Source organism: Haliotis rubra, unplaced genomic scaffold, assembly GCF_003918875.1.
Source record: "Haliotis rubra isolate DU_JTF1 unplaced genomic scaffold, ASM391887v1 Scf270, whole genome shotgun sequence".
NCBI classification, from domain to species: Eukaryota; Metazoa; Mollusca; class Gastropoda; order Lepetellida; family Haliotidae; genus Haliotis; species Haliotis rubra.
The window spans coordinates 1,181,127-1,303,150 of record NW_025766781.1 but is presented as its reverse complement, the minus strand read 5'-3'; the positions used below and the strand labels follow the sequence as shown (position 1 = coordinate 1,303,150).

At 42.1% G+C, this 122,024-nt stretch overlaps 2 protein-coding genes across 3 annotated transcripts; both read left to right on the top strand.

Annotated features, from left to right (window-relative positions):
• Positions 1-37,038: 37,038 nt before the first annotated feature.
• On the top strand, positions 37,039-66,198 carry LOC124280651. 2 transcript variants are annotated; one of them, XR_006899733.1, is made up of 2 exons: positions 37,039-37,147; positions 39,678-40,750. XR_006899733.1 is itself a non-coding variant. In XM_046716634.1 (2 exons), exons 1-2 carry the CDS (start codon positions 37,080-37,082, stop codon positions 65,700-65,702), a joined length of 816 nt encoding a protein of 271 aa, XP_046572590.1. In that variant the 5' UTR covers positions 37,039-37,079; the 3' UTR covers positions 65,703-66,198. The 2 variants fall into 2 exon arrangements, 1 of the variants encoding a protein (XP_046572590.1); XM_046716634.1 differs by lacking the exon at positions 39,678-40,750 and adding an exon at positions 64,955-66,198.
• A 31,898-nt stretch (positions 66,199-98,096) lies between these two features.
• LOC124280630 lies at positions 98,097-100,003 on the top strand. The gene is made up of 2 exons (XM_046716609.1): positions 98,097-98,197; positions 99,147-100,003. Exons 1-2 carry the CDS (start codon positions 98,097-98,099, stop codon positions 100,000-100,002), a joined length of 957 nt encoding a protein of 318 aa, XP_046572565.1. The 3' UTR covers position 100,003.
• The last annotated feature ends 22,021 nt before the right edge of the window (positions 100,004-122,024 follow it).

Sequence of the window (122,024 nt, the reverse complement as noted above, 5' to 3'; positions counted from 1 at the left end):
TGCCTCTTGCAATGATGATATTGTGTTATGTAAACACAGTAAAAGTATTGAGGCTGAAATTCATATTGATTATATTTGTAAACGCTATTAGGATACGCGTCGGCGTTACATTCCAAAACGGTCCATGGGTATTAATATTCACTCAACAGCATATGTACATCATCAGACATTAACATCATAAATAATTTTGTCAAGTTCTTAGAAAATGTTTATTCTGCTCCTGTTAGCGTTGCTGTATGAAAATGGTAACCAAAATCACTATTATGCCACCTTGTACGATGGGTCGTATGGCCTTTACACAAATAAACCCTTCTTCTTCTTCTGTTTAACGCCCCACTCAGCAATATTCCAGCTATATGACAGGGGCAGCGTGAAAATAATCGAGTCTGAACAAGACAACCCAGTGATCCACATCATGAGCATCGATCTACGAATTTGGATACAATGACGTCAACCAAGTCAGCGAGGGTGACCACCTGATCCAGTTAGTTGCCTCTTACGACACACATGGGTTACTCAAGACCAATTCTAACCAGGATCTTTGACAGCAATCTTACTGCTCGGGACACCAGAAATTGGCTTCACACAGTGTACACATGTGGGTAGTCGAACCCGGGTCTTCGTCTTAGGCTTCCCCGCCGCCCCCAGAACACAGAGACAGACATTGAGTGCTGAGTGCCTGCCCTGCCAAAGTATGCCAGTAGGGCAAATATCTAGCTCAGTACCACTCAATAAACAACAGGTTAGTCGCCAGTCAAGTAGCATCCAAACATGTTGCATGAGGAAAGATTATCCTAGATTATCCACGTAGTGAGCGCCATGAAATCATAATTTTATGAGTGAGTGAGTGAGTTTAGTTTTACGCCGCACTCAGCAATATTCCAGCTATATGGCGGCGGTCTGTAAATAATCGAGTCTGGACCAGACAATCCAGTAATCAACAGCATGAGCATCGATCTGCGCAATTGGGAACCGATGACATGTGTCAACCAAGTCAGCGAAACTGACCACCCGATCCCGTTAGTCGCCTCTTACGACAAGATAGTCGCCTTTTTATGGCAAGCACATGGGTTGCTGAAGACCTATTCTACCCCGGATCTTCACGGGTCCATAATTTTATGAGTAACCGAAGGCAAGTCCCGCAAAAATTCGCCATTCTCCATTAACAGCTTTCAGCTAGCAGGAGAACAGCGAGAAGCAAAACAGGGTCCAAGCTGCTCAACAATAATTTTAATGCTGAACCATAGCAAAACAATGCATACATGGCATCTGGACGGAATTGAATTAGAGTATTAAAGTCACTATCAAGCCACAAAGGGTTCCACACTGTCAGGCTGTCCGGACACACTGGAGATCGTCAGAACACAGGACTCCATCTTTGGCTAGGTCCTACCTGCAACAAAGGTGAAATATTTTAGTACCGAACGCAAGCAAACGGTATGGGTGGGTGGGAACACTTTCATATCTTGCCTTACTCATAAAAGTATGATTTCATGGCGCTCACTACTACAATTTCATTTCGCGACCTTCGGCAAGATACTCAAGTGTTAGTTTAAAGCTTACCTGGTCAAAACTGCCTGCTTGAAAGTGTTGACCTCTGGAGTAATACAATAAAACTTTCTAAAAAGTGATTGCTTTGACCAATTTGCCTGTTTCAGGATATCATCAACCGAGATACCTTGACCAATTGCCTTAGAGGTGGAGGCAGCCCTGGTAGAGTGCGCTGTGAACTCCGCCGCAACTCCAGACTCCCTCATGACATCTTTCAGCCATCTGCTTATGGTGCAAGTTTTCACATGCCCATGGGGCTTCACATAACTCAGGAGCAGATTATGGCGCACGACATCGCCCAAGGTCTCCCGCCATAATCTATTCCTTGACAAATATCCTTCAATACATTCAACTACACACAAGGACCTGTCCTCCTTAAAACTAAAGAATTCTAACACATTATGTGTTTTCCCTGGCCTACAAGTTTTTGTTCTTTTTGTCAAATGAAAGGTTACCCTACCCTCTTTGATACACATATATCTTGTGTCTACCTGCTGAAGCTCTGACGCCTTCCAGCGGAGGTTAACGCTAACAGCATAGCCAGTTTTCCTGTGAGAAGCTTATCGGAGAGATTCCCATTATCCCCCCCAACCCTTGATGGCACCCAAAACCTTCTCAACATCCCAAGTTTTGGTATATCTAGGGGCTGGTATCCTTTCATTAAAGATTGCCCGCCTATGCTCGCAGACCACAGGCAACTGACCCACCTTAACACCCACCTAAGGGAGCATGATTCTTGGAGATTGCTGACCGAGGAGCATTAATTGTCGGGTACTTTAATCCCTTATCGTAAATGAAAGTCAGATAATCTATAACAGCGGAAATATGTGACTGAACGGGATCAATTTCCCGTTCGTGACACCAGAAAACCCACTGTCCCCAGGCGCTTTTGTAAGCTGCCCTTGTTCCTGACCTCCATGCTCACCTCTCTGATATTCCAGCTGTTGAGTGGGATTCCCTGAAACCTTCCAAACTGCTAGATGCAGTGTCTTCAGCTCCACTAGAGTTCTCTCCCCCCTCCCCCTCCTCCTTCCTTACTTTGGCCAGACATCTCCCCACCAAAATGAACGAAGGGAACGCATATGGAGTGTTCTGATATTGTTTCCAGTTCTGGAGGAAAGCGTCCGTCGCCAAGGCGTCTGGGTCTGGTTTCCAACTGACATACTGGCTCAGCTGTTTGTTCAGCCTGGACGCAAACAGGTCCACTGATAATTGTCCATAGAGCAGCAGAATCTGCTTGAACATGACTCTGTTCAACATCCAATCGCTGCTGTCTTGGTCATTCCGAGACTGCCAGTCTGCCACAGAATTCAGAATTCCCGGCAGATGTTCTGCTGTCAGGTTTATTGATCTTGCAGCACACCATTCCCATATCTCCTTTGAGAGGCCGTTTAACAAACGGGACTTCGTCCCCCCTCCCCTGACTATTGTGAATGATTTTAGAGCTAGTAGAGCTGCAAGGAGCTCCTTCACATTGATTTGATATGATAGCTCTGTGGAACTCCACACACCCTGAGTTGTCTGACCCTGACATACTGCCCCCCAGCCCTTGTTGGAGGCGTCCGAGTCCACTGTCAGATCCGGTGTGGGGGAGATAATGTCTCTGCCATTGAACTGTTCCATCTGACTGATCCACCATGCAACTTCCTCTCTCGCCTCGTAATCCAGAGTCAATGGAGTTTCGAAAGACTTCCCCTGAATCAACGTTCGTATTTGTATCATTTGGAGGTATCTGCACTGCAAAGTTGCAGGAAGAATGGCCTGAACAGATGATAGCAGTTTTCCCACCAGCTGAGACACCTGACGCACTGTTACTGTGTGAGATTGTAGTACCTCCCTGCACTGATTCTTTATCTGATCCACCTTCCCCTCCGGTAGGTAAAACATCATTTCTGTGGAGTCTATACAAAACCCCAGGAATTCTATCCTTCTTGTCGGCACTAACTGAGATTTCTCCCAGTTTATTGTGAAACCGAGGGATTGGAGGAGGAAAAGAAGGGAATCCTGACACTTGAGAAGACCCTGATGACTGGTGCTCGCCAGCGACACCTCGTCGAGATAAATAATCATCCTCATTCCCAGGCGTCTGAGAAACGCTAGCACCGGTCTCAGCAGCTTTGTGAAATGGCGCGGCACAGAGGCCAGACCGAAAGGAAGGCAATTGAATTGAAAAATCATACCATTCCATTTGAACCGGAGGTACCTTTTGTCTTTTTCGTCCATTGGAACAGCGAAGTATGCGTCTTTTAGATCTACTTTACACATGAAGTCGCCTCTTCTGAGAAGATCTCGAACCATGAACAAACCCTCCATCTTGAAATGCTTGTATTTCAGATGACGGTTTAGCCTTTTTAGGTTTATTACAGGACGAAAGCCTGCACCCTTCTTTGGGACCAGGAAAAGGTGGCTTAGAACATGAGGCGGTTTCCCTTCCACCTGTGATATGGCCCCTTCCGAAGGAGTTCTTGTATCTCCTGGTCTATTAGATTCCTTTCCTTTATTGAGAAGGATGGAGTGTTTGATGTGGATATCTGAAAGGGAGTGGAGACCCAATCCAACTTTGCTCTCTGCACCAGTGTAAGAACTGACTGGTCGCAAGTTATCTTCTCCCAATTTTCTAGAAAGAAATGAATTCTCCCTGCCAAAGGAACGTTTGGAGCCAGCTTGGTCAAATTCAAACCTAGCACTGGGGCCACCACATTTCTGTATTTGTGCAGGGTATCTAAATCTAAGAACAGGTGTTCTAACTGATTTTTGAGGGGTAAGGAACTTGCTGATACATACCTTTTGCCTCTCTTGTACTGAAACAAACCTCCCCTGCTGACATGTCCATCGGTATATCCCCCCCGAAAACCTGTTTGTCTCCCGAGGGCACGGGCCGAAAGGGCTGCTTGAACATGGGTCTGGAAACACTAGCAGACTGTGGAGGGTTAGGGTGTGCTTTTGGCTTATGCACAAATTTCAGTTTCTTTTAAGGGGGCTGAAGTGCATCAGCCACTTCTCTAGCCTCCCTACGATTTTTTCCCATGTCTTTCAAGACTTGCAGAAAACCGTCCCCAAACAATTGGGCCTCGGTGTCACTGAGACGTTGGTATGTTTTCTCATCAAGGATTTACTCTTTTTGAGATCCTTTGTAACTTTGCACAATGTAGCTAGCCACCTATTGTAGTTCAAGGCTACATTAACTTGGCCTGTGCAGCATATCGTTTTCTCAACTAGCTCAATCACACACTCGAAGTCTAACTCAGTAGACTGATCATTACAGGCCTGTTAAAGGACCCATAACTCTCATGAGCCTGGACTGAATGGATCTTAGACCCTTGTCAGCTCCCTTCTCATTACTTATCCCATTTTGTTCCATAAGGAATTCAATAATGCCACCCATCTGAGGGACTTCACAAACCTTACCCTCCGGTATAGGACATTCCTCTAACACACACTCCATAGTCTTGTCATCTATGAAAGTGGTGAAATGCTTGGTAATGTAGTCCACTTGTCCCTTAGGGAGCCTACAGTAGATGCCCCATGCGGGTCAAAACGTCTAGATTCTGTCAGGGTGTCACCCATATTCGAGGTACCCTGCACAGACCACGTGCTATCACCCCTTCTGGCTCTCGTATCGCTCAAAAACGAACGTTTCGAGACAGCATCGTCGTCTGAGTCAGATTCGTTTTGATCGACCCGACACTCAGAGTCAGAATCTACCGCGGCCGAAACCAACAGTTTCATACTCGGGTCAGTATTACCTGCCGGTACATTGACCACGTGTTGCCCATCGTTATTTTCCTTATTTCGACACGGCAACGGCGAACTAGACATGTTTTATAATGTCTTATGTTCGTAGAAACAATACAATTATGCCAATTATGCAAGACCTCCAGCTAAAAAGCGAAAAGCAACTGTAACCTTCACGAGTCGACTGCTAGCTGAAAGCTGGTAATGGAGAATGGCGAATTTTCGCGGGACTTTGAAAAAGCTGGTTTGCGCCACATGGTGGCGGGGAGATAACCCTTGAGTATCTTGCCGAAGGTTGCGAAATGAAATTAAGAGCAGCGATCAACCTAGTGACCTAATCCCTACCTTGCGTGTTTATATTGACCTCTTTCGACAGGTACAGTCTGCTTGTAACCGGAGTGCCCATAGGTATCGAAGTCAATGCACACCAAAAAATAAAGCCGCTGTGGATTTTCATATTCGTAACAATTTTAAATAAAGCTTGTCATTTATTGTAACTGCCATAAAATATTTGACACGTAATTTTACGCTTCATTTTACTCTAAGCTAAGCTTGTATGTATGCGACCTTGTTGCTTTGGTGACATGCAGTAATATCATCAGGCGTACATTCCTGGACAACAGCTTTGACTGTACATTAGCTTATCATCCTATTGGTCATGGAAAGAGGTAACCTCATTGTGTAAGACACCTAAATGGCAGAGCACAGCTGTGTCCCTCAGGAGAGCAAGAGGTCCCTTTGACAGGCGGTTCGTCTCACAGATCAGCCCTGATGTTTCTTACTTGATATGCGCGTATGCGTGGTCACCTCTGGCTCCCATCAGTACCACCCATCCCCACCCCAACCCCCAGTCCTTACTAATCAAGTACGCTATGAAATTATACATATCATACTGTTCAATCCAACGTTTCATTTAACGACTCATTTAATCAAACTTGGCTAATAGTATTGGGTTCCGATCCACAAAGAGTAATTTGTAAGTCTATGATAAACTATAGAGTTACGACAGGTCGTAATGGTACGAACGCTTTGTGTGTGGGCACGCTTTTAGTAAAATCACATTTGATTTGTACATTCCAGAAAGTGTTTTATTACATAATAATTCACTGATCTTCTCCTTCAGAAGGAACTAAATGGCTTCAAAAGAAAGAACTGCGAATATCAAGATGTTAGATAGACTGAAAATGCAAAGTTTCTTGGCGTCTAAAATGATGTACGAACAGTCAACCAGATACAGTAACTATGCTTTTTGGGCAGTGATGGTAGCTAGTGGTCTTATGGGCTTAGCTGCTGCTAATCTTTGCGAGAATCTCCCCTTGGGTGATGATCAGAACATATGGGTTTCAGCATCTAAGATGCTCATCGGAGTGGTCTCTGGATTTACAGTCTCCTTTCAAACTGGCAAAACCTTTCTCATTGATTACTTTGAAAAGAAAGAGCGAATCTATAACGAAACAGCTTCAGGTTGGCAAAAGCTGGAACTGGATATTGAATTATTTCTTAATTGTATCAAAGCCACAGACGAAGAAATCATACAGTTTACAAGGGAATGTATAAAACAAAGGGATGATATATGCTCCAAGTCCAAACCAGAGGAAGACATTTATCAGAAATACCATAAAAACCCCGATCTGGTCATCAAGAAGTATCGGCAGGAACACTCTGTTATTGAGTCCATTCAAAAAGAACTTGCTCAGAAGAAGAAAGCAAAACATAAAGAAGACGAACCTGACCTTGTTTGTTGGGCTTGTCTTCCCTTTGGTGTATATTTTTGTATTTTTTACAGAGTGGCCGAAATTTTTGTGAAACATGTCAATGCAAGTCGATGCATGTACCATCGTGAACATTTCATTTAAAAACAAGCCAAGCCAAGCCAGTTTATTCATAATAAATGCCTCATGTCCCAAAGTGGATTTCTGAGCACTGTACATTTTCAAACTGGGAGAAAGAAATTCAGTATCTAATTTATAATTTTTAGTATGATATAGACAAATAATGGATTGCATGTAATTCCGTACAGTGGTTTATTTATTCTAACAACTATGTTTCTTATTTATGGTGTATTTATTCTATACACAGTAGGTGCATATAGGTTGTATTTCTTCCATTCACAGTAGGTGTGTATATGTTGTATTTATTCTATTCACAGTAGCTGTGTATACGTTGTATTTATTCGATTCACAGTAGGTGTGTATATGTTGCATTTATTCCATTCACAGTAGGTGTGTATATGTTGTATTTAATCCATTCACAGTAGCTGTGTATATGTGTATCACATAGTTATTCCATAAATTGTTCAATAAACAATGTTCTTTTATCTCTTTGATGATAAGGCGGTTGTCGTTAAAAGGGAGACATAAAATCAATGTCTACTTTTGTCCGTGCGACAATGCAGATGGAGCGTTACACCTTGTAAATACATCAAGCACAACATGCACCCTAGACTGTATATTGACCCCTGGCATTCACCCCCTTGTCCCTTAACTGTTGTATCTATGCTGACAAGGTATAGATCGCCATGAAAGGTTCGTATATTGATGTAAGATTCACATTTACAATACTCTGTACGACCATCCATTAATTCATCATGACAAAGATCAAATTGATGCCACTGATAATATTCACGTGACGAATCGCTTAAATGTCATTCCAAGGAAGGAGGGAGGGAGGTTTTGAAATACAATATCATGGTTATATACACACTCATAGTTATACATCATAGTTATATGCTCTTGATATAGCCTCAATTGGACTATCGACTCTGCTTTTAACAGAGATCTCTTATGGGTATGGGAAGAGTTTATCTGAACATGCTGAGTCGTTTTCCTCAAAATAGCATTGTTCACTTCTTCCATTTTTAGAATACATTGTATTTTTATAAACTTTGGCCAAAAACAAATTGCATACCCACCCAGTCACCACTTCCCAAGAACCACCAGTTTGAATTGTTGTCAATCTCAGGTAATGATTTAGACTGAAAAGCAAGAAAGGAGTTCATAGAGTGGCAATATACTATGTAATACACCCAGTAGTTGATCGTCAAGCGAAGGTTTCCTGGAGGGAAGTAGCTAGGCATTCAATATAAACCATTCGAGGAAACTTTATAAAACATGAATTACTGGACAGAATGATCTCATCTAACTCTTCACCTGTGTTTTTTAAATCTAGCAATTGAGAGATGAGTTTGAAAGGACGTCATCGTAAGGAGGCGTGTTGGTTGGTTGGTTGTTTGCATGTAAAACATTATCTGATCAAGTTAATAAGGCACTGTGGCCGATCAAGTCATTTATAAGATGATATGATATGTCACTCTCAGAAGGATTTTATATTTTTGATAACCAGATTGTTCTAGTTCTAACACATGGTGCTGAGAAATGTATTAAATACTGGCTAAGATTATTAAGAATGCATCAAAGTAGATATCCATATCAATGTTATCAATTTTTATTATCTGTTAAATTCAGGAAACGTCCCACATGGGCTTGGCATGTCAGTGATTTGTTATTTTATTTTGGCTTCGGTACTGCTTGGATTTCACAAGATGTCGGTGATACAAAAATGTTTCTATGTATGTTTACTGAAAGAATTATCAACTGCTCTATGCAAGAGTGGCATTCGTCCCTAGACGTTCCTTCGCTGTCTTTCTATAAGTCTCATAAATCTCTGACCTGTGAAAAATATTTATCATTGAACATAAGTAATAAGTGCAAGCGTCTGTTCACATTATTTAGATCAGGATGTAATGCACTAGGTATCACATATATTAGAAGAGTTATTGCCTCTTGCAATGATGATATTGTGTTATGTAAACACAGTAAAAGTATTGAGGCTGAAATTCATATTGTTTATATTTGTAAACGCTATGAGGATACGCGTCGGCGTTACATTCCAAAACGGTCCATGGATATAATTATTCACTCAACAGCATATGTACATCATCAGACATTAACATCATAAATAATTTTGTCAAGTTCTTAGAACATGTTTATTCTGCTCCTGTTAGCGTTGTTGTATGAAAATGGTAACCAAAATCACTATTATGCCACCTTGTACGATTGATCGTATGGCCTTTACACAAATAAACCCTTCTTCTTCTTCTTCTGCTTCTTCTTCTTCTTCTTCTTCTTCTTCTTCTGTTTAACGCCCCACTCAGCAATATTCCAGCTATATGACGGGGGCAGCGTGAAAATAATCGTGTCTGAACAAGACAACCCAGTAATCAACATCATGAGCATCGATCTACGAATTTGGATACAATGACATGTGTCAACCAAGTCAACGAGGGTGACCACCCGATCCAGTTAGTTGCCTCTTACGACAGGCATGGGTTACTGAAGACCGATTCTAACCAGGATCTTTGACAGCAATCTTACTGCTCGGGACACCAGAAATTGGCTTCACACAGTGTACACATGTTGGTAGTCGAACCCGGATCTTCGTCTTAGGCTACCCCGCCGCCCCCTGAACACAGAGACAGACATTGAGTGCTGTGGGCCTGCCCTGCAAAGGTATGTCAGTAGGGCTTATATCTAGCTCAGTACCTCTCAATAAACAACAGGTTAGTCGCCTGTGAAGTAACATCCCCAACATGTTGCATGAGGAAAGATTATGTTACTTGATAGAAAGAATTTACGTATCACACAGGAAAATCAGTAGCAAAATAGGGGAAAAGGAAAAGACGGGGAAAACACACAAGCCCTTACAGATGGAAATAAATTGTGTAATTAGTTTTTGAAGTAGTCCACCAATTGATTGATACAGCAACTTAAAGAACGTAACACCATATGCATATACTCACAGCAGGATAACCAACAAAATAACTGACAGCCAGGATATACGTGAGTTAGAAGTTGCAATGTAAGTTAGTAGTATTAATAGTATTGCTATTTTGTAGTTGTATGTTCGCCAAGGTTCCGTTACATGACGTCCTCTTAGTGTAGGAAGTTGTTGCAGATGGTGGTCTGAGCTCGCTTTGTGGGAGTAACCTAGTCCGTTTGTCTTCAAATGAGAACTGAATTGTGAGTAACTCAGAATCGTTGTCCCTGCCGCTGTGCCCTCCTCCATTAAAAATATCAACTTGTATACATTACAATATGCTAGCTTCTGAAACAACACTTTCCAGTGATAAGTATGAAAATAAGAGACAGCAGATATACATTCACATGTCATAATCTATTCCCGATTCTGCCGTGATATGTTCCTCATAATTGTTACGGTTAATAATTTGCCATGACCAAAGGTTTAAGAGTCCTTTTTGAACCAGCAAAATAGAACACAGACAAATCTAAAATATTCAATAATATATTGAACAATAATGAGCAAACTACAATGAATGACAATACAGATTTCTAGTACAATATACAATTGAGTCACAAATTTAAATTTTGGGTCACAAATATAACATATTAACTTACCAGAATCCCGTCATAACAGATATACTGACTACTTAAAGCTTGTTTACAATGACAGCAGTTGAATAGACAAGCCCGGTCGGTCTTGAAATGTTGACAAATTGACATGGACAGATAGAGGTGTACAAATCCAGTCACATGAAAAGTCCGTGTAGCACAACACAACAACCAGCCTTTATATAGCTCTTACACAGTTCTCCATCATTATTCTCTCATAACATTCACCATCGTAAACACAAGACAGGAGGTCAAAACAAATACAAAAGCCAGCCAAGGGAGGCAACTCTGAAGTGCTATAAAAAAGGCGTACCGCTAGAAATACTATTGCTATTGAACATATATGATGCGTGATGCGAGCCAAAACCCACACTCAAAACTTTTAACATTATGACCCGTAATTACTATTACTTAATCAATGTGATATTACACATTACATAAAACACACTCTCATAACATTCTTTTACACACCGCCGTCATATGGCTGGAATACTGCTGAGTACAGAGTCACTAATTCATACAGTATCCAGTGAATCCCTTTATCTCCAACGCTATTACGTCGACATATCCGATAAGAACAGTGTTACATCAAATATTATCCCAGCTTAATCATTATCGGCACCCGTGACGATCCGAATTAGAATTGATCTTCAGTAACCCATGTTTGTCGTAAGAGGCGACTAACGGGATCGGGAGGTCAGGCTCGCTGACTTGGCTGACACTTGGTCATCGTGTCCCAATTGCGTAAATCGATGCTCATGCTGTTGATCACTGGATCACTGGAGATATTTACCAATTCGTCGTTCTCTTTTGGACACAAATCGTCTGGAGTACAGGTGGGCCTGTGCTTTATTTGTTTTGTTACCGTAATAGTGAGTTTGATTTAAAGCCGATTTGAAGAATATTTTTTGGTATTATCACAGCTTCCCAGCTTGATCTTGGAGGAAAACTGAAAAAATGGTAGACTGGTTTTTTATGTTTACCATGACTGTCAGTCCCAAAAGCATGGCCATAGTGCTGACATACCTAAAACGCATACCAGTAACCGGTGCGAATATTTGATTCGAACCACGTTCATATGTTTTGGGAAAGACAAAGGGTCATTGCATATGTAGAGTAGTATACACAATTAGGGTACTAGATAAATTCCAACAAAAGCCTCTGTAAAGCTTCATTTATGAAATAAAGCTTTTGTCAGACCCTTATCTCTCCCCGCTATTGTATATACCAGGTTTGAGCTCCCAGTTAACTTCCTGGTCACTATGACCGCGAACCAACACTTTCCTGATCACGTGACACTATGTCGTGTTGATCTCGAGGAAACAGTTTAATGCGAATCGCCTATGAGCTCTTTGGCTTTCGTAATGAAGGCTTGCTGGGCTTGTTGTATCCCCTGCTCTATGTACTTTTTTTTCTCGTCTTCGCTCCTACTGCCCTAACCCCATACTGGTAGCCATAAGGGTGGTATCAACCCCATCCACGACATTGAAAGCTCTATGGTACTTCTTATACAATGCTGCCTGTGTGTCGCGGTCTTGTTCTAGTTGGCGTTTTACATCACATAACTGTTTCAACCGAAACCCCGTCTACGGGTTCCAGTGTCTTCGCTACTTCCTCTACGACTGGGTACAGCCCCATCCTGTACTTATAATATATTCTATGAAATATCTACAACGAACTGAAGAAACAGTACGGCGACAGGTGCGAAGTGCTGTACACGGACACGGACTCCCTGCTGATGGAGATTCGAACCGAGGACGTGTACGAGGACATGGTAAAACACATCCATTTATACGACACCAGTGACTACCACAAGGACCATGCCATGCACAGCATGGTTAACAAAAAGGTCCTCGGTAAGATGAAGGACGAGTGTGCTGGCACGCCCATAGCAGAGTACATAGGCTTGAGGCCCAAGATGTACTCCATCGCCAGGTTCAAGGAGGCCCTGTTCAGGGCCCGCACCTTCAAACATCAGATGAACATGCTGAGAAGCGAAGGACACAGGATATACGGACTGACGATAAACAAGACGTCCCTGTCGCCGATGGACACGAAGCGTTGGATAGCCATCGATGGGATCAACACGTACGCGTACGGGCAGGAGAAATTGAACCAAGAACATAGGTGTATATACGATGTCACGGAAAGAGAGAAAGTTTGAAGCTATTTACTACAGCCCGCGTGGGTACTGGAAAGGAGCGAGCGCCATACATAAGCTTGTCGAAATGGCGAGAGTACCCCCGGACGAGGCTAAAGTGTGGCTTGAAAAACAAGCCTTGTGGCAGATCTATTTACCAGCACCACGCTACGTGCCAAAAGAAAGTTCGGCATTGCCGTACCCAATAGCGTCCCCCAGGCCGACCTCCTGTTCCTACCCCACGACAAGAGGTACAAGTATGTCCTAACCGTCGTGGACGTGGCCAGCCGCTACAAAGAAGCCGAACCCTTAACCGCGAAAGACTCGGCCCAGGTAGCCCGCGGATTCGAACGCATATACAAGTGCAGCCCGCTGACATGGCCCACCGAACTGCAAGTCGATCTCGGACGGAAGTTCATGGGTGCCATGTCACAACTGCTAGCCAAGCACGGCGTCCTATGTATACTACCGTCCAAAAGAAAGTATACCAAATATGTTATCTTAATTTTGAACGTAGATCCAGGAAAATTTACAGAAATATGTGACAAGGTAATGGCAAATTATGTGTAATGACAAATTTCTCGTCTCGCGAACTGTCTCGCTCAAACGCTCATTATCTGAAAAAGTAACATGCACGTGCTTCACAAAAAGCGCGTGCATAAAAACTATATAAAAGTTGATGACACAAGGCATTATCACAGAATAAAAAAAACACAAGAAAAATGCCACGCCTGACAGCAGTACAGAGAGAGAGAGCCGTAGGAATGGCCCAACAAGGAGCGTCACATGCCCTCATCGCGAGAACCATGGACGCACCCTGGTATGCATCCCCAGGTTGTTTCAGCGTCTCCGCCAGACAGGGCAGACAGTAGACAGGCCGAGAAGTAGGAGACCGCGGGTGACCACTCCCAAGGGGGGCCGCTACATCCGGGTAATCCACCTCGGGAACCGCGCCATCCCGGCAACAGCAACGGCAACAACGGCAGTCGGACATCGTATCAGTCGACAGACAGTATCACGACGACTGCGTGAACATGGTATTCGAGCACGACGTCCATACCGTGGGGTGGTACTGACGTAACAGGCTCCAGTGGGCAAGACAAGTTCGACGTTGGCAAGTCCGAGACTGGTCACGTGTCTTCTTTTCGGATGAGAGCAGGTTCAGTGTATTCACAGCTGATAGCCGTCAACGTGTCTACAGACGTATTAGAGAACGTAGCTCCTAACCCCAGTCAACGTGCAACCACGCAACGTCATTAGACGCTTGACGTCATCCATGTACCGACGTTTTGTTTCTTGTGTCAATGCTCAAGGACATACTCGCTACTGAGGCAGTACATGGCTGCCTTGCATTTTGACAAACTTTCTGTTTGTTCAGTCTTATTGTCATTTCTTTATCATTGTTATTTCTGACTTGTGTTTATGTTCAAATAATGCAGAAATGAATACTCTAATGAAATATAAAACATATTTTGTTGAAATCATTTTTGTTGTTTTTGAATAGCATTTAGAAACTAGTGGTATACTTTCTTTTTGACGATAGTTTATATCAAAGCATGTATTTGATTCGAGGTCACGGTGACTGAACGATCCGACTACCCAAAATTTGTTTATGTGTGCCTGTGAGAGTGTGCCTCTGTGTGTGTGAGAGAGAGTCTTTGTGTGTATATGTGTGTTTGTGTAGGTGTGTATGTGTCTCTCTATCTGTGTGCATTTCTGGTATTCGATCTAGTACTATATGTCTGCGTTTCTGTGTGGCCGTTCGTCTGTGCCTGTATTTGCGTGTATGCATCCGTATGCATGTGTGTATGTATGTATCTGCGTGTGTGTACATAATTATGTGAACTTGTATATACATGTGTGTGTGTGCCTGTGTGTGCTATAGTATTTTATGTTGGCGTGTGTTTGTGTGTGCGAGTGTGTGCGCGCTTGTGTGAATGTGCGTGTGTTTATGTTTATGTGTATATGTGTGACTGTGTTTGAGAGTGAGTGAGTGAGTGAGTGAGTGTGTGTGTGTGTGTGTGCGCGCGTGTGTGTGTGTGTGTGTGTGTGTGTGTGTGTGTGTGTGTGATCGCAGTGGGTTTGAAGTAGGGTTACCATCACTCCCCGCCTTGCACATATGAAAGCAGTACGTGAGTGGGGTAGGGTTTCTCACCCCTCTATACCCTCACTCGCCGCCTTGCACATATAAATGCAGTATGTGAGTGGGGTAGGGTTTCTCATCCATCCATACCCTCACTCCCATCTCTGTACATATAAATGCAACACGTGAGTTGGGTAGGGTTTCTCACCCATCAATACCCTCACTCCCAACCCTGTACATATAAATGCAGTACGTAAGTGGTGTAGGGTTTCTCACCCATCCATACCCTCACTCCCCGCCCTGTACATATAAATGCAGTACGTGAGTGGTGTAGGGCTTCTCACCAATCCATACCCTCACTCCCAACCCTGTACATATAAATGCAGTACGTGAGTGGTGTAGGGTTTCTCATCCATCCATACCCTCACTCCCCACCCTGTACATATAAAGGCAGTATGTGAGTGGGGTAGGGTTTCTCATCCATCCATACCCTCACTCCCCGCTCTGTACATATAAATGCAACACGTGAGTTGGGTAGGGTTTCTCACCCATCCATACCCTCACTCCCAACCCTGTACATATAAATGCAGTACGTGAGTGGTGTAGGGTTTCTCACCCATCCATACCCTCACTCCTCGCCCTGTACATATAAATGCAGTACGTGAGTGGTGTAGGGCTTCTCACCAATCCATACCCTCACTCCCAACCCTGTACATATAAATGCAGTACGTGAGTGGTGTAGGGTTTCTCATCCATCCATACCCTCACTCCCCACCCTGTACATATAAAGGCAGTATGTGAGTGGGGTAGGGTTTCTCATCCATCCATACCCTCACTCCCCGCTCTGTACATATAAATGCAACACGTGAGTTGGGTAGGGTTTCTCGGCCATCCATACCCTCACTCCCAACCCTGTACATATAAATGCAGTACGTGAGTGGTGTAGGGTTTCTCACCCATCCATACCCTCACTCCTCGCCCTGTACATATAAATGCAGTACGTGAGTGGGGTAGGTTTTTTTTCACCCATCCATACTCTCACTCCCCACCCTGTACATATAAATGCAGTACGTGAGTGGGGTAGGGCTTCTCATCCATCCATACCCACACTCCTCGCCCTGTACATATAAATGCAGTACGTGAGTGGTGTAGGGTTTCTCAACCATCCATACCCTCACTCCTCGCCCTGTACATATAAATGCAGTACGTGAGTGGTGTAGGGTTTCTCATCCATCCTTACCCACACTCCTCGCCTGGTACATATAAATGCAGTACGTGAGTGGTGTAGGGTTTCTCAGCCATCCATACCCTCACCCCACACCCCCACCCCCCGCTCTGTACATATAAATGCAACACGTGAGTGGGGTAGGGTTTTTCACCCATCCATACCCTCACTCCTCGCCCTGTACATATAAATGCAGTACGTGAGTGGGGTAGGGTTTCTCATCCATCCATACCCTCACTCCCCGCCCTGTACATATAAATGCAGTATGTGAGTGGGGTAGGGTTTCTCACCCATCCATACCCTCAATCCTCACCCTGTACATATAAATGCAGTACGTGACTGGGGTAGGGTTTCTCACCCATCCATACCCTCACTCCTCGCCCTGTACATATAAATGCAGTACGTGAGTGGGGTAGGGTTTCTCATCCATCCACACCCTCACTCCCCGCCCTGTACATATAAATGCAGTACGTGAGTGGGGTAGGGTTTCTCATCCATCCATACCCTCCCCCACCCCCCACCCCCACCTCCCGCTCTGTACATATAGATGCAACACGTGAGTGGGGTGGGGTTTCTCACCCATCCATACCCTCAATCCTCGCCCTGTACATATAAATGTAGTATGTGAGTGGTGTAGAGTTTCTCAGCAATCCATACCCTCACTCCTCGCCTTGTACATGTAAATGCAGTACGTGAGTGGTGTAGGGTTTCTCAGCCATCCATACCCTCATTCCTCGCCCTGTACATATAAATGCAGTACGTGAGTGGGGCAGGGTTTCTTACCCATCCATACCCTCACTCCTCGCCCTGTACATATAAATGTAGTATGTAAGTGGTGTAGGGTTTCTTACCCATCCATACCCTCACTCCCCGCCCTGTACATATAAATGCAGTATGTGAGTGGGGAAGGGTTTCTTACCCATCCATACCCTCACTCCCCGCCCTGTACATATAAATGCAGTACGTGAGTGGTGCAAGGTTTCTCAGCCATCCATACCCTCACTCCTCGCCCTGTACATATAAATGCAGTACGTGAGTGGGGTAGGGTTTCTCAGCAATCCATGCCCTCACTCCTCGCCTTGTACATATAAATGCAGTACGTGAGTGGGGTAGGGTTTCTTACCCATCCATACCCTCACTCCCCGCCCTGTACATATAAATGCAGTATGTGAGTGGTGTAGGGCTTCTCAGCCATCCATACCCTCAATCCCCACTCTGTACATATAAATGCAGTACGTGAGTGGTGTAGGGTTTCTCACCCATCCATACCCTCACTCCCAACCCTGTACATATAAATGCAGTACGTGAGTGGGGTAGGGTTTCCCACCCATCCATACCCTCACTCCCCACCCTGTAAATATAAAGGCAGTATGTGAGTGGGGTAGGGCTTCTCATCCATCCATACCCACACTCCGACCGCCCTGTACATATAAATGAAGTACGTGAGTGGTGTAGGGTTTCTCAACCATCCATACCCTCACTCCCCGCCCTGTACATATAAATGCAGTACGTGAGTGGTGTAGGGTTTCTCACCCATCCATACCCTCACTCCTCGCCCTGTACATATAAATGCAGTACGTGAGTGGTGTAGGGTTTCTCACCCATCCATACTCTCACTCCCCACCCTGCACATATAAATGCAGTATGTGAGTGGGGTAGGGCTTCTCGTCCATCCATACCAACACTCCTCGCCCTGTACATATAAATGCAGTACGTGAGTGGTGTAGGGTTTCTCAACCATCCATACCCTCACTCCTCGCCCTGTACATATAAATGCAGAACGTGAGTGGTGTAGGGATTCTCACCCATCCATACCCTCACTCCTCGCCTGGTACATATAAATGCAGTACGTGAGTGGTGTAGGGTTTCTCAGCCATCCATACCCTCATTCCTCGCCCTGTACATATAAATGCAGTACGTGAGTGGGGTAGGGTTTCTGACCCATCCATACCCTCACTCCCAGCACTGTACATATAAATGTAGTATGTGAGTGGTGTAGGGTTTCTTACCCATCCATACCCTCACTCCCCGCCCTGTACATATAAAAGTAGTATGTGAGTGGTGTAGGGTTTCTCACCCATCCATACCCTCACTCCTCCCCCTGTACATATAAATGCAGTACGTGAGTGGGGTAGGGCTTCTCATCCATCCATACCCTCACTCCTCGCCCTGTACATATAAATGCAGTATGTGAGTGGGGTAGGGTTTCTTACCCATCCATACCCTCACTCCCCGCCCTGTACATATAAATGCAGTACGTGAGTGGGGTAGGGTTTCTCAGCCATCCATACCCTCACTCCTCGCCCTGTACATATAAAATGCAGTACGTGAGTGGGGTAGGGTTTCTTATCTATCCATACCCTCACTCCTCGCCCTGTACGCTTATAAATGCAGTACGTGAGTGGTGTAGGGTTTCTCATCCATCAATACCCTCCCGCCCCCCCACGCTCTGTACATATTGATGCAACACGTGAGTGGGGTAGGGTTTCTCACCCATCCATACCCTCAATCCTCGCCCTGTACATATAAATGCAGTACGTGACTGGGGTAGGGTTTCTCAGCAATCCATACCCTCACTCCTCGCCTTGTACATATAAATGCAGTACGTGAGTGGGGTAGGGCTTCTCAGCCATCCCATACCCTCAATCCCCGCCCTGTACATATAAATGCAGTACGTGAGTGGTGTAGGGTTTCTCAGCCATCCATACCCTCATTCCTCGCCCTGTACATATAAATGCAGTACGTGAGTGGGGTAGGGTTTCTTACCCATCCATACCCTCACTCCCCGCCCTGTACATATAAATGCAGTACCTGAGTGGGGTAGGGTTTCTCACCCATCCATACCCTCACTCCCCACCCTGTAAATATAAAGGCAGTATGTGAGTGGGGTAGGGCTTCTCATCCATTCATACCCACACTCCCACCGCCCTGTACATATAAATGAAGTACGTGAGTGGTGTAGGGTTTCTCAACCATCCATACCCTCACTCCCCGCCCTGTACATATAAATGCAGTACGTGAGTGGGGTAGGGTTCCTCACCCATCCATACCCTCACTCCTCGCCCTGTACATATAAATGCAGTACGTGAGTGGTGTAGGGTTTCTCACCCATCCATACCCTCACTCCCCGCCTTGCACATATAAATGCAGTATGTGAGTGGGGGGTAGGGTTTCTCATCCATCCATAACCTCACTCCCCGCTCTGTACATATAAATGCAACACGTGAGTTGGGTAGGGTTTCTCACCCATCCATACCCTCACTCCCAGCCCTGTACATATAAATGCAGTACGTGAGTGGTGTAGGGTTTCTCACCCATCCATACCCTCACTCCTCCTCGCCCTGTACATATATATGCAGTACGTGAGTGGTGTAGGGTTTCTCACCCATCCATACCCTCACTCCCCACCCTGTACATATAAATGCAGTATGTGAGTGAGGTAGGGCTTCTCATCCATCCATACCAACACTCCTCGCCCTGTACATATAAATGCAGTACGTGAGTGGTGTAGGGTTTCTCAACCATCCATACCCTCACTCCTCGCCCTGTACATATAAATGCAGAACGTGAGTGGTGTAGGGTTTCTCACCCATCCATACCCTCACTCCTCGCCTGGTACATATAAATGCAGTACGTGAGTGGTGTAGGGTTTCTCAGCCATCCATACCCTCATTCCTCGCCCTGTACATATAAATGCAGTACGTGAGTGGGATAGGGTTTCTGACCCATCCATACCCTCACTCCCCGCCCTGTACATATAAATGTAGTATGTGAGTGGTGTAGGGTTTCTTACCCATCCATACCCTCACTCCCCGCCCTGTACATATAAATGTAGTATGTGAGTGGTGTAGGGTTTCTCACCCATCCATACCCTCATTCCTCCCCCTGTACATATAAATGCAGTACGTGAGTGGGGTAGGGCTTCTCATCCATCCATACCCTCACTCCTCGCCCTGTACATATAAATGCAGTATGTGAGTGGGGTAGGGTTTCTTACCCATCCATACCCTCACTCCCCGCCCTGTACATATAAATGCAGTACGTGAGTGGCGTAAGGTTTCTCAGCCATCCATACCCTCACTCCTCGCCCTGTACATATAAATGCAGTACGTGAGTGGGGTAGGGTTTCTCAGCAATCCATACCCTCACTCCTCGCCTTGTACATATAAATGCAGTACGTGAGTGGGGTAGGGTTTCTTATCCATCCATGCCCTCACTCCCCGCCCTGTACATATAAATGCAGTATGTGAGTGGTGTAGGGCTTCTCAGCCATCCATACCCTCAATCCCCACTCTGTACATATAAATGCAGTACGTGAGTGGTGTAGGGTTTCTCACCAATCCATACCCTCACTCCCAACCCTGTACATATAAATGCAGTACGTGAGTGGGGTAGGGTTTCTCACCCATCCATACTCTCACTCCCCACCCTGTACATATAAAGGCAGTATGTGAGTGGGGTAGGGCTTCTCATCCATCCATACACATACTCCCCCCGCCCTGTACATATAAATGAAGTACGTGAGTGGTGTAGGGTTTCTCAACCATCCATACCCTCACTCCCCGCCCTGTACATATAAATGCAGTACGTGAGTGGTGTAGGGTTTCTCACCCATCCATACCCTCACTCCTCGCCCTGTACATATAAATGCAGTACGTGAGTGGGGTAGGGTTTCTCACCCATCCATACCCTCACTCCCCGCCTTGCACATATAAATTCAGTATGTGAGTGGGGTAGGGTTTCTCATCCATCCATAACCTCACTCCCCGCTCTGTACATATAAATGCAACACGTGAGTTGGGTAGGGTTTCTCACCCATCCATACCCTCACTCCCAACCCTGTACATATAAATGCAGTACGTGAGTGGTGTAGGGTTTCTCACCCATCCATACCCTCACTCCTCGCCTGGTACATATAATGCAGTACGTGAGTGGTGTAGGGTTTCTCACCCATCCATACCCTCCTCCTCGCCTTGTACATATAAATGCAGTATGTGAGTGGTGTAGGGTTTTTCACCCATCCATACCCCTCAATCCTCGCCCTGTACATATAAATGCAGTACGTGAGGTGGGGTGGGGTTTCTCATCCATCCACACCCTCACTCCCCGCCCTGTACATATAAATGCAGTACGTGAGTGGGGTAGGGTTTCTCATCCATCCATACCCTCACCCCCACCCCCCACCCCCACCCACCCCGCTCTGTACATATAGATGCAACACGTGAGTTGGGTAGGGTTTCTCACCCATCCATACCCTCAATCCTCGCCCTGTACATATAAATGTAGTATGTGAGTGGTGTAGAGTTTCTCAGCAATCCATACCCTCACTCCTCGCCTTGTACATGTAAATGCAGTACGTGAGTGGGGTAGGGCTTCTCATCCATCCATACCCTCACTCCTCGCCCTGTACATATAAATGCAGTATATGAGTGGTGTAGGGTTTCTCACCCATCCATACCCTCAATCCTCGCCCTGTACATATAAATGTAGTATGTGAGTGGTGTAGGGTTTCTCACCCATCCATACCCTCACTCCTCGCCCTGTACATATAAATGCAGTACGTGAGTGGGGTAGGGCTTCTCATCCATCCATACGCTCACTCCTCGCCCTGTACATATAAATGCAGTATGTGAGTGGGGTAGGGTTTCTTACCCATCCATACCCTCACTCCTCGCCCTGTACATATAAATGCAGTACGTGAGTGGGGTAAGGTTTCTCAGCCATCCATACCCTCACTCCTCGCCCTGTACATATAAATGCAGTACGTGAGTGGGGTAGGGTTTCTTACCCATCCATACCCTCACTCCTCGCCCTGTACATATAAATGCAGTACGTGAGTGGGGTAGGGTTTCTCACCCATCCATAACCTCACTCCCCGCTCTGTACATATAAATGCAACACGTGAGTTGGGTAGGGTTTCTCACCCATCCATACTCTCACTCCCCACCCTGTACATATAAAGGCAGTATGTGAGTGGGGTAGGGCTTCTCATCCATCCATACACATACTCCCCCCGCCCTGTACATATAAATGAAGTACGTGAGTGGTGTAGGGTTTCTCAACCATCCATACCCTCACTCCCCGCCCTGTACATATAAATGCAGTACGTGAGTGGTGTAGGGTTTCTCACCCATCCATACCCTCACTCCTCGCCCTGTACATATAAATGCAGTACGTGAGTGGGGTAGGGTTTCTCACCCATCCATACCCTCACTCCCAACCCTGTACATATAAATGCAGTACGTGAGTGGGGTAGGGTTTCTCACCCATCCATACTCTCACTCCCCACCCTGTACATATAAAGGCAGTATGTGAGTGGGGTAGGGCTTCTCATCCATCCATACACATACTCCCCCCGCCCTGTACATATAAATGAAGTACGTGAGTGGTGTAGGGTTTCTCAACCATCCATACCCTCACTCCCCGCCCTGTACATATAAATGCAGTACGTGAGTGGTGTAGGGTTTCTCACCCATCCATACCCTCACTCCTCGCCCTGTACATATAAATGCAGTACGTGAGTGGGGTAGGGTTTCTCACCCATCCATACCCTCACTCCCCGCCTTGCACATATAAAATTCAGTATGTGAGTGGGAGTAGGGTTTCTCATCCATCCATAACCTCACTCCCGCTCTGTACATATAAATGCAACACGTGAGTTGGGTAGGGTTTCTCACCCATCCATACCCTCACTCCCAACCCTGTACATATAAATGCAGTACGTGAGTGGTGTAGGGTTTTCTCACCCATCCATACCCTCACTCCTCGCCTGGTACATATAATGCAGTACGTGAGTGGTGTAGGGTTTCTCACCCATCCATACCCTCACTCCTCGCCTTGTACATATAAATGCAGTATGTGAGTGGTGTAGGGTTTTTTCACCCATCCATACCCTCAATCCTCGCCCTGTACATATAAATGCAGTACGTGAGTGGGGTAGGGTTTCTCATCCATCCACACCCTCACTCCCCGCCCTGTACATATAAATGCAGTACGTGAGTGGGGTAGGGTTTCTCATCCATCCATACCCTCACCCCCACCCCCACCCCACCCACCCCGCTCTGTACATATAGATGCAACACGTGAGTTGGGTAGGGTTTCTCACCCATCCATACCCTCAATCCTCGCCCTGTACATATAAATGTAGTATGTGAGTGGTGTAGAGTTTCTCAGCAATCCATACCCTCACTCCTCGCCTTGTACATGTAAATGCAGTACGTGAGTGGGGTAGGGCTTCTCATCCATCCATACCCCCTCACTCCTCGCCCTGTACATATAAATGCAGTATATGAGTGGTGTAGGGTTTCTCACCCATCCATACCCTCAATCCTCGCCCTGTACATATAAATGTAGTATGTGAGTGGTGTAGGGTTTCTCACCCATCCATACCCTCACTCCTCGCCCTGTACATATAAATGCAGTACGTGAGTGGGGTAGGGCTTCTCATCCATCCATACGCTCACTCCTCGCCCTGTACATATAAATGCAGTATGTGAGTGGGGTAGGGTTTCTTACCCATCCATACCCTCACTCCTCGCCCTGTACATATAAATGCAGTACGTGAGTGGGGTAAGGTTTCTCAGCCATCCATACCCTCACTCCTCGCCCTGTACATATAAATGCAGTACGTGAGTGGGGTAGGGTTTCTTACCCATCCATACCCTCACTCCTCGCCCTGTACATATAAATGCAGTACGTGAGTGGGGTAGGGTTTCTCACCCATCCATAACCTCACTCCCCGCTCTGTACATATAAATGCAACACGTGAGTTGGGTAGGGTTTCTCACCCATCCATACCCTCACTCCCAACCCTGTACATATAAATGCAGTACGTGAGTGGTGTAGGGTTTCTCACCCATCCATACCCTCACTCCTCGCCTGGTGCATATAATGCAGTACGTGAGTGGTGTAGGGTTTCTCACCCATCCATACCCTCACTCCTCGCCCTGTACATATAAATGCAGTACGTGAGTGGGGTAAGGTTTCTCAGCCATCCATACCCTCACTCCTCGCCCTGTACATATAAATGCAGTACGTGAGTGGGGTAGGGTTTCTTACCCATCCATACCCTCACTCCTCGCCCTGTACATATAAATGCAGTACGTGAGTGGGGTAGGGTTTCTCACCCATCCATAACCTCACTCCCCGCTCTGTACATATAAATGCAACACGTGAGTTGGGTAGGGTTTCTCACCCATCCATACCCTCACTCCCAACCCTGTACATATAAATGCAGTACGTGAGTGGTGTAGGGTTTCTCACCCATCCATACCCTCACTCCTCGCCTGGTACATATAATGCAGTACGTGAGTGGTGTAGGGTTTCTCACCCATCCATACCCTCACTCCTCGCCCTGTACATATAAATGCAGTACGTGAGTGGGGTAGGGTTTCTCATCCATCCACACCCTCACTCCCCGCCCTGTACATATAAATGCAGTATGTGAGTGGGGTAGGGTTTCTTACCCATCCATACCCTCACTCCCCGCCCTGTACATATAAATGCAGTACGTGAGTGGCGTAAGGTTTCTCAGCCATCCATACCCTCACTCCTCGCCCTGTACATATAAATGCAGTACGTGAGTGGGGTAGGGTTTCTCAGCAATCCATACCCTCACTCCTCGCCTTGTACATATAAATGCAGTACGTGAGTGGGGTAGGGTTTCTTACCCATCCATGCCCTCACTCCCCGCCCTGTACATATAAATGCAGTATGTGAGTGGTGTAGGGCTTCTCAGCCATCCATACCCTCAATCCCCACTCTGTACATATAAATGCAGTACGTGAGTGGTGTAGGGTTTCTCACCAATCCATACCCTCACTCCCAACCCTGTACATATAAATGCAGTACGTGAGTGGGGTAGGGTTTCTCACCCATCCATACTCTCACTCCCCACCCTGTACATATAAAGGCAGTATGTGAGTGGGGTAGGGCTTCTCATCCATCCATACACATACTCCCCCCGCCCTGTACATATAAATGCAGTACGTGAGTGGTGTAGGGTTTCTCAACCATCCATACCCTCACTCCCCGCCCTGTACATATAAATGCAGTACGTGAGTGGTGTAGGGTTTCTCACCCATCCATACCCTCACTCCTCGCCCTGTACATATAAATGCAGTACGTGAGTGGGGTAGGGTTTCTCACCCATCCATACCCTCACTCCCCGCCTTGCACATATAAATTCAGTATGTGAGTGGGGTAGGGTTTCTCATCCATCCATAACCTCACTCCCCGCTCTGTACATATAAATGCAACACGTGAGTTGGGTAGGGTTTCTCACCCATCCATACCCTCACTCCCAACCCTGTACATATAAATGCAGTACGTGAGTGGTGTAGGGTTTCTCACCCATCCATACCCTCACTCTCGCCTGGTACATATAATGCAGTACGTGAGTGGTGTAGGGTTTCTCACCCATCCATACCCTCACTCCTCGCCTTGTACATATAAATGCAGTATGTGAGTGGTGTAGGGTTTTCACCCATCCATACCCTCAATCCTCGCCCTGTACATATAAATGCAGTACGTGAGTGGGGTAGGGTTTCTCATCCATCCACACCCTCACTCCCCGCCCTGTACATATAAATGCAGTACGTGAGTGGGGTAGGGTTTCTCATCCATCCATACCCTCACTCCCCGCCCTGTACATATAAATGCAGTACGTGAGTGGTGTAGGGTTTCTCACCCATCCATACCCTCACTCCTCGCCCTGTACATATAAATGCAGTACGTGAGTGGGGTAGGGTTTCACCATCCATACCCTCACTCCCCGCCTTGCACATATAAATTCAGTATGTGAGTGGGGTAGGGTTTCTCATCCATCCATAACCTCACTCCCCGCTCTGTACATATAAATGCAACACGTGAGTTGGGTAGGGTTTCTCACCCATCCATACCCTCACTCCCAACCCTGTACATATAAATGCAGTACGTGAGTGGTGTAGGGTTTCTCACCCATCCATACCCTCACTCCTCGCCTGGTACATATAATGCAGTACGTGAGTGGTGTAGGGTTTCTCACCCATCCATACCCTCACTCCTAGCCTTGTACATATAAATGCAGTATGTGAGTGGTGTAGGGTTTCTCACCCATCCATACCCTCAATCCTCGCCCTGTACATATAAATGCAGTACGTGAGTGGGGTAGGGTTTCTCATCCATCCACACCCTCACTCCCCGCCCTGTACATATAAATGCAGTACGTGAGTGGGGTAGGGTTTCTCATCCATCCATACCCTCACCCCCACCCCCACCCCACCCACCCCGCTCTGTACATATAGATGCAACACGTGAGTGGGTAGGGTTTCTCACCCATCCATACCCTCAATCCTCGCCCTGTACATATAAATGTAGTATGTGAGTGGTGTAGAGTTTCTCAGCAATCCATACCCTCACTCCTCGCCTTGTACATGTAAATGCAGTACGTGAGTGGGGTAGGGCTTCTCATCCATCCATACCCTCACTCCTCGCCCTGTACATATAAATGCAGTATATGAGTGGTGTAGGGTTTCTCACCCATCCATACCCTCAATCCTCGCCCTGTACATATAAATGTAGTATGTGAGTGGTGTAGGGTTTCTCACCCATCCATACCCTCACTCCTCGCCCTGTACATATAAATGCAGTACGTGAGTGGGGTAGGGCTTCTCATCCATCCATACGCTCACTCGCCCTGTACATATAAATGCAGTATGTGAGTGGGGTAGGGTTTCTTACCCATCCATACCCTCACTCCTCGCCCTGTACATATAAATGCAGTACGTGAGTGGGGTAAGGTTTCTCAGCCATCCATACCCTCACTCCTCGCCCTGTTAATATAAATGCAGTACGTGAGTGGGGTAGGGTTTCTTACCCATCCATACCCTCACTCCTCGCCCTGTACATATAAATGCAGTATGTGAGTGGGGTAGGGTTTCTCACCCATCCATAACCTCACTCCCCGCTCTGTACATATAAATGCAACACGTGAGTTGGGTAGGGTTTCTCACCCATCCATACCCTCACTCCCAACCCTGTACATATAAATGCAGTACGTGAGTGGTGTAGGGTTTCTCACCCATCCATACCCTCACTCCTCGCCTGGTACATATAATGCAGTACGTGAGTGGTGTAGGGTTTCTCACCGATCCATACCCTCACTCCTCGCCTTGTACATATAAATGCAGTATGTGAGTGTTGTAGGGTTTCTCACCCATCCATACCCTCACTCCTCGCCCTGTACATATAAATGCAGTACGTGAGTGGGGTAGGGTTTCTCATCCATCCACACCCTCACTCCCCGCCCTGTACATATAAATGCAGTATGTGAGTGGGGTAGGGTTTCTTACCCATCCATACCCTCACTCCCCGCCCTGTACATATAAATGCAGTACGTGAGTGGCGTAAGGTTTCTCAGCCATCCATACCCTCACTCCTCGCCCTGTACATATAAATGCAGTACGTGAGTGGGGTAGGGTTTCTCAGCAATCCATACCCTCACTCCTCGCCTTGTACATATAAATGCAGTACGTGAGTGGGGTAGGGTTTCTTACCCATCCATGCCCTCACTCCCCGCCCTGTACATATAAATGCAGTATGTGAGTGGTGTAGGGCTTCTCAGCCATCCATACCCTCAATCCCCACTCTGTACATATAAATGCAGTACGTGAGTGGTGTAGGGTTTCTCACCAATCCATACCCTCACTCCCAACCCTGTACATATAAATGCAGTACGTGAGTGGGGTAGGGTTTCTCACCCATCCATACTCTCACTCCCCACCCTGTACATATAAAGGCAGTATGTGAGTGGGGTAGGGCTTCTCATCCATCCATACACATACTCCCCCCGCCCTGTACATATAAATGCAGTACGTGAGTGGTGTAGGGGTTTCTCAACCATCCATACCCTCACTCCCGCCGTGTACATATAAATGCAGTACGTGAGTGGTGTAGGGTTTCTCACCCATCCATACCCTCACTCCTCGCCCTGTACATATAAATGCAGTACGTGAGTGGGGTAGGGTTTCTCACCCATCCATACCCTCACTCCCCCGCCTTGCACATATAAATTCAGTATGTGAGTGGGGTAGGGTTTCTCATCCATCCATAACCTCACTCCCCCGCTCTGTACATATAAATGCAACACGTGAGTTGGGTAGGGTTTCTCACCCATCCATACCCTCACTCCCAACCCTGTACATATAAATGCAGTACGTGAGTGGTGTAGGGTTTCTCACCCATCCATACCCTCACTCCTCGCCTGGTACATATAATGCAGTACGTGAGTGGTGTAGGGTTTCTCACCCATCCATACCCTCACTCCTCGCCTTGTACATATAAATGCAGTATGTGAGTGGTGTAGGGTTTCTCACCCATCCATACCCTCACTCCTCGCCCTGTACATATAAATGCAGTATATGAGTGGTGTAGGGTTTCTCACCCATCCATACCCTCAATCCTCGCCCTGTACATATAAATGTAGTATGTGAGTGGTGTAGGGTTTCTCACCCATCCATACCCTCACTCCTCGCCCTGTACATATAAATGCAGTACGTGAGTGGGGTAGGGCTTCTCATCCATCCATACCCTCACTCCTCGCCCTGTACATATAAATGCAGTATGTGAGTGGGGTAGGGTTTCTTACCCATCCATACCCTCACTCCTCGCCCTGTACATATAAATGCAGTACGTGAGTGGGGTAAGGTTTCTCAGCCATCCATACCCTCCTCCTCGCCCTGTTAATATAAATGCAGTACGTGAGTGGGGTAGGGTTTCTACCCATCCATACCCTCACTCCTCGCCCTGTACATATAAATGCAGTACGTGAGTGGGTAGGGTTTCTCACCCATCCATAACCTCACTCCCCACTCTGTACATATAAATGCAACACGTGAGTTGGGTAGGGTTTCTCACCCATCCATACCCTCACTCCCAACCCTGTACATATAAATGCAGTACGTGAGTGGTGTAGGGTTTCTCACCCATCCATACCCTCACTCCTCGCCTGGTACATATAATGCAGTACGTGAGTGGTGTAGGGTTTCTCACCCATCCATACCCTCACTCCTCGCCTTGTACATATAAATGCAGTATGTGAGTGGTGTAGGGTTTCTCACCCATCCATACCCTCACTCCTCGCCCTGTACATATAAATGCAGTACGTGAGTGGGGTAGGGTTTCTCATCCATCCACACCCTCACTCCCCGCCCTGTACATGTACAATGCAGTACGTGAGTGGGGTAGGGTTTCTCATCCATCCATACCCTCACCCCCACCCCCACCCCCGCTCTGTACATATAGATGCAACACGTGAGTGGGGTAGGGTTTCTCACCCATCCATACCCTCAATCTTCGCCCTGTACATATAAATGTAGTATGTGAGTGGTGTAGAGTTTCTCAGCAATCCATACCCTCACTCCTCGCCTTGTACATGTAAATGCAGTACGTGAGTGTAGGGCTTCTCATCCATCCATACCCTCACTCCTCGCCCTGTACATATAAATGCAGTATATGAGTGGTGTAGGGTTTCTCACCCATCCATACCCTCAATCCTCGCCCTGTACATATAAATGTAGTATGTGAGTGGTGTAGGGTTTCTCACCCATCCATACCCTCACCTCGCCCTGTACATATAAATGCAGTACGTGAGTGGGGTAGGGCTTCTTTTCATCCATCCATACCCTCACTCCTCGCCCTGTACATATAAATGCAGTATGAGTGGGGTAGGATTCTTACCCATCCATACCCTCACTCCTCGCCCTGTACATATAAATGCAGTACGTGAGTGGGGTAAGGTTTCTCAGCCAGCCATACCCTCACTCCTCGCCCTGTACATATAAATGCAGTACGTGAGTGGGGTAGGGCTTCTCAGCCATCCCATACCCTCAATCCCCGCCCTGTACATATAAATGCAGTACGTGAGTGGTGTAGGGTTTCTCATCCATCCATACCCTCACTCCTCGCCCTGTACATATAAATGTAGTATGTCAGTGGGGTAGGGTTTCTTACCCATCCATACCCTCACTCCCCGCCCTGTACATATAAATGTAGTATGTGAGTGGTGTAGGGTTTCTCACCCATCCATACCCTCACTCCTCGCCCTGTACATATAAATGCAGTACGTGGTGGGGTAGGGGCTTCTTATCCATCCATACCCTCACTCCTCGCCCTGTACATATAAATGCAGTACGTGAGTGGGGTAGGGTTTCTTACCCATCCATACCCTCACTCCCCGCCCTGTACATATGAATGCAGTATGTGAGTGGTGTAGGGCTTCTCAGCCATCCATACCCTCAATCCCCACCCTGTACATATAAATGCAGTATGTGAGTGGGGTAAGGTTTCTCACCCATCCATACCCTCACTCCTCGCCCTGTACATATAAATGCAGTACGTGAGTGGGGTAGGGTTTCTTACCCATCCATACCCTCACTCCCCGCCCTGTACATATAAATGCAGTACGTGAGTGGTGTAGGGTTTCTCACCCATCCATACCCTCACTTCTCGCCCTGTACATATAAATGTAGTACGTGTGTACGACATGCTTAATGTCACATCTACTCAATAGATGAATGTAATGTAAGTTGAAACGGGTTGTTGCACGCACACCATTTTTCCCTATACAGCAGAAATCAATGCATGCCATGTTGTGTGGACGAGTGTTTGAATAGAGACAACACAGTGATACTGATTTGAACCGACTCGATGACTATGAATATGTGTGTGTGAGAGTACCTATGTCTGGGGTAGTGGGTGTCTCCTCCCTTGTTCCTGAGTGAGAGTGAGCGTGAGTGAGTGGGTAGGTGAGTGCGTGCGTGCTTGTGTGTGTATGTGTGTGTTACCGGCGTCTTTTAACAATCGTGATTGGTACAAGAAGCAATCAATCTGGTCACCAAATCTTATTGGGTTTAAATGGCCTGTTTCAACAAGCCCAGTACAAGTACGCCACTATAATATAGACATAGTACTGTTCAATACAAAGTTACATCTTGACTCATTCAATAAATCTGTGATAACAGACAGATCGTAAAGCTAGGAACACTTTCAGGTTCAGGGCCCCGTTCCTCAAAGCGATCGTAGCGCTACGACAGTCGTAAGCCTATGTTAAAGTATGGGAGTTACAATCATCTTAGCGCTACGATCGCTTTGAGGAACGGGGCCCTGGACGCAGTTTTGTAAAAAACGTAATTGATTTTGTACATTCAAAATAGTGTTTTATTACATGATAATTCACTGAGATTCTCCTTCAGAGGGAACTAAATGGCGCCAAGCGCAAGAACTGCGAATATCAAGATGTTAAATGAACTGAGAATTCGAAGTTTCATGGCTTCTAAAATGCTATACGAACAGTCAACCAGATACAGTAACTATGCTTTTTGGGCAGTGGTGGTAGCTAGTGGTCTTATGGGTGTAGCTGCTGCTAGCCTATGTGATTATCTCCCCGTGGGTGATGATCAGAACAGATGGGTTTCAGCATCTAAGATGCTCATCGGAGTGTTCTCAGGGTTTGCAGTCTCCTTTCAAACTGGCCGAATCTTTCTTATTGATTACTTTGAAAAGAAACAAAGAATCTATAACGAAACAGCATCAAGTTGGCAAAAACTCGAATTGGACATTGAATTATTTCTTAACTCTATCGAGGTCAAAACCAGAATAAAAAATATCAGAGAGTTTACAAGTGAATGTATAAAACAACGGGATGATATATGCTCCAAGTCCAAACCAGAGGAAGACATTTATCAGAAATACCATAATAACCCCGATTTAGTGATCAAGAAGTATCGGAAAAAACAATCTGTCATTGCGTACATTCTACAAAAACTTGATCGGGAGGAAGAAGCAGAAGGAGAAGAACATCAAGAAGAAGGTCATGATGATGAATCTGACCTGGTTTGTTGGGCTTGTCTTCCCTTTGGTGTATATTTTTGTATTCTGTACAGTCCGATCAAATTCTTTATGAAGTATGTCAACGAAAGTCGATGCAATTACAACCGTGAACATTTCATTTAAGAAATCGAGTGTAAAAAGTATGCTGTGGGTCTCTATTGAAATGAGTGAGCTGGCTTTTGAGAAGACAAGACAAGACAAGGGCCCAAAGGTTGAGGTACATTTGTATTCTCAATTGCGGTGCCTGAGATGACTGAACCCACACACCTCCGTTTCTCTATTTACGGCTATGGTACATAGATTGCATGTAATTATGCATGTTTTATTTATTCTAACATCTCTGTTTCTGATTTATGACTTATTTATTCTTACATCTCTGTTTCTGATTCATGGTTTACTTATTCTAACATCTATGTTTCTGATTCATGGTTTATGTATTCTTACATCTCTGTTTCTGATTCATGGTTTACTTATTCTAACATCTATGTTTCTGATTCATGGTTTACTTATTCTAACATCTATGTTTCTGATTCATGGTTTATTTATTCTAACATCTATGTTTCTGATTCATGGTGTACTTATTCTAACATCTATGTTTCTGATTCATGGTTTATTTATTCTTACATCTATGTTTCTGATTTATAGCTTATTAAATTCTGAAATGTATGATTCTGATTCATGGTGTACTTATTCTAACATCTATGTTTCTGATTTTTGGTTTATTTATTCTAACATCTATGTTTCTGATTTATAGCGTATGAAATTCTGAAATGTATGATTCTGATTCATGGTTTATTTATTCTAACATCTATGTTTCTGATTCATGGTTTATTTATTCTTACATCTATGTTTCTGATTTATTTCTTATTAAATTCTGAAATGTATGATTCTGATTCATGGTTTACTTATTCTAACATCTAGGTTTCTGATCCATGGTTTACTTATTCTAACATGTATGATTCTGATTCATGTTTTATTTATTCTAACATATATGTTTCTGATTCATGGTTTATTTATTCTTACATCTCTGTTTCTGATTCATGGTTTATTTATTCTAACATATATGTTTCTGATTCATGGTTTATTTATTCTAACCGCTATGTTTCTGTTTCATAGTTTATTTATTCTAACATCTATGTTTCTGATTTATGGCTTATTTATTTTGACATCTGTGTCTCTGATTTATGGCTTATTAAATTGTGAAATGTATGATTGTGATTCATGGTATATTTATTCTAACATCTTTGTTTCTGATTTATGGTGTATTTATTCTAACCTCTATGTTTTTTATTTATGGTATACTTATTCTGACATCTCTGTTTCTGATTCATGGTTTATTTATTTTTACATCTATGTTTCTGTTTCATGGTTTATTTATTCTGACATCTATGTTACTGATTTATGGCTATTAGATTCTGAAATGTATGATTCTGATTCATGGTTTATTTATTCTAACATCTATGCTTCTGATTAATTGTGTATTTACTCAAACGTCTATGTTTCGGATTTATGGTTTATGTATTATATTCACAGTAGGTATACATACGCTGTATTACTATAGACATGCTTAAAGGTGATTTCACAAATGCCAACATTAAGTAAAGCTTTGTAATTTTCTGCGAAACAGATACAATATCTCAAACATACGTGCCATTAAAACTAATATTCCAGGAATATTTAGTGACCCATTTATATCAATTTTATCAGTACGTTTCCTTTTTCGCCCAACGGAATCTGTCCTGGCAGGTATTCAAAACCTGTTTTGCCCTGGTGTCGACGTTTTCAGCGACATGGAACAACTTCTGGTGTTGTATACTATAAGTTGTATGCTTCTCTCGAGGGTAATACGGGTCGGGTGACACTGCCACAAAGAGGCATACATCAGACCGTATTACCCGAGGGAGAAGCATACAACGTATTTATCTTACAGCCATGTTGAATGATCAAAACATCATTTTATGTTATGTTAAATATCGCTACCGACTATATGACATGCAAACAAAATGGCGTCTGCCTCTCGACTGGGTTTTTAGCATCAGTGAAACATATTCTGACGAGCATAAAACTACTATAAAAATTGTTAATTATGTTTAAACTGAGTTTGCAAACCACTCAATGTATAAAATAGCTTAAATAAAGCAGTGAAAGTCGGTAAAATAAATCTGTACAAAGTGAACAGCTGATCGAACGGTTTTCGAACTCCGGGCACGGCATGCATCATATCATGTTAGCGCTTCAGCATCTCGGCGGAGAGCTTGGCGGTTACCGTGGCAGCTGGTAATATTTTTTCCAGTTGTCACCCTCCTGGGAACTTGTTAAACCGTCATTGACCAATGAAATTAAAGTATTTTACATGAAGGTAAGATAAATGAGTATGGAGTCCATAGAGATGACCTTGAAGGTGTCTGTTTTTGTAAGGTCCAATCTACGATTCGAACCACGGCCAAAGACAAATGAACGCACCTATGCACAGTGGTTAATGTTGCCGTAGGCGAAAAGACCACACGCATCCGATTACTCATTGACAATGGGTTCAAGTCCGTAATGATGTTGTTGATAGCCGTACTCAGCAATATACCCTCTTTATGTCGTCCGTCTGTAAAAATCGAGTCTTAACCAGACAGTCCAACAATTGACATGCTGAGCATTGAGCCAGACGATCCAATCCTGAGTATTTTCATGAGGAAGCGGCGGCACAGATATATCAACATTTACCCCATCACTTACTGAATAAAACCTGAAACCTAAATATAGATGTATATTTTGTTGGCAAAACACTAAACGTACTCGTTCGATGTTCAGTGTTGGGCGGTGGGGTAGCATAGGGGTTGAAGCATTGGCTCGTCACGCCGAAGACCCGGATTCGATTCCCCACATGGGTACAATTTTTGATGCTCATTTCTGGTGCCCTCCTCCATGATATTGCTGGAATACTGCTAAAAGCGACGAAAAACTAAACTGACTCACTGTTCAGTGTTGCTGAGGGACTGAGTTTCACGCCACTTTCAGCAACTTCCCTGCAATAGTTAAATACCTTCACACATCATCCTTATGTCGGAAATCGAACCCACAACGTTAGCCACCAGACTACAAGGCTATTTATATATCCCTCAAAGTCTACCATTACCTCACCCCCTAGTCATCTCATAAATTGTTCTTTTATCCTTCGAGGACAAGGCGATTGTCGTTAAAAGGGAGAGATGCCATACAAGTAGCTCCAAATGATTTGTTTTACTTCCTTGGCCCTTAACTGTTATATCTATGCTGACAAGGTATAGATCGCCGTGAAGGGTTCGTATATTGATGTAAGATTCACTTTTACAATATTCTTTCCGACCATCCATAAATTCATCATGACAAAGTCTGAACATCTCAAACGAGATCATAGATGTCAACTTCTTCTTATACTCCTTATACTCGTCTTATATATTCACCAACTTCTTAATGCCTCTCAAGAATCTCAAGTATAAACTTGATTCCCTTGATAATATTCACTTCACGAATGATATTCCAAGGAGGGATGTAGGTTTTGAAAAAACAATATTATAGTTAAATACTCATGGTTATATACTCATGATATAGTCACCATTGTACACTCGACTCTGCTTTCAGCGGGGATTTCTTATGGATGTTTTGTACAGGGTTTTGTCGCTCTTATCATGGAAAATGTTACCTGAACATGCATTGTCATTTTCCTCAAAATAACAGTTTTAAGTTCTTCCATTTTGTAGAATGCAATGTATTTCTTGAAACTTGGCCAAAAACATATTTCATCCCGAACCAGCCTCCGCCTCTCATCAACCTCTCATAAAACATGCAATACTGGACAGAATGATCTCAACTACTATTTAGGGGTTCTTAAATCTACCAACTGAGAAATTAGCTCAAAAGGGCTTCGTAGTACGAAGGAATGAGTGAGTGAGTATGTCTTAACACCGGTTTCAACACATTTTCAGCAATCCGACGGCTCAGGAGACCAGAAATTGGCCTCACACATTGTACACATGTGGGTAGTCGAACCAGGGTCTTTGTCTTAGGCAACCCAAGAACAAAGAGAGAGACACTGGGTGCTGAGAGCCTGTTCTGCCAAATGATGTCAGTAGGGCATCAATTTAGCTCAATACCTCTAAAGGAAACAAGTTAGTAGCCAGTCTAGTAACATCCAAACATGTTGCAAGAGGGAAGATTACTTTTAGGGGATAACTGTACTGTGATTGACGAATTGGGGACGTATACCGGTGGTTATATAGCCGCAAATTTAGTTATATCGGCGATGCGATATAACATTACATGAAGCTTCTGAAAATGATAATGCCCTGAAAAACAACGTTACCCCTATAGTGTAGGGATGCATTCAAAAATGTTGGCGAATCGATTTTTAAGTGCGGCCGTATATGCTTATGTTACATTTGTTTAGTTACTATAATTGTGAGCTGGATTTAAAGCCTACTTGGGGAATATTTTTGTATTATCACGGCTTGCCAGCTTGATCATGGAAGAAAACTTCTAAAAATGTAGACGGGCTTTCTATGTTTACCATGATGGTCAATATCTAAAACATGGCTATGGTGCTGACAAACCTAAAGAGCATAATATTCGATTCGAACCACGACCATATGTTTGTGGAAAGACAGGGGCGCAACTGTGGACAATGCATTACATATTATGCAGGGGTACCCGGTGGGATAAATCATGTGACTATAACATTCTACCGCCTCACAGGCAGCTTGGGTTATCCGGGGTAATATTGAGCTGTGCAAGCGCTTGGAGCGGACACTTAGTGTCTGGAGTATTTAGCGCTATAAAAATACACTCATTACTATTATGTATGATTTTGCCACCGTTATCTCGCTGAATGGGGAAACTAATACGGAAGCAACCCTTAAGTGCATATCGTGCACTGTTACTCAGCCAACTATTAGTGTTATGGATAGATGGGTAACTCTCCTGCAATACGTCGCACCATGACGACGCTAAACGAACAAAGACAGCAAAATTAAATCAATCAATCACCATAGTGATCCAACACACTTTAGACATGACGAATAACCCTTATTGAACACATGCACTATGCACACTGGTGCACACCAGGAAGGTCGATCGAAGGAGAAACATATCCAGCCATTACCTGAAGCTAGGTAAGAAAATTGTTTATGCATTTCAAACTAAGTATTTCAATTGAGGTCACTAAACCAGATCTGACTGCACGAAATTTGTTCATGTGTGCATCTGTGTGTGTGTGTGTGTGTTTGCGTATCCGTGTCAGTGTCTTTGTGCGTGCATATGTGTATGTGTCGATGTGTATGCGTGTCTGGGCCTCTATCTGTGTCTGATTGTGTATTTCTGGTTGTTGCCTGGTGACAAATAGAAATATCCTAGGCAGACATCTTGAGGACAATATAGACTAGTACTATAAAAGTATTTGCGTGTCTGTGTGTGCATTCGTCTGAGTATGTGTTTGTGCGCATGCAAGTGAGCGTCTGTGCGTTATGCGTGAGCGTAAATGTTTATATATATATGTATGTGTTCTTATGTGATTTTGTTGCGTGTATGTGTGACTGTGTGTTAGAGTGTGTGCAAGAGTGTGTGTGAGTTACTTTTACACCCCCTTCATACCCTCACTCCCCGACCTGTACATATGAAAGCAGTACGACATGCGTAATGTCACACCGAGACAATAGACGGAGTGAGTGAATTTAGTTTTACGCCGCACTCAACAATATTCCAGCTATATGGCGGCGGTCTGTAAATAATCGAGTCTGGACCAGATAATCAAGTGATCAGCAGCATGAGCATCAATCTGCACAATTGGGATACGATGATATGTGTCAACCAAGCCAGCGAGCCTGACCACCCGATTCCGTTAGTCGCTTCTTACGACAAGCATGGGTTTTCTGAACGTTCATTCTAACCCGGACCTTCACGGGCTCAATAGTAATGAAAGTTTAAACGGGTTGTTACACGCACACCATATTTCCTTAAACAGCAGAAATCAATACTTTCCACGTCCTTCCATACCCCCATTTCCCGCCCTGTACATATGAATGTAGCACGTATGTGGGGTAGTGTTTCTCACCCCTCCATACCCTCACTCCCCGCCCTGTACATATGAATGTAGCACGTATGTTGGGTAGTGTCTCTCAGCCCTCCATACCCTCACTTCCCGCCCCGTACATATGAATGTAGCACGTATGTGGGATAGTGTTTCTCACCCCTCCATACCCTCACTCCCCGCCCTGTACATATGAATGTAGCACGTATGTTGGGTAGTGGTTCTCACCCTTCCATACCCCCATTTCCCGCCCTGTACATATGAATGTAGCACGTATGTGGGGTAGTGTTTCTCACCCCTCCATACCCCCATTTCCCGCCCTGTACAAATGAATGTAGCACGTATGTGGGGTAGTGTTTCTCACCCCTCCATACCCTCACTCCCCGCCCTGTACATATGAATGTAGCACGTATGTGGGGTAGTGTCTCTCACCCCTCCATACCCTCACTTCCCGCCCTGTACATATGAATGTAGCACGTATGTGGGGTAGTGTTTCTCACCCCTCCATACCCTCACTCCCCGCCCTGTACATATGAATGTAGCACGTATGTGGGGTAGTGGTTCTCACCCTTCCATATCCCCATTTCCCGCCCTGTACATATGAATGCAGTATGACATGTTTGATATCACATCAAGTGAATAATGTTGTTGAGAGGCATTCTAGAAGTTGGTGGTTTAGAGATGAAAAGACCTAATGAATGATCAACTTTTTTATTTTGACAATGGCGACGTTTCGGTATAGACTCTCATACCGTTTTCAAGCACGTGGCAAAGAATCTAAACCGAAACGTCGCCATTGTCAAAATAAAGAAGTTGATCATCCATAAATTCTTTTCATCTCTAAACCACCAACTTCTAGAGTAAATAGACGAATGTAATGTTAGTTTTTACACGCACACCATATTTCCCTATACAGCAGAAATCAATGAATGCCATGTCCATACATGTTGTGTGTATGAATAGCTATAGAGACAACACAGTGATACTGATTTGTACTGATACGATGACATACACGTGATTATAAGTGTGTGTGTGTGTGTGAGAGAGAGAGAGAGAGAGAGAGAGAGAGAGAGAGAGAGAGAGAGAGAGAGAGAGAGAGAGAGAGAGAGAGAGAGAGAGAGAGAGAGAGAGACTACATGTGAATACGTGCGTGTGTGAGTGTTTATGTCTGTCTCTGCACTTGTTAATGATGGAGAGTGCGCGTGAGTGAGTGAGTGAGTGAGTGGATGGGTGAATGGGTTTGTGGTTGGGTGGGTGAGTGCGTGCCTGCGTGCGTGCGCGCGCGCGTGTATATGTGTGTGTGTTTGACCGGCGTCTTGTAAGAATCGTGATTGGTACAGGAAGCAATCAATTTGGTCACCTAAATCTTATTGGGTTTAACTGGCCTGTTTCAACAAACCACTATATTATACATATAACCCTGTTCAATACAACGTCACATCTCGACTCATTCAGTCAAACTTGTTTGTAAATCTGTGATAACTATAGAGTTACGACAGGTCGTAAAGTTAGGAACGCTTTGTGGATCTGGACGCAGTTTTGTAAAAAACGTAATTGATTTTGTACATTCAACATAGTGTTTTATTACATGATAATTCACTGATAATCTCCTTCAGAGGGAACTAAATGGCGCCCAACGCAAGAACTGCGAATATCAAGATGTTAAATGAACTGAGAATTCGAAGTTTCTTGGCCTCTAAAATGATGTACGAACAGTCAACCAGATACAATAACTATGCTTTTTGGAACAGTGATGTTAGCTAGTGGTCTTATGGCCTTTGCTGGTGCTAAACTAACCGTGGGTGTTTATCAGAACATATGGGATTCAGCACCTAAAATAATCATCGGGCTGGTCACTGGATTTACAGTCTCCTTTCAAACTGGCAAAGTCTTTCTCATTGATTACTTTGAAAAGAAGCAAGGAATCTATAACGAAACAGCATCAGGTTGGCAAAAACTGGAATTGGACATTGAATTATTTCTTAACTCTATCGAGGTCAAAACCACAATCAAAGATATCAGAGAGTTTACAAGTGAATGTATAAAACAACGGGATGATATATGTTCCAAGTCAAAACCAGAGGAAGACATTTATCAGAAATACCATGGTAACGCCGATTTAGTTATCAAGAAGTATCGGAAGAAACACACTGTCATTGCGTACATTCTACAAACACTTGATCGGGAGGAAGAAGCAGAAGGAGAAGAACATCAAGAAGAAGATCAAGAAGATGAATCTGACCTGGTTTGTTGGGCTTGTCTTCCGTTTGGTGTATATTATTGTCTTTTGTACCATCTGATCAAATTCTTTATGAAGCATGTCAACGAAAGTCGATGCAATTACCACCGTGAACATTTCATTTAAGAAATCGAGTGTAAAAAGTATGCTGTGGGTCTCTATTGAAATGAGTGAGCTGGCTTTTGAGAAGACAAGACAAGACAAGGGCCCAAAGGTGGAGGTACATTGGTTTTCCCAAGTTACGCAACTCAGCTAATTGCGGTGCCTGAGATGACTGAACCCACACACCTCCGTTTCTCTATTTACGGCTATGGTACATAGATTGCATGTAATTATGCATGTTTTATTTATTCTAACATCTCTGTTTCTGATTTATGGCTTATTTATTCTAACATCTATGTTTCTGATTTATGGCTTATTTATTCTAACATCTATGTTTCTGATTTATGGCTTATTAAATTCTGAAATCGATGATTCTGATTCATGGTTTATTTATTTTATCATCTATGTTTCTGATTTATGGCTTATTTATTCTAACATCTATGTTTCTGATTTATGGCTTATTTATTCTAACATCTATGTTTCTGATTTATGGCTTATTTATTCTAACATCTATGTTTCTCATTCATGGTTTATTTATTTTGACATCTGTGTTTCTGATTTATGGCTTATTAAATTCTGAAATCTATGTTTCTGATTCATGGTTTATTTATTCTAACATTTATGTTTCTGATTTATTTTGACATCTGTGTTTCTGATTTATGGCTTATTAAATTCTGAAATGTATGTTTCTGTTTCATGGTTTATTTATTCTAACATCTATGTTTCTGATTTATGGCTTATTTATTCTAACATCTATGTTTCTGATTCATGGTTTATTTATTCTAACATCTATGTTTCTGATTCATGGTTTATTTATTCTAACATCTATGTTTCTGATTCATGGTTTATTTATTTTGACATCTGTGTTTCTGATTTATGGCTTATTAAATTCTGAAATCTATGTTTCTGATTCATGGTTTATTTATTCTAACATTTATGTTTCTGATTCATGGTTTATTTATTCTAGCATCTATGTTTCTGATTCATGGTTTATTTATTCTAGCATCTATGTTTCTGATTTATGGTTTATTTATTCTAACATCTATGTTTCTGATTCATGGTTTATTTATTCTAACCTCTATGTTTCTGATTTATGGTTTATTTACTCAAACGTGTATGTTTCTGATTTATGGTTTATTTACTCAAACGTGTATGTTTCTGATTCATGGTTTATGTATTATATTCAGAGTAGGTATACATACGCTGTATTAATTACTATAGACATGATTAAAGATGCTTTCACAAATGCCAACATTAAGTAAAGCTTTGTAATTTTCTGCGAAACAGATGCAATATCTCAAACATACGTGTCATTACAACTAATTTTCCAGGCATATTTAGTAACCCATTCATATCAATTTTATCAGTACGTTTCCTTTTTCGCCCAACGGAATCTGTCCTGGCAGGTATTCAAAACTTGTTTTGCCCTGGTGTTGACGTTGTCAGCGACATAGAACACCTTCTGGTGTTGTATACTATAAGTTGTATGCTTCTCTCGAGGGTAATACGGCTCGGGTGACACTGCCACAAAGAGGCATACATCAGACCGTATTACCCGAGGGAGAAGCATACAACGTATTTATCTTACCGCCATGCTAAATAAACAAAACATCATTTTATGTTATGTTAAATATCGCTACCGACTATATGACATGCAAACAAAATGGCGTCTGCCTCTTGACTTGGTATTTAGCATCAGTGAAACATATTCTGACAAGCATAAAACTGCTATAACAATTGTTAATTATGTTTAAACCGAGTTTGCAAACCACTCAATGTATTAAATAGCTTAAATAAAGCAGTGAAAGTCGGTAAAATAAATCTGTACAAAGTGAACACAGAAACAGCTGATCGAACGGTTTTCGAACTCCGGGCACGGCATGCGTCATATTATGACATCATAAGATTGTTAGCGCTTCAGCTTCTCGGCGGAGAGCTTGGCGGTTACCGTGGCAGCGGGTAATATTTTTGCCAGTTGTCACCCTCCAGAAACTTGTTAAACCATCATTGACCAATGAAATCAAAGTATTTTACATGAAGGTAAGATAAATGAGTATGGAGTCCATAGGGATGTCCTTGAAGGTGTCTGTGTTTGTAAGATCCAATCTACGATTCGAACCACGACCAAAGACAAATGAACGCACCTCTGCACAGTGGTTAATGTTGCCGTAGACGAAAGGATCACACTCATCTGATTACTTATTGACAATGGGTTCAAGTCCGTAATGATGTTCTTGATAGCCGTACTCAGCAATATACCCTCTTTATGTCGTTCGTCTGTAAAACATCGAGTCTTGACAAGACAGTCCAACAGTTGACATGCTGATCATTGAGCCTGACGATCCAATCCTGAGTATCCTCACGAGGAAGCGGCGGCACAGGTATATCAACATTTACCCCCTCACTTACTGAATAAATCCTGAAACCTAAATATAGATGTAAATTTTGTTGGCAAAACACTAAACGTACTCGTTCGATGTTCAGTGTTGAGCGGTGGGGTAGCATAGGGGTTGAAGCATTGGCTCGTCACGCCGAAGACCCGGATTCGATTCCCCACATGGTAACAATTTTTAAAGCTCATTTCTGGTGCCCTCCTCCATGATATTGCTGGAATATTGCTAAAAGCGACGAAAAACTAAACTGACTCACTGTTCAGTGTGGCTGAGGGACTGAGTTTCACGCCACTTTCAGCAACTTTCCTGCAATAGTTAAATGCCTTCACACATCATCCTTATGTCGGAAATCGAACCCACGACGTTAGCCACCAGACTACAAAGCTATCTCAAAGTCTACCATTACCTCATCCCATAGTCATCTCATAAATTGTTCTTTTATCCTTCGAGGACAAGGCGATTGTAAATAAAAGGGGGAGGTGCCATACAAGTAGCTCCAAATGATTTGTTTTACTTCCTTGGCCCTTAACTGTTGTATCTATGCTGACAAGGTGTAGATCGCCGTGAAGGGTTCGTATATTGATGTAAGATTCACTTTTACAATACTCTGTCCGACCATCCATGAATTCATCATGACAATGTCTGGACATCTCAAACGAGATCATAGATGGCAACTTCTTCTTATACTCCTTATACTCGTCTTATATATTCACCAACTTCTAAATGCCTCTCAAGAATCTCAAGTATAAACTTGATTCCCTCGATAATATTCACTTCACGAATGATATTCCAAGGAGGGATGTAGGTTCTGAAATACAATATTATAGTTAAATACTCATGGTTATATACTCATGATATAGTCATCTTTGTACACTCGACTCTGCTTTCAGCTGAGATTTCTTATGGATGTTTTGTAAAGGGTTTTGTCGCTCTTATCATGGAAATGGTACATTAACATGCAGTGTCATTTTTCTCAAATAACATTGTTAAGTTTTCCATTTTCAGAATGCAATTTATTTCTTGAAACTTGGCCCAAAACATATTTCATCCCCAACCAGCCTCCGACTCTCAACATTTACTAGTATATTGACTTGTTGGTCAATCTCAGGTAATGATTTAGAGTAAAAAGCAAGAAAGGAGTTCATAGAGTGGCAATATACGATGTCATACACCCAGCAGTTAATCGCCAAGTGAGGGTTTCCTGAAGGAAAGTAAACAGTTTGATATGAATCATCCGAGGAAACTTAATATAAAACATGCAATACTGGACAGAATGATCTCAACTACTATTCAGGGGTTCTTAAATCTACCAACTGAGAAATTCGCTCAAAAGGGCTTCGTAGTACGAAGGAATGAGTGAGTGAGTATGTCTTAACGCCGGTTTCAACACATTTTCAGCAATCCGACGGCTCAGGACACCACAAATTGGCTTCACATCTTGTACAAATGTGGGTAGTCGAACCCGGGCCTTCGTCTTAGGTTACCCCAGAACAAAGAGAGAGACATTGGGTGCTGAGAGCCTGTTCTGCCAAATGATGTCAGTAGGTCATTAATTTAGCTCAATACCTCCAAAAAAACAAGTTAGTAGCCAGTCTAGTAACATCCAAACATGTTGCAAGAGGGAAGATTACGTTTAGGGGATAACTGTATTGTGTTTGACGAATTGGGGACGTATACCGCTGGTTATATAGCCGCAAATTTAGTTATATCGGCGACGCGTAAACATGTTGCAAGAGGGAAGGTTATGTTTAGGGGACAACTGTACTGTGTTTGACGAATTGGGGACGTATACCGCTGGTTATATAACCGCAAATTTAGTTATATCGGTGAAACTTCTGCAAATGATAATGCCCTGAAAAACAACGTTACCCCTAGGGATACATTCAAAAGTTTTGATGAATCTATTTTTAAGTTGCGACCGTATATGCTGATGATACGGTCGGAAATTTATAGCAATGACCAATCAGAACTCGTGTTACATACTAAGTTGAATTAGAATACTTGATGATAAGGTTATATGGGTCAGACAGGAAATCAGTAGCAAACTAGGGAAGAAAAGATAAGACGAGGAAAAAACACACGCCCCACAGAAGAGTAAAGAGTTAACCACTATATCGCTTGATAGCCCTATTTGGTATAAATTGTGTAATTAGTTTTTGATGTAATCCACCAAGTGATTGATGCAGCAACTTGAAAACGTAACACCATATACTCACAGCAGGACAACCAGCAGTATAACTGACAGCCAGGAGGTATACTTGAGTAACAAAGTTGCCATTTAAGTTAGTAGTATTAACAGTATTGCTATTTTGCAGTTGTGTGTTCGCCAAGGTTCTGTTACATGACGTCCTCTTTGTGTAAGAAGTTGTTGTGTCGCTTTGTGAGAGTAACCTAGTCCGTTTGTCTTCAAATGCGCATTGAATTGTGAATGACTCAGAATCCGTGTCCCTGCCGCAGTGCCCTCCTCCGTGAAAAACATCAACTTGTTCACTTGACAATATGCTAGCTTCTGAAACAACGCTTTCCAGTGATGGGTATGAAAATAACAGACAGCAGATATTGTTGATCACAGCACTATGTCGTGTACTTCATTTACATGTAATTGCCTATTCCCTATTCTGAGCTATTTTGCAATTCGTCATTCTCTTTTGGAGACAAACCTAAAGAGCATAACCGGGGTGAATATTCGTTTCGAACCACGACCATATGTTTATGGAAAGACAGGGGCGCAACTCTGGACAATGCATTACATATTATGCATTGGTACCCGGTGGGATAAATCATGTGACTGTAACATTCTAGCGCCTCACAGGCAGCTTGGGTTATCCGGGGTAATATTGAGCTGTGCAAGCGCTTGGAGCGGACACTTAGTATCTGGAGTATTAAGCGCTATAATACACTCATTAATATTATGTATGATTTTGCCACCGTTATCTCGCTGAATGGGGAAACTAATACGGAAGCAACCCTTATCGTGCACTGTTACTCAGCCAACTATTAGTGTTATGGATAGATGGGTAACTCTCCTGCAATACGTCACGCCATGACGACTCTAAACGACCAAAGACAGCAAAGAAATTAAATCAATCAATCACCATAGTGACCCAACACACTTTAGACATGACGAATAACCCTTATTGAACACATGCAGTGTGCACACTGGTGCACACCAGGAAGGTCGATCGAAGGAGAAACAGCCATTACCTGAAGCTAGGTAAGAAAATTGTTTATGCACTTCAAACTAAGTATTTCAATTGAGGTCACTAAACCAGATCTGACTTCACGAAATTTGTTCATGTGTGGATCTGTCTGTGTGCGTGTGTGTGTGTGTATGTGTGTAGGTGTCGATGTGTATGCGTGTCTGGGTCTCTATCTGTGTCTGATTGTGTTTTTGTGGTTGTTGCCTGAGTATGTGCTTCGTCTGAGTATGTGCTTGTGCGCATGCAAGTGAGTGTCTATGCGTTATGCGTGTGCGTATATATATATGTATATATATATATATATATATATGTTTTATTATGTGATGTTGTTGCGTGTGCGTGTGACTGTGTGTCAGAGTGTGTACAAGCGTGTGTGAGAGTTACTTTCACTCCCTTTCATACCCTCACTCCCCGACCTGTACATATCAATGCAGTACGACATGCGTAATGTCACACAGAGTCAAAAGACGGAGTGAGTGAGTGAGTGAGTTTAGTTTTACGCCGCACTCAGCAATAGTCCAGCTATATGGCGGCTGTCTGTAAATAATCGAGATTGGAACAGATAATCCAATTATCAACAGCATGAGCATCAATCTGCGCATTTGGGATACGATGACATGTGTCAACCAAGCCAGCGAGCCTGACCACCCGATCCCGTTAGTCGCCTCTTTTGACAAGCATGGGTTACTGAAGGTTCATTCTAACCCGGACCTCCACGGGTTCAATATTAATGAAAGCTTAAACGGGCTGTTACACGCACACCATATTTCCTTTAACAGCAGAAATCAATACTTTCCACGTCCTTACATTTTCTGTGGACTAGTGTAGGAATAGAGTGTACACAATGATATTGATCTAAACGGAGCAGTGACACGATGACATGTATGTGAATGTATGTGCGTGTGTTTGTGTGTGAGCATGTATGTGTTTATATGTGAATGGGTGTGTGCGCCTGTGAGTGTGAACGTGTGTGTGAGTGTGTGAATGTTCGATACTTCGAGTATGCGTGTGTGAGATGGCTTATGACAGGGGTGTTGTGTGTCTGTGCGCTTTGTGTGGAGTAAAATGTGTGTGAACGTGCGTGTGTATGTAACCGTGCGCGTGTGTATGTGTGTGCATGTATATGTGTGAGTGAGTTGGCGTGAGGGAATGAGTGACCTGCGTCTGTTAGGAATTATGTTTGGCACAGGCAGTCCAGGGACCAGTAATTTTGTCAAGAGTAGCGATCCACCTTGTCACCTAATCCCTACCTTGCATGTATTAATTGGCCTGTTTCGACAGGTACAGTCTGCTTGTAACCGGAGTCCCCATGGGAATCGAAGTCAATGCACAACAAAAATAAAGCCACTGCGTCTGCGGTGGATTTTCATATTCGTAACAATTACAAGCTTGTCATTTACTGTAACTGCCATAAAATATCTGACGCGTTATTTTACACTTCATTATACACTAAGCAAAGCTTGTATGTATGTGACCTAGTTGCCTTGGTGACATGTGCAGGCGTAGCAAGCCAATTGATTCGTGTAGGCCCGATAGGTTGCAAAGCTTTATATTTAGGTAGTACTGAGGGCTTGCCCAACTTTCATTTTTTATGAGACCCGTAGTGTTATCGTTTGACGTTTGATGATTTCAATAACTTCAAGATGTTGTTATCTTATCAATATTTTGAAATCAAGGAGAATTTAGAGTAGTCTACCATTAATTCAGACAGAATAATCATTTGATTGAAATGTGACTTCCTAATATGCAAATATGTCTTGACATTGTTTAACGCATGTTTACTGCATTGATACAATACCACACATCGAATATTTGTTGGTCTAAATGAAATGCTAAAAAATGAAAAATAAACCAAGAAGGGCGATTGTAAATATCTGCATTTCAGTAATGATTCACATATAATTCTGGCTGTAACAAAACATTCACATACATTTCGATGGAGAAACAATAATCACTGAAAGAAACACACCGTTCAAATTTATGATGTTAAGAATAACATATTTACTGTACATGGTGACTGTATTGGTTATGCTTTGTTACCAAAGAATAGTGTAGTCAATATGATTCATACAGGGATTTCCACTTTTCAAATTGTTCTGATAACGTGTTTATAGGTATTTTTGGCAAGAATTAGAAGAAAAATTATATTTTTTAACAAAAATCATGCGTAAATCATTTTTATTAATGGTAGCTACGCCCCTGATGCAGTAATATCACCAGGCCGAGGACAACAGCATTGACAATACATCAACTTGAATAGTATATACAATGATAGTCCGAGATCAATTTCAAGAAAAGTCGCTGTAAAGCTTTATTTCATAAATAAAGCTTATTTATCTCTTATTTCATAAATAAAGCTTTTGTCAGGCCCTTAGATCTCTCCGCCATTGTATATACTACTTTTGAATCCCCAGTTAACTTCCCGGTCACTATGACCGCGAACTTACACTTTCCTGATCATGTGATGGTTCTATGTCGTGTTGACCTCGAGGAAACAGTTTAATGTGACAGGATACTATTGGGATTACTCGGTAAGGTCAGTGTTAAATATTTTGCTTGACGGCGGCCGTGGCTGCCCTACATGATGTTGATCTCAGCAAAACAGTTTAACGTGAATCTCCTATGATTTCTTTGGTTTTCGTAATGAAGGCTTGCTGGGCTTGTTGTATCCCCTGTTCTATGTACTTTTTTTTGTCGTCTTCGCTGATGACAGTGCTTTTACGAGACTTGTTTCGAATCACTCGTTTCATTTTGTGATATTTTGTGAGTTCAGAGAGGACCAAACGAAACTCCTCAGAGACTTTACTGTCAGTGAGTGCGGTGGAGATGTGGTCGCTTACCGTGTTCAGCTTTGCTTCGGCCAGAACCCTGATCTCGTCGTGCTTCAACGCTTTACGGTGCAGTCTGCGTGATGCAAACCTAAACACAAACCCCACCAACCCTGACACCCCAGCTGTTATTTCGATGCCTAGCACTATGGGTGCGGCTACGATGGTGGCCAACAACCCGACACCTACCGCCCCTAGTCCCATGCTGGTTGTCATAAGGGCGGTATCAACCCCGTTGCCACGGCATTGAAAGCCCTATGGTACTTCTTGTACAATGCTGCCCGTGTGTCGCGGTCTTGTTCTAGTTGGCGTTTTACATCACATAACTGTTTCAACCGAAACCCGTTTACGGTTTCCAGTGTCTTTGCGACTTCCTCTACCACTGGGTACAGACCCATCCTGTGCACATAATATACTTTATAAGATATCTTTTAATTGTGTGCTATTTAATTCTTGCACAGTGTACTTGAGGCTTATAAGGTTTAGACTACCGTACAGGTAAATATACGAGAGTCTAATAGGTAACTGTGCGTTCACACGAACCCCATAGAGGCTTACTGAGGGGACTATAGAACCTGTTGAGGGGTCCAGTTGTATGACGATACGGCAACGTCGGCTATTGTGTATGGGGTCCCAGCTTATTAGCAACCCGTCTAAAATTATTAGTTCTCCACCTTAAGGATCTATCACGAGATAGGCTTCTATGGTGAGTGTAGAGCCTGGTTTCATAATCATAAGATCCAATTGGGAATCTGGTACGTCAAACCTAAACCCGCCAAAGCTTGAAACTAACATGTTGCCCGTGTGATCCGGTATTAGCCGGACCCTTGACTTATTCTCCGGAATGAAAGCCTCGAGCAAGATACCGTTGTTCCTAATTTCGGAGACATACCTATCTTTGTCTAACGAGATATAAGGTGCGGTGAGAGTCATGTTGATCAACCATTCGGGTTCTTTAAAATCTGCCAGGGACACCCGCCTATACACGTTATCTTTTAAGCGTAGGACGTACAAGGCGCCTTCCTCGCCGGGCAGATCGAATCCCTCCGTGTCTCCTAGATCGTTAAGCTCGGCATTGGGTCGATGACTAGTCATTGTTATATTACTATCATAAGATAGTTTCCAACTGTTTTTCTGATAATATCTCAGGGGTGCACTTCATCCCCATGAAGTGTATGTTATCGGGTAGGAAGATCTTGGTGAGGGATATCGTGTCTTCCACGGTCACGGTGACCCCCTGCAGATTGGTGTGGGAGTCGACACCCACCCGCACGTAAACAGTGCAAACGTCATACTGGTGTTGTTTCCCCACCGGAGTTTGATCCCCTTCACGACTTCAACTTCGCGCTGTGGTTCACCTAGGTAGACTTGGATGACCAGCGTGAAGTTCACCGGTAGACTCTGCATGATGTCGAATTCAGACACCCCCTTTTGTATCCTGGGCTTGCTCGACAGCATGTGGGCTGCCATACTGGAGAGTGGGCTGATGATTACACTACGTCTCTGTGCAGGGGTGTAAGCCACGAGCAGGGTTCCGTTGTCCACGACTTTGTTTAGGTAGTTGTCTTTGTTCTCCGTGAACACGTAGGGGGGAGCCGAGACTAATGTTGAGAAACCAATCCACCCGAGAGGGTAACAACACCCACTTGTCATCGTCGGTGAAGACGAGCGTATATGGCTTGTTTGGGGTGATGGTTGTGCTCTCAACATCTTCTAAGTCGAACAGTTTGCCTCCGAACGATGGGTATACCGACCATCTATCATCACCGATGCGGACTAGGTCGAACCGAGTGTTGAGGGCCGCTCCTGAGGTATCTACTATATCACCTAGGGTTCTACCGATGGAGGGGACTTCAACGCGTTTGTAAATACTGTTTTTAAGCTGCAAGGCGTACAGTTTACCATCTACTCTGGGGTCGTCGAATCCGCGTGTGTCCCCGAGGTCGGAGATCCCCACATTGACGCAGCGTTATGCTGAGGTATCCTATATTCACAGGATTATGCTTTATATCTAACACTGATATTATCAACTCCGGGGATGGTGCCCTGAGTTAACCTCTTGTACTGCCGCGGTGAAAACGACTCGGTTCTGCCGTCGTTGTACTTCTCCGTTTTCACCGGTATGGCTCTCAGTATTGTGGAAGGGTGGCCCCCTTGAATGTTGTCCGTTGTGCTCAGCTGACCGAGATGAATGCACAGCTCTCGGTACGGTACTAGGTCGGGTAACTTCGTGGCTGTGTCGGTAGTTGTGGGTTTTATCTCGTCCGGCGGCAGCCCGAGTGTCCTCGCCAATGGCCGGCCGAGCCTCAAGGGGTTTATTCAGTTGTTGGTTAACACCACTGTGCCGTTTGAGTCGTTCATTTTGAGTTCTGCTCCCAAGGGTTTGAAGACCTCGTCGCTTAGCGAGCACGCGCGCTGTAGTAGCCGTCAGTTATCTGGTTGCGGGCGCCACTGACGAACAGCTTGTTGTTGCTGGCGTTGATGTTAGTCCATCGAGGTAGGTATGTGATATCGCAGAGTGCGACTTCGAGTTGGCCCGACGTGTTATCGAGCGTGTGCATCAGTTGAATGGCCTCACCGCTCGTTATCCCTGGAAGTGTTACGTACATGTTAGAGTATATATACCCATTATATAATACTTTAAAAATGTACAAACCGGGAGTGTTTTACCCTAAACTGGACATAGATTTCCCGCACATGAAGATCGTGGTCGACGCTGCTGGGTTGTATTTCGGAGCCCAGTTTATAGATGTGTTTGACAGGTATAGGTTTTCAGTGACTAACGCTAAGGTAGTCCACGCCTGGTTCAACACCCCTATGCAGTTCTGGCAGAATCAACTCAACTTCGCCGTGTGGTGCGCTACAACGGGGTAGGCTTGACGTTGAGCGACACTCGGTGGGGCTCGCTGGGTCAGTCTGTGTTCACGTTCCACGTGTAGTACCAGGTCAGATGTATCCTCAAAGAGATCAGCGCTCCGCTCCCACAGGACAAAGCATGGGACTCAGTAAAGAACCCGTACGATCGACGGGCCTACGAACGCATTTGCAACGAATTCAAACTAGACCCGCAACGGATTGGTGTTTGCCGGGACCGAACCATGGGTTGTGTATCCCCATCGTTCACAATATGCCCCTCGTGGAAGCCAGCGAAAAGATGAAAGAATGGGTGTACAAGTCGTATCATCACATCCCAACAAACGAGTGGGATGACCGTTACATGGCTTTCAATGACAGCAAGGATTACCGAGTCTGGAGGTTCGAGCAGGGGCCCGCGGATGACTGGAAAAAGTTCATGCTGGACACGTTGAGAGGGTTTACTTGTGCCGGCACCGAACGCTTGACCGACCCCATTCGAACGTATGTGTGGGCCATGCTGGGCGCTCAGAACCAAACGCGGTCCGGTATCATCGGTACGGGTACTCCTTTAGACGTGCAGAAACAGTTCGTGTCCAACGTCGAGGATGCCATCGCCGCCCCAGTCGATCTACCGGGTGCCATCCAACGCTACCAAGACGTGTTGGAATACGCCCAGTCGAAAGTCGACTACATGTTCGACGTGGGACTGTACATGGCTCCGAGCGACATGCGACTGAGAATCAACAAAGTGGTGGGCTACAACAACAAAATCGTCGTAGCCACGGCAGGCCAAAAGTTCGGCGTCAACCCCGATGTCAACACTCCCCCACGTGCCACCCCCCACGACTGGTGCGACGGGTATAGTGCCTAGGGTTCAACCCACACCCCCACAGCCCCAACTCCCACACGTGCAGGCGTCCAATCAGCAGCACATCGACCGTAAAACAGCGCTGGTGGTCGGGGGGATCGCGGTCGGTCTCATTTGGTTAAAAATTCCTTAGCCGCTACGTACACCAGACCCACCATGGCGACGACGGCTGCCCACAGGTTTTGGCCGAGCCACGAGACAGTTTTAGCCAGGATGACGATGCTACCCAGGATGCCGGGCAGGGCTTTGGCGGCTTTACCAGCGAGTAATTTCCTCCCCGAGTGATTTCAGATGTTTTTTTATCCAGTCTCTAACATCACCGCCACTTGGTGGTGTGGGTTGGGTTGGGGGGCCACCACCCCCACTCAGTGACATGACCAGGGTTGATATGATAAAGCCCAATGCAGTCAGAATGCTGGCGATAGTAATCCCTTGCTCTCGGAGGATTCGGATCCTGTTGGCTAATGTGGTGTCCTGGTGGATGACTTGACCAATGGTTTCCCGCACGCGGCTGACCTGAGATCGAAGCTGTTCTCGGAAGGAGGATGCTGCTTCCAACTGGGTCTGTCTCTCATCTTCCAAGCTTTTTAATCTTTCCTCGATATGACGCTTCATATCCTCGTCTTCCGTTTCGGTGAGTTTGGTTTTTTCACGGGCGATATGCTCGTAGATCTCAGCTAGTTGGGCTGTGTGGCATACAGGATTCCCATGAATGGTTTGCATGGCCTTGCCCAGCCCTCACAGTTCCCGAATGGGAAATTCGAACCCAAATAAGGGTTTGTCCCAGTATGTGACCAACACCTTTTCAATGCTATCAGCCATGTCTTGATCCGATGTGGCGTCCCTGACGTCTTGCAGATCTTGAACGGCCTCTAGGGGAAGGGCTTTAGGTCGTGCGCCCCTATAATCTACAATGCGCAGTTCATAGCGGATAAAGTCGCCCCCATGGCGACTGTCTGAGTGTCGATAAAGCGGTTCTCCCGTGCGCTTATTCACGAGATTGTTCTCCGGGTGAGCCCTCAGTCGCAGCGTGCCCTTGCCATCGATAAAAAACTTGGAATAGTCTCGTCCCCACGGCTCGACGGAATTTTTATCACGTTTTAAACCATCGTAAAAAACGTTGACGGTTTGTTTGATGAGTTCAGCGCTCAAGGGGTTGCCCCCAAACGAGGTCTCCTACTCGTCGAACGCCTGGGCACTATCATACCACATATCATCCATCAGGATGTCCTCATGACCGCCTTCAGCCATTATTTATATTAAACTTTTGTATTTTATCTATATAACAATGTATGGTAGGAAACTAGATCCTTTCCGAAGATTAAGAGAGCCTCTAGGCGTCAGAGCCGTGCGCCAGTCGGTGACCATCACCAGCAAACCCATCAAGATAGACCAGAACCAAACGCTGCTGGTTAGATTCCCAAAGCTGGGTGAGAATGACCTCATCGTACCAGGCACGGTTCGACTGACGTTCAACCTCACGTTGACCTCCGACAACAACAAACGCGAGCTAGTGCGGAATATAGGTCGGGCCATCATCAAGAAAACCACCATCAAGATCAGCGGCAACGAGGTGCTGAGCATCGACTACAGCGACGTCTTTCACTGCTACGGGGACCTCTGGAAAAGCGAGGGAAGGCCTCGGAAGGCATCAGCAAATCGACTCGGTTACATGGGGTACAGCTTCACGGCAGACCAGCTAGACAAGAACTCGGTCAATGAAAAGGCCATCGTCCAAGCCTACGGGAGCCGGTTTTGCGTGCCGCTCGACTTTCAGTTGCTCATGGGACATGCGCCGTTTTACCAGGCCGCGCTGGGTAATAGGCTGGAATACGAGCTCACGTTTAACGACTACAGCAAAGTCGTGCGTACGCCTAATGGTGATGAGGCCAGTTACGCCATCGACAATATCTCTCTGGAGTTCGACATGGTCACTAGTTCAGAGCTGGCCAGGCAGGTTCGAAACCAGTACTTGGGGAAGGTGGCCATCCTCTACGATAGGGTCCTGCGGCATAGAACGATAGTACGGAATAAGAGCGACACTGTGTGGAACATCAACCTGAACATGCCGGCGCGATCGATGAAAGGCATCCTGATCGTCCCCTTGGAGGATTACGAGCCATTCCCGAAGGGACAGCGAGAAGTTTTTCAACCCTGAGATTGAAAAGGTGGAAGTGACCATCGAGGGCGTGCCCAACCAGCTGTTCAGCCATGGTATGAGCGCATACCAGCAGTGGGATGAGATAAAAAAGCTACCGGCTATCAAACAACACCCACATATAGCCAAGGACCTGGACCTATCCTCTGTGCAGATCGGGGAATACCTGACCACCAAGTACGCGCTATGGTTGGACATGCGATCCACGGATGACGATAAATTGCATCGACAACGGCAACGAGGGGATAACCATCAAGATCACCAAGAAGGCTCAAACTGCGGGCAAGTTGAAATTATATCTGTACATGATTATGGACGTGCAACTTAATATAGACAATGGGAGATTCGTGCAAGCCATCTATTAATCTACCCCACGACCCACACTGCGCCATAGTGTGCGGGCAGACGGGCTGTGGGAAGACCGTTTTCGTGTTGGATATGCTGGAGGGGGTACTATCGGGATGTGTTTGATAACATCGTTATCATGTGCCCTACTTTGCACATGAATAGAACGTACACGGAAAGACCTTGGGTGATGACAGACCTGGACGTACACAGAGTCGACCCAGGAACACGTCTGCAGGACTGGTTCAAGGCTTATCACGGAAAATGTAAAGGGGAGTCGACGTTGTTCATACTGGATGACTGCAGCGCTAATAACGAGAGATAACAAAAGGCCTTCTCCGCCGGGCAGCACAGCGTCTGGGTGCTGACGCAGAAGTTCAACTCGGTGTTGAAAGACCTCAGGGAGCAGACGCGATGGGTGGCCTTATTCCACTGCAAGGACAGGGATTCGTACGAGGAGTGCTTGAGAGAGAACGATGTGATGAACAGACTAGAACGAGAACGTGTGAAGAAACAGCTCGCTGAAACTAAGCATGCGAAGCTTGTGCGCAAGACCGACCAACCCGTGGCCTATAGGGTGTTTTAGCTTAGCAATGCTTAGCAAATGCTTAGCAAATGCTAAGTAAAACTTAGCATTTAGCACTTAGCAATTAATTGTTACAGTTCTATAGGGAAGACGCATCTTCCCGATGGTTGTTTTTGAAGTGCTCGTCGTGTGCAACTTAACCTTCATCTCGCTATGTTTCGCCTACATCGGGTATTATATTATTAAAACTAAAACTTCCTTGTTACATTATAAGATGGAGTGTGATGAACTGCTCGAACAACTGTTGGTGCCGCATGATGATTAGAGTGACAACATGCGAGAGAGACTGGTAGCACTGGCTGTTGGTGGTAAAGCCAAACAATATTTGGGGACTACACTCCGGATAAAATTCACAAAATGTCAGCCGAAGAAATCGATAAGCTGTACGCGAGATACGAGGGTAGACTCGGGGCCGAGATGACAAAGACTATAGGATCGGCTATGACCACGATCTACACTGGTATAGCATCGTACTTCCTTCCCATTCTCCCGGAATGTCGACTTTACCTGTGGGAGGACCTCAAGAAAGACCCGTTTATTGAACACGCCTTAAGCTCTGTCAGCTGCTTGCTGTACCACAAATACGGTATGTTTTTAGCCCCGGTGACTGGGGCGATCATCACAGCAAAGCATTGCCAATTTAAGGAGGGAAAAAATAATAGTAATGGTATACAAGATGGATCAAGAAGTAAAGTATCAAAGTATCAAAAACGGCTTCCCGAACTACACGTGTTCTGTGTGTGGTATTGGAGTGAAAGGTCACTACTGCCTATGCAAAGCTCACGGAGCAAACGTACTCAGGCACCATCTTATCTACGAGAATAAAAAGGACTACATAAAAGAACGTGATGCACACCTAGGCATAATAATGAATAGTTTCGTGGAAAGTCGTTGCCGCTGGCAGATGGATGTGGGCAAAAGTATAGATATCAGTGTCCTCAAACCTATGATTGTTGGTGAACTCTATAAGGCACTGGAAGACCTGGAGGGCTTCGCAGTTTCAATCATTGTGAAAGTACCAGAATGGCACACTTGGAATTACTTTGATGGTGGGAAAGGAGATGTGTATCAACACGGGGATATAGAAGAGTTAGCGACAACTCGTTGCAAATAATACAAGAAACCCTACTACGCGCATGTTCTGGATGGGTAATCGATAAGGTCTATCTAGATATATATTAAGGCCGCCTCCTTTATTTTTTATCAAGGTTGGAAGAGTTACCTCCCTTCCGGCGGCCCAATTAGAGATTGATATACTTAGGTGTGTACACAATGTCTACTACTCGAGAGCTCAGACAGATTGCGAGAGAACGAGGCGTAGTGGGTTACTCCCGAATGAGGAAACCAGAGTTGTTGAGATTACTCGACATACAACCCCCTCCCACGGTAAAACAACTAAAACTCCGAGCGAAAGAGCTGGGGCTGACGGGTTATTCTCGTATGAGGAAAGCCGACCTAATCAAACGGCTGAACGACCCCATAGTAAAGACCCACACTGTGAAACAACTCAAACAGGAAGCTCGAGAGCTGGGGTTAGTAGGTTATTCCCGTATGAGGAAGCCCGAGCTAGTCGAACTATTGCGTCAGCATAGAGCTGTTGATCTAGAGTTCGTGCGCACTGAGCGCGCTGTAGGTAACTATCTGAGAGGCTGGCGCATGCATGTTGATAAGAACATAGACATCGCCGACATCAAGCCTCTAATCGCTGATAAAGTTAATGAGGAACTAAACGATTTGGGAAGTATAAAGTTTCAATGTCACTCGATAAACAGCAGAATGGAGCCATTGAGTACGTTCAGCCTTACTTCCAGGGTAAAAAAGAAGTCGTGACTCATACCGAGACTATAGACGAGTCAATCGATATCAGTTTTCAGCAGATACGAGAATACCTAGAACGCTACATGCACATGGGTTCTGGGTGGGTCATGGATAAAATCGATAAGGTCTATCTAGACATAGCTAACTACGTACTGTTCAGAGGTCGTACCTAGACTTACCCACCTACTATAAGAAAAAACAGGCCATAGTCAACATCAAGAATAGAGGAGACGATTGCATGAGGTTAGCTATCAGGTCAGCCTTGTTTCCAGCTGACACTAATTCGAACAGGCCTTCTAGCTATCCCCAAGACGATGGGCTCAACTGGGATGGTATAGATGAACCCACCCCCATATCCCAGATCACTAAAATAGAAAAACAGAATGATATAGCTATTAACGTCTTAGGACACAAAGGCAACACAACGGTCGTGCACAGGGTCAGTCCAATAAAGGGTCACCGCGTGATCAATATATTCATGATCCAGCGAGGTGATAAGTAACACTACACGTGGATAAAACACCTCAGCAGGCTGTTGCACGACCAGTCGAAACACGTTGGGAAAAAACACTTTTGCGTACGATGCCTACACGGCTTCACACGAGCTGATTTATTAGAATCCCACCGGGAGGATTGCCAAGGTGTGGGGCAGACGGCCATACGAATCGACATGCCCAAGGAAGGCGACAATGTCCTAAAATTCGCCAACCACAAGAATCAGATGCCTGTGCCTTACATCATCTACGCCGACTTCGAAGCCTTGATCAAAAACATTGACCCCCAACACACACAAAACGCAGGAGCATGAGGCCTGTGGGTTTGGATACGTGGTCGTCCGATGTGATGGGGAAACGAAAGCTCCCATCGTGTACAGGGGTCCCGACACGGCTGAAAAGTTTCTAAAGTGTTTGCAGGAGGAAGCGAAAACTATCAGGAATGCACTATACACAGTCGCTCCCATGTGTATGACTCAAGCCGACCAGCAAGCTCACGGCTGCAGCACTCACTGTCATGTGTGTGATGGCCCTCTGAACGGCGATTCTGTGAGAGATCACTGCCACGTCACTGGTAAGTATAGAGGCGCCGCTCACAGCACGTGCAACCTCAAGCTCAGAATCAACCCCAAGACAATAAACATCCCCGTGGTCTTCCACAACTTGAGAGGGTACGACTCTCACTTGAACATGCAGGCCATCGCGAGGGTCGACGGCAACCTGACGTGCATCCCCAACAACATGGAGAGATACATCTCCTTCTCCCTGAACGGCCTGAGGTTCATCGACTCGGTTCAGTTCCTCCTGTCGTCACTCGACAGTCTGGTCAAGGCCAACGATACCTTCCCCATCACTGATCGATACACCGACGCCGAGACTCGACCCCTGCTGATGAGGAAGGGTGTGTACCCCTACGAGTACATGGATGGCTGGGCCAAGTTCGCCGAGACCCGACTACCCCCCATCAACCGATTTTACAGCAACCTGACCGACTCGACAATCACCCAAGACGATTACTCGCACGCGATTAACGTATGGAATAAACTGGGCTGCAAGACTCTGGGTGACTACCACGACCTGTACTTGAGAACAGACGTACTCCTGCTAGCCGACGTGTTCGAGACGTTTAGGAGGACGTGTTTTAAGCAGTATCAACTCGACCCCGCATGGTACTACACCAGCCCAGGTCTCTCTTGGGATGCCTTGCTGAAGAAAACCGGAGTTAAGTTGGAATTGCTCACCGATTACGACATGCACTTGTTCATTGAGAAAGGCTTGCGAGGCGGGATCTCCATGGCTGCCAAACGCTACGCAAAAGCCAATAATCAATACGTGAAGGGCTACGACTCGAGCAAGCCAACCACTCCCATCCTCTACCTCGATGCCAACAACCTGTACGGCTGGGCCATGAATACCCCAAGGCATTGCACACATCACACAACAGCTACCCCCTGGCTCCTGAACGTTTGAGGGTTAACCCATTCTGGATGTCCGAGTACCAACATAACTTGCTGGGTGGGCGGGTGGCAGACGTTGAAAAACTTAATGAATAAGACCAAGTACATCGTTCACTATCGCAACCTACAGCTGTACCTGTCGTTGGGTATGAGGCTGACCAAAATACACAGGGTGCTCGTGTTCGACCAGAGCCCCTGGATGGAGCCCTACATCAGAATGAACACGGACCTCCGAAAGCTGGCCACCAGTGACTTTGAGAAAAACCTCTACAAGCTCATGAACAACTCAGTGTTCGGTAAGACTATGGAGAACCTGAGGAAATGCGTGACCGTGAAGCTGGTTCAGTCGAAAGAGGAAGACAAGCTCAGGAAACTGATAGCCAGCCGGCATTCAACCTTCCCTGCACATGAAGAAAAGCCACATCAAATTCAACCAGCCTGTTTACATGGGGATGAGCATCCTCGATTTATCCAAACACCTGATGTACGACTTTTACTACAACGAGCTCAAGAAGCAGTACGGCGACAGGTGTGAAGTGCTGTACACGGACACGGATTCCCTGCTGATGGAGATTCGAACCGAGGACGTGTACGAGGACATGAAGAAACGCCTCGATTTGTACGACACCAGCGACTACCCCAAGGGCCATGCCATGCACAGCACGGTAAATAAAAAAGTGCTCGACAAGATGAAGGACGAGTGTGCCGGCACGCCAATAGTTGAGTGCATAGGCTTGAGAGTCAAGATGTACTCCATCCTGAAGGCCGACAATGGTGAGATCCGAAAGGCGAAGGGGGTCAAGAAGTACGTGGTGAAACAACACATCAAACACGCCGGATTCAAGGAAGCCCTGTTCAAGACCCGCACCTTCAGACATCAAATGAACACGCTGAGAAGCGACGGACACAGGATATACGGACTGACAATAAACAAGACGTCCCTATCGCCGATGGACACGAAGCGTTGGATAACCATCGACGCGATCAACACGTACGCGTACGGGCATGAGAAAATTGAACCAAGAACATAGGTGTATATATACGATGTCACGGAACCACAGAAAGTTTGAGGCTATTTCCTACAGCCCGCGTGGGTATTGGAAAGGAGCTAGCGCCGTACATAAGCTGGCTAAAATGGCGTGAGTACCCCCAGACGAGGCCAAAGCGTGGCTTGAAAAACAAGCCCTGTGGCAGATCTATTTACCAGCACCACGCTACGTGCCCTCGAAGAAGGTTCGGCATTACCAGAGTAACCCCCCACCAGATTATACCCCGGGGTAAACTATAGGCTAGCCCAGTTTATACCCCGGGGGTATATTCTGGGACCAGGCCAAAGTATACCCCTCCAGCCCAGACTATACCCCTAAAAAATTATGTTGACAATTCACTCAATATGAGTGTGTGACTCGGGCAATGGTCTTGGTGTCATTTAAAGGAATTTGTAGGTGCATTTCATTTACATTACTGCATAATACAAAATTTATTAAGTATTTGTTGAGTGCCTCTCTGCAATATGATATTTTCGACTTTGCGTAACCCAGCCATGCTGATATATCAAGGTTAGTAGTTAGTTATTTGCTTTATTTAGCGTCGCACACACAACTAAGGTATTTCGGCAACGGGGTAGTACAACATGAACAGATTAACTACGGGCACACTCTACTCATCAATGTAATTAGAGCTGTACCATTATGGAGGTGGGTGTTGTCTTAATTAATACCCTACTCCACTGTCTAACAACTGGCTGTCTAACTAATGGGAGATAACCGGTGTGAGAAGGGGCTGGTGTAGGGGCTGGTGTAGTAGGGCTGGTATTTGGTGTTAGTAGGAACTCTGGAGACTGATCTCGGTGTCATGTAAAGGTATTTAAAAGTGCATTTCATTTCGCATCCTATATCGCATTCAACCTTCAACATGGATGACAACCTCTATACCCAGATCTTGAACTTCTACACCAACTCTGATAAGAAGTATCCTCAGCACATCTATGACCTGGATCCTGACACGCGTTTGAATGCGAAGTCACATTTTCGGCAAACTGCAAAGCCATTTCGGGTAGCAAACGGAATTGTCTTTCGTGGTGAAAGGGAAGTGCTCACCAAAAGCCGCCTACCCAGCATCCTGAAAGCATGCCATGACAACCCAGCTACAGGTGGACACTTTGGCAGAGATAAAACCTTCGGCAAAATATCCTCATGTTATTATTGGAAAGGCATGAAGAACGACGTGCAAGAATATGTCAAGACGTGTCCGAAGTGCTTTGTCATCAATCCGAAAGTCAACACAGAAGCACCACCATTACACTCCATTCCTGTGCCTGCCAAAATCTGGAGCCTCGTTGGAATTGACATCATCGGCCCTCTACAAGAGACAACAAGCGGCAACAAGTACATCGTTGCGGTAACCGACCATTTTTCCAAGTGGTCGGAGGCAGCTGCTATCCTGGATAAAAGCGCGAAGTCGGTTGCTCTGTTTCTTTTCCATGTCATCTGTCGACTGGGCTGCATGGACACATTGATCAGTGATCAAGGACGTGAATTCGTTAACAAAGTGATTGACTCACTCATGGACCATTTCCAGACGGATCATCGCATAACCTCGGCGTACCATCCTCAGTCAAACGGCCAACGGGAACGTGACAACAGGACTTTAAAGGCGGCTCTGAGTAAACTCGTCAATGACCAAGTTGATGATTGGGACCAATACATTCCTGGCGTCTTGTTCGCATACCACACATCAGTCCATGCTTCGACGAAATGCACACCATTCGAGGTGATGTACGGCCGCCCAGCCAAGCTATCGATAGACCTGAAACCAACCGAGGGGAATGACAGCACAGCTACAGCATCTTCACCTAACACTGAATGCCCAGAAGTGCTGGAAACCATCATTGATCTACACAAAGGCATCTGTTCCACTGTTTCCAACAATATCTCCAATGCACAGGATCGCCAGAAAGAAAACTACGATCGACGACACACCAGCAACAAGGAGATAGCTGTTGGATCAACAGTGTACATCAAGAATAACCGACGAGTCCAGAGGATGGGAGCGAAGATGGAGCCATGGTGGACTGGACCATACTCCGTCGTCCAGACATTGACCAACGGTCGTGTGAAGCTACAGAACGTGAAAACCAACAAGATCCTGAGCAACACATACCACGCCAGTAACCTCAAAATCTACTCCAATGACCCACCCACTAACAACAATGCCGAAAGCCCCAGTGATTCGAAGCAACGAAAAAGACTCAGAGATGAACTGGAGTCAGGCAACCATACAGACCTTACTACCAAACAAATCAAGTCAACCCGTTTGTTCAACCCTATCCCCAAAAATGCTCGAAGGAATCTGGCTGCTGCATTAGGCCTGAACTCTTCAAAGGACATTTATTACGGAAGATCAACAGACTTGACAGCACCCTGACGGACATACAGAACCAAAGGCGACGGCAACTGCTACTTCCGCTGCATCAGTTACAGCCTGACAGGATCCGAAGACAGTCACAGCACTATCCGAGATCGAGTGGTTCAGCATATGAACAATGACATTAATGATGAACTAAAACATTTCCTGAACCAAAATGTCAATGAGTACATCACTAATTCGGAAATTTTACGAGATTTAGTGTGGGCAACAGATGCAGACGTTATGTCAACAGCCAGTCTGTTAAAATGTGACATTTATATTTACAGTGCAGTTGGTCAGTCAATGCAATGGCTGATGTACCCTGCCAGCTTCAGCTTGAAAACTCACACTGATTATGCTTTGTATCTGGAAAATGTATCGGACCATTTCAATGTTGTAACCAGTGTTTAATTGTGTGAGAAGTACAATAAAATTATAGTAGTATCCTTAATCACTTGTTTTCTGTAGGGGTATAATCTGGGCTAGGGGGGTATACTATGGCCTAGTTCAGAATATACCCTGGGGTATAAACTAGGTTAGCCCAGATTATACCTGGGGTATAGTCTGGGCTAGTCCAGTTTAACCCCGGGTATAGTCTGGGACAGGGGTATACTCTGGCCTGTTACACTGGACCCAATAGCACCCACCAGGCCGACCTCCTCTTCCTACCCCACGACAGGAGGTACAAGTATGCCCTAACCGTCGTTGACGTTGCCAGCCGCTACAAGGATGCGGCCCATGTAGCCCGCGGATTGAAACGCTAATACAAACGCAGTCCGCTGACAGGGCCCACAGAGCTGCAAGTCGACCCTGGGCGGGAGTTCATTGGTGCTGTGTCACAACTGCTAGCCAAACACGATACCAAGGTCAGGCGTGGCGCGGCTGGAGCCCATCGCAGCCAAGCCATAGTCGAGAGATTCAATCGGACGAGTGCCGAGTGCTTATTTGGGCACCAGTACGCGAGAGAGATGACCAACCCAGAAAAACGATCGACGGAATGGGTAGCGCGGCTACATCAGGTGGTGTCAGCTATCAACCACGAAACCACCCGTCTCACCGGTAAGAAACCAGCCGACGCTATCAAACTGAAATCAGTGATAGCCGAACCGGCTGCACCATCGCGTGGGAAGGAGAAACAGATACCCGATAGGGCCCTCGTGAGGTACCTCTACCAACCGGGGGGAACATGAAGGGGACACTCGGAAACGAGCCACCGATTCGATATGGTCAGTGAAAACTTACAACATAGATAAAGTGGACATCAAGGCTGATGAGCCAAACTTGTACTACTTGAAAGATGGGCCAGGGAGAGGTTTCGTCAGAGAGGAATTATTGGTCATACCGTACAGCACAATGTTGCCACCCAAGCAAAATATTCAACACTTACCTTGTCGAGTAATCTTAATGGTATCCTGTAATGACATAGAGCCATCACATGATCAGAAAAAGTGCTGGTTCGCGGTCATAGTGACCGGGAAGTTAACTGAGGATTCAAAAGTAGTATATACAATGGCGGCGAGATCTAAGGGCCTGAACAAAAGCTTTATTTATGAAATAAAGCTTTACAGCGACCTTTCTTGAAATTGATCTCGAACTATCATTGTATATACTACTGCTTGTCCTCCTACTGTTCATAGAAAAAGGTTACCACACCATAAGACGTCTAAATAGCAGAGCATAGCTGTGTCCCTCAGGAGTGCAAGTGGTCACTATGACAGGCGGTTCGTCTCACAGATCAGCCCTGATGTTTCTTAGTTTATGTGTGTGTGTGTGTGTGGTCACTTCTGGCTCCCACCAAATAGTTTATTTTTACATTCAAGAAAGTCTTTTATTACATGATAATTCACTGAACTAACTTACTGTAACAGGGGGCTTTAAAGGAAGGCTAGTGTCAAAACCCACGACATTGTATTGTGTATATTTATATTGAAGTGAGATAATAGAGCATGTACTTGGTATATACAAGGCCCACAATACAAAATTGCGACAATTGCACACTGGACCTTGGTCCGTTTGAAAACAAATGATGAATATGGATACAAAATATTATAATTTAGACATATACATTTTAGAAGATACGATTTCTAAGTGACGATGAAGGTGACATGGTGGAATAATATTTATCATATGTATTTCTTCAGCGGATGCACTATCACCATGGACATGCCAACATTAAGAAGTCAAACTCAGGAGGTTTATGAGACACAGCAGCTTCAGTTTCAGCCCCAGCCTCAGCCTTCAAAGAAGGTCTTTGAAGCTTTTGTCAAGCTGTTATCCGAGTTACGGATTCGCAGCATGATAGGGTCTTATATGATGTACAAACAGTCAGACAGGTACAACCAACTTGCGTTTTGGATGCTCATAGTAGTAAGTGTGCTAATGGGCGTGGCTACAGCGATCCTATCCATGTACATCCCCGTAGGTAAAGGGTGGCTCCAAGAATGTTCTAAGATAATCATAGGAGCAATCACTGTCACGTTTAGCACTTTCATAGCTGGCAACACCTTTCTGGTAGAGAAGTTTGAGAAAAAGCAAGAGCTCTTCAACAAGACAGGCGCGAAATGGCAGGAACTTGAGCTGAAGATCCACCTGTTTCTTGAAACAGCCGACGACACACTCACCAGGGAATCGTACGAACAATTCGCAATGAATTGTATTCAAGAACGGACAACCATATGCTGCCTTTCAAAACCAGAGCCAGACATCTACAAAAAATACAATGCAGAATCCAGACATATTTTGGAATCATATTTGAAAAAGAGTTCTGTAATCACAGAAATTCAAGATGCGCTTAACAATCCGGAGGACCATCAAGCATTATCCCCAGAGGAAAATGGAGATGTTGGTTCTTCTTTCTTGCAACGGATTGACGCCGGTTTGCAAAACTGATTTCACGTTTTATGGCAATAGATGTCAAACTATTTCATAATTCTTCTAATTTGGAAATTACTGATTACCTGCCCCTTATGTGTATCCTTGCGAGGTGTATCATGTATTCACTCTAAACGGTATTCGGTAAATCCTAGAAGCATGATTGTTATTCTCGAACCAGATCTATAATGTTTGGGTTTTTTCATCTTTTTTTTATTCCATTTCAAGTTGCATGTACAGACAGAAGAGTGACATGTTTTGGCCTTTACATCATCAAGTTAGTACAAAATTGTATGAGGTGTACATATGTAGATATAGCGTTAGTTTGAACATTTTATTACTGTAGTGGACACAATAGTTTGGCTAGGTCAAACTGCATGTGTGCTAAATTAAAATGCCAGAGTACTGTATCTAAGTGTTGCCATTTCCTAGTAAAACAACTAAATTAATTATTTTTCATTGCAATAGACCTTTCGATATAGCATATGTCTTTAAATAATTTGAGAAATTCTGCTGTTTAAGGCTTAAAGTATAGATTCATCTTTTTGCAAGTAGTAAAATGTGATTTACTACTTGGTTATTTGAGGGCAGTCCCAACATAGTGATTAATTTAGATAGTGTCAAATTTGGTTTGGAGGTTATCATTAAGGAATTCTTCAACTTTAAGCCAAAAGTTTTCGAACAAATTGACATTCAAAGAAGACATGTGATACATCTTCTGAGGCGGTTTTACAAAATGTACATGTATCATCATCAACTAACTTCATTTTCAATAATTCTTTTTTTGTATACATTATTCTGTTTATAAATCTGTATTGAAAGTCTAAGAGCTTACGGTCATTTGTACATTTCCTATAGTAACTAAATACATCTTTCCAGTTAATCTGATGTTGAAAGACAGTGTTCCAATATTCTAAGGACTTGGGTGTAGAATTATTCTTAATTAGTTCCTCATAGAATATCCTTGAGCCTTTAGCATTACAGATAATATATTTCCATATATCATTAATATGTGGTTGATCCAATGTAAATGTTGTGTTTCTTATCTGATATCTCCAGTTATTTGGAATGTTGTTTAACAAGTGTTGATAGTCTAAGAAAGTTCCCTGTATTTTGTATCTCTGTTTTAAATTTTCAAAACTTAGAAAACCATTTTCATCACATATATCTTTTATACTATGTATACCGCGATTAAACCAGTATTTTATAATATATGATGATTTAAAGAAATGGTTCAACCAAAGTTGTTGAGTGAAGATTTGGTCTACATCATTTTCCTCAAAAGTAATATTCCTATAAATATATAGGATCTATAATGTTGAGCGAATGTATTTCATAACTTGAAACCATTTAATACAATGTCATACATATGTTTATTTTTTCTTTCGCTTGTGGCAGTAGAGATTAAAATTTATATAATCAGATACAAACACGGGCCACAAAAGTAACAAGGCTTCTTTTAAATAATTAATGGTATTCACACACACACACGCACACACGCACGCGCACGCGCGCGCGCACGCGCACGCAGCAGGCACGCGCGCACACACACACACGCACGCACGCACACACACACACATGCGCGGCATGGTTCACCAGATACCAAATACCATCCTGCAGAGAGAATGATCACATGCTCAAAGCTGAAACGTAATTGTGTCCGATATGAACGTGACATATCAGAAAATCAATGGCGATTATTTATGTCAGTGTGACAATCTAAATGAAATGTTACGCCACAGTATTTATTGAGGGCACCCTGTTTCTTCCACAACGCAAACTGACTTTCGAGTACATTATCCAACGAGGCACTAAACCTTTCATCCTTGCTAGGCTAATAGGTGTACATTCCATATATTGAAGTCTGAATTACTAATGATGTAATTTATCCAGACAGACTTTCAATTAATTTACACTGCCGAAGATGGTTCCCTGGATGTTTATTATAGCAAGGTCATGTTAAAGAGCTTTATAGGCTCTCTGAAGAGACTTCAGAGGATGCAAAGCACTCATAGTAGATTGTAAACTGATGGTTTCCTGTAGGGACGTTGACGGTTCCAAGCACGGGTTACTGAAGATCAATTCTAACTCGGATCTTCACGGGTATATGAAACGATGAAGGAATTAGTGCGTGTTCAATATGTCGTTATGGTAACGGACACTCGAGTACATGTTTTTCTGTTTGCTTGGGTTTTTTAAACGCTGCATGTTTATTCATTCGTGGTGTAAACTAAAGAATACCTTCTGAGTTGGTGTCCTTTACATTTAACTGCGAAAATCGTTGAAATGAATGTTTATAAACGGTTATGTGAAGTATAAATAAGCATAAAGGTTGTCACGAGATAATATTCGCTTATTTGTTATGTTACACCAACACAACGATCAACAGTCTATCCCCTTGTTCACGACCGGAAATACCAAATTCGTTATTCAGTGCTACTGACATTATGTATAAGAACCTAAATGAAATCTTCTAAAAGTAACCTTCAAACACTGAACATGGCACCAAAGACCTATTCCTTGTCGATTTATGGCTATATTGATCAAAACACACGACCCTGAAACACACTGACCCCAATCCGATTTCACTTCATACTGAATATGATTTTCTCTGCTTAGTTCAGAGTGTTATCCCGAGATAAATACCCATCAACTTTGCATCGCCTCACGTGTTTCTTTGAAATAGTCTGGGAAAACGTGGCTACGAGAGTAAATTTTCTTGAGGCGGCTTAGTTTTGGTGTCTTAGAGCCAGTACAGGGAAACACATCTCCCACTGTGTCTTGGTTACTTGCTTCGTGAAGGAATTTACTTCAGAAAGTCACACTGGAAGGTCAAATGCCAGCTCCACAGACATATGCATGGCCTATTGTTTATGTATATAGAATTGGTGTTTTTTTCACATTTGGAAATTACTGATTATCTGCCCCTTATGAATGAATGTTGTGTGTCCTTCATAGTCTCCAGAGGATTATCATATATTCACTCTCGACGGTATTCGGTAAATCCTAAAAGCACGATTGTTATTTTTGAGCTGTTCCACATTGTTGATCGAAGACTACAATATATATCTTTTAGATCTTCCACAAAAACATTAAAAAACTTTGAACAATCTAATTTACATATGTTTACTTTCTTTCAATTGTGGCAGTAGAGATTAACATGTATAGATATTGTTACGGTTAAATAATTGCCGTGACAAAAGGTTTAAGAATCCCCTTTGAACCAACAAAATATAGCACAGACAAGTCTAAAATATTCAATAATATATTGAGCAAACAATGAGCAAGATACAATGAATCACAATACAGATTTCTAATACAATGCAATTGAGTCACAAATCTAAAGTTATGGGTCACATATATGAAATATTAACTCACCAGAGTCTTGGTAATCACAGAAAGATCAGATATTATAAATTGAGCAGTCAGGCACAAAGTGTCAGGGTCAGATGATGGCGATGTGACGAAGGACGAAGCCGAGGCAAACAACGATGGGCAACTCCAGTGATATCGAAAGTCCCGTGTAATTCCGTGTGTTAGTCCGTGTGTCAGTCCTTGCGTGTCGCACAACACAACAGCCAGCCTTTATATATACTGACACAGCATCTCGAACTTTCCAGCAAAGCATGGCTGTATCATTAACCACTTCGATCTTTCGCGAAACGTGTTGAACATACGACATGACGATGTCAACACATAAACATCCGGTCAAAGGTGGTAATTCTGGAGTGCTATCATTAAGGCGTGCCGCTAAAATACTGTTGTCACTGAACATATATGACTCAAAATGTGACCCACAACCAACACTCAAAACTTTAGACATTGTGACTCATAATTATTATCACCTAACCAATGTTATTACAAATTACAACACTCTCCCCTTTAAGGAAAAGAAAGTTTCACAGAAACTTTCGGTTACAATCATAGCAAAATACTAACATAATAAGATGACATGTAATAATATGAACAACATGAGAAACATCTTGCAGAATTACTATGAGATAATGCAGATACAAACATACATCATCATCAAGTCATTATTCATTTACAACCTTGAAAGTGCATCAGCTCAAACATTGTCTTTGCCTTTAATGTGTCTAATCACAAGATTGAACCCTTGCAAAGTCAAACTCCACCTCATAAGTCTTTGATTCTTGTTCTTCATTTTATGAAGAAAAGTCAAGGGATTGTGATCAGTAAACACCTCAATTGGCAAAGTAGTAGTACCAAGGTACACTTCAAAATGCTGCAAAACTAGCAAAAGACCTAATGTCTCTTTCTCAATGGTAGAATAATTTCTTTGATGCTTGTCAAACGTCTTGGAAAAATAACACACTGGGTGATCAATTCCTGAATCATCCTCTTGAATCAGGACAGCACCTGCACCTACATCACTTGCATCAATTTGTAACTTAAATGGTTTCTCAAAATTGGGAGCCTGCAACACTGCAGAATTCATGAGTATGGCTTTGATTTTCTCAAATGCAGTCTGACAACCTCTATCCCACTGGAATTTTACCTTTTTCCCAAAAAGGTTGGTAAGTGGTGATACAACATCTGAAAATTTTTGACAAAACTTTCTATAATAGCCTGCCATACCCAAGAATCTCATGAGTTCTCTCTTAGACTGAGGTACTGGAAAATGTACAATAGCTTCAACCTTAGCATGAACTGGCTGTACCTGGCCGTGCCCTACAACATGCCCTAAAAATTCAACTTGTGCCTTTCCAAATTCACACTTTGCAAGATTATATATAGATTCAGAGTCAATTTTGCTTCAGACAGTCTTTCAAAGAAAGCACGAGTTCTTTTCAGATGGTCTTCCCACTCTATGTCATAATTGATGACATCACACATGTAAGCTTCAACACTATCAAGACCAGATGTGACATTGTTGACGAGTCTCTGGAACGTCGCTGGTGCGTTCTTCAGACCAAATGGCATCACTTTGTATTGATACAGTCCATCTAGTGTACCGAATGCCGATATTTTCTTTGCCCGGTCTGTGAGTGGAATCTGCCAGAAGCCCTTCAATAAGTCAAACTTACTTATATAGCTAGCTTGACCAATGCGATCAATGCAATCGTCCAATCTCGGTATTGGATACGAATCAGTTCGTGAGAGCGCATTGACAGCTTTCATGTCAGCACAGCTGCGCCAACCACATCCACCACTCTTCGGCACAAGAACACATGGTGAACTCCACGGACTGTCACTGGGTCATTGTCCAGCATGTATTTCACTTCTTTCCGCAGAATTTGACGTTTCACAGGGTTCATGCGATATGGGTGTTGTCTTACAGGCACAGCATCACCTACATCTATATCATGGCTAACAACATCAGTTCGACCAGGCACATCAGGAAATAAATGAGAGAACTCATGAATCAAATCTGACATTTGAACTTTCTGCTCAGGGAATAAATGTGATAGTTTCTCACAAAGGTGAGCTAACACATCAGAATTTCTTAATATAGAACAAACTTTATGGATAACAACTTCTTTTTATTCGTGAGTGCGACGTTTCGATACAGATTCTTGTACCGTTGTCAAGCAAATTTCTTAACTTTGGTGTGTGGCAATACAATTGACCTGTTTGTTTTCTAACCTGTCATGATATTTCTTAATCATGTTTACATGACACAACCATTTTTTGTTTACGATGTCCAGGCGTCAGAACGACATAGTCTGTGTCGCTAACCTTTTTGTCAACAACATATGGACCTTGATATCTAGCTCTCAGTGGTTGACCAGGAATGGGAAGTAAGATTAACACTTTCTCACCATGAATGAAATTTCTCTCTTTTGACTTTCTGCCATAGTTTTGTTTCATTTTTGCTTGTGAAACTTTCAAGTTTTGTCTGGCCAACTCACTTGCTTTTGAGAGTCTGTCCCGAAATGTAGACACATAGTCTAAAAGATTGATCTCAGGATTGTGATTGAGCCATTGTTCTTTTTAAATGTCTTAGTGGCCCGCGCACACTGTGGCCAAATACAAGCTCAAAGGGCCTAAACCCTAAACTTTCCTGAACTGACTCCCTGACAGCAAACAACAACAAATGCACACCCTCATCCCAATCTTTCTCTGTCTCAAAACGATAAGTCTTGATCATATTCTTCAAAGTTTGATGAAACCTCTCTAAAGTTCCCTGTGACTCTGGATGGTAAGCACTAGACTTAACTTGCTTAATACCCAACTGGTACATAGCTTGTTGAAACACCTTAGACATAAAATTTGAGCCCTGATCAGACTGAACAACATCTGGCAAACCAACCAAGGTGAAAAACTTGATCAAAGCCTTGATAATCACAGGAGCAACAAACCTTCGAAGCGGAATTGCTTCAGGGAAATCTGGTAGAGGCACACATAATAGTGAGAAGATACTGATTACCAGACTTTGCCTTAGGTAGTGGACCAACACAATCAATAATAACTCTACGGAAAGGTTCCTCAAAGGCCGGTACAGGTTTTAAAGGAGCGGTAGGAATTTTATGATTTGGTTTCCCAACAAAGGGTATCATTCGGCAAAGAAGTCTTGGAAGAAATGCCTTTCGACATTGAACGAGTCACTGCACAAGAAGTTAAAAAATACCCGGAAATTCATCCTCCAACTTTTCTGTACTAACTGAACTCTCCGGAGAAACAGTGACCATGGGATCAGCACCAACTTTGGCCCCCATAAGATCATTACCGATCAACAAATCGACACCCGGAACTGGGAGAGGGTCAAGAACACCAACTTTCACCTCACCGGAAATCAGATCTGAAGTGAAATTCACAAAATGGAGAGGAGCAGAAGAATTGCCACCTATACCCTGAAGCAAAACATCTGAGTTCTCTGAAGATTCATCAGAAAAAGGCAAAATATCCTTCAAAATCAGAGATTGAAGAGCTCCAGTATCCCTCAAGATAATAACGGGCCGTGGGGTAGAATTACCTCCTATAAGCGACACAGAACCCTTAGAAACAAAGGGCAAAAACTCCTTCCGAACTACAGAATCTGGGGACTTACTCTCACAAAAGAAACTCTTCTCAGAACCACCTGGAATGAAAGGCTTAGGTGCAACTGACACAAAAGCATTTGGGAACCTACAGCCTGATTTTTAAACTCGAGTTTGTAACATGCAGAAATCAAATGACCTGGCTTTTTACAATATGCACAAACAGGATCAGAACTACTGATAGTCTTAGGCTTAGAGTGAAAAGAATGGGACTGCTGGTCAGAAGAGTTTGAACCTGTTCTAACACCACTGTAACCTGCATGTCCTAAAGTCTTACCCGGGGAAAAGCCCTTTTGGTCGGAATTTTTGGTATAACCCGGAGACCTAAAAGAACTCTTGTGAGTCAAACAATAATCATCTGCCAACATCGCTACCTCATGTAAGTCATCAACCTTATGTTCATCCAAATAAGTCTTGAGATCAGAATGAACACTCTGCTTGAAATCTTCCATCAAAACTAACTGTCTCAAACCCTCAAAATCTGACTTCCTTAGACCCACACCACCTATCAAACAAAGTTTCCTTTTCTCTAGCAAACTCTACAAATGTATCATTGCCCCTTTAATGAGCATTTCTAAATTTCTGACGATAAGCCTCAGGCATTAACTCATAAGCTTTTAAAAGTGTCTTTTTGACAAGATCGTAGTCTGAGCTTTTCTGTACCAACAAGGCCGAGTAAGCATCCTGAGCTTTACCCTTCAAAACAGTTTGCAGTAGCATAGTCCATGACTCCCTAGGCCACTTGAGGTTTTCAGCAACTTTTTCAAAATGTAGAAAATATTTGTCTACTTCTCTCTCATTAAAAGGAGGTACCAGTCTGGCATGCTTTGCAATGGCAAAAGAGGAAGAGTTTGACAGAGGAGAAGATTTTTCTAGCCTTTTCAGTTCAATTTCTCTGTCAATTTCCAATTTTCTCAATTCTACTTGTCTTCTTTCTCTCTCTCTTTCTATTTCTATTTCTCTCACTATTTCCATCCTATTTAGCTCTTCCTCTTTTCTATTTTCTTCTTTTTGAATTTGTGACTGGATTTCCAGCTTTTTCATCTCAAAATTTTTTGAATTTTCTTCTTTCACCATTTCCAAAACCTCATGCCCAAAAACTTCCTCATCAATAAAGTGATTCAGCACAATTTTCAAAATCTGAAATTTCCTTATAGCAGGTTTGGCCTCAAGTTTGAAATGTCAAGAAATTTGCAATAAATCTGATTTGCGCAATCCACTGACTGTCTCAGGGGTAGGGGATTCAAGAAACCTCTCAAGTTCAAACACCATTTTGCTGGTTTCACAATAAACTTGTTGCAAAACTACAGAAATTTGAAATATATTTCACAAAAGGTCTCAAATGTCAAATGAATTCTATCCCGGACGAGCCCCCAATTTTGTTACGGTTAAATAATTGCCGTGACAAAAGGTTTAAGAATCCCCTTTGAACCAACAAAATATAGCACAGACAAGTCTAAAATATTCAATAATATATTGAGCAAACAATGAGCAAGATACAACGAATCACAATACAGATTTCTAATACAATGCAATTGAGTCACAAATCTAAAGTTATGGGTCACATATATGAAATATTAACTCACCAGCACTACAAAAATAAGTTGGTTTCCGAAACATTGAAACTGAGAAGAAAGGACATGGAAACCACCATTTCCAGTTAGTTTCCATGTAGTTTCCTATAGTTTCATTGTGGTTTCCATGAAAACTGAAACCGAATTTTGCACCATTTCCGGCTGGTTTCCTGTGCGATTCATTACCCACTCCTCCAAGCCGGATCCAGCTGGTTTCCGTGTTTTCGTTTATGGTAGGTTTCAACCTGGTTTCCGTATTTTCGTTTATTGTAGGTTTCAACCTGGTTTCCATGTTTTAGTTTATTGTAGGTTTCAACCTGGTTTCCATGATTTAGTTTGCTGTAGGTTTCAACCTGGTTTCCATGTTTTAGTTTGTTGTAGGTTTCAACCTGGTTTACATGTTTTTAGTTTTGTTGTATGTTTCAACCTGGTTTACATGTTTTAGTTTGTTGTAGCTTTCAACCAAGTTTCCAAGTTATAACCTAGTTTCCATTAAACTGAAACTACATTTTGCACCAGTATCTGGATGGTATCCATGTCGGGACTTTACCCACTCGTCTATGGAGGCTCCTGCTGGTGCTTAGTTTATTGTTGTTTCCAACCTAGTTCCCAGCTTATAACCTGGTTGCCATGAAACTGAATCTGTTGTGCCGGCCCCTTACCCACTCCTCCAGAAATGAGGTTGTGTTTCATGCAACACACATACCAAATGAGGTATTTTATAAAATTGCACCATGGTAAAACCGTCAGGATGACAAATAACAGAATAAAACACACAGTCATGATAGGTTTATTTACATTTAACAATTTGCTGATAAACAAATGATATTTGGAATGTTCACATTAATAAAAACTGAATTTTCAAAATACATAAATAATTAAAAGCAATAAGGGAATAAATAGCAGTGAGTATGGAATGTTTTCCTTAACTCATCAATGTAGATGAATCCATATTATTTCGTTTTCCAATTTGAGAAATGTTAACTCTTTCCCCAAGAGAGGAAGAACTTTCTGCTTCTTCTTCTCCGGCCAGTCAATCGTTGTCAGGACCTTTTTCCTGCTTTCCAGCTTCTGAAAGTTAGAAAACAATAAACAATCAGTACAAACAAGCATTCGTCGACAATATCGCTAGCTGGAGATAGGAAAACTGTCCAATGTTCCTTAAGCTTGAGGAAAAATAAACTGTAACCACTGTCCAATAAGCACGAAGTTCAATAAATCAAAACTGATCATTTGACCTGAAAAGTGATAAAAGTTTCAATCACAGAAGAACTTAGTGAAATTTTTAAGAGTAGAGAGACAAGCGAGAGAAGGACATATTTCCTAAGCTTGGATTGGACATTTGATGATTGACAAAAAGATTTTCTTTCACTAAATAACAGTTGTGACTTATAGAAAACATTGACATTGAATTAATAACATCTCTTAGGAATGCACACTAAATTCATACTATCATGCCTATTTTTCCGAGAAATTCTCATGTGAAAGCTATAACTTATTTTCTGAATGTTACATACATTTATGCTTTGATATTATATGTATAGAACTACGAATTATCCACTATTTTGAAAATAATGTGAAACGAAATTGTTGGGTTTAAAAAGTAACGTGGGGTCATTCTGGCAGACAAAAAATAGAATGGGTCAGAGGCGGACCTCCATAACTAATATCTCATACTGCTATTGACAATGTGTTTGCAGCTACTATTTAGTGGGTGTTGTTAATAAATTGTTAAGTGATGTGTGCAAGGTGAACTATGTCCAGACCAAAACATAATGTACATTGGCGCTTTACTATGTACTATTTAAAACTCTTTTAGCTGCATATTTCTAATTATACATTGCACATATTAAACAGTGTTTATTTTGAAAGTTCTTTGGAATATCAGTGTACATTTTCAAGAAATTACATTATCTGGTTTTGTTTTCAAATAAGGTTTTCCTTAAATATTTAACCTGTGTAACATAAGAATTGAGAACGATTAGAATTGACTTACACATCTGAATCTTTTGTTGTTCTTTGCGGACAAAGGCCTCTGCTTTCCCACTTCTTTGTTTTCTAGCTGAACGAACCCTCTTGTTCGTCCAAAACCGCCAAACTGCTTCTGAAAGGAGATGTGTATCAGTGGAAAATATTTCCAGTTGGAAGTTACGAAAATAGTAATTCTGATTCATAGGATTTACATTATTTGAATAATTTTATGCACATCATTTACTGAAGGGTTTGGATTACACATACCTGTTGCAGGTCAAGATCAGTTAGTCATCTTCAGATTTTCCAACACTGCCCCAATGGAATGCTGGAAATGTAGAAATTAAGGGAAACATCAGGAACTTTCTAAGTGATGTTGTACTCTTGATAACAATAAGGCATGAAAGTAGAAGAATACATATCAATTTGCAAGGTGTAGATATGCTAATATCAAAAGAAGCAAAATTAACAAGTTCAAATAATTTAGGTTGGCAATGTACATCAATGTATCCCCAACATATCCTATTAAACGTTCTATATATCCAACGTTCTTTTGTGGATCTAACAAAATCCACATCTCTTCATTCAGAGTTAAATATCTTGACATTCTAAGTGTAAAATTGTTTACATCAGATGATTAACTTAAATTACCTCATACATCAGTAATCTATCCTATACTGACTTGAAAACCTTTTAAAAAACAGTTTCCAAAACTATTGTGTTGACAATTTATCCACTCAACAGCATTATAGCATCATGATAAATATCGTCTTAAAAGTTGTCTGAAAAATATTGTCGATTTTTTTTGTCATAGGCTGTCTTGTAATTTTAATAACTAGACAAAGAATTTTGAAACTTCACTCTAACCATGCACCAAATCTGGTCAGAGAATTCCTTTAAATCCCCCACTGTATTGTTTTCAGTGGTACAAATATCAAAAGCAATTTTCAATAACAAACTTTAAAATAGAACTTCCAATCATTGGATTTCTTGCAATAATATTCGAATACTTCTAAATATGTTTGGAATTTATCTTGAGTCGTGAAATTGTTGGATATATTTGTGGTTCATTTTGTTCTTGCAAAGATAATATTTCATACATTACGATAATGACCTGATCCAAATCGCAATCGAGTTCTTGAGTTGACTAAGTAAAGGAAGCCATATCTCTTGCCAACATTTCGACACGCAATTGCCTATCGAGTTCCGTCAAGTCTAAAATTTTAATTTCATATTTATTGTCCCAGCTACTTATGTACATTAAACGTTACCCATAACATGAGCTATTGCTTAATTCAAGAAATTTACACTGTACCTGACATGGTCGTGGAGTGTTCCCTTTCTCCCTCCGCGATCGACGACTGCTCCTGTCTTCAAGTTTTCACGTACCCGAGCCTCCAAAGCTTCTAGTGTAACTCGCATTGCCATTTTCTTGATTCAGATAACATGGACAAGCGAAGGAATAATTCATTGTGCTGGGTTCCTTGTTGTGTTAATAACGGGAGACACTTTGGCCCACTTTCAAACAACTTCTCATGGGATCAAGTGACAAAATGGCGGCAATTGTGTGTAGGGTCATTGTGGGTAATAACAAATACCTAATCCCTTTTCGATTGGCAGGTATGAAAACATTCTTTGACCCAATTTGGTTGTGATTTCAAGACATAAAAGACGAAAATGACCACTTCAGTACATAAAACCATTGCTTTTATAAAATGTCACGAGTCCGCGAGTGCCCACGGAGTACCGACTCATTACTTCTACAGCAATTTAATTTTGATAATATCGCCCGTTAAGACGAGGCAAAGCCCAAGGAAGCCGACACACAGACCCCGACAAACAAATGACATGACACTGATTGTTTGTCAAGTACTTGAACTCACTGTCAAAGCATACTAATTTTAAATGTTTTTAATGGTAAACATTACTCACAACCTCTATTCATAGTACAATTCCCTGATATTCTAGTTATTGAGAAATCCGTAATATATGTACCGGATTGACAATTGCTTGAATTACATTATACTAAACTTCCTAAATGCTTATATATACTGTTTCACATTCTAACGCAAACATAATTAAACCGATTTTCCCCTCAAATTTCACTTTTTGACGTTTAAGATTTTTCATTACTACAGTGAAAATTGTTACTCATCGTAGAATATCGTCCATCCATTTAGATTTTCAAAATTCTCCATCATATGAAATGCCAGGATGGTCAACTTCAAGCCAAATACTTGCAAATTTTAAGTTACTCAGTTCAAAACAGTGCACAGGAAACCAACATGAAACTACATGTTCTGGTTTTATGTTGGTTTCCATTTAATGAAACTTCAATTGCAAATTCCAGGAATGGAAACCAACAAGAAACCTCTAACCTTAGTTTCTTGTTGGTTTCCATTTACAGAAATGCGAAAATCAAAGAATCCAGAATGGAATCTAGTTGGAAACTCAGTTACTCAGTTTCAGTGAATGGAAACCAACTGGATTCCCAAATTACCCAGTATACGGATGGTTTCCAGGTTTCAGGAAGCCAAGTCATTTTTGTATTGCAGAGTCTTGGTAATTACAGCGAGATCAGATATTATAAATGGAGCTTTTTTAGAAATGAAAGCAGTCAGGCACAAAGTGTCAGGGTCAGATGATGGCGATGTGACGAAGGACGAAGCCGAGGCGAACAATGATGGGCAACTCCAGTGATATCGAAAGTCCCGTGTAATTCCGTGTGTTAGTCCGTGTGTCAGTCCTTGCGTGTCGCACAACACAACAGCCAGCCTTTATATATACTGACACAGATTCTCGAACTTTCCAGCAAAGCATGGCTGTATCATTAACCACTTCGATCTTTCGCGAAACGTGTTGAACATACGACATGACGAACAAGGAGAGTTCTATGGATATACACCTTCTTTAATATGATATGAGCGACGTTTCGGTGTAGCTACTAACGCCGTTATCAAGCAAATGATGTACAATACTAGATGCAAGGTATATTTATATACATAGTAAAGTTGAACAGTAAGTGATGATGTTTACACAATTAATGAGGTAGATGTACAAGGTGGTGGATGTTTACACAGTAGGCCAATAGTTACACAAACATAGTAAGCTATGGGGGATTAAGGGAGTAAGCCAGTGAGGTTAGAGAACCAATGTTATTACAAATTACAAAAAACACACTCTCGTAACAATATTATCAGATACAAAACGGGCCACTAAAGTAACAAGGCTTCTTTTGAATAAATGATGGTATTAACATATTTGTTTGAGTTTTATTGAGAGTGATGTATGCGTCGAAAATGCTGCATTAAAACAATTGATTATTTCGCTACATTGACACCAATGTGTAAAAGAAAACAGACCAGACGTTTCAAATGGGAGAAAATACTTTCAGCAGTCATCTGTATCACTCATATTTCTTCTGGTTTATGCAAAGTTCGATTTCATAGATGAGACGTTTCAAATGTTGTCTTCAGTATGATACTTATACCCAAGATCCTTTAAATTACACCAGTCATCACTACAGTTTGCTGTGATACATAGGGAAGATACTTAAAACCTGACATACACATGCATGCTTAAAAAATTGTGGAATTCACCATAAAGTTAATCGAGATATTGTTATTACGATAAGACTGAAAATATTCAGCAAAACACTGCAAACGTATGGTCACACACGCACGCACGTACGTACGCACACACACAGCATTATATGCCTTCCCATCGAATAACCATGTCCTCTTTGCTTCAACATCAATCCAACATGAGTATATACATCCTTTTGCCCGACCGTATGTACAGCACACGCAAACGTCTTTTTCCATAACACACTCTGCTGTGGACTATACAGCAAGAGACAAAATCAATGTACCATTGTCTACACAATACAAATGCTTCAAACTGAAACAGCTTAAACGCAATCGAACAAGATCGATACTGTTTCTCTGACTCCATCAACGGCAACAGCATGGTTCCCCAGATACCAAACACCATCCTGCAGAGAGAATGATCACAGGCTCAAAGCTGAAACGTAATTGTGTCCGATAAAAACATGACATATCAGAAAATCAATGGCGGTTATTTGTGTCAGTGGGACAATCTAAATGAAATGTTACACCATAGTATTTATTGAGAGCTCTATTTCTTCCACAATGCAAACTGATTTCTGAGAACGTTGTCCAACGGGGGCACTAAGCCTTGATGCATTGATGTCTGAATTACCAATGATGTAATTTATCCACACAGACTTTCAATTAATTTAACCAATGGCGAAGATGGTTCCTGGATGTTTATTATGGCAAGACTTTTAAAGAGCTTTATAGGCTCTGTGATGAGACTTCAGCGGATGCAAAGCACTCATACGAGATTGTAAACTGATGGCTTCCTGAAGGGGACGTTGACAGTTCCATTCAATTCACTGAGGAAATGACATAAGGCATGCAACGTTTAAGAAGACGTTTTATCTTAGAATTGACACCTGTCTTCTGTGAGACAATTATCGGGAAGTAGAGAAGGGTTCTGGTTGAATATTATAAGACTGTCTTGGTTGGTTTGTTGTTTAACGCCGCACTCAGCAATATTCAACCTATCTTTCCGCGGTCTGTAAATAATCGATTCTGGACCAGACAATGCACTGATCAACATCATGAGCATCGATCTACGCAACGGGGATACAAAGATGACGTGTGTCAACCAAGGCAGCGAGTCTGGCAATTCGATCCCGTTTGTCGCCTCTTACGACAAGCATGGCTTGCTGAAGACAAATTCTAAAACGGATCACCACGGGTCTTAAGAAGGAGTAAGTGAGTGAGTATGGTTTTACGCCGCTGTCATATTCCAGCAATCTCACGGCTCGGGACAGCAGAAATTGACTTCACACACTGTACCCATGTGGGGAATCGAATCCGGGTCTTCGGCTTTGGCTACTCCAGAACAAAGAGACAGACATTGGGTGCTGAGAGCCTGGTCTGCCACAGGATGCCAGTAAGCATCACATTTGCTCAATACCTCTCAATAAAGAACAAGTTGGTCGTCAGTGAAATAACATCAAAACATAAGGGAAGATTATGATACTTGATAAAAAGGATATACGGGTCACACAGGAAAATCAGTAGCAAAATAGGGAAAATGATAAGACGAGGAACACACACACCCCTACAGAAGGAAAACAAACAGAAACCGACTGATAACCCTATTTGGTATAAATTGTGTTATTAGTTTTTGAAGTAGTCCACCAGGTGATTGATACAGCAACTTGAAGAACGTAACACCATATACTGACGGCAGGACAACCAGCAATATAACTGACAGCCAGGAAGCATACTTGAGTAACAAAGTTGCCATGTAAGTTAGTAGTATTAATAGTATTGCTATTTTGCAGCTGTGTGTTCGCCAAGGTTCTGTTACATGACGTCCTCTTAGTGTGAAAGTTGTTGCAGTTGGTGGTCTGAGCTCGCTTTGTGGGGGTAACCTAGTCCGTTTGTCTTCAAATGAGAATTGAATTATGAGTAACTCAGAATCGTTGTCTCTGCCGCTGTACCCTCCTCCGTTAGGAACATCAACTTGTACATTTGACAATATTTTAGCTTCGAAAACAACGCTTTCCAGTGATGGGTATGAAAAGAACAGACAGCAGATATTGTTGATCACAGCGCTATGTCGTGTCCACATTCACATGTAATAGCCTATTCCATATACTGTGTTATTTCGCAATTCGTCATTCTCTTTTGGAGACAAATGGTTTTGAGTACAGGTGAGTTCATTTAATTAGTTACTGTAATTGTGAGTTGGATTTAAAGCCTACTTGAGGAATGGTTTTGTATTATCAGTGAACGTACTTTCACCATAGAAATGCCAATAACCAGTGGGCTATGCGTGTGCAGGTGCGTTTGCGTGTGCGTGTTTGTGTGCGTGTGTATGCATTTGTATATAATATCTTTAAACAACATTGTGAATGGTAGTCCTAAGAATGACTACCTGCATGGCAATTGCACTAAATTACTGTACTTCCTGGCTTAATGTAACAGTTAATTGTTTGGTATGGGTGTCGAATTCTGAATTTTTCAAACCAATATGGATAGACGGCAAACACACCATACAACGCGAGAGCACGCGACAGTTTTAATTTATCACGTGATAGTCACGTGCCCATGACGGCCCTGAACGAACAAAGCCCGCAAAAACCGAAATAAATAAATTGTCCCAACACACTCTGAACATGTCTGGACGCATAACCCTCATTGCACAATGTATGCACCCGATGCACAGCAGGAAAGACGATCGAAGGAGAAACACACATAGCCATTACCATTAGCAAGGTAAGAGATTTTTTCAAACCAATATGGATAGACGGCAAACACACCATACAACACGAGAGCAGGCGACAATTTGAATTTATCACGTGATAGTCACGTGCCCAAACTGCAACAACGATTTCGTGTGCATTACGTCGAACTATGACGGCTCTAAACGAACAAAGCCCGCAAAAACCGAAATCAATAAATTGTCCCAACTCACTCTACACATGTCTGGACGCATAACCCTCATTGAATAATATATGCAACCCAATGCACAGCAGGAAAGACGATCGATGGAGAAACATATATAGCTTTACCATTGGCAAGGTAAGAAAATGGTTTCTGTGTATCAAAGTATGGATTTGACTCGAGGTCACGGTGACTGAACGATCCGACTACCCAAGATTTGTTCACGTGTGCATGTGTGTGTGTGTCGGTGTCGGTGTGTATGCGTCTGTTTCTGTGTCTCTGTCTCTGTGTGCATTTCTGGTATTCGATCTTGTACTATATGTCTGCTTGTCTGTGTGGCCGTTCGTCTGTGTCTGTGTTTGTGTGTATGCATGCGGGGCGGTGGGGTAGCCTAGTGGTTAAAGCGTTCGCTCGTCACGCCGAAGGCCTGGGTTCGAATCCCCACATGGGTACAATGTGAGAAGCCCATTTCTAGTGTCCCCCGCCCTGATATTGCTGGAAGATTGATAAAAGTGGCGTAAAACCATGCTCAGTCAGTCAGTCAGTGTATGCATGCGTATGTATGTGTGTGTGTGTATGTGCGTGTGTGTGCATGCTTATGTGAACGTGTATATACATGTGTGTGTGCCTGTGTGTGCTATAGAATTTCATACAAGCGCGTGCGTGTGTGCATGTGCGTGTCTTTATGTTTATGTGTATATGTGTGACTGTGTGAGAGTGAGTATGTGTGTCTGCGTGATCGGAGTGGGTTTGTTGTAGGGTTACCCTCACTCCCCGCCTTGTACATATGAAAGCCGTACGTGTGGGGACTAGAGTTTCTCACCCCTCCACACCCTCACTCCTCGCCTTGTACATATAAATGCAGTACGTGAGTGGATTAGGGTTTCTCACCCTCCATACCCTCACTCCTCGCCCTGTACATATAAATGCAGTACGAGTACATGCTTAATGTCACATCGAGTCAATATAGATGAATGTAAATAAATGTACACGAACACCATATTTCCCTAGAAAACAATGCATGCCATGTTGTGTGGACGAGTGTTTGAATAGAGACAACACAGTAATATTGATTTGTACTGACACGATGACGTACACACCTTATGTGATAGTCCAGTAGCTAAAAACAATTTTCAGTCCTAACCTTGCATTTTAGGTCCCACAGTATTTTATTGCTGATTTTATAAGTTTAATATATGTAGATCATAAAACATCTGGAAGCCAACTTGGCACCCTTGAGGGTTTTGAATAAAACATGTTTTAAGATGCACCCTTGACATCTCAAGCGCCAGCAGAGGACCAGGTTGAGGCACAATAAGTTGTTGGGTAAGTAGCACAAAATGCAGTACTTCCTGTGACGTCTGTTTACATTAGCTACTCAACTGTAACATCATCTGCCCAAATAATATGGCACAATGGTAAATCATTTTTGTTGTCCAACTGATTTATAACATGTACAACATTGTAAATCAGAGTAATTGTGTGAAAGATATGTGATAAAAATAACTCAGATCAAAATGCAAACTAGTGAAGCGTCGTCTGCTAGGCTTAGCATCTGCATCAGTGGAAAGCTGCACTGAACTTCATCTGATGTTGAAATATATCAGAACCAGTTATATATATGCATTCATATATTCATGTTTGCAAACAATGTTCAAAGGTTTTCATAGAAGAAATGTCTCCATTCCCTTGAATTGATAGTTTGATGAAAACTGTGTGTACTACTTTCTGAACAACAAATCATACAGCCATTGGGCTGTATTGACTATGCAAGTAAAGAAAAGTTTTTAATTATTTTTTTCTCTAAACTGAATAACAACATTGATCAGAATATGATACTTCATAATTTTAATTAAAAGTAATTGATAACTGGTACAGTCTGCAGAGAATGATACTGTATATGTATTTGGTTTGTAAATATTTAAAACATTTGTCATAATTGTGTTATACCTTTCAATATACCTTGTTCAACTACCCTTCAATATTTTATTTTTGCACATTTTAAGAGAAATCATATATCCTTTTGTTTCTTTAATTTCAGACTGGTGGTGAGGAATGTATATTTAAGATAGTTGGCTGCCGTAGTACCCCAAATCAGAAACCGACAACTAACTCGACGACACAGCGTATCACATCTATTATTGACTCTAGGAAGATCCGACAGGATGACCTACATTTAAAAATTGAACGAAACAGTATTTATTTTGAACGAAATGGATTATTCTACCACAAAAACTGTGTATCTACTTACACATCAAAGACACATCTAAAAGACTTACAAAATCATGTTCAGAAATATGCCTGCTAGAACCACCCAAAAAGAGAAGCCGTCGTTCAGATTCGGCTGCTGACTTCAACTTTCTCGAAGTTTGTGTATTCTGCGGGAGACCATGTGAAATTGAGAAAGACTCTAGAAATCCTAGACGATGGAAGAGATCTATCCTTTGCAGAACTGCGGATGATGGCCAAAGATCCTTGAAGAATATAATTCTTCATACGTCAGGATACGTGGGGAGATGAAGTTAGACTGAGAGTAGAAGGAGCCATAAGTGATCTTCATGCTGCAGAAGCAAGATATCATGACAACTGTCGTAACAATTTTATGGCCCCTAAATCTGTTCAATTAGCCATTTCAAAATTGAAAGGAACTGAGTCAAGCTCAGATGAAGCATTTGATTATGTGATTAGATCAATGAATGCTTATCGGAAGCAAATCAGAAACTCCACAGAAGTATACAACCAGTACCTAGAGAGTGGTGGGGCCAAGCTTTCAAAAAGACAGTTTATTGAAGAAATATCAAGGTGTTTTGCCGATGAACTGATTATTCTAAGAGGAAAAGGAATAGCCAGTTTTTCTTGTCTTCCGGCAAACTGCAACAGACACCCTTAAGGTGGTCCTTGACGAAACTGAAGATGATGATTTGACTTCTTCCATGAAGAAACTTTCCAAACAGGTACGATAAGAAACTAAAGAAATACCGCTTTCCAAAGAGGAATACAAAAAAAGAATAGACTGCCAGATTGCAGGAGGGAGTTGTAGTCCAACATTTCAAGAACTCTTGAGTTATATTCTCCAAGGTGAAGAACATGAGCTACCAGTCCTGATGATTTGTAATATGATTACTGGTCTACTAGAAAAGCAACCAACACCACTGCAGACATGTCTTGGAGTATTCATCAAAGGAAAATATCTGATTCAAGAATTGAACAAGTTTGGTATTGTGTGCACCTATGATGAAGTTCTTCGATTCAAAAAGTCAGCAGCCCTTGCATCAAATGATGTCACATCTAGAGGATTAAGGTTGGAATCACCAGGAGAAACTCCCTTTGTACAAGTCATAGTCGACAACTTTGATGCCAACATTTCCAGCCAAAATGGACTCCAATCAACACATGCTCTTGCAATGCTTCTAACTCAGACACTTGATGATGATAAGAACACTGGTGACATAGATACATTTCGTCGGATAAAAAAGAGGAAATGACACAGCAAGTGGATGATGAAATCACAGTAGAACGATATACAGGTCCCAAAAAGCCAAACATGCCTAAGTACTGCATCATGAAGACAGTGAAACAACTGAAAATTTTAGCCATGCAGATAGTCTCGACATCACGTGCAACTGTTAGGGATGTGGACTTCTTGTTTCAAGTTGTTCAAGATGCCTCCTGTCCAGAATGGAACGGCTATAATAGTGCACTGAACAGAAGGGAAGGTCACACAGTCAGGTCGAAAACAACATCAGTTTACACTCCTCTGATAGACATGAAACCAGCTGACCCTGACACCATGTTAACTGCTATGAAGGAAGCTGAAAAACTGACTAAACAAGTTGGACAAAATGTTGTTGTTTTCACATGTGACCAACAACTTTACAGGGTGGCAGTTCACATAACATGGGTATACCCAGAAAGATTCAGTCATTTCTTTCTACGCCTAGGAGGAATGCACTTCCTTATGAACTTTATTGGATGTGTTGGGACACTGATGGCTGGAAGTGGACTGTCGGACATTCTTGAAAGCTCTTTTGGAAGTGTAGCAAACATGATGTCAGGAAAGAGATATCCTCAAAATTTACGAGCCTTAAGACTTCTAGTTGAAGAACTATTACGGAACGTGCTAACGGAGGTATCCACGCCAGATGACTTATTTAGCATCTTGGAAGAAAGAGCAAGACAAGCCAGAACAACAAGACTGTGGCTCGATATGCTTATCAAGCCAGTTTTACTGATGCTACAGTTTGTCAGAGCTGAGAAAGAAGCAGATTGGCCACTCCATTTGCTTGCAGTTAAGTTGATGATGCCCTCCTTCTTTGCTGCTGGACATCAGAACTATGCACGTTATGGCCTGTACTATCTAAGAACAGCAGAAGATCTCAATCCAGAACTACTTGAGAAATTTCTGAAAGGGGAACATGTCGAGCGTCATACACCTGGGACTTGGAATGGGATATGGACATGAATGAGACTACATTCATGAAATATGGAAAGGGTCCAGATGGCATCATTGGCATCACCTTAAAGTCAAATTCTCTGAAGACATGGGCCTTGAGTCTTCATACTTGCAGTGTTTTGTCAAACGATATCTCTGATATGACAACCAAGGATAAATCAACAAGTCAAATTCACAAAGAAGAAATGAAAGGCCGAATCTCAGCAGATGCAAAAGATCGTAAAAACATTCGAGAGAAACTCCAAGAGTCAGGTGATCCATTAGATGTGTCACAGCACCCTACAGATAAACTGTTGCAGGTTGTGAGTGGCAGATTTGCAGACAGTTCTGTGAATGTTGATAAGGGACTGGCAGTAGGCCAGGAAGAAATGGAGCAATTTGAAAGGTCATGGCCAGATTGATTTCGTAAGCCTTTGTCAAAGAAAATAAAAACTATGGCTGTCTTGAAGAATCATGTTCAGATTGGATCTGCAAATTTGTATGACACAAATCTTATCTACTCCAGAATCATTGGACTTCAAGCCGCAGGGAGGGATATCAACATTGCTCGTTTTAACATTTGAGTTGGTACCAGTGCCTACTTCTATGTTTACTGATGGAGGTGTCATGAGAACAGCCACAAACAAATATACTTTGAAGAACAACTTGCAGGTTGAACTGTCAATACAAAAAAGTATTATCATTGATGGTTCTGCAATGCTGTGGGTGGTTCACTGGCCAAAAGATGGAAAAGTAAAAGATTTCATTGACAACGTTGTTTCATACGTAATGAGGAAAATGAAAGAAGCTGATGTGTACCTTGTGTTTGACAGATACTTTGAATACAGCATCAAAGGTGTCACTAGATCATCACGGGACAAAGAAGCCAACAGACAACACAAGATTTATCTTTCCATGCCCCTCCCACCAGAGAAGATTCTACTCACAGTTACTTCAAACAAAGTTCAATTGATAGATCTTGTAGTATATTGCCTCCAAGAGATGAGTGAGTGAGTGAGTTAAGATTTAAAGTCACATCGGCAATATTTCAGCCATATCGTGACTAAAACTAGTGCTAAATTTGTAATACATCCAAGAGATGAGAAAATCACTGATAGTCTGCACATACAAGTTAGTAACTGGAATGTCCCCGGTACCTGTGGAAGTCAATAATGGCTTATTGATTAATCAAGGAGATCTCAGGACAACCCATGAGGAGGCTGATGTTATCATCATACAGCAAGTGGTATCTGTTGCAGAGTCACTTACAAATGCATCTATTACAGTGGTGTGTGATGACACTGATGTGTTCGTGCTGCTGCTACATTTCTACCTGTGCAAACAATTAACATGTCAGCTATCCATGGAGTCAACATCATCTGTGAACAAGAAGTGCATCAACATTAAGGCCACAGCTGAGAAACATTCTGTTATTATTCCAAAACTTCTTGCAGTTCATGACCTTACAGGCTGTGACACAGTGGCTCAGTGCTTGGGCATTGGAAAATCTACTGCTGTGAAATTGTTGAAAGGTAATTACCATCTTCATCATGTTGGGGATCTGTCTGCTTCCACTGAAGAAATCATACAGGAGTCTGTGTCATTTATGTCTGCATGTTATGGACACACTGCATCTGCAATGCATGAGCTTCGATTCAAAGTGTGGAAATCAAAAGTTGGAAGAAGAAATGCTCTCTCAACTGTGAAGATTATGTCATTGCCACCTACTCAGGAGGCATTTGAGCAGAATGCACTGAGGGCTCACCTGCAAACCTGCATCTGGAAACATGCTTTAGATGAAGATCCTCCAACACTAGATCCTCTCAAGCATGTATAGGATGTGATGACTGCTATAACCAGCACACCAGAGCTGCCCTTAGAGTGCTCAATGAAAGTGACTGACATTTCAAATCCATTGTGCCAAGAAACGGAAAAAGACTTTGCCTATGACTCTCACTCGTGAATACAGACTCAAATTGATTTGGGTAATTATTTGTATAATGCAAGTTCTTCACTTTTGTAGCATTGTAAGTAACAATCAGTCTATATATCATACGGTTTGGACATGGATTTTAAATGGATAATCATATTTAAGAAATACAGTTCGCTCTACCACCATGTATAGTGTAATAAAACACACTTTTGCCCTGAACTATTATAGTTAAAGCATGTATGTTTTTTTCGATTGTTCATGTCAGAAATTACACAACAAAATAATTGCCCTTTATCTACTTTTGGAACATTATTCTAGAGTTAAATGGTATTGATTGCATACTGTCTGGATAAAAGAGTTTTTATAAAAAAAATAACCCATAATTCCCTTTGTTTAATTACTGTAAAGAACTCACATATCATGTGTGAGCAACAGTTATGAAAACATGTTGTATACTAAGAATATACAACACCTTTAATCACTGTAAAGCTCACAGTGTGTTTCTTTGTAACCACCAAAATGTTGCCGGTTATCAAAAGAGGGTCATTTTTTAAAAATCTTTTTTTTTTCAAAACCCTCAAGGGTGCCAAGGTGGCATCCGATAGTTTATTCATCTTTAGTGTCTAAGGGAATGAAATCATGCAAAAACTATTGTGGGACCTAAATTGCAAGGTCATGTCAACATTCTGCCGGACTATGAATATGTGTGTGTGAGAGTATCTATGTCTGGGGTTGCGAGTGTCTCATCACTTGCTCGTAAGTGAGAGTGCGCGTGAAAGAGTGAGTGAGTGGGTAGGTGGTGCGTGCTTGTGTGTGTGTATGTGTGTGTGACCGGCGTCTTTTATGAATCGTGATTGGTACAAGAAGCAATCAACCTGGTCACCAAATCTTACTGGGTTTAATTGGCCTGTTTCAACACGTCCAGTAAAAGTACGCTACTATATTATACATATAATACAGTTCAATACAACGTTACATCTTGACTCAACTTAGTCGTAGATCTATGATAAACTATAGAGTTACGACAGGTGGCAACGTTACGAACGCTTTGTGGATCGAGACGCAGTGTTGTGAAATCGTAATTGATTTGTACATTGAACATAGTTGTTTATTACATGATAATTCACTGGACTTCTCCTTCACTGGGAACTAAATGGCGCCAAGCGCAAGAACTGCGAATATCCAGATGCTAAATGAACTAAGAATTCGAGTTTTCATAGCCTCTAAAATGCTTTACGAACAGTCAACCAGATACAGTGACAATGCCTTTTGGGCAGTGATGGTAGCTAGTGGTCTTAAGGGTGTAGCTGCAGCTGCTAGCCTATGTGATTATCTCCCCGTGGGTGATGATCAGAACAAATGGGTTTCAGCATCTAAGAAGTTCATCGGAGTGGTCTCTGGATTTGCAGTCTCCTTTCAAACTGGCAAAGTCTTTCTTATTGATTACTTTGAAAAGAAACAGCGAATCTATAAAGAAACAGCTTCAAGTTGGCAAAAGCTGGAATTCGACATTGAATTAACTCTATTGAGGACACAACCACAGACAAAGATATCAGAAAGTTTACAAGTGAATGTATAAAACAACGGGATGATATATGCTCCAAGTCCAAACCAGAGGAAGACATTTTTCAGAAATACCATGATAACCCCGATTTAGTGACCAAGGGGTATCGGAAAAAACAATCTGTCATTGCATTCATTCTACAAAGACTTGTTAGGGAGGAAGAAGCAGAAAGAGAAGAACATCAAAAAGAAGATCAAGAAGATGAATCTGACCTTGTTTGTTGGGCTTGTCTTCCCTTTGGTGTATATTTATGTATTTTGTACCATCTGATCAAATTCTTTATGAAGCATGTCAACGAAAGTCAATGCAATTACCACCGTGAACATTTCATTTAAAAATGTAAACAGGATGCTGTGATTCTCTATTCAAATGAGTGAGCTGGCTTTAGATAAGACAAGTTATTCAGTATAAAGGCCACGAGCCCAAACGTTGAGGTACATTGCTGTGCTCAAGTTACGCAACTTTACTCTGCTAATTGCGGTGCCTGAGACGACTGAAACCCATACCACCGTTTCCCTATTTACGCCTATGGTACCTGGATTGCATGTAGTTCCTTTAGTGTTCGCGGTAGGAAAAGAAGCTTTGCGTTCCTAAAAGGATGCATTCACGGCTGGTGTATGCCCTACCCGAGCCAGAAAGCGGCGAGGTCTCTCGTACATTTTTGAAATTTAGACGTCATTTCCTTGCATTTCAGAGCATGTTGTCATCATTCGCAAGTCAAATTAGCTGAGAGAAACTTTATTTTATTTTGTTGTTTCCTTGGGGGAAGTACGTTTTTCGGTTACTTGTTTCCAGAACACAAAATGCTTTGTGTGCAGAAAACGCAGGTAGAAAGTATCGTGCGTGAAATTAGTAGATTTATTTTCGTGAAACACGCAGGTTTTTCCATTAACGCGAACACTGTCCGGACAGTGGTTTATGTATTCTAACATCTATGTTTGCGATTCAAGGTTTATTTGTTTTAACATCTGTTTCTGATTCTTGGTTTATCTATTCTGACATCTTTGTTCCTAATGTATGGGTTTGTCGTAAGAGGCGAGCGCGACTAACGGGATCGGGTGATCAGGCTCGATGACTTGGTTGACACATGCATCGTACCATCGTACCATCAAATTGCGTAAATTGATGCTCATGATGTTGATCACTAGATTGTCTGGTCATGACTCGAGTATTTACAGACCGCCGCCATAAAACTGGAATATTGCTGACCGCGGCGTTAAAAAAACAAATAAAACAAAATCTGAGTTATGGCTTATTTCTTCTCACATCTATGTTTCTGAATTATGGTTATTTATTCTCGCATCTATGTTTCTGATTCATGGTTATTTATTCTCACATCTATGTTTCTGATTCATGGTTTATTTATTCTCACATCTATGTTTCTGAATTATGGTTATATATATTCTCACATCTATGTTTCTGATTCATGGTTTATTTATTTTAACATCTATGTTTCTGATTCATGGTTATTTATTCTCACATCTATGTTTCTGAATTATGGTTATTTATTCTCACATCTATGTTTCTGATTCATGGTTATTTATTCTCACATCTATGTTTTTGATTCATGGTTTATTTATTTTAACATCTATGTTTCTGATTCATGGTTTATTTATTCTCTCATCTATGTTTCTGATTCATGGTTTATTTATTCTAACATCTATGTTTCTGATTATGGTTTATTTATTCTGACCTCTCTGTTTCTGATTCACGGTTTATTTATTCTAACATCTATGTTTCTGATTCATGGTTATTTATTCTAACATCTATGTTTCTGATTCATGGTTTATTTATTTTAACATCTATGTTTCTGATTTATGGTGTATTTATTCTCACATCTATGTTTCTGATTCATGGTTTATTTATTCTCACATCTATGTTTTTGATTTATGGTTTATTTATTCTGACCTCTCTGTTTCTGATTCATGGTTTATATATTTTGACATCTATGTTTCTGATTCATGGTTTATTTATTCTAACATCTATGTTTCTGATTCATGGTTTATTTATTCTAACATCTGTGTTTCTGATTCATGGTTATTTATTATCACATCTATGTTTCTGATTCATGGTTTATTATTCTCACATCTATGTTTCTGATTCATGGTTTATTATTCTCACATCTATGTTTCTGATTCATGGTTTATTTATTTTAACATCTATGTTTCTGATTTATGGTGTATTAATTCTAACATCTATGTTTCTGATTCATGGTTTATTTATTCTCACATCTATGTTTCTGATTCATGGTTTATTTATTCTGACTTCTCTGTTTCTGATTCATGGTTTATTTATTTTAACATCTATGTTTCCGATTTATGGTTTATTTATGCTCACATCTATGTTTCTGATTCATGGTTTATTTATTCTAACATCTATATTTCTGATTCATGGTTATTAATTCTAACATCTATGTTTCTGATTCATGGTATATTTATTCTAACATCTATATATCTGATTCATGGTTATTTATTCTCACATCTATGTTTCTGATTCAAGGTATATTTATTCTCACATAGATCTATGTTTCTGATTTATGGTTTATTATTCTCACATCTATGTTTCTGGTTTATATGGTTTATTTATTCTCACATCTATGTTCCTGATGTATGGTTTAAATCAAACCAAATCTAAGTTATGGTTTATTTTTTCCAACACTCATGTTTCTGATTTAAGGTTACTTATTCTAACATCAATGTTTCTCAGTTACGGTTACTTATTCTCACATCTATTTTTCTGCTTTATGTTTTATTTATTCTGACAATTATGTTTCAAACTTATTGTTTTATTTATTCTATACAGGAGGTGTATATACGCTGTATTAATATAAACATGATTAAAGGTACTTTCACAAATGACAATATTGAGTAAAGCTTTGTAATTCTCTGCTAAACAAATATAATGGCTCAAACACGAGTGCCATAAAATCAATTTTCAAAACATATTAGTGAAGAGAAGACAAACACGTCCTCAACAAGTTGTTGCTTGTCTTCAGAGGGGGCTAAGTTTGATAAGATACAACGCTTGGTGTTTGCGGGACAAAGAATCATCATAATATCAACCACTGTTTTGTTTGTTTGTGGTTGTTTAGAGGTTGTCTTGATTCGAGTGGAAAAGTGTTGAGTGCGGCGTAAAACAATACTAACTTCAAAAAGGCAAAGATTTGTCATTCTACTTACTTGTACACCACTGTAACACAAAAGCCATATAATGAATGACCAATGATCAGTGTCACTCGCGTCACAAAATGTTGCAAAGCTTACCTACCCGATCCTCTTGAAGTCCTCTCGGACAAAAAGCATACGTAAATGGGGTCTAGTTCTCAGACAGAATTCCCGTGAAGCTACAAACTCAACAAGCTGTAATATTTATATACAAAAATATGGTTACTTTGTCTTTTATCTTGGAAGAAGGTCAGGAAAAATATTGTTGACAAACACTTTCTGTGTCGACTTAGCTACTACACTCTACCGGCTTCGGAATCGTAGGAATAAGCATGCATAGATTACCACCGATAGTCTGTGGACGCAGTAAAGTATAACAGTCGGTTCAACACATGACAGTAATGTGCAACAATTAGTTCAACAAAAGACTCTAGTAGTGAATGAAACAGTAGACTCTAATAGTAAATGAAACAAATGATAGTGGACTCTATCAGTGAATTAAACAGTGAACAGGAGATTGTCTTGGGATTTAAGTGGACCATTTCAGATTAATGTACTCTTAAAAAAAGTAATACAAAAGTGAAATTTTCCTTATAAATTTAGATATGTGGAAACTTAGTGTTACGAACGTTGGGTATGTTGTGTTATGGAAGCTTACAAAATGCCTTATAATCGCAATAATCGTTTTGGAAATCGATGACTTTGTACACAGATGAGTAAAAGTGAAAATTACAAAAAACGCAACTGCTGTCGTTTTGCGCCACTTGCGCAAAGGCATTATATACACGTGCAAAACGCACAACAAGCACTATAAAAGTGTAGGGTTCTCGATTTTACTTCACTTTGATTAAAACTCAAAGCACAGATTTCATAATGCCAAGACTGAACGAAGCTCAGGGGAACAACGCCATCGGACGAGTGCAAGCAGGCCAGATTAGAGGTTGCAAGGTTTCTTCTGTCTCCCCTAGCACCATATCGAGGCTATGGAACCGCTACCAGCAGCAGGGATCAACACGTGACCTTCCCAGAACCGGTAGACCACGTGTCATCACTTCTGCCCAAGACCGCAACATCCGGTTGCGCCACCTATGCTGAAGGACGACAACTGCTGCCTCCACTGCATACTCAGTACCGGGACTGCGCAGGATCTGGGACCAGACTGCCCGGAACCGTCTATGAGAGGCAGGGGTGCTACAAAGAAGTCCTTTTAGAGGCGTGATTTTGTCCAGGCAGCATCACCAGCTACGACTGCAATAGTGTCGAGGACACAGGGCATGGCCTCAGGGACGAGGCTTGATAATCTAACAATCAAATATTGTAACGAAAACCTTGTAGGTAAACTGCCCATAGGAATACATCGTTCTTAAAACTGCAAGTAAGGCTTTGTTGGCCTTTATAGCAATAAAACTGCAACTCTACGAAAAAATGCATTGACTTGTAAGAACTAAACCATGATAGTTATAATTAGAAACTACAACCACATTATTTCCAATGTAGGTTCATTTTTCTATACGAGAAAATTTTCCACCTTTTCTAAAAACCATTATTTTTGTTTAGATGTATTAACGGTCAAACCCCATGACTCACAATAACTTTGGAGAATATCACGACGCTTCTGTTGACCATTTACATTTACTATCTGCAACAAGAACGTCATCTGCGAAAAGTAACAGAAAAACTTCAATGATACCAGGATACAATTTATTGAATACCTCTCATGTCTTTTAATTATTTCATTCGACAACGCATTAATGAACAAGGAAAATAGTACAGGCCTTAAGACGCAGCTTTGCCTTACTCCATTCGGACATTCAAAGAAATCTGAAAAACCTTCATTTTTCTTGACATAAGATTTAAAAACCTTATTCATACTCTTAACGCTACGAAACAACTTTCCCTTCAAACCAATTCTGCGACGAAGTAACAGCAACTTATTTCTATAACCACTATTAAAGGCCTTTTTGACATCATCAGAGGCAACATAAAGTTTACCCTTCCTCTTGGATAGATATTTTTCCACAAGTGCACACAGTGCAGAAAGATTATCAGACGTAGAATATCCGGCTCTGAACCCAGACTGAGATTCTGAAATAAGCGATTCATCATTAGCCCAGTTAGTTATTCTACTGTTAAGAATACCAATGCATACTAAAGACTGACAACAACGTTATGCCTCTGTACTTATCTGGACAATCACGAGATCCACTTTTGTGCAACGGGTCAATAATTTGATTAGGTTACTTGATGACAAGGATATACGGGTCACACAGGAAAATCAGTAGCAAAATAGGGAAGGAAGAAAAGACGAGGAAAACACACACGCCCTACAGAAGGAAAACAGACAGAAAATCGCAATGTCGCTCGATAACCCTATTTGGTATAAATTGTGTAATTAGTGTTTGAAGTAGTCCACCAGTTGATTGATACAGCAACTTGAAGAACGTAACACCATTTACTGACAGCAGGACAAACATCAGTTTAACTGATAGTCAGGAGGTATGAGTAACAAAGTTGCAATATGAGTTAGTAGTATTAATAACATTGCCATTTTGCAGTTGTGTGTTCGCCAAGGTTCCGTTACATGACGTCCTCTTAGTGTAGGAAGTTGTTGCAGTTGGTGGTCTGAACTCGCTTTGTGAGAGTAACCAAGTCTGTTTGTGTTCAAATGAGAATCAATTGAATTGTGAGTAACTCAGAATCGTTGTCCCTGCCGCTGTACCCTCCTCCGTTAGAAACATCAACTTGTGCACTTGACAATATGTCACTTTCTGAAACAGCTCTTTCCAGTGATAGGTTGGAAAATAGCAGACAGCAGATTTTGTTGAGTTTAGTCGTGTACCTCATTCACATGTAAAAAGCCTATTCCCGATTCCCGATGTGTTATTTCGCAATTCGTCATTATTTTCGGAGACAAATGATCTGGAGCGCAGGTGTTTAGTTTCTACAACAGTGAGATGGCGTTTTAGTCGATTTGAAGAATATTTCAGTATTATCAGCGTTCCAGCTTGATCTTGGAAGAAAATTGAAGAAATGTTTTTCTATGTTCACCATCATTCTCAATCCCTAATGCACGGTTATGGTATTGACAAACCTTAAAAGCATAACCGGGGTGAATACTGGATTCGAACCACGACCATATGTCATATGTATATGAAAAGAATTATGGACAGAGTAAGTGTACTGTAACGGGAGGCTTCACAGGAAGACTCGTGTCAAAACCCACGACACTGTATTGTGTATATTTGTCTTGCAGTGAGATATCGCTTTAATCACGTATGTATTTGGTATGCAAGGCCCACAATACAATATTGCTAAATTTGCACAGTGGACCCTGGTCCATTTGAATATAACAAATGTATATAAATATTAAGTATAACTTGTATATACAATGTTGAAGATACCGTTTCTGAGTGACGATGAAGGTGACGTGGTGGAATAATATTTCTGATATCTATTTCTTCAGTGAACGTACTTTCAGGAAGGAAATGTCAATAACCAGTGTGTATGCGTGTGCATGCAGGATGACCCATACTTCCTTTATCGTGTCAAACAAGTCCTCTTTTGTCCTGATGTCCACTGATGTCCGGTTTGGATTGCTCTTTTTCAGTCAAATGTTTTTAACGATGTATGAATCCGGTGACTGTGTAGGCCAAGTCAGGTAACTTTATATTGTTCTGTTCTTTGTATTCACCAACAATACGGGCCCGATGAACGGGATCATTATCAAACTGGAAAAGGTAATTTTCGTCAAGGAAGTGGCTTGCTAATACTGCCACAAAATATACCCACAGAAACAAATAAAGGATCACAGGAAAAATCAAGCATTCCTTTCATATTTTCCAGTTTTCATCACCAGCTTTGATATTGTGCTGTAGTGATGAAAAACTGGAAAATATTAAAGGAACGCTTAAATTTTCCTGTGATCCTTTATTTGTTTCTCTCAGTATATTATCCAGTATATCCGTATACTTCTGACAGTTTATAATTCCTTCTAAAACACTTAAGTTCCTGCACCATGCACAGAGATACAACCCGCTCACCATAACAGACACCTGCTACCGTTGTAATGGGCATACATATTGCGATCTCGGAAAAAAAGCGAGAGGAGGCAGCAATTATATGTTATCATGATCTAAATTAATAATGATAGTCACGTTCCTAAACATGTCGTGTGTCGTATACTATAGATGTCGTGTGCATTACGTCGTACAATGGCGAAGCTGAACGAACAAAGTCCGCATACATTTTAATTCAGTTAATCACGTTTGTAATCCAAAACACTTTAGACATGACTGGACGCATAACCCTCATTGAACACAGTATGCACATCAGTGTACTCGAAGAAAGACGATCGAAGGAGAAACATATACAGGCCTTACCTTTAGCTAGGTAAGAAAATTGTTTATGCATATCAAAATAAGTATTTCAGTTGAGGTCACTAGACCAGAGACGTAGGGTCTGTGTCTGAGCTAAAATAAAACTACCCGAAATTTGTTCATGTGTGCTTGTGTGTGTGAGAGAGAGAGAGAGAGTGAGAGAGAGAGAGAGAGTGTGTGTGTGTGTGTGTGTGTGTGTGTGCGTGTGCGTGCGTGCCAGTGTCCTTTGGTTTGTGTATATATGTGTGTGTTGGTGTCGGCGTGTATGCGTGTCTGTGTCTCTGTCTGTGGCTGATTGTATATTTCTTAACCGTTGTATGTTGGCTGGTGACCAATAGAATTATCCCACGTACACGCATCCTGATGACAAAATAGTCAAGTACGATTTAATGTTTGCCTGTCTGTATGTGCGTTCGTCTGCGTCTGTATTTGTGAGTATACAAGGGTGTGGGTGCGTGCGTGTGTATATGTGTTTATGTGCGCGTATATATTGAAACCATTGAAATCCGTTCAATGTATATATTTGTACCTTTGTCAATTGGAAGATCTTGCTTGTAAGACAGTTACCGCTGAGGCTATTCGTTCTGGTATGTAAACGCATTGTACTTCCCCACAGTTTGACAGATGGGGGTGTCCAACCCATATCACCCTCAACTGCAGCGTTAGGAGCCGATTTTCGAAGACCCATAAAAAATTTCATTGCTCTGTTCTGTATAGTCTTCACTGAAGTTTGGTTTCTGGTCCCTCATATAGCTGACCCGTACTCAATCGTAGGCCATACCATCGTGTCGTACAATACAATATTGCTACAATTGCAGACTGGACCTTGGTCCATTTGAATACAACAAATGTATATATATTCAAATATGAAAACAAAATATTACGGAAACATATATACAATTTTGAAGATACGATTTCTAAGTGACGTGGTGGAATAATATTCATGATATGTGTTTCTTCAGTGAACGTTCTATCACCAAGAAAATGCCAGCAACCAGAAGTCAAACTCGGAAGGCAGATGAGAAACACCCTCAGCCTCAACACGACCCTCAACCGCAAGCTCGGCTTCAGCCTTCAAAGCCATTCAACGTCAAAGAAGCTTATGTCATGCTGTTATCCGAGTTAAGAATTCGCAGCATGATAGGGTCCTATATGATGTACGACCAGTCAGACAGGTACAGCCAACTTGCGTTTTGGCTGCTCATAGTAGCTAGTATACTAATGGGCCTGGCTTCAGCCAGTCTAACCACGCTCATCCCCGTAGGTGACGGGTGGCTCCCTTACCTAGCGAAGACAATCATAGGAGCAATCACTGCCACGGCTGGCTCTTTCAAAGCTGGCAGCATCTTCCTTTTAGAGAAGTTTGAGAAGAAGCAAGAGCTCTTCAACAAGACAGGCGCGGAATGGCAGAAACTTGAGCTGAAGATCCGCCTGTTTCTTGACACAGCGGACGACACACTCACCAGGGAAGCATACCAAAAATTTGCAGAGGATTGTATTGAAGAACGGACAACCATATGCTGCCTTTCAAAACCAGAGCGAGACATCTACAGAAAATATAATGAAGAATCCAGTCATATTTTGGAATCATATCGGGAAAAGAAATCTGTAGTCGCAGAAATTCAAGCTGAACTTGACAGGCTGCAGAACCAGAGAGAAACATCCCGGGAGCGGAACAAGAAGAAGACAACATCTTGCTTCCAAAGATTTTCCGCCGTTTGGAAAAACATACTTTCATGCTTATGCGTATCAACGCTAATCCTTTTAATGTTTTGTTTTCTCATTTGGAAATTACTGATTACCTACCCTTCAGAATGAATGTTTGTTTGTCATTTATTCATTCGAGTCTGTGACCGGTAAATTCCAGCAGGACGATTGTTATTATCGAACTGTTCAAGATTGTGGAGCGAAGGCTACGATATAACACTTCATTATTTCATAATTTTAAACAATTTAATTTACATATGTTTACTGTTCTTTGAATTGTGGCGGTAGAGATTAACAGTTATATAATCAGATACAAACACGAGCCACAAAAGTAGCAAGGCTTCTTATAAATGTATAAAGGTTTTGACATATACTAGCCACATAAAGAAACTGTGCATTGTCAAAATATTATCCCAGTTGATAAGTACGATAACAATGTCAAAGGTACATATAAACTTTAATGGAGGGATCATGAGACCATAACAAGTCTGGAGAATTTCAACTGAAAAGTCAATCACAATGACGTCACGAGTCCACAAGCGGGACAGGGGTCAAACGACCAGGTCACAAGCTCAATAACGGGTATGTCCATCATCGGCATTGAGAACAGCAGTGCATCGACGACGCATATAGCCTATCAAACGTGCAAGGAAGGCTTGTGGGATGTCACGCCAGATTCTCTCAAGTTCTGTTGCAAGGTCAAGGACGTGATCTGGCGGATGAGGAAGACGGCGTAGACGTCGATCCATCTCGTCCCAAACATGCTCTATCGGGGAGAGATCCGGTGAATTTGCAGGCCATGGCAGTAAGTCAACGTTGTGGTGATGCAAGAAATCCATAGCAACCCTTGCCGTATGAGGGCGGGCATTTTCCTGTTGGAATGTTAACCCAGGGCCATGACGTTGCAGAAAAGGAATTGCCACAGGTCGAAGAATCTGATCCCTGTAGCCCACACCAGTTAAGTTGCCCTGAACAATCACCAAAGGAGTTCTTTGGCGTGCTGTTATTCCACCCCAAATCATCACGGAACCACCACCAAAGCGATTCCTCTCCAAGACACAGGCCTGTGCAAAACGTTCTCCATTGCGTCTATAGGCACGTTGACGTCCATCACTATGGGAAATGTTAAACCTGGACTCATCTGTAAAAACAACACTTCTCCACCAAAACAAGGGTCTGCGGACATGATTTCGGCACCACATTCGGCAAGCTTGTCGATGACGTTGTGTCAGGATAGGCCGTATGGCGGGACGTCGTGGTCTGATCCCGTGATGACGTAAACGTTGTCGAACTGTGTTGGGGTGGATACGGCGAAGTCCTGGGATGGTTCGGATGGTTTGAAACCTGTTGCGAAGATGGGTCACCCTTATCCATATGTCCTGTCTTGGCGTTGTTACACGTGGATGTTCAGAACGTGGCCGATGACGTCATTTGTGTTCTGGTAGCGTCTCACCAGTGCAGAAATGGTGTTCCGTTGGTAGTGGAAATGTGCAGCTACTTGTCGTTGAGACATTCCCCACACGGACCATCCCAATGGCCCCATGACGTTGTGCAGACGTGAGCCTTGGCATGCTATGCGTTTCAATAGCCGTTTAATTTTTGAACGATCGCAAGGGCAGGGTTGAGCTTTCCAAAGTGACAGTATTGTGTGGCATTCATTTGCTCTGTTTCTCTTTCCCGGAATGCACGTGCAACAACGTATTGCACGTCTCAAGGACGAACCCACTGACATCACGGAACGTTGCACGTGCATGCTTGTTGGATACATGTCACTCATCTCTGAGTATAAATCCTTATGTGTCTACACAGGTTTGATAAATTTAGATTTTAAATTTTTGTATGCACAGTTTCTTTATGTGCCTAGTATATATGTGTGTTTTATTGTATGCGGAAAATGCTGCATTAAAACAATGGATTATTTCGATACTTTGACACCAATATATACAAGAAAACTGACCCGACCTTACAGATGGTGAAAATACTTTCAGCAGTCATCTGAATCATTATTAATTCTTCTGGTTTATGCAGAAGCTCGATTTGATAGCCTAGGCGTTTTCCACATTATGATGCTTACACACATGTAAACGTTATCATTTCAAAATTTTAACAGCCATTGCTACAGTTTTCTGCAATACGTAAGTAAGAAACATAAAACCTGACATAAGCATGTATAATAAGACATATATGCTTGAAACATTACAGAAAGTCAATCGAGATATAATTGTTATTGCGACAAAATTGAAAATATTCAGCAAAACACAACAAGAACACACTCTGCTGTGGAATATACAGCAAGAGACAAAATCAATGTACCATTGTCTACACAATACAAATGCTTCAAACTGAAACAGCTTAAACGCAATCGAAAAAGATCGATACCGTTTCTCTGACTCCATCAACGGCAACGGCATGGTTCCCCAGATACCAAACACCATCCTGCAGAGAGAATGATCACAGGCTCAAAGCTTAAACGTAATTGTGTCCGATAAAACATGACATATCAGAAAATCAATGGTGATTATTTGTGTCAGTGGGACAATCTAAATGAAATGTTACGCCACACTATTTATTGAGCACTCTATTTCTTCCACAATGCAAACTGATTTCTGAGTACATTATCCGACGAGGCACTAAGCCTTTCATCCTTGCTAGGGTAAAAGGTATACTGACAATCCATTCCATGTATTGATGTCTGAATTACTAATGATGTAATTTATCCAGACAGAATTTCAATTAATTTACAATGACGAAGATGGTTCCTGGATGTTTATTATGGCAATGCTATTTTAAAGAGCTTTATAGGCTCTGTGATGAGACTTCAGGGGATGCAAAGCACTCATACTAGATTCTAAACTGATGGCTTCCTGAAGGAACGTTGACGGTGCCATTCAATTCACTGTCTGAGGAAATGACATGAAGCATGCAACGTTCAAGAAAAGGTCTTATCTAATAACTGACACCTGTCTTCAGTCTTCAGGCAATTATCGGGAAGTGGTAAAGGGTTGTGGTTGGATATTATAGGAATTAATTGGCTTGGTTTGTTGTTTAACGCCGCACTCAGCAATATTCAAGCTATCGGTCTGTAAATAACCGAGTCTGGACCAGACTATACAGTGTTCAACATTATGAGGATCGATCTACGCAATTGGGATACGATGACGTGTAGTTTGCGAGTACGGCTATCCGATCCCGTTAGTCGCTTCTTTTGACAAGCATGGGTTACTGAAGTCCAATGGTAATACGGATCTTCACAGGTTGATATTATATGAACGACTGACATGCTGTGTTTTACAATGTTGGTAATAGAATCAGACGATCCAGTGATTGATATCATGAACATCGATGTATGCAAAGGAGATACGGTGCATTTGGGGAGGGGTGGTGCCTATGGTTCCATTGGTCGTTGTGTGGCGGTGTTGGTGTGTGCTGCTGTTGGTCATGACGATGGTGACTATTATTGTCGTGGTAGTCTAGGGATGGTAACTATGGTTGACGTGGTCGTTGTTTGACGTTGTTGTGAATGTGTAGGATTGTTACTTATGGCGATGCTTACCATGATTGTGGTGGTTGTATAATCGTGAGGATGATGTACAATGGGTACAATGTGTAAAACCCATGTCTAGTGACCCCTCCGCGATATTGCTGGAATTTTACTAAAAGCGGAGTAAAACCATTGTCAGTCACTCAGTGACACCGCTTTCTGTTTCATATCCAGATCTATGCATAATGATTGTGACAAATCCTCCACCAGACTGTATGACAAGAGGGGTGACTTTCAACTGTCACATTCCAACATTCCAGTAATCAACATGGAAATTCCCTCAATGTTGAACAATAATCCAACAGGTCGAACTTGTGGCGTTTAGGTTTCGCAGTTTTTGAGATCGAGCATGCTTTTTTACTAGGATTTCAAGGGACGTCATACAGCTCTTGTAGTTTGCTCGAACAGGGATACAATTTTCAAGGCCTCATTACAACTTTAAAAATACTCTTTGGTGGACATGTGGAGGACGTTGCCGCGTGTCAAAACACATGTCCAATGCAATTCTCACTTGTACTGAACGTTCTTGTGTTTTTTCAGGCATTTTGCGAGCACCTGCAGTCATCATTTGTCACGGTGAATCATAAGCACACACTCATAATGTATCTGAACTCGTATAATTGACTCGCAGAGGTATTGGTGGCCGTGGAAAGGTTTTTGTCGCGTTTATTGACACCTTGACTTTAACAGAGGACAGGTGCTAGCGTAGAAATGGAATGGACCCTCACGATTGTCTGAAATTGCTTTATGTATAACTTCACACGTACGTATAGAAAAATAATGTTATCAATGTGAATAAATGCCAGCATTAAATGATGAAGGAATTAGTGCGTGTTCAATTTGTTGTTATGGTAACGGGCACTCCGGTACATGTTTTCTGTTTGCTCGGTTTTTTTTAAAGCCGCACCCAGCAATATTCCAGCTGTTCATAGTACAAAATAATGGAGTCATCACCAGACATCAGGATACATCAACCAAGTCAACGGATCTGATGACCCCATATCGTAATTCACCTCTTGCAGGGACGGGTCTTTGAAGATCAGTTCTAACGAGGATATTCACGTGTCCTGCATACACGTGTAAATGTATTCTATGCTCACCGTACGACGTACAATCCCACAGAACATATTTTATTCCTTCATGGTGTAAACTAAAGAATACTATGGTTTCCTCTACATTTAACTGCAAAACTCGTTCAAATGAGTGTTTATAAATGACTAATGTTAAGTATAAATAATAAATAAGTATAAAGGTTGTCCCGAGATCATATTCACTTATTTCTTATGTTGCACCAATACAAAGTCAACCGTAGATCAATAGTCTATTCCCTTGTTCACGACCAGAAATACTAAATTCGTTATTCTGTGCTTCTGACATTACGCACAAGAACCCAAATGAAATCTTATATAAGTACCCTTGAAACACTGAACACGCCAGCAATGACCTCTCGTTGGCGTTTCATGGATATATTGATCAAAACACACGACCCTGAAACACACTGACCCAAATCCGATTTCTCTTCGTACTGAATTTGATTTTCTCTGCTTAGTTCAGAATGTTATCCCGAGATAAATACCCATCAACTTTGCATCACCTCACGTGTTTCCTTGAAATAGTCTGGGAAAACGTGGTTACGAGAGTCCTATTTCTTGCGGCGGCTTAGTTAAGGTGTCTTAGAGCCAGTACAGGGAAACACCTCTCCCCTTCTGTCTCTTTGTTACTTGCTTCATGAAGGAATTTAGTTCAGAAAAGTCACACTGGAAGGTCAAGTACCAGCTCCATTGAAATATTCAGGGCTAATTATTTATGTATATAGAATTTGATCTTATGGTTTCAGGGTGAAATACACTAATGTAGATATGAAGGTCAATGATGGTTTTATGTTCCATGTCAAAAACAGCCACGCAAGACCATGCTTTAACAGAAACGTATCTCCTGCTTACCTTTTGGTCAATGTACTGAGCATTAGTTGGGTTTGAAACGTTCAGGGCCCTTATTCTCGAAACGTTCGTAGCCCTAAGAATTCTTAACTTTGATCGTAGCCAATGTGTTAAGAATCGGCTTAAGAAGTTCGTAGGGCTACGAACGTTTCGAGAATAGCTAGCCTGGTCTGTTACAAGTGATTCTGTATCTTCGTTACTTCCAACTAAAATATATATTTTTCAGAAGTAATCATTATGATTGAGTCGAGGGTTAACATCCAACGGTAGTAATATAAAATAGCTAAAACATCGTTATGATGATGGTGATACAACTGCATGGTATTGCAGTAGGACGTGTGAAGTATTTGTACTACCTAGAGGAAGCTTCCTTAGCGTTCGTAGACGCACAGTAACGCACTCATAGACACACACACTTCCGCACATGTACCCTCGCCCACACACACAAACACACGCACACTTACATGCCCACACACATACAATATCCTTCACACACATATGCACATACACACGCACACACATACACACTTCCCTGCCCACACATATACACTCTCCCTCACACACACAAACACACACATGCCCACACATATACCCTCTCCCTCACACACACAAACACACACACACACACCCTTCAATGCCTACACACATACACTTTCCCTCAAACAAACATGCACACACTCACATGCCCACACGCATACACTCTCCCTCACACACACGCATGCATGCACATACACATATGCTTATACGCATAGGTGCAATAACCTTGAACGCCACACCCGAAATAACCTTGTCATTTTTGATCATCAAAATAAAAATATAATCATAATCAAATGCCATTGACAAAACACGTTACCTAAAGCAAACAATACAAAAAACAACAACATCATAACAGATTTCCAATTGCTCTTATTTGCCATAAACAAAGTCATCTGAAATAAATTACCTTTGTCCAAAATATTGAAATGAAATTTTGTAATTACAAATCCACACGGGAATGAGATTCTGATTACACTATGAATTCACGACACTATTGATAGGTTTTGAAAAACTATACAAGACAAACATGAATGATCGATGGCGATTGATTTTTACGACATTAATACATTTAAGTATTGTCTATTTCCAATTCATCTTCTGAAAACCTGGCAATATAATATCATGTTTTTCTCATTTCCTGTGAGGAAATAATTGTAATTATTTTGACGCCGAGGATGTGTATTTCTGCCATAATGTTTTCAGTGCTTTTTTCATCTTTAATGCCGTGATACGAATTTGTTTACTTGTCGAGTGCAATGATCATTTCATGCAATTTCGATCACCTTTCGATCACCCTGTGTTGCATAAGATCCTTGTTTGTTCCTTTGTTATTTAACGCCCCACTTAGTTAAATGACAGTGGTCTGTAAACAATCTGGAACAGACAATGCAGTGATCAACAGCATGAGGATCAATCTATACAACTGGCATACGATGGCATGTGACAACCAAGTCAGCGAGCCTGACCTTCCAATCCCGTTAGTCGCCTCTTACGAACAGCATTTTGTTGCTGAAGATATATTCTAGCCTTGATCTTCACGGCTTTGGTTGCTGAAGACAAGATGTAGCCCGGATCATGACAGATATGCATTAGTTAATCCCGTTAGTCGCTTATTACGACAAGCGTGGGTAGCTGAAGGTCAATTGTAACCCAGATCTTCACGGTCGTATTAGATCCTTATCCAGGAGTCTATACAAGATCGCGACTTGTATCCATTCTGACACAACCTTGTACAGCTTCTGCTTTTAGTTCAAGGAATAACGTTTTTCATTTTTCTATTTACGAATTCGAGGGGCTTAATAAATCGACGCAATAAATCGACGAATAAATCGACGCAAATCCGACTATTTTATATAGCAACTAGTCGAATACCCTGCATATAAAGCAACTAGTCAAATACCCTGCATATAATTATAGACCTTTCGTTGACACAAAGAGCGAAACACATAGTACTACATGTACATGTACATGTACAGACCCATGAAGATCCGAGTTACAGTTGGTCATCTGCAATCAATGCTTGTCGTAAGAGGCGACTAACGGGGTCGGGTGGTCAGGCTCGCTGTCATGGTATCCCAATTGTGTAGATCGATCCTCATGCTGTTGATCACTGGATTGTCTGGTGACTCGATTATTTACAGACCGCTGCCATATAGCTGGAATATTGCTGAGTGCGGCGTTAAACAACCAACCGACCAACCAACGCGTACACATCCTGCACAATAGTTATAATTTGCATAATCTCCCCACCTGTCGGCAGTATAACTTTAAACAATTTTCACTGAAATTCCGATATTTAGCACAAGTGACAAAGGTACCAGTACTACCGTAACATACAGTTAGTGAAACAGGTGCGCGCCTAATTTTAATGTCCTCTTAAAGGGCAGTATAGTGGTTTACATGGACGTAAACTACCGAATTAATTCTGACATTTTAGGCTCAATGCATTAAAGTGTGGCATTTGCTTTCAACACAGCAGAGTAAGGCCATTGCAGGATGTGTTTTGAAGATTAAGTTCAAGTCAAAACATTGATTACACAAGAGTTTCGTTTCCTGTTGACTGGGCCCCGTCCTATTGCGCAACTTAGTACAATAACCAGTCCAGAATTTTGGGACCAATTCATTCAACTGGATACATATTAATTATTAATCAGTTTTATTTGATACATATAAGCACTTGTATATTGCAACATTACGCTCCTTCTAATCCTTGCAAACACGTCGTGCAGCGTGCTCTGTCGTACAGCGAGCTCTGACAAACGGAAACCTGGAAATCGTGGAAATCTCAAAACGAGGATCTCCCGCCAGAAAAGTTTGGCGGTCTGGTACGGACTTGATATTATATCAATCACATTGTGCGTTACAGAACTACACTGAATAAGTGCCAAAAACACATAACAGGTGTAACCAGTGAGCCGGATGCATTGTGAATCATTTTACGACCTCGTCAAACAGGGGCAGTCTGCCTACACCTCGCCATAAAATATAGAAATACGATGTTATGAAAGTTTAAAATTAAAATTCATTGTAAATACCATCTTCATATGAGACAAGGAATTGGAATTCTGTGTAACCATAGTTGTTTGTGATGTCTATTTTCACTTTCACACGAGAAAATTTGGATTGGCTGAAAAGTAGGTCATTGAAATAGGGTAATGAGGCTCATGTTTCATAGGGACTTTGGAGAAGGGTGGGGATGGGGTGGGTGTGGGTTTTTGCACATAAATTATGAAGTCCACAGGTTAGAGGGAAATTGCATTTATCGTATATTGTCTGACAATTTCATGAGCATATATTTATGAATTGCTGTCAAATAATGCTGACAGGGGTTATTGGTGAAAAAACAGTCCCAGTCCAAAACCAGCAGGCCTGACCTTCCGATCCCCTTAGACGGCTCTTACGACAAGCATGGATTGCTGAAAACCAAACCTAACCCGGATCTTGAGGGTTAATTTCCACATTGAATAAGCTTCATCCGAAACACATATTCCGAGAGACAAGGTATGAAAAGGTTTCCTTATCGAAACCTGAACAGTTACGACTTGATTTCGAAGTATTAAAAATTCTTCGGTGAAAGATCAAAGACCCCGACGGTACTTTATCAGACGATAATGTGCACTTTTTGCATTACGTCACAGTGCATTGGCGTCACTGCGCCATTCTAGTCTGCCCCCTCGTAATCGAACACTTTTGCATTACGTCACAATGTGTCCGACGTGACGATGTATGTCAGTTGTCATCGCCTCGTACAGTAAACTACTCCGTTGCATCCCGTTTCTTGGTTTGCAGTTGCTTCACTCAGCTGATATCACTGGTGGAAACATTACGTTTATGTTTTCCGACAGATAAATTGTCTCAGTTCGACTCACAATTTTACAGCTACACGGTAACGTTTGCAATGTTTACATTCCCACAAAAAAATGCAATCGTGGAATGTCGCTTGACTGATCAGCTTCATTTGGATGTACTGATCTAAACATATGTTGGTACTACAAATGCGAGGTTCATATTGCCCCATATGGTTTACGTTACGCACAGATGTAATTAAAATACTTTAGAGAAGATATTTAACCCGAACGTAAACCGTCATCAAACTGTTTATCATTTGTTTTTTCTGGTAACGTTCGTCTTAACGTAGGGGACAGACACGTCAATAGAACAGCGCGCCAGTTAGCCCTGTGCGAGGATTCTTAAGTTAGGTCATCGACACCGTCGTTTGTTTTCTGCCTTAGATTAATCGCAATTATCCTTAGAAAGTCTTAAATTTGGCATCTTAGAAAAGAAATACAGTTGGCTCTACCACCATGTACAGTGTAATAAATCACACTTTCGCCCTGAACTATGATAACGTTAAAGCACTCGGACGCACACAAGCGTCCGAGTGCTTTAACGTTATTATAGTTCAGGGCGAAAGGCGTCCGAGCACACAAGCGTTTAACGTTATTATAGTTCAGGGCGAAAGTGTGATTTATTACACTATACATGGTGGTAGAGCCAACTGTATTTCTTAAACAAATGCATGCTTAAAATAATCAAATCTATAACTCATCTTTGTGCATCTCGTAGAACAGAACGATCGGTGTTCGCGGAAATCTGAAATTTAGAAGTGGCACTAACTGGCTTCCGTAGATGTCGCATGCATTATTAGACGCCAAAGCTTTCAATATCCTGTCGAGGTAAAACCATGACTGATCATGACTTAGAGCAGACGTTGCTAATACAATTAATTAGCGAGCATCAAGTCTCCATCGTGATAAAGTCAGTCAGTCGCACCAGCTGGTGAAATGCGTGCCGCTTTAGACGTGCGTGTGGCTGTGAAGATCATGTAGATTACTGATATCGACAAGCTCTTTGGCTTGAAAGAAACTGCTTGTTATCCTTGACCAAGTTACTGACGACCCTGACCTTCGTTTTGACAAACATGCAATATTAATGCAACCGTATTCTTCGTGATGCATGAAACTTGAGAGAAGTAGTTCAACTATTGAATTTCTTCTTCTGTAAACAATGGCTTTTTTTGTCGCTTTCACAGCATGGCCACAATGGCATACAACTGAGTCGGGAAAATCTGAAAGGTGAGTGGCCCTTTTTTTGCAGTGCTGTTCCTGAATAAATTGTCACTTCTTGAGAAAGAATTGCAATGGTCATTTCACAATGTGATATTTTTATTTCATTTCATGGTGTTTGTTTTTTGTGGGGTTTTATTAAAATTTAGTTTTAAATTTGTTCAGCAACAAATTTGAAATATTCTAGCATTATGAAACTGTTAATCATCGACTCTGGACCAGACAAACCTAAGTTTTCGCTTCCATTTTGGTGGCCATCTTGGATTTCAAAATGGTCAAAGTTAATGGAATAATATCATAACTTCTGTTTACGTTCGACACATAAACGCCGTGGCATTAGGATTTGACATATTTTAGTCATGTCAGTTGACCTGACCATCCAAACCCATTCATTTCAATAAAAAACAAACAGGAGGCTGATTAAATCTTATACGGATCCCCGGGGCGTAACAGGCCTCCAGCAACCTATATTGGTCGTGAGGGGACCTATGAATCGATTTGTCAAAATCGCTGACTTGTTTGAATGAGTGTTACCGAAACCGAACGGCGTGGATAGTTGCTCATAATATTAATCACTAAATCTGTCACTGACTCGATTATTTACAGGCTGAAATGCCGCGGGTTGGGTTGTGGAACAGTCAAACAAACAATCACACGTAAAGGTCAGGAACTTACAGGACCTTTCATAATATGATGTTTTCCTTGCTTTTGTGCTGCAACAACACAGTGTTTTATTATCATTTATTACAATTATCGAGCAAGTACCATGCAAATCGATGGTGAATAATAAAGTAATGTACAAATAAAAGTACACAGTGTTCTGGGACCATTTGTAAATAAAGTATTTTGATTGTGATTTACAAGTAACAAACATTGTGTACATGTTACCAAAACACCAAATGTCCAGAGGTGTCCAACCAAGACAGAGAGAGAGCGTTTGAGTTCCTGTTTTATGCATAGAGCCCAAAGTGAATTCAACTTGAATGTATTGCTTGTTCTGTGATAGCATTGCGAGATTTGTACACAAATTTCAAGCTACGAGGGAGGGATTGAGGAATAAAACAGACGTTGATCCAACGTTTCTTTGCCGACGTTAGGCAAACGGTTCGGCTGCACAAGGCAGACCATCATCCGACTGATGAGACGGGTCAACCATCCAGACATCTGACGGTCCCAGAAGTAAACTATCGACAATGACCAACCCGGAAGATCACCAGCGCAACAGGTGGCTCACAGTAACGTCATCAGCATCAACAGCGTTGGGTGACCGCATCAGCAGGAACACAGGGATGAGACGTCTGAAGGATGTGGGCACCCGGGCCTTTAGATCATTAATATGTCCATATCGACTGGGTCGCCTACATTGGGTTAGGAACATCAGTTGCGGCAGTAACAACTAGGCACGATATCTATGATGGTTTGGCAATGTACACAATGTTGTAATTCCAAGTCACAATCACAACACTTTTCAAAACATACACACAAAAATCAGTTAAGCACCCCTGACATATCTCACGATTGAATGAGCCCCGATCCTAACCCTTTTTGCATATTCTACATGACTGGTAGTCGTGTGCAACAAAGGGGATCCTCCTGTACACAACCTGGTCCAATTGGAAGCTGCTTTTCACGAGGAATGGCGCAGACTGCCCCATGAGAGGATCAGGAGGCTGACAGGGGGTATGAGGAGGAGAGTGCTGGCTGTCATACCTTGAATCGTGTAAGACAAGCAAAGTGACATTTAAATGTTCACCAATAAATTTAATATTAAACATTTCAGGGCCACACTTGAGTAGACATGAGTTTGTATGAAAAAGAGTGGGTTTTATTTTTTTTAAATGAGCAATTATCATCATAAAATGAACATAGATTCCAATCATTCTGTCGTTTTTTATGAGTCAAAGGAACATACAGGTCAGAAAAACTCATGTTTTACCATCGTGGTCACAACAAGAAGTTTTATGTAGGTGTTGAAAACCTATGATTGCAAAAATACAGAGGGTGCTCAATTAAGTTCTTTATGTCCATTTACGACCGCGTCGTTGTTGTTTGGAACATTATCTCAAAGCGCCAGGTGTGTACTTTCTTTTCAAGCGAATTATTCACAGATCTGATGGCGCAGATCCAGTAACTTTAACACTTTGGTAAAAACCAAGAGCAAGGTATGGCGCTGACCGAACCTAAAACATATAATCAGGAAGAATCTGCGACTCGATCCAACGATCGTAGGTTTCTGGCTCGGCCAGCAAGCGCAAATCACAGCGTTGCCACCTGTGGCCATATTTAACACAGGAGTCGAGATTTTTCATTAATCCTCAACTATCACCAGACGCTGTTATCACTAGGAACGGTAGGTGTCAATGTTGTAAACAAAATACCTTGACCTGAGTGTTATGTTGATATTTGATCAGATATGAGGAGTTGATTAGCATGATCAGGGAATCTTACGCCTACGTTTGGACGGACTCGCGTACTGCAACCTTGATCTTTCAACGGTCAGTACTCTGAAGGTCTGAATGTCAGGTTGTTGATCCCCGAGATTGGGATTCAAGTATCAGCGTTTTCCTTTGATGATGAACGACTTGATATCTTTTGTTTGGTTATGCTTTGCTGACTGTAATTGGTTTTGTTTGTTTGTTGTTTAACGCTATATTCCAACTTAATTGCGGCAATCTGTAAAAACACGAATCTGGACCAGACGATCCAGTGATTGGCATTATCAGCATCGTTGGGATACGATGGCATGCATCAATCAAGTTGTTGAAAACTCATTCTTACCCAGATCTTCAGGGGTCACAAAACGCAGAGACGCACACACACGCACACGCACACGCGCACACGCCCACGCTATATGCAGTGGTCCTAATTGAAAATCACGACATATTTTCTCAACTTTCGAGTAATGAAAATGTAATGTTTCCTTAGACTATGAAAAAACATTGATTTCCTACTCAGCATGTTCGCGATTAAACTGAACACCTTTTAGTCCGGAATATCCTTTCGTTTAAACACATTTATCCGGAATTCAGATTATTTTTATACAAACAATTCTTTTACAACTCTTTTACAAGTTGAAACATATCTTATGTCATCCTTACCAGTACAGTTTAAGGTTGTTTTAGTGAGTGAGTGAGCTTCACACATTGTACCCATGTGGGGAATCGAACCCGGGTCTTCGGCGTGACGAGCAAACACTTTAACCACTAGGCTACCCCACCGCCCAGGTTGTTTTAGCCAGATTTAGATGTAGTAACTTTATAATTATTATTGCTGTTAATAAGGGAAGATACTCCTCTACATTGTATGGAGATAGGTTGTGCCAGTATTGTTTAAGACAAGGGAAGTATTACATTGAGAATGAAGAACATATATTATTAATCTGTGAACAATATCATCAGTTGCAGCATAATAAACTGGGCATATTTACATGTAATTCTGATACTACATTTGTTAACTTAATATCATCCCAAGACTTCAGCCAGTTGAGAAAGATTTTCTTATATTTATATAAGGTCCAGCAACTTTTTGACAGGAGTAGTAAGTAATTTATATAAATTTTCCATGGTTTCATAATGTATTTTGTACAATGCGCAGAATTTATATGTCAATATGATTGTATTTTGGGCCAATGGCCTTTATACTGAATAGATATCTGTCTGTCTGTCTGGAATTCCGAAATTAATCAATGCACTAATGATGTTTATGATTACATGACATATATCGTCCCACTGCACATATACGCCTGTATTATTTTTGGAATAAAAATCTCGTTCCTTTAAGCACAATGTAATTAATATTGATGTCAGTAATCAGCATTGCTCACTGACTCAGACAAATATGTAATAGAAATCTCCCGATGCAACACAGCGGATATTGAGCAGTCATACAAGATGGTGTTCTATGGCTTCAGGTGTTTGATCTCGCATTGAAAAACACAGAGATCTGACTCTTGACACAATGGAATTTTTAGAAATAATTTAAAGGATGTGCACCTCAGCACACAGGGATCTTCATAAGTGTACTGTTCCTATTTTTAGCAATTAAATGGTTAAAGGATCAAACCACTTGGTCGCAGATCGACATCCAGGAGAATTTTGGCTATCTGGTTCATTTAAGCTTTGGGGGCTCCAGTGACCTAGTGGTTAATGCGTAAACTTGTAAAGCAACTTTTTCTGATTTGTTTATTTGTTTGTTGTATAGCAATAATCCAGTCAAATGGCGGCGGTCTGTACATAATCGAGTCTGGAATAGATAGTCCACCCAGCAAAATGCCAGCTACACGGCGGCGGTCCATAAATAATCCAGTGATCGACACCATGGGTATCGATCTACGCCACTGGTATACGATGACATGTGTCGACCGAGTTATCGAGCCTGACCACCCGATCCCGTTAGTCACCTTTTACGACAAGCATGGGTTACTGAAGATCAATTCTAACCCGGATCTTCACGGATCTCTTGCCCTACGAGTACAGGAACTGTGCTGACTAACAACGATAATGAAACTTGGACTCGAACACATTTTGACACTGCAAAGGAACATAATAGCTGTTTCTTTCCACTTCCCATTACATTATTTCAATGTCTGATGACACACGCAACGATGGTATTGTGTCAACCGTTCATTTACGAAACAGAAACTTCCTCTGGAACCAGAAATAACAGCTTTAATACAAGCACTGAAGACTGTCCTTATCTCACTCTTCTTGCTGACATTCAGGGAATCGTTTGTTTGCGAGCTGGATTTCCTCTCAGAAACACTGCCTACTGAAAGCCCGGCGTCAGGGAAATCTTCAAATTGAAAGTTGTTTTTTTCTTGCAGAAGAGACAGGTGCTTTATTTGGCACTGGAATGACACCGCTTGAACAAATACCTCCCTGCGCTCTCTCTGCAAGTACGCTTCACGTCAAATGCGTCACATAAAAACTATGTATTTAAGAACGTGCCTTCAGTCACGTCCCTAGATTGGTCATGGGTGAATATGCTGTTGTGGCACAATGGTCTCTTGAGTTTTGAATGGAAATCAATTGAGCTAAAAACTTACGAACATGGTCAGTTTAAAAGTCTCAAGTATTTATTGGTCTAAGATACTCAGCTTAACATCGCAGATATGAAATATGTGGAGAAAATACTTTAGAAATGTAAAAGTATCCAATTAGGAAGAACGGATTGTTATAATTATGTTACAGAAGTTAATGATTATGACGTATCTAAAATTTACAAAGAAACCTCATTCATCAGGTTCTCTTAAACCTGGAAACTATGCTTTCCTGATGCTTCTCTTAGGAATGTCTACAAGTATACCATTAATATTGCTCTTTTACAATGATTTATTAAAACAATTTCAGTGGTAACGGTAACCTTTGAATTAACGGGATTTCTCCTTATAAATATTTAATATCTTGCACAAGTAACTACTTCTGGTTATGCTATATCCCATGTGTTTGATATAACATATCTGATTTAGTAATGGCATTCAACTAGATACAATATTTCATAAAACTTTAAAATGTTAATTTGTTTTTACTTTGTGAGACGAGATTGTCTCTGAACGCCAACACTGTGTAATACGGACATGCCTAAGAACTTCAAACTAGCCAACATGTTGTGCATTATAATCAGGACATGTAATATACGCGAACATGTAATATCGTTGTAAGTTATGTAAAAAATGAATAAACAAGATAAAACATATACTTTCAGTAAAACATATCGACCAATGAAGTCAATGATCTTCCACCAGTTATTTCAAACAATACTAACAATAACTACAATATCGATGTGGTTGACGTTCACCTCTATACTTAAAAGTGTCTGAAGACCTATATCATCTCTGAGGCGACGTTTAACCCTATTTCACCAATTCTCAGTTGGTCCTCCTCAGGATATTCCTATGGGAACAAATTTACCAACGACTTCTGTTTCCGGGAAAAGGATTCTTAACAAAACAACAACGGATTCCAGGCACAAAGAGACAAAGGATTCCAAACCCAAATTTAAAAGGCAAAGAATTCCGAACCCAAAACGGCAAAGGATTCCAAACACAAAAGATAAAGGATTCAAAACACAAATAGACAAAGCATTCCAAATACAAAACACAAAACTACATTCATGTAATGGCTGCGTATATGAGGGTTTTGACAGATTGCTTTACGAATACTGCGTCTAATTGGTCTAATTCTTGAAGCACATACGATCATATTCTTCAAATACCCAAATATGACCTATACAAGTAGGAAATACAGTCATCATATTGTTCACATGTTAGTCCCTTTTCAGGATCGCTTTACTAAAGTTAACAATTTGTTATCAAGGAAGTTGATTATATGTTATATGAATATGTAGCTGTATTTGTAACAAACGTCCTCATTACAAGCTATAATAAATATCTGTTTTGTCGGTTTTCACTTCCCAATGACGGCTTAGTGTTGTTGCTAATGATAATATAAGGCGTTAAAGGGGAAAAAAGGAATTGATCCGTTGAAAATATATACTATAGGTTTCTTTAAAGCAAGCATGTTTGTTTCTTTGTTTAACACCGCACCCAGCAATTGTCCACCTTCCTGACGGTGATAAGTAAATTGATATCAGCAACCCATGTTCGTCGTATGAGGCCACTGTTGGGATATGGTGATCAAACTCGCTTGGTTGATGCATGTCATAACGTTCAATTTGCTCAGATCGATGATAATGATGTCAATCACTTGAATATCTGGTCGCGATTCAATTATATACAGACCTTCGTCATGGCTGTTTGTAGTGTTAAAGACCGCCTCCGTGGTGTAGTGGTAATATAATACTATATTCTATTTCTAAGATAAGGACCGCCTCCGTGGTGTAGTGGTTAGAGCGTCCGACCGGAGAGCAGAAGGTCGCGGGTTCGATCCCCGACCGCGTCATACCAAAAGACGTTAAAATATGGTACTTGTTGGTCCCTGCCTGGCGCTCGGCAGTAATGGGTACAACAAGGACTGGTCGGCTCGGAGTCAGTATAATGTGTCTGAGTGGGGTATTCATGCTTCACTGCGGCATGGTATCTCAGTGGGCTAGCACTATAAAACCAGCTTCAGTCTGGGCTAGTACAAGCAGCCGCACATACGCACATACACACGCATGCACGTCGTCATATGAGCGTAATATTCTTAAGCACGACGTTAAAACCCAATTTCACCTTACCTCACCTCACCTCACCTCACCTTGTAGTGTTAAATGTAGAAAAATCCGGACAAACAAACATACAAACATTTTCTCCAAAGTCGATAGGGGCGGTGGGGTAGCCTAACGGTTAAACCCATCATTCGTCACGCCGAAGACCCGGGTTCGATTCCCCATATGTGTACAATGTGTGAAGCCCATTAATGGTGCCCCACCATTATAATCCTATAAGTGGCATAAAACAAAACTCACTCTCTCACTCACTCTAAACAAGCGGTAAGGCAACATGAATAGCGACCTCAACGTATTGGGTCAGATTATGTGGAGATTATGTGTAGTTCACTTAAGCCTTAGGTGAATGGTACAATTGTCTGTGATGACAAGTTTATTTTACAACTTGAATAGAATATAAAATGTCCAGTTCATGCAATATCAGATCATTGAGGTCTCTGTTTGAGGACATGCCATTACGGGATTCGTCAGAACGACTTCTCTTCTGACTAACTGTTTCATCGGCAGTCTAGAAGTTGATGAGACAATGAAGTATATGACTTCATGGATAACAACTTCGTTTTCATTGCATAGAGCGCCGTTTCAGTGTATATTCTTACTCTATTATCAAACTATAGTGACTGCAACCAAGTGAAGTCACAAGTATAAATAGAATGTTATGACAAACATCATATAAACATTAATAATAGCATGTACTTGATAACAAGTTGTAGATAATTGGATGAGGTGGTGGGGACAAGAAGAACAAATAGCACGGGTGATGAATCCAATACGCAGTATGTATCTACACCGAAACGTCGCTCTGTGCAATAAACAAGACGTTCTTATCCATAAAGTTATGTGCTTCATTACTTTCTTCTGACGTATAAGAGAGTCATTTACCAATACCCCTGTGAAGGTCCAGGTTAGAATGAACCTGGCAAATAAGAGGCAAATAACGGGATCGGGTGGTCAGGCTCGCTGGCTTGGATGACACATGTCATTGGTTCCCAATTGCGCAGATCGATGCTCATTGTGTTGATCACTGGATTGTCTGGTCCAGACTAGATTTTTTTACAGACCGCCGCCATATTAGCTGGAATATTGCTGAGTGCGGCGTAAAACTCAACTCACTCACTCACTTACCAATACGGAAAAATGTGTAAAATATTTTATTGTTTTTTATTGTTGTTTTCATCATGCAACCTCTGAAAATGGGTGTATTTCAAACGACAGATATTCCGTCAAATCATCGCTGTCTCTCGCTGTCAGTTCGATACATTTTACCGTAAGAGACTTTCCACAGCCCCATAGTACTGTCACATGGTACTGTCATACATATTTTAGGCATTCCCGAATTTGTTTGTTTGGTTTCAAATTTCGAATCGATGGGTTTCCAAAGCGTGGGTTGAAGTTGCAGCAGTACAGTAAAGCTCGAGAACAAGACTTTCTGACTTATTAATGTCAACTTCTCGTTTATCGTATCATTCGTCGGTCGAAAGGTCATTCCGAAGTTCCCTGAAAGGTCATCCGTACTTTCCTATGTGTTTCTCATCTCCAACCTCAGTTATCAAGAGAGTGTGTGGGCGAGAATTAAAAATCTAGGACCCAGTGGGAGATCTTCAGATCTTTGTTCAGCCATTTGTTTAATGCGAATTTGCCAAGGTAAAATTATGAAAAAATAGTTCGAACTTTAATTATTATGTAACATATCCAGTCAATATTTGACACAGGTCTTGGTGAACATTCACCTTCGTAGAAAGCGAGTCCAGTACAGGGACATGGGTGGCACAGTTGTCAAAGGTGCTGCAATTCGATAAAAGACGGATCGCGAGTTCGAATCCCTCTTCACCAAGATTATATTTGTCAGCAATATAGAGGTGATCAGTACCAAATTTATAAGGTCACGATGCATGTGTTCACTGGTATGAATTTTGTTAAAGATGTATTACAACAGATCGCACAAAATCACTAATTCCACATGTTAGGCTGCATCATTAGAATACAACGAAATCAGCATATATCACAGTGCAAACATTAAGGCATTGAATAATATGTGAAGAAACTGAGACCAGAGATTTTCAGTCTTCATTTTCTGAAGCAATCTTGACTTCTTGACTTGTAGACTTGCATGGGCTGTATTGGGTTTATTTGTTCAGATCTCTCAAACTAGGATGGCTAGCCATGATGAAACCTTCATCTTTAATGATCATATTACTTGTCCAGTCAATATTCTAAACCGGTCTTGGCCAACATAGAGTTAGAATGCAGGTGGTGCAGTTGTTTAAGAGGCTGCAAGTCCATGAAGTACAGATCCCTGCCGACAAAGAATATATGTGAAGTTTTGTCTGCATTATAGTCCTGATCATGTGTCCGGAGACGTGGTAAAGTCACAATTTACGTTTTGATTGTTATGTATTTTTTACAAGATTCGTTACCACGGATCATGGATACAGAATCACTTATACAACTAATACCATATTTTAGACTTGTCTCTGAAGTGAACATATGTTACTGTACAAACAGCCCCTAGGTTATCTTATCAAAATATGATTAAACAGAGACCTGAGACCTTCTTCATTTTTTGAGTCAATCTAGACTTGCATGGGCCGTATTGGGTGTATTTGTTTAGGGTCTGTATGACAGATTACACGGGGATCTCCCCCCACATGAGGATGGCTAGCCATGATATAACTGAAACGCGATTCAAAGCCCAAGTCATCATTCGCTCACTTCAATCCCATGGGCCCAACTGTATGAACATGATACACTGCCCACCAGTCCCTAGCACTTCATTTCACACGTGAATGATTCAATATGAATCTCCATCTGTTATTGGTGGCAGTATATTAACTACCATAGCACTAATGGCCATTTCATTTATCGCTGGGCAACAGAAACCAGCGGCATATTTGGCCATCTGATTAGACAATGACCATTCATTCCCACAACAGAAATACATGATAATAAAAGTCACATCACGCCATCCAGATACATTTAGCTGGAGACGTGTTCATTAATTCATAAGAATACCAGAGCCATTATGTCTGTTTGACCACAAATATAGCTCCGCGTTGTCGAACATGCTAGACGTACTTCCTTGACGGTGGAGTAGCTTAGGGGTTAAAGCGGTCGCCCTTCACGCCGAAGACCCTGGTTCGATTCCCCACATGGGTACAATGTGTGAAGCCCATTTCTGGTGACATAGATTCTAATGTCGTTGTCAAGCAAACCCTACAGGTAGCCATCACTTAAACAAGAGTCTTTATAGAAACGTCGCCTTTCACAGAAAAAAGAAGTTGTATATCCATACAAATTATTATCATTCTTCATCACCTCAACTTCCAAAATGCCCATCAAAGAAGTCATATGCCACAAGTCCATTCCACTGGTGAAGCCCCATACACATGGCTTATAACATTTGTGCCTCATATTCCAAATATGAGATAATCGTCCCAAGCAATCGTTTGAATAATTAGGAACCCCTAATAATTAGGATACCCAATTATTCAAGCATTTTGTTCAGTATCTCGTAATTGTGTCACATGACGAACAGCTAAAGAAATAAATTAATCATACAAGTAGCCATTGTGTCTACAACAAAATATGCTGCACTCACAACTCTATAATATCAATCTTTGAGTTGAGTTGAGTTTTGGTCAGTAAAAGAAACTGACTGAGGCAAGCTATATTATACATGTAATTGAGAGTATCACAGAACCACATGTACAGTGACAATGGGTTCTATCTGTAGACTTCATGTAAATCTAATGCCAAGTATTATAATAAATGACAGCTGTCCTCCGAGCAGGTATATACCGTGGGCTGAGATGAGCAATAGCTTCATTGCAATGTCTCCTGAAGTTTACGGGGGGCGGTTGGGTAAACTCACTAACTCACTCATTAAAGTTTACGTCAGTGTCGTAGCATGCCACGTGCTGAATGGTTCAAGGTCGTGTCTTTGCAAATTGATGTTAATGCACTTAGACATTGCATCAGTCAGTTTGAATTTTCGAGTCTCTTGGAAGTTTTCTTGTTGATTAGCTCGTAAGGTTATCCAACAAACAGTAATCCTTGTTAACGTTTGACAAAAACTCAGCTGTTTACGTCTTGTGTTCCAACTGAGCTAATCCCCCTCAACACCCATGTCAACAATTGAGACTGACTGTGTACTCGTTGACTTGCCATTAAAGGAATAACGGCTCCTCGTACAACCAGCGTCTTGACATTTTTCGTGTAATCGTAAAATTCAATCCAACCCCCACTTTCAGAACAGTCAAAGGACCCATCATGAAATCGGATGCCCCCAATTTGGAAGACAGTGGATGATCGATCGAGGCGTACTGATTAAGTATGTAATTATACCCATAGAAATGAATCGATACGATAAATGGCTGCTAAGTA

Bases quoted from the DNA above. Each gene is read 5' to 3' on its own strand.
- LOC124280651 (XM_046716634.1), top strand. From the start codon at position 37,080: ATGCACACTGGTGCACACCAGGAAGGTCGATCGAAGGAGAAACATATC. The intron at 37,148-64,954 runs GTAAGAAAATTG...GTATTTCTTCAG, and splicing joins CAGCCATTACCTGAAGCTAG to CGGATGCACTATCACCATGG.
- LOC124280630 (XM_046716609.1), top strand. From the start codon at position 98,097: ATGACTGGACGCATAACCCTCATTGAACACAGTATGCACATCAGTGTA. The intron at 98,198-99,146 runs GTAAGAAAATTG...GTGTTTCTTCAG, and splicing joins CAGGCCTTACCTTTAGCTAG to TGAACGTTCTATCACCAAGA.